This window comes from Gavia stellata, chromosome 19 (assembly GCF_030936135.1).
Source record: "Gavia stellata isolate bGavSte3 chromosome 19, bGavSte3.hap2, whole genome shotgun sequence".
Classification (NCBI taxonomy): Eukaryota; Metazoa; Chordata; class Aves; order Gaviiformes; family Gaviidae; genus Gavia; species Gavia stellata.
In genome coordinates, this window is record NC_082612.1 from 5,882,172 (window position 1) to 6,004,945 (window position 122,774).

The window sequence follows — 122,774 nt, forward strand, 5'->3', positions numbered from 1 at the left end:
AGGGAGTTAATTACTTCTATGCTAGCTAACAGGAAACAAAATTTAAAAGATTAAATTTGATGCAGGTGAGTATTCATTAGACTAATGTTAAATCTTCAAGATCTCTTCAATCTTCAGTTCCATGTTAAACCATCATTTCAAAATTTAGTAGACTATTCATACCTCAGCTATGATTAAAATCTATTTTCTAACTGAATATGATATGGTTACTCTTGATTCGTTCCACTGTAGTACATCGGAAGAGAGTTTAGCATGGCATATTTGTTCAGCCCAAAAAGTAGGCATGAAATGTTTGCACCGGGTTCTTTCAGTAGGAAGCGGGGAGATCATAAAAGCTGACTATCTAAAATGAACAGATAGATAAAAGGTGTTGTGTTACTTAACTGCCACCTTTAAATGACAATTCAAAGAGCAGGGTGAAGTATTATGGCAGAGGTGAGGAACATAGAACACCTACTTACATGCATGTTCCATTCAAGGCTCAACAGCTTTTGCACAGAAGATAAATTTTGATTCCTGGAGGCTCTATTAAGAAGAATGTGATGCGACCTTTCCCTGCCAAAACCAGAAAGAAAATACCACATAAATAGTGTTCTTTTTACTTTAGAATCTTTTATCAGAATTTTCCCAACTACTGAAGCCAAAAACGTAGTCATCTCATCTCCTGGGAATCAAAATGGGGTAGACACCTAAGAGTCTCCTCAAGTCCCAGGAGAAAATTAGTTCTTGCTTGCTAAAATACTTTGATAAGTAAAAACAGCAGTGGAATGACACCTGGAAACATGAATTCTAGCCCATACACTTACTTCAAGATCAACAAGAAACAAGTAGTTATTCCAGTGTCACAAACATTTTCTCCATGTTCACAAATCTTGCAGTGAATGTGTTTTACTTTTTCCTCACAACAAAATCTTGGGGAGCCTTTGTAGCTATTTTGCGTATTGATTCTTGGACACATTCTGAAATCCTTGTCTTTTCATATGTCTTATCGGCCCCTTTCCCAAGACCCCTTAGGTGCTTTAAGACCACCTGTACTTCCAAATCGCCTGGCCCATACTTCGAGTGGGAAACAGAAAGGAAGCTCATGTTGTAGTGTACATCTGGGACGTGGTGGGGCCATGTATGCACATCTGGAATCTCAAAAGCCTTCTCAAAAGACTTTGAGAGTCCAGGGGGAAAAAAAAAAAAGTCTACTTCTCTTCAGCCAGTAGTTCAGGAAGGTATTTCCTGAGTATCTGGGAGTGGCTGTGGTAGGAACGGGTAGGACAAACACCAAAGAAGCACTGGAGTTCTCTTCTCCAAACTCTTGGCTCCTTCCTCGAGTTATCCATACATTTTTACTCACTGTATTTAATGGTGACAGGTCTTTGGCTACAGAGGGCCTGTGGTATGTTGCCACCTAGGCATATGCTTAGAGAGCAGATCTTCACTAATCTACGTCCCGACGTGGTGAATTGTAGAGTTACAGGGGAACTCTCTCTGCATGAATTTCTATTTATTGTGTTATCAATCAGTAATGCCCAAGGATATCAACTTTGTTTCTGTGTTTTGGAGGAAAGTGGCTTCTTTCGCCTGGTTTTTTTGCCACTATAGATCCTAAAACCATAATGATAAAGTCATTACAAGCATCTAGGATGACCCCCACTAACATAAGTGCTGAGAAAGACCCTCCTGGTAGTGGCATGGCAAACTTCACATTTTCAGCTGACTTACAGTGTCTTCTTAGTGAACCATATATAAACGCTGGGAGTGTGATCTAACTATAACACATCTGTCAAATAACAATGCCTTTTATTAACTGCATATGCAATCAGCTCAGGACTCACAGAGAGATACTTTAACTTAATAACAAAAGGCATGACTGTGACCATTGCTAAGTCTACCATTAAGAGGAACAGAATTCTTATTCCTCTGCATGGGCTACCTGCATTAATAAACTTTTGCTTGTGTCTAGAGTTACTATTACTCATCCTACTAAGAACACGACAGGCAACAAAGAGGTAGGGGCAAGATAATCAGGCAAAGGTTTGACCCTTCCTCAATGTCTAAAACTTTGTTAACCTTAGCTGAGCTGGCATGGAGGTGAGGTAATTTGTTTCCAGCAGAGAACAACAGCAAATTATGTTCCCCCTTCAAGGGAAGCTTGGCTGAGTGCTGTCCTGCATTACCCCTTACACTTGGCAGATTGCAGACTTACAGTTTTTCAGAAAGTGACAGTGCAACCCTGTATATTTCCACATAGAGAAAGAACTATCTCAGGTTCTAAAACATGATTGGATTTATTTTATGTTTCTGAGAAAGTGGTTTCTTACATCGCAGTCAGATTCAGTACATTTCTCTGCTTCTTCCACTACACTTCATTTGCCAGTCTTGAAGTTGGAAAAAAAAATAAAGCAGGACTAGTTCTAAAATTCCAACCCACCACACAGTATCTAGCCTAATAATCCTCATTAGGGATTAAAATTTGGAGCCTTTACCTTTACTGGTGAGGAAATGCTCATGCTTCTTACAAGTTTGGGCAGAGCTTTCTCATCTGGCCTTAGAGGTAGCTAATAATTATCTATGAGTTGTATTTTTAACTTCTTTTCTCTTCACTAAGAACTTGGTATTACTGTTTTATAGTACCTTTACCACTCCATGTCTGTACTTCCAGTCAGCAAACCCTCTTTAGTTTGCAGTGCACTGCAAAGTTCCTCATGCAATCAAAACATCTGGATTCTATTAATTTCTGTTGTAGGACAAGAGAAATTACATGGGAAAAAATGAAGAGCAACCAGTTTTAATGAATGTTAGCTGGAGCCATGCATTTGAACCTTCTATCAATATATTTCATTCACTTTGTCATTTTATACCTTTTTTGAAAATTAAATCCTTTCCATGTGGCTCTGTTCCTTGTTACTTCTAAAGTCAGGAGAACAAAAATTAAGGGTAGGAATTAAGCAGAAATGTATTTTTCTACTTCTGTAAGGTTTGGGGAAAATGACGTTTACCTTTGCCTTCAAAATTTGCTTTTATCTTATGCAACTACTGACTTGTATTTCTACGAAACAAGGAATGTTATTAGGCAATGATTCAGGACAATAACATATGCTACGTTGCCTTACATTACCCAGCTTGCAGAAGCCACTTTTTAAAAAAATCTAATTTGAAAGGATATATTAGTAGAGGCCATTTTCACTTCACTGGGAAGAGACTGTATGTCATGTTTTCTTAAGTGGCATAGCTGTGATTTTATCTTTTGTTCCATTAAACTAGCTCTATATTTACAAGTGGCATTTTTTTTGTGCAATTAATAAACAAACAAACAAAAAGGCACTGTCGATCTTTTATTTTCTTTTTTATTCCCCTGCTGTTCTCCCATTTGGCTAAAATCACATCCTACAATAAATTGGGTAGATTATTAAATTGTTTACAGATGATACAGTTAGAATCTACCAGAAAAATGTTAAAATAGGCATTTTTAGGGAACTAGCTTATGTGAAAAAAATCAGATAGGAAAAGAAAATGAAATGCATAAAAAGGAGGAAATCAGACCATCTGGCTATTTACAGCAGTAAAATGCTGCCCATAAATTAGAGATCATGATATCCCCTTTCCCTCTCTCTCTTCCTCATTACTAAGGAATGGGTAGAAAGGTTTGCATTTTTTAAGAATCCATAGACCTAGGATACTATTGTAGGAAACTGTAGGTGAAATGACAGCTTTTCTTTTATTGCTGAATGAAAGACAAACTTACATTTTATTTCTTCTCACATTTGTGGAATGTCTTCTGAACTCAGCTACAGAACTACTTGATTTAAATTAGATTTTAGATAAAACTACTCATAGGGAAACTGTTCATAATAATAAATTATTATTACAATAAGAAAAGAAAATATATGGACAAGTGACAGTAGATGAGGCAAATAAAATTAAGAAGTAGTCACCAAGACCACACAGAGCTTTAAAGGAATGCAAGGCTGAAATAGCTGACTCCTACTTAAAACTGTTACCTGAGATTAGAGAGTGCCATTTTTTAACAGAAGTGTTCCAAGAGAGATTCAGAAAACAACAAGCCTGTCAGCCCGATATCTATACAACACAAATAGGTGGAAATTATAATATGGAACAGTGGACATCTGGATAAATATGACTTATCTGGGAAGAGTTAAAAAGGTTTTGTAAAAGTCCTGCTTCACAAACATAAGGCAGTCCTTTGAGGGGATCAAAAAACACATGGATAAGGGTGATCTGATTGATCTTGGATTTACAAAAGGCTTTCAACAAATTCCTTCACCAAAGGCTTTTAAGAAAACTAAGCAGTCATACCATAACATGGCTTAGAAGTATAAGGTGATACACATTGGCGAAAAAACCATTAATTCACATATAAAACAATGAGCTTTGAACTGACTATCATCAGATAAGATTTTAAGATTTTAAAAGATAGTTGCATGAAAACATCAACTCAGCAGCGTCTGGAAAAGCAAATCAGGTGTTAGCAATGTTGGCATTACCAACTAGAGAACAAAATAGATGATATCATCATGTTATTGTATAAATCCCAACTTTGTCTGCAGCCTGCAGACTGTGTGGCGTTCCAATCCCCCATCTCAAAAAGGGTATAGAACTATAAAGGATGTAGAGCAAGGCAACGAGGGTAATGAAAGGTATGAGACAGCTTCTGTATAAAGAATGCCTAGTTATTCTATTCTTCTTCCCTTGAAAAAAGATGGCTGAGATGGGTATGTAAAAGATCTATAAAACAAGTGCCTGGAAAGTGTGGCTGGGGATTGCTTGGTCACATTTTCCTCTGATTCAAGAGGAAGGGGACATCAAATGAATCTGCAGGGTCCAGATTCAAAGAAGAAAAGGTGATTCTTTATGTCACAATGTAGCTAGGGATGACTTCCTACGATAAGCTGTAGATACTAAAAGTTATGTGGGCTCAAAATGAAACCACATGGAAAAGTTCATGGAATAGAAATACGTAACTGTTACTAAGTATAGTGGAACTGCATCCAGCTGAAGAAGTTTTTGAGTGGAAGTCACTGCAGGCCATCTGAGGAAAGTAGTGTGCATTCTCCATGCTCTTTTTCTTTTTCCTAAGCAACTATTTTCCACCCGCTGTCAAAGACAACATTTTAGGGTAGATGGCCTGACTTTGGTCTAAGTATGGCTATTCTTAGTTTAGCACAGCTCATCAAGACTAATGTGCTAGACTTTTTGACTGGCAGTTCTTGAAAGCAGATGAGCAGGTGGGGGTTTGACCTGGAAATTTTTTCATACAGATCTCAACATAGAAGATCAGATTCAAGCCAAAGCTCTACCTGTATTTGGGCACAGATAGATGTTGGGTGAGTTCTGGCATTTGTCATTTGCCAAGTTTATAAAGTTATTTTTTGTGACATAAAATTTTTATCAGTTGTTGCCCAGAATTGGATCTTTAGGTTTTAGTGAAATGATGGAGATGGTGACAGTGGTTAGGCAGCTGTAGTTGCCATTAGCTTTAAATTTTTCAGTGGATTTCAAAAATTATCTCAGAATTTATGCTATAGAGAGACCACAGAGACCAAAATGTCATAAACCCCATGAATGACTCCGCTTTTATCATGATGTCCAGTTCCTGACCAGCATTTAGAAATCCCAAAGGATGCAGAGAGTGTACAACAAGATAAGACTAGTATTAAAAAGCAAGATATGCTGCAGCATAAGCATATAAGAAAGTCATATAAGGCAAATGGGAGTTGTTAACGCCTATGGAGTATTATTTGTTAGATTAGGACATAGGAAGCTTTGGGTCTCCCCATCATGGGAATAGTTTAGTTACAGACTTCAAATGTTTTTCTTACTACAGAGCAAGCAACAAATTCTTTCTCAGAAGAAAAAAAGCAGCAATTTGTTTGGAATCATTGTTATAAAACTCCCTCAACATACTGACTAGAAAAAAGTTATTTTTCCCATCTTTGTTCTCCTGTCAGGACCACAATTCTTGCCAGTTCAAGCAGAGAGTCCTATATCAGTTTAAATGTACCAGTTTAAATGTCCCCAAAGCTTTCTCATTATACTGGGTTACTCTTAGTTTAAAGATTTTTGTTTGTTTGGGGTTTCTGTTTTGTTTTTTTTTTAATATTACATTCTTTTCACAACTTGTTCTGGAGTAATTAGTACTACACAATAAATATACAAACACAGCAGAAAAAAAAAAATTTTCTTTGGAGAGCAGAGATCTCACAGGACCAATGATGTTATATATTGTTGCCATTACTTCCAGAAGATGATTTGACTTCTAGAGCGCCATGTAAATGTCACAGATTAGAAGCCAGCAGAACATCAAACAAACACTAAAGTATTCAACTTTAAGGATCAAAAAAACTAGCTCACAATGTTGTAGACAACTGTTAATTTTGCTTTTAAGAGAAATTTCTCCAATGTTTTATAAGGTTATTTTAGCCAAAACCATTGGCAAGATTTTGCTGTCTTTTCCTATGACACAATCAAATTTAAAATGCTTCTCTCTGCTATTTTGCCTTAAGGACGTCAAATAGATGGTGGGGGGTTAACTTCAAGGAACACCAACTACTGATACTTCAGCAGCTGTACAGAAACATTTCATCTATGTCGCACAACAGAATCAAACAGATCGTGGTGTTCTGACTGGTTATTTTTTCAGCTGAGCAATGACTGATCAAGATTGTTCTGTTTTATCATTTCACACAGTTCTGTTATATGGTCAAAGGAGATAGAAGCATCTATATCTAGTAAAAATTCCCATCAAATATATGACCATCCAAATGCAGGGATGTTTCTCCTTAATTTGTTTTCTACAATAAGTATATGAAGAAGTTCAGAAACAGAGATCAGATTTAATTATTCCTTATTGCCAAAATTATAAAGGAGTGCCTAATACAAGCTCAAAACATCCTAACAGTAATTAAACATATAAATTTCATCATAAATTTATAACATTTGAAGGGCTGATAATTATGTGGTTAATTTGCCTAAAAAAAATTGTTGATTTTTATATTTACCAGAGTGTCATAGGGCATTTTTTGCAACTGTATACTTAAGAATTTTATTGTCATAGAAGTATCTATGAAAACGTGCATCATTAGGCAAAAGGGAGAGAATTGTGTCTAAAGCAACGTTCTGCCTAGGGAAAGACTGAAAAACTGTCTGCTATAGCAACAAATCAAGATTATACAAGATAATAAGCAGTTAGCCACCTTGAACTGAGTTATTTTAAACCAGGCGTCTTCACCCAGAGGTTGTCTAGCAAAGTTCCTTTAAAGACCACTCCCTTTCTGACTATGGCTTCTCTGATAGTGTTTTCCTTAAGCATTTGATTATATGGCAAGCTGTGCTTGTTTTGCTTCTCCAGAGCCTTTGACTTGTAGTCAATAAAGAAAGCACTCTTCCTCCCATTAAATCCTGACATTTAGAGAGTGACATTTTCCTCTGTTTGATTAGGGAGCTTGTCTCCAGCCAGTCTTTGGGTTACCTTAGTGTCTTCAGAGGCCTGATGAAGGGCTGAAGTACCTAAAAGCCTCTCTACTTTTTCCAGCCATAATATTTCAGTTTAACAGAAGATCCTGTCTTCACCTTGATATTTTGCCTAATGGTCTTTAAAGAACATTGCTGTAGTGTAAGGAAGCATCACTCCAGGGACACGTAATTGAGAGACACACAGGATTAGGTTTAGAGCCTCAATGGTTACCAGCTACTTGGGTGCAAAGTCATGTAACTTAAATACTGAGTGTTTCCTGTTGCCCTGACATCTCTGAAGACCTAGAACCAGCCAAGTGAAAACACTGTACAGGGACCTTGGTGGAATTTAGGCTGTGGGAATCTGACGTCAACCCCCAGCAACCTGGGTCTCAAAGCAAATGGTGTTTGTTTTAGAAACTAGTCTAGCCATTAAAGATGTTTCTGCCCACCTGCTGAACACTCCTCTTTAGAACTAGCTTAGTTCAAAATGCAATGTGATTTAAGCCAAGCTAACTGACTTTACGCTGAGATGAGTAGGAGCGCTTATGCTGTCAGTTGTTAACACTCAGCTAGGGGAATATTCATCCCTTGCTGAAGAACAGTCACCTCTTAAATCACTCCAACTAGACCTTGAGGAGCTCAGCTGTTTACAGTCTGCATTACCCCAAGTCATCAATGGGGAACAGAACTGACCCCAGGTCTTGTAAGGCACCGGCAAATTAACTTCCCACTGACTCTTTTTTTTTTTTTTCTTGCTTATAGTAAGGTTCCCCTTTAATGACACAATGCAAATCATCCACTGATAGCATCAGTAGAGAGATCTGATACTTCATTCCACTAATCCTCTTCCCCTCTCTGATGGGAAAGGCGACAGGCTGCATAAGAACAGGTATTATTAGGGTCCAGTAATAAGTCAGGTTATTGCTAAATAGCAGTGCACGTTAAACTATACTGAGGTTAGAGAGAACCAGCAAAAGAAGCAATTCCAAGACAGGGAGATCATAAAGCTAAAGCTTTTTTTCTTTTCTGTTGTTTTTTTTTTTTTTTCAGTGCTGCAGAAAGTGCATGTGAAGTAGAGATGAAAATCGTAAACCTAGTTCAGTCTAAGTGTATCAGTTATTCAGAGGGTGTACATGATGTTTCACTCAAGATTATGCTTTCTTCTTTGTTTGGAGTAAGAATGCAAGAAATGGGTAAATTAGAGTTTAAAACGTCTGGCACCATTTACTAAAGTAAACTTACATCCTAAATTGTCACTGGGAAATGTACACTTCTGTTTGCTGTTGTTTTGATTTAGCTGTCACGAGAGTCATGTTTAAACACAGCCTTTTCTGCCTCATGGCCGAGTCTCTTTGTGTGCATTTCCTCAACGTTACTTACTTCACTTTGAAGGTGGGCTGAGCATAGAAATCTGACGAAAGAGTGGGCTGTGCCCTTGATCGGAGGGAGCTCTTACATTCTTCTGAATGACTACATTTGCTAGTGCAGTACACAGCAGCAGCAACAGTGTGGTGCTCTGGGTCTCCAGCTCTGCCTGGCAGACAAATCTCCAGCTCGCTGAACATCTGCAAGACAAATTTTTCATGTTCTTCTGTAAATGAATGCTGCCTAACTGCACCAGGAAAATGGGCACAGGGGATTATCTCTGCATTGCTATGAGTGGAGGGGCGCCTTGGGGCTTTAGATTGCAAGGTGGCAAGGAGCAAAAGCAGCCTTTGCAAATCGCCAAGGTAGGATCACGAGAGAAAGATGTTATCGGTGTTTTGTGAACACAAGTGAAGAGAATAGTTTGTTTAAGCATATACTGCTTCCAGTGAAATGGTTGGTGTGGATCTTATTGTGATGCTTGTTTGAATTTGCTAACGTGTTTTGCAGAGATTCCACAGGTGCTGATTATGTTTGTTTCAATAAAAAGGAATGATTACCTTTCGGTAGCTTGCAAGTATTGCAAATATTTTCTTAATTGTTAAAAGTTTGAAATTGTGACATGATATATGCCTTTCGGCTCCTGTTTGATTTGCTCTATGTTTTTGAATGCACTTGGCATATCGCAAAACAGAATCTCATATTAGGAAATGCTGTTTCAGTCATCTATTTATGATACTTCTTCTACTCTAGGCATAGAATAAATACAGCTTTATCATGAGAAAATGTTCTTACTATTTTGGGAATCCTGGAAAGCATTACACTGAGTTATCTCTGGTTTTGGAAAGTTATCCAGTCTTAGAAGCAGCTTTAATAGATGTTATCTCTGGTTTTGGAAAGTTATCCAGTCTTAGAAGCAGCTTTAATAGATGCCAAACATTCCCTCCTATATTTCAGAAGCAACACTGAAAATTACTGAACACTTCATAAATTATCTTAATGTATAAAATGAGAGCAAAACAGACAGTAGAAATTCAGAATAAATAAAAAATAAGAATTGGTAACCCCAAGTTGTAAAAATAATAGTTAAAAAGTAGTTTTGTTAAAAATCAGTGCTCGGTCCATTGCAACAGCTTCTCCGCTGGTGCAGCAAGGAAGATTTGTCACAGTTATTAAGGCTTATGTAACTGTATGGAGCTGATTCCGTTCTCCTAAACAAGAGGGACAAATTTTGTCCAGCGCTCCGAGGTCAGCAAAATACCACTGGCTGAAATGATACTGGGACTGATTATCATACAATGAATTCTGCCTTGTTAAATTGAGGGAGAGAGATTAAAATGTATCTTATCACCTTTTAGTATCTTGGTAATCCAGTACATTGCATGATAAGTTTTTTGCACTTTGATATAGTATTTTAGATCAGTAGTTTAGCTGTTTAAGCTCTAGCTTTCTTAAGATGTCAATATATTTATTAATTGGTCAAATTTAATTTACTGGATCAGTTAACTTTTTCACAAATGGCAGAAATAGTGAGTCTACCTCATTTTATAAAAGAAGGTCCTTTTAGTTCCTCTGTCAAGAACAGTACATCTTTCACTATCATTTTCAATGATTTCCATAATATTAATCATCTTCAGTAATAGAGCTATGATTTATGTATGTGTGTATCATTTTTCTCATTACTGTTAAGTTTTGTGTTTGTTTTTATATTTTGCAAAACTTGAACATGTTTGAATTTTTTCCTACCGATGGGCGACTGTTGCTTTGCAAGTAAAGCCACTGATAAGAGATGGCAGTGGAATCCTGCCACCTAGTGAAAACTCATAGCTAGAACTTAAAAAATTGTAAGTAACGGTAAAAGGCAAGTGGCCTTGATTATGTCAAAGCAAAAGTAAAAAGCACAGTAGTTTGAACACAAGATTCTGATTAAGCTTTAGTTTTCCTGATAAAAATGGGCTATACAATTTTTTTTCGTATTCACATCCTAGACTGTGGCACTTAAGTTTGGGTTCTGTTTTACCACTACAATTTGGGACTAGAGAACTAGATACATGGTAACAGTTGTGCCTTACTTCTAATAGGAAAATCCACCAGCAAAATATACTTAAATTTAGAAAAATAACAATACGCATTTTTAGAAAAAAAATCGAAGAAGCATGAGCTTGTTTTCTTGCAAATGAACCCAATCAAAAGGCCACGTAATACAATGCTTCAGCACACCCTTTGTAACACTACCTGCGTATCAGCATATGTAAGTGTTATAAGCACAGTGGATTGGGTGCTTTATGAGTTCCAGACCATTCATTTCTCCACGCTTCAGAGCTGGTCAGGATCAGTGAGGTCTGAAAATTGACACTAGGATCTGGCTGAAAACCTGAAACTTAGAGTTGACAGGCCACAGCTTTCTCTGGGCCTCGCTCTGCCGGCAGCCTTCGCCGTCCTCCCCAGGGAGCCTGGGCGCTCCCAGGGGCGCGCAGACCGGGCTCTCCGGGTCAGGCACCGCCAGGTTGAGGCGCGGCGAGGTGGGGGGCCTGCAGCTACACTCCGTGTGACCCTTTTTGGGGAGAGGCAGTGTCTGAAAAAAATGAATCTAGTAACTCATGGAAGAACAAAGAATTACCCAACTACTGCATAGTAATTTTCCTACTGGCTCCAAAACCCAAAGGTTGTGTTTCCTAAACACAATAAAAAATTGCTTTGTTTTGTTTTGTTTTTTTCTGTTCGAGGTTCAGCTTCTCCACTGGTGCATACTGACGTAGCTCCATGGAACCAGTGGGTCATTGCCAATTTACACCAACCAAGATTTTGTCACTTCTGGTTTTGGTGTCTCAGCTCACGGGAGCTGGGAAGGCTGCAGAGGGGTTGCTCGCCTGGTTGCCAACACAACCTGCGCATGGTATACCCCTGGACTGCTGCAGAGGGAAGCGCACTCAGGCCCCCGGTCATGAGCAGAGCAGTGCTTGTGATACAGATCTAAAGGGGAGAGGGATGTGAAGTGGAGGGAAGTCAGCTAATCCATGAAAATGTGGCAGGATACAAAAATCCCAAATTCATACTTATCTACCCTTTTGATAAAGGAAACATACTTTTTTTTTTTTAACATTTTTAAAGCTAATGAAATGACTCACTGCAGTTCACTGCCAGAAGCAACTTTTACCAGTTTGGTTTATGCCTTTTAAAATACTGTTTTACTACATTTATAAAAAAATACGTAAACTGTCCCCCAATTATTTGTTGCGTAGCTCTTAAAGCTTATATGCAAGTAGCATTCCCGCTAAAATCAATGAGATTTTTGCCTGTAGTATAGTCTTCCATTATCATGCAAGGTGTTAACAGAGAGAGACAAACCTTTTGCCTTCCCAAGAAATGTCTCACTATTTTTTCTCACCAACACATAAACCAGGAAATTTTCACCAGCAAATAATTTTACAACCATTAAATTAGATTCGAGACATTTCATTAATTTGTTAGATGTGAGAGTGCAACAAACGGGGTTTTTTTTAAAGGATCACAAAGTATCATTTTGTTTATGCATTTTTAACTCTTATTCAAAATGTAAATTTTGAAAACATTTGACTCACTTTCTGTAGAGGCATACAAACTGTTTAACACCCTTCCTCCTCCCAATCCTGGCTCCGTACATCAACTTACTTTGTTATGTCTACTAATGTTGTAAATAATTCATAAAAATTCATTTTCATTTAAAAAAATTATGCATATTCTATATACTATCCACGTATACCATAATGATTTTAAAAAACATCTATTTTAAATACTGTATCAAAAGACATTGTGCTAAGAAGGATATCTAATAAATGAATGTTATTAAAAAAACCCAAACATAATGGGTAGCATAAAGCTAAGTAAAACAGTGGTTGTATCAGTTGTGCTGTGTATACACCAAGACATTAAACATGTCAGTACTGCGCTGTAGGATAGCTTCCCAAAGCAGGAGACGGTTGGGACATCTCAGTACAACAGTGACCCTAGATGGCTAAGAATTCAAGATATATAAGAGCAAAGTGACACGTGATGTCCTTTCTGTTTCCCCTGTGAGATATATGAAAGAATGCTTTTTTTATGAATATAATAGATTTTTTTCTTGTAAATCTCTTTTGCAGTTTTAAATTTAAAATATATAAAAACTGTATGTACAAAATAATGGATGATTTTCTGGAGTAGCATTTGAAAGAAAGTCCTGTGAGTTTTTCTACTAATACTGAAAAATACCAGCTATGTTATATATAATGAAGCTATATCCTTTAAGAAGCATCTTTTTTGCAACAGGTAATTTAAGGGAGTTGTCCTATAGATGATTTAGATTTATAATTCAAGCATGATGTAACTCCATTAAATTATCTTGCTGCAATAGAGGTGCAATATTCTCAGCATATTTGTTACCTACACCAAACAGCAATTTGATGAACTCATTGTTTGTATCTGTCAAAGTCTTGCTAATTTAAGTTTGGGAACTTAACCGAACAGTTCTGGTATTCAAGGACGGTAAGTTCCATGACTCAGACCTCTAAGCACTTTAAAGGAAATTCAGTCCTCTTTTTCCTATCAGTATCCTAGAAACAAAAATGAACAGATGCTTAAAAATCCCTATGATCAATTGTGTTGTAGGTTTTCACGCTTGAGACATTGGGGAAACTAATGTTACTAAGACAAGGTGCCTCCCTTGTTATTGAGTTCAGTTCACGTCATTTCCAGAAGCACCCTGGTCTATATGTAGTATATACAGAGACATTTCTACGTACACACACCTCAGCAAGAAAGACATCTTCAAAGGGGATCATGTTGTCCTATTTTATATCTATGAGAGCATTCATCCTGATCTCTCCCTGATTCATCAGCTGCAGAACAATATGTAGTTGCATATGGAGAAACATACAGCAATCTTTTTTTAAAGTACTGACAGATTTTAGGTACTTTTTCAGCAACTTTTTTCAACTACATTTTTAGAAAAATAAAATAGTAACATTTCCCTTCCTTTAATTTCTACCATGCCAGCTTGCCAGTGGGTAACTACAATTATAACGCCTATCCTCTAAAATGTCAAGTTATTTGAAAGAACTTAACGAATATTTTGAAACTCTTACCAATGTGATTTTGCACCCTGAAAATTTTTGCTGTACTACAGATGTTTTCTTATGTCCAAACATATTTTCTTATGTCTTGTAAATGTTAACTATAGTCTTAATTAATCCTACGAAATACTTTGATGATTCAGGGTTCAAATCCAATGGCCTCGACTAGGCTTCATGCACAACTTACACAGTTTATGACTATTCTGCCAATTTCCGAAATAGACTTCTGCTGCTGCTGCACAAATAGTAGTTTTATCTTTGGCTCAGTAATGACATGTGACAGCTGGCTGCCTGATCATTTTAGACTTGTGCACCTGTCCATCAAAACGCTCAGATTTCAATTCAAGTCTCAGTTTGATCATTTTGGATTCAGTGGAACCTGAAACTGAAAGTGAAACTCAAAGACTTGGGAACAACCTGAACGAACAGTGTGCAAAATTGATGTCTGAACATGTTTACTTACTGCTGGATGTATACAGAGGTTGGCTCTGTTGTGGTAGTTTGACTTTCTCCCTGCATTTATCTGAAATACTTGACACATGCAGAACAACCTCAAGTGGCTTTCATCAAGTTGACCTTCACACTTAGTCTAGTAGAAAAAAAAAACAAAGGGTAAGACATGTTAGCTCAGTTATGCTTTTGATCCTGAGGTAAGGCCAAGCATGTCACTGTCACATATATGAGAGGTATGTTAGCACACAGTTGGTCCATCCACAAAGCACATCAGAGCTGCTGGGTTTGAGGAAACGTTTTCAAGTTCCTGTCATTCTCTTATATTGCCACCATTGACAAATGCTCACACTTCCAGGCAGAAAAAGTAGGTTAGTAAAAGCTGAGACTCTGGTCACTACATTCTAGTTGAGACATGATAAATATAGCTGTGTTATACCTATGCTCCTAGCTCATTTCAGTGCTAAGATACAGAGATGAATGTAAACCATCAGTTGCTGAAGCAGTGGGTTTTGCTCCCCTGCTTGCCTCTGCACTGATGGCCTAGGAGCACCACCCTCCTAGCAACATGAAGGTAAGAGACTGTTCTGTGTTTCAGATCTTCTCCAGATGACATTAAAAGTCATCTTGCAGTTGGAGTTGGTGCTTTGGTGCCGTCAGCTTCTGAAAATATACTCATTAATGCATAGTCAAGCAGGATCTTACTGTACGCTACTGTGTTTGAAATGCAGATGCTCAGAATGCTGTGTAAAGGCTCAGCACTGAGCTAACACAACCCTGCTGATATTTCCTTTGTTGTATCAATTTTAAACAGAATTTAAATACAACTTTCTGCATTAGCAGTAGACAGAGCAAGCCATGTTTAAAACGTGCTAGCTGAACTTTGGCAGCAAGGGAAGGGAGTTTAGAGTTAACCTACATGATTTTAAACACAACTTGCCTTACTTGGACTGTATTTTAAACTGTTTGTTTACATTTGCTAGCTAATACATTTCCAAACATAGTTTGTTTTTGTGGCCTGGACAAACTCTTATTCTCAAATTCACTCTTCAGACCATCTGACACAGCCAGTATTTGCCGATATCCAGAAAACCCCGTAAGGTATATTTACATATTCTTTCACATAAGGAGTTATATCGAAAATTGTGGTTTTATCTGTCTTTTCTGGAGAGGATTTTGACTCCGTTACCAGCCTTGACCCAATTTAATAACCAATATATTTTTGCACATGTTTAGATGACATAGTTCAGGTTCTATTTAAGTAAATGACAAAACTTCCCTTGACAAACTGGGAAGAGGCTGGGCTTTATAGAGGTTAGGTTAATTTATTTTGCAACACGAAGGAACAAATTAAAGTTCCCAAAATCTAACTAAAATAGACCACTGCTAAATAACTCTTCCTGAAAATCTGCCATTGCTAGAAAAATAACGAGGAAAGAAAATTCAGAGACCTTTACCAGCAAAGGTGTATGTGTGCTTCCAAAGATCAGGGGTCTGCGTTTTCTAGTTTCAAACTTTTGCATTCCAGCTATTGTGCCAGTGGAAATGTTTAGCACTAAAGTCCCATCTAGTTGTTTAAAAACTGCAGGCTGAACTAGCACGTGATTGTATACCCTGTTTTGGATATACAGAACTACATACCAAGCTGGTTTTGGCATGCTTTCTACAGTATTTAGCAAATACAAGCATGGTTTGGATACATGGTAGTATTCATTTGTGCTTGTTTCCAACAGATACTTTTCCAACTCTCACGCTAGGAGAGTTTTCAATGGAATAGAATGAACAACATAATTCACACTGACTTAAACTAAACAAACTAAAAAAACCAAACAGTGTATTCCTACTAAATTAGATTAGCTGCTTTGTATAGAGCTTTGCTTCATTTTTTAGTTTCTTTGCTGGAAACATTTAAAATGCACTGCATGACATTATTGTATTTCATTGTTCTGTATTTTCTGCCATTGTATTCTTATTGTGAATGTGAATGTAATAGTAAGACTTTTGGCCAAGTTCACATTAAAATATCACAACAGGAAATGTTGTTTACAAAGCCCTTTAGGATTGTGTCAGATCGTTTGAGAGGATACAGCTAGCAATTTATGCGTATCATGGAAGGGCTTTCTTCCAAATACAGAACTCAGTGCTCATATTTACAGCAGAAATATTTAGAGCAGAAATTACTTTAAGGGACCATATTTCATGGGTTAAATGCTTAGCACTCTATAAAATGAGACCGATTTGCAGAGATAGCTTCAACTTTAAGAGGAACAATTCTGTGCATGGAATTAACTGCGGACAAAAATGATAACATTTAGATTGCAAGCAGTACTTAGGAGCACTGTTCTTTGGCTGGACAAAACTGGCAGTAAAAAAAACCCTGGATATCAGCTTGAAGGTTTTAAGTTTCAGACCTAATGTACACAAGTTACACTGTGGATTTCTTTTTCCTTTTCTGTAATTCTTCCCATCTGTCCCATTCCATTAGAATCTGTAGTCCATAGTCAGTGTGGATGTTAGGGTGAGACTAATGCACATTTAGACTGAAACAGTTCAGTGTGCACCAAAATCAAAGTGCTATTCTTTGGTTACCTGCCAATACAACATGGTGTTGAGCATGAAAGCCAAAAATCTTCAAAACACCTCAGCACCTTGCTCTCAGAGGGGTGCTAAGAACAGTGAAGAAGTGGCTGTTTTATTTGTTGCTTATGTGGAAGGTAAATTATAACAAAAACCTAGCTCTGAGCTCACCAGAGCCAATGGCCTTATACTCTGAGCTCTCTATCATGTGCTGCAGTCCTGGGCACAGCACAGACTCTTCTTTTCTTGTTTAGCAGGGAAACACTGTCTACAAGTCTTCTTTCTTCTTCCACAGAAATGTATTTTGAATCCTTTAAGTTTCCTTCTTTGTTTGACATCTCCTTCCTACATCTGGGATGGGGCATCAAATGCATGGGTAACCTTTTGCTTCAAAAGAGTTACGTCATCCTGGACTGTGTAGCTGTGGAATTGTTATTTTATAAACTTGCCTTTTTTTAAGTATATTTTAGAAATATGGTCCCATTTAGGAAGCTGGATGCTTTGTTTTTTGTAAGCATGTTTTATATTATAATTCATTAGCAAATGAACTGGTGACAGGTCAAAACTATGAAAAAAGTAGATAAGCTATGGTTTTCTATACTGCTGGTTTCATTTGGTATGTTGTCTATAGCATAAACATGCCACGTACGGCATAAATTGCTAAAATATTGAATTCCAATGAAGTTTCTAAAATAAAGATAATGCAAGACAATCATTTGTCCATTGTGGCACTTTACAGTAACAGAAAGAAAAACAAATGGAATGACAGAGGAACATAATTTAATAAGACCAAATTTCCCCTTCCTAGTACTCTCTGCCTAACATACGGAGTATCAGGAACTGCTTGTTGTCTGCAGGCGAAGGTGGCAAAGCTGAATCTTTGTTTTAAAAACCTAACAGATGAAATTGCTATAAAGGAAGCCTTAACAAAGGAGTTACATTTTTTCCCATGAACTCAATGGGAGCTTTGCCATTGACTTCAAAGGGCAAAGGATTGGGCCTTAGTATGTATAATATAGTACAGTTATTTAATTAGAAGCAGATATCATGAATAAAAATCCTCATTGGGAAGGGTGTAGCAGTTTTTGCTAGGGATCTACTTACTACAATTTTCTGTGTCTAGCAGAAGTCATTCCCTTCAAAGGACATAAAAAACTTAGACTTCGGGGTATTCCGGTAATGCTGTTAAATAATGTAACTTTTTTCAAGTTATTTGGTAACTGTACATTTAATTTCCAAGCTGTCTTGGAAGTCTTTGTAAGGACAAAGATACTCACTTGAGTTGAAGACATTTCAGTTTGCGTATTTAGAAGAGAGTGAAATGATTGCTAGTAATAGGTACTGGACTGACATTGCTAGAAACTAGAGGATATTTATTAAAGGACTGATAATGTATCAGTGTAAGCTAAGGAGAAAATTTAGACTGTGGACATATCTCTCAGTTGCAAATGTTACGTGGTTGAAAGGACTACTTGTAACTGCCCTCTTGCTTTCTTCAACTCTGCAAATAGACAGGCTTGTGTTGGTTGAAATGAGCAGGTATTTCTTAAACAATTTAGATACCAGGGCTTTGCTAACTCACCTCATTTTGCCTGAGAGCTCAGGGAACAATCGTATCTATAAGATTTGAAGTGTAGAAACCTCCAGGTTAGGATAGAGAGGAGGAAAGAGAGAGGAGTGCCAAGGAGCTGTGGGTGGCAGCCTTTTCAGGAGGCACAGCTGCAGCTGGAGAAGTCAGACAGTAACTCCTTGTGTTGGTACACCCATCTTGTCGTAGATGCATCTTCAACAGTTTAACTCACATCACTTTGGAAAGGCTCTAAGGGTCCTGCATAAAACCTGCTTTTCTTCCAGAAGAAAAGCATCTACATGGAGAATTGTGCAACAGTAATTATAATGGCTGTCTATACCTGTATAATATCAGGTGTCTCCAAGATGTACTGCAATCAAGGGGAATCACATCATGAGTTTTATTGGCTTTACTCAATGACCACCACTGGTGCCTCTGAAGACATCATCTCTCTATTTATCTCTCTAAATCCTTGTCTTCTCTGCCAGAAATTCTTGCTCTGTTTTCTCTTATCATTCTCTCGGTAGTACTTTTATTTAAATATACAAGTACAGCTACTTACTTAAGCATCACTTTCAGTGAATTCACTGAAAACTGTGGGCAAACAATGCCTCAGACTTCAAACCTTGTTACTTGGTTAGAATAGTGCCCATCACTTCCAGTGAGCTTCCTTTGGACTGAAAGAAATACAGGAAACTTTCTGTTTTGCATGAACTCTCTCATCACAGAAATCTCTGAACTACTAGAGCTTAACAGATGTGGCTTGAATAGACTGATCAGCATTTTGTTCCACAAATTGCATTTTCCTATTTTGCAGAGATGACTTCAAAGACTAGCTGCCATAAGCCACTGATTTAATTACAGAGGATACATATGGAAATAATCTGAAAGGGATAGCTTGATATATTATCATATATTCATAATGATCTTCCCGCACACTGAAATAATGCTTGCAGAATGGAGAGTGTAAGACCTGCCCATAAAATTCTTCAAATTAGAAAAAAACTATCATTAAGCATGGATGTTTTAAGCAAATTCTAACATATAATACTATTTAATGCCTAAGATCCTTAGAGAGGAGCAGCTGTTTGACATCCTTCACTGAAAAAAGCCCAAAGTTTCAGAATTGTTGGCTTTCCAAAAAGCTTGATACCTAGGAAATTAGAATGGTTTCACCTAAATTCTCAGTCAATGGAATAAATACGTTATGCTGATCAATATAAAATGAGCCATTCACAAACTTGGAGGGTTTTGTTACAATAATACATAATAAAATTACATCACTGGTTTATGAAACAAAACGTTAGTTTTAAAGTGTTAATCTCATGGTACCCATACTGCCAGCCAAAGTTAGTCTTTAGATGTGTTGTGCATATTTAGGAGTATCTAGGGGAAGATACTAGTCATTAAACGGAGCTGGAGATCACAACTAGAACACTGCTTCCTTTCAAGCCCCCAAATCCCTTTGCTAAGTGAATTAGTGGTGTGCTTTTATGTCCAGACTGAATAATCACCTTTTCATGATACTCACGTATTATCGATTATCACTAGATGGTGCTCTTATTCACAATCCCCAAAATCATAGGTAAGTGAACGTAAAGACAGTTACACCTTGGAGAAATTTTGGTTGCCAGCTTTAATGTTTTCTTACTGAAGCTGCTAAGTATTGTTCAGCTCAGTAGCTCCCGTACCAAATAATTTCAAAGTGTAGAATTAATGCCTTCAAGATAAATATGTATCTAAAACAAGTCAAGAATCACATAGTATCAAATTAATCAAAATCATAATATCAAATTAATAATTCCAAATCTTTCTTTCACTTCTACTTACTGTTCCCTGCATAAAAACAGAATGTAATCCCGTTAAGGAGAGCTCCATAAATTTTTACTAGGGTTTGATTTGTGGTTTCGTAACACTATAATTAGGAAGGATTTTGATCTTTAAAAAACTAACTAAAAAGGAATATTCCAGAAGGCCTCAAGAAAGAGGCAGTCATAATCCTTTAAAAAGAAAACAGAAAAATATTTCAGCACCTATTTTACACCATATTATGAACACTCAGTAGTAACATTACAAACGACTATTGAATACATGTAGTGAAATAATAATAAAAAAAAAGAGTATAAAAAACCATTATATCAAACCTCAGTTTCTTCCAGCCCAAACTGACAATAACCAGAGCAGACAGAGCTGGGAGCCCTGGAGATGTAAGAAGTCTCCCAGGTCTTGTATCTAATTTAAAACAAATTTTGAGCTTTATTAAAATGATGTTTTTTCTAAATTCCTCATTATCCTGCTTCTCCTTTCTCTGCCCTCACTTTCAGTCATGACTTCAGTCTGTAATATTAGCTCTTCTAAACCCAGGTTATTTTACTAATCTGATGAAGAATAGACTCCCATGAAGTACACCAAACCCGAATCCAAGAATGCATCCTTGAACAGCTCGGGGGTTGGAAATCTACCTGAGTTTTGCAGCTTGAGCCCATTTTTACTCGAATAGTTTCAGATTAACAGATCAGTACAGGTGTGATCCAACTCATTTTTCCATGACTGAATCTTTATTTGAAAGGCCCTGATTCAGCTCCTAAATGTGCTACATTTTTAAGTCATTTTCCATATCACCAGGATAATGTTACCAAAAGATTTCTGATTTCATGGCACAATTTGTGACTACAAAAAGGATTTGTCTTTAAAACCTTTTGTCATTCTACAAAAGCAAAAATTTCCCAAACTCTCAGAGTTACAGATTTCTTCCTCTATATTTACAAGAACAGTGAAAAACAATCCAGTGAATCTAAATGTAGCGAGAGGACCATGAATGCCTCTTTTTCTACACTGGCAAGAACAGTACAAAGGGTACGGTAATTAAGCCTGAGGAGAAAGTTATCTTTGTGGCCTGTAATTTTTTTTTAGTGTTACTACACGAACAAACGGAGCACTGAAACGCATGGCCTGAGAACAATGGTGCCCAGCCCCGTACCAGCCTTCTGGGTCATTCACTTCTTGTTTGCTTCCAGGCCTGATTTGCATGAGAGGCCTGGAAAAGTTGCAGAGACTGGGAATTAGCACAAATTGATATTGGGTGCTAATTGACTCAAGCGAAAACTAAAGATGCATTGGCCTGTTCAAATCAGGCTTGAATTCAGGCCTTCTGGATTCCCGCATCATCCAGCTCTGAAGAATTAAACCCTGGCATGGTTCATCAGCTGCTGGGTCCTGGGATAAAAATAGAGAGGCAGAAATGGGATCATGCTTTAGCACAATCTCAGCTGAAACTAAAAAGGGTGGGAAGGAACCCTTCCTCTTATGAAAAATATTTTCTTTCCAGGTGTTCTAGGCAATAGCATGGCAATCGAGCTCACCTAAAATGAGAGCCAAACCAAATCTTTCCCCCAAACCTTTTACTGCTCTAGACCCAAACATCTTTTTTTACAGGCTGGAAAATATTCATTGTTCCATGTTTATGTGCAGGTGTGTTCCATCAAGAACAAGGAGCACAATTTATTTCAGTGGCTGGATCAATCATTCTGGATGCACACACAGTGACAGTCATAGCTGTAAGAGTTACCTATTGCCTCAGTCCTATGCAGTGCCTCTTGCTCGTCTGTTCTCCACCTAAAAAGCTTCTTTTAATAGGTTTCCATCAGACCATTATGAGTAAGCCTTCAAATAAGACTTGTGCTATCTGGCGTCAACAGCTTCCAATGAGCATCATATTTTTAGTAATACACAGATTGTGGGTACCTGGTGAAGATCTTTGGTCAGCACGTGGTCGAAATACTATGTGAGTAGGTTTCTTTGTGATTGCCAGTCCCTTTTATATTGTAGGACTCTTGTATAGCTTTCTCCTTACTGGGAGAGGAAATTATATGCTACAAAGTCCTCTCTGATTTTATAGTTTTGTAGTATTGCAGAAAGCAGTGTTGTCCCTTAGGGATTCACATAATCTCATGTTATACCTGTATGTCACTTAAAGCAAAACTTACACATCGGCCCAAGTGAGCTGAGTTTCATTTAAAAGCTTCCTTGAACTTTTTTGATTTCTTTAGTTTTACATTTCTAAGATACTCAGGCCAGATGATACTTACATGTGCTCGGGTTTCATTTTGGCTATTTCACTTGGCTCCCTTAGGCCTTGCGTACCTCTAGTCTCTCCATCGTTTTAACACAATTAGTCCCAATCTACACCAGTATCTCAAACACAGATCCTGCCACAACTGCACTTGACTGGTCAGAAATATATCTATGACTGCTTTGCTTGGACTGAGCACGCAGCTAAGGAGTATTTAAGGCAAAATCCTCTCAGCAGCAGACCCCAACTCCATCCTCCAGCTAATGTTGGTTATTGTGAAGCAAGCATGTGTTTGTCAGACCTGCTGACGTTGTCCTTGGTGAAACATCCCTTCCAGCTCTGGACCCCTCTTCTTTTTAATGCAGAAAGCTTTGCTGCACTCCTGTGGTGTCAGTCATGGATAAACACTGTCACAGAGTAAAACACCTATGCAATGCGTGTGGAATATGGGGTGGGGGGCATGAGGGGAGAGGTCGGACTTGGTCTTCTCTTTCTTCCCGCAAATTACGGTAATCTCTGGCATCAAGGATTCTTTCTTCAGGCACAGAGGATGAGACAAAGTTTACTTCAGTGTGCAGATTTCTGGTTTCTTCCATGCAGAAAGAAAAGAACTGGAAAGCAAACCCATCTGATACGGTGACATTAAAATGCTCTTGCTGTGTGTTTTCTTTAAATTAATTATTAGGTTTAAGTTAATAAGAAAAAGGTAAGCTTCAGGGCAAAATAATAAACTGAAAAGGAAACTGGACACTGATTCTGACACTGAATTTAATTTATGAAGGTGCTGACCTGTGACATCTGTTTAAAGACTACGCAATCCTTAAAAAGCGTGCTTCCCGGAGAAACTTGAGAAGATACTAGCAGTTCCTATAGCAGGACCTTTCCCTCAAAATTATATTAGAAAGAAAGGTGTCAGCAAGGTTATAAGTCTTTTGAGGCAATCTGAATCAGATTATCTTCTTTTAGGTGAAAAAGAGCACTGTACCTTTCTACATTCCTATTCAGTTGCTTAAAATGCCACTCCTGATCTTCAGGAAATATTACATGGAGAATTTTGGTTTGGTAGCTGCCAGAGCCTTAATTTCAGAAGTGGTTACGAACTGCCTCTTAACTCTGTACAAGATACAGTTGTTTGTTGCTTTCTTCTGTAGTAAAGGCAGTGCTCACTCTAAAAATCAAGTCATGAAGATCTGGCACAATTTTGAATTTACGCATACTAAGGTTACTTGGAGGTTCCACATGGCCATAGCAACACAACTGAGTTAGATGCATCATTTCGTAGTTGAAAATATGCAGGAGATGTTGTAATAAAGTTGGAGCAACAGTAGCCACACAAAATGAAAAGGAATGCTGTTTTCCTAAACTCATGTAACTATAATATAAGTCAAAAACTAACATAAGTCAAAAAACTTTCTATAACTATGTTGGGGTGAATTATTCTGCTGGCAAGTAGGTATTTTATAGCCACGTTAATCTTCTTGAACGGGATGAGTTATTAAATTAAAACCTTAAAATGAGTAGCTCTTTTATGTGTGCTTATATTTTCCAGATGTTTGATACAGTCAAGATTATCCTGTTCATTTGCATGTGCTTGCTTCTTTTGTTGTTATTTTTAGAAAATTCTTTAAAACTTACTATTATTCTAACATCTGAGTAAGATTTGAAAATCTTTTTCATTTTAGTCCCATAGCATTTTTCAATTATCTTTCTTAATCCTTATTTGTATTATTTATAGTTTTGGAAGAAGAGACAAAAGAACAGAAGCCTATCATGACTTCAGGTTCTCACATTAATTTCAGTAACACTGTACAGAATAGGCCATACCTCAGTGGCACAACTCTCCAAAAGCTGATGGAGCTATGCTAGAAGAACTGTAGTGCATTCTCAACAAAGCTCAGGGGGAATAAAAAAAGGTTACACAGCAGAATATGACTGTAATTTGGGGTAACACAGTATTTTTCAGAACTATCATACTCTTATAGCAGCTTTCAGATCTGTAAGTTTTCAAAATATGAATGTCCGATAGTAGCAAAATCCAGGACTTAATTTAAACTAATTATGCAAGTAGGATTTTGTTCTAGGTTTTGTCCCCACTAACTGACTTTAACATTTACATGGAAGTTTACCAAAATTATAATGCACAGGAACTATTATGTCTTTAAAAAACACAAAGCTTTTTACATGTGCTCTTCCATTATAAAAATATCTAAGGTACTGACACTTTCAGACTTCAGTTCCTTGTCTTCAGGAAGGGGAGATGTACCCACCCATACATCTACTATGTGTGACTAGCTCGTTGGTAGACCACAGTTGACCAATATGCTGCATGTGTGAGCTATGCATCACTTAATGGAATTAGCAACAGCGCTGATATTTGTCATATTTAGTAGTATGCTTTTATAAAAATTATATTTATGCTAAAACTAAAAACTTTGCATCAAATGTAAATAATACCTTCAAATTGTGATTTCGTTTTTCAAGGCCCTTCCTTCTTGACAAAACCAGAGTGTTGCAGAAAGTTAACGCTGTGCATTCAGTACGTGGCCGTGTCCCTGCTGAGTCAGCCCCTGAGTAATCCTAGCAAGAAATGTGTACCTGGGGGCTCTGACCACCTGCAGCAATTTCACTTTTTACAAATCCATTTGCAGGAGAGAGACTACTTTTAGTGTCCCAACCAAATTCCAACCTGTGCCTACGATCTGATTACATTAGTTACCCTGTATCCCTTTTCTCTTTGAAAGTTTTGTTAGGAAAATGTTACTTTACCTCCTAGAAGGCACACATAGTGGTGCTCTTGCTATAGGATTGCTGCATTTCACGAATGTGTGGGCTGCAGCCTTCTGTGTCTATAACTGCATTCTTGACTTAGCCAACATGTCTCAAAGCTGGCACAGATTTTGGCCAAAGGTCATTAAAGTACTTCAGAACCTATCTGGGATGAGAGATGCCATATTATGCTTGGGTTAGGACATAGTAATAATACTTCAGAGGAAGATAATGAAATAAAATAATAGAAAATGTATGCCAAAGATCTGCTTGAAACAATACTCCAGTTTCTTATATTAAGAATTGCTAAAATTGGCAGCATTAATAACCAACTGGCTCTTTCCCAAGCTACATGGCATTTGGATTTCCTTAAAAATTCAATCTTTACAGTTTCTGAATAATGCAACCATTGAAATTCAAGGACGCTCCCCTGCTGGTTTTGATTAATTTATTTTAACCACACAGAAGTAGTCTGCTGTAGCTCCTCTGGTAATATAAATCCGTGTTACAAAGAATTCTGTTGTCTACACCTCTCTAATAAACTATAGTGTCAGGGGTTCAGAGCTAAATGGATGGCAATACAACTTAAACAATTCACCTCTGCTTTTGCATCTGAATTTAATACCAGGGTTTTTTCCCCTTCAACCCTTAGCTAGTTTACAACTCTGTTCTTATTTCCCATCTAAGTAACACATCCAGTGAAATATTTTACTTTGTACTCAATAACACCCATTTTACACATTTAAAATTAATATATTGAAAAAACTTCACCTATAATCAGGTATCTTAAAAAAACCCATAAAATAACCATGGCTATCTGGCCAACTTTGAAAAATTTATTGTGAGTCTCATGACATACGCTATTTTCCTTATAGTACCAGATACTGAAATCTGGTTCTTCAGCTGAGTTACAGCTTTCATTAAAATTAGAATACATTTCTGGATTGCAAAGTGATCCCACTCACAAGAGGAAAAAAACAAGTAATCCCAAGTTTTTAATGTCAAAATCTTTTTTCATGTGGTACTAGAAAAATTATTTACTAGTTGCAGGGCTAATGGAAAAGCTTGGAAGGACCACAGCCTGAGAACAAAAAACACAGTGAGGGCACCTAAATACCTACTGCAGTTTCTAAGGTCAGGAATTGAGCAGATGTACAACACAGCTGCTGTTAAAATAACAGTGGTTTTCAGAGGTTACAGAAATTGTTACAGTCATGTGTGACGTAGATACTTTCCTGAATTCTAAGAACATGTGAATACTCTAGCTTTCAAGCAGTATGATGAGTTTTGGGAATCATACAGCACTTTAATAGGAATTGCTGTGTTAGCTTACTTATACAATTACATACTCTTGAACTGTTTTCATTCCACATAAATATTAAATACTTCTTTCTTTAAACTCATTTATTTAAAATATTACGTAAAATGAAATTAAACAATTTCCAAGCTGTTTCTTACAGATTTCTGGTAAACTAGCTGCTCGTTTGACATGTCGCATGTGTAATTTCAACAGTACCCCTATGTCTGAGTGTATATACAGATGCTTTAGGCTAAACTTAAACAATGTTCTATAGCTATGAATGTTTTTCTAATCCAAATAAAGTAGGTAGTGTTTTTATAACTATCAAATCTTGGGTTATGGAGAATGTCTTCAAATAGACATGGAAAGAGGTTTATCATTACAAACAGGTCTCATTCCCTTAAAAGGAAGTTGTTTCTTTTTTCTTCTGCTTCTTTGGAGAACTGGCTACAAACTGGGAATGGTTATTGTATGACTCATTTGAGAAGAATAGCTACAGTGTAAAAAGTTCAGAAAGGATTTTAATAAAACCAAACCCAATTATCTTCTGCGTTGGGCACGATAAGGATAGTTTTAAAGAGAAAAATACCATTTTTTTCAGAATGCTGTAAAGCAACATGATACTGTACTGTTTTAAAGGGAAGGGGAAAAGGTCAGAAAAGAGTAAAACATTTACCCCTAGTTTCAGTTCTACAGATAAGACAGAAATCTCCTTTCATAAGCAAACTTTACATTTACTTTATTCTGGTCTGGCCTGGAAGTGAGCTCCTGCACCCACCAGTGCACATCACTGACTGCCAAAAACACACAACAAACTTGGGACTCAACGCTCACTTAGCTGTGCACAGATAACACGACTTTTCTACTGCACCCCACGTACTTCAGCTACTTGGAAATTCCTCAAAACCCCGACACTGTAAGTCAAACTGTTTGCAATAATAAAATTATTTCAAATAAAACAACATCAATGACATAAGCAGCTATGCTGTGGACATTAGAGACTGCAAATGCTACAAGTAAATATTATTGTATTATTCACTGCATTGCTTTCCCCCCAATGGCTTAAAGGATACAACAGTAAAGTTAGGACAGAATAAGGCCCTTTCCATCTTAAACATCTGTTACCATTTATGATTCAGCATTTGAAACTTTTGGCATAACATAAGGACCTGAAAGAGACAATCTAATACCTTCTAGCTTTTGCTCACTGTGCCATTCAAAGGGGCGGCTGATCAGAAAGTAGGAGGCAGTATTCATGTAATCATTGCATCCATTCATTGCAACCCCATCTTAGTTTTTACAATTTTATATATGAAGTCAGGTTTCCAACATGCCACTTAAGGTTCTGCTTTTCTGTGTGCTGCAACACTCAAGTATCCTATCTTTCATTTACAAAAGTGGCCTTATGTCTCACAAAGCTAAGTTTTAATAGGGTTTGTGGTTATTAATATTAGGAATATGCACAGAAAACATGCATGCTAGCTGGTGTATGTATTTTCAAGATGCAATAGCTGGGTGAGGGATGCTGACTGTTTAGCAAGCGTTCCATGCAAGACATGGAGAAATGCACATTTCTTTTAAGTTCAGCACTAGCTGTTTGCATATTGCTACTCTAGCAAGAGAAGTTTCTACCCAGCACCATGAACTATAAGAGTCTGCTACATAATCCTCTCTTTAAATAGCTAAGTGCTTAGATGTTTTTATCTAAACCCCAAGCAATAGGGTCAGGATATTCTATTTATTGTGATAGTCAAACACAGTTTGATAGTTAAAGATCTGCTGAACAGTCTGTAATAGTTTTTGTAAGAATATGGTTTGTCTATTTAAAGTGTGTGAGATTAGAAGGGCAACCATGCTAATCATCACATGTGGGTGCCAAAATTTTGTAGAAACCATCTGGAGGAAAACACAGTATACTGAAAAACATTATTTTGCCTTAAAGTTATAGGCCACCCTAAAGGAATAGGGTCAGCAGCTTCAGAACAAGACACTTCTTACTGTGCGGTCCAAAGAATACTATATAAATAATTTACAATTATTCCACTCTAAACAAAGACAATAATTTGTCAGTTACAACACAAAGGTGTTGATATTTTTAAAGATTTTTATTTACTTTGTCATTAGTGCACATATATTGTAAAGGAATTTGCTGCATTCATCACTTGTAGTCAAGGCATAGTCTGTGTTCCCTTCAATATCCAACAATTATTACGTGGCTTCATTTTGATGTGAAATTGTGTGTCCAATATTGGCCATTTATATAAATTAAAGTTTCCAAAAGTGCTAGTAGGATTCTTTTTTTAAATTTCTCATGCTTGTAACACTACGGAACTTTTCCCCGAGTGTTCCTCCTAAGATTGCTCCAACTGAGGCTGAAGTTAATAGAAAGCGACCAAGTGATTTCAATGGGAGTTTCACATTTGGAAAGCAAAAACAGGATAATATTTTGGCAAGGCTGTCCATGTATCTGAATTCCCATTCCTAGGAAGTTTACAGGAAAATGCCAAACATTTCAAATTGTCATGAGACTAACTGCCTTTGAATCTTCTTCTGAATATACGTGGAATATCCTGTAGTCTTCAAAGCTAAGTTTTAAAAGAAAAAATGCTTCAAAGCCCTCTCCACTCCCCTTCCACCTTGCTAATGTTTGATCAGTTGAGAATGTCCTGGCCAAACGAGGTTCATGGATGTATCACAGGCACTCAGCTTTTTGCAAACCCAAGAATCTTGCATGACTTCAGATAACTCTAAGCTTTACAGTATAGCTCAGGCTTTACAGTATAGCTCAGGCTATAGTGTAAAGGAGGACATGCACTGCTGATGCTTTATGAGGTACCTTTGACGCTGAGAGATCTACAGTTGCAGCCATAATTTACCATTGCAGCAGACTGTGGATAGACAGAATTTTAGAATTTGGATATTTTTAATGGATTTTTAAAAAATATATTTTGTACATCTCACATTTAAAAAAAATGTATGGGTGAAACTGTTGTTGCTGCTACTACTGTCCCACAGTGCTGTTCAGTGCGGGGACCTGCAAGGTTAGTATTTGGGAGGGGAGGGCAAGGGGTCCTGCTGCTGGGAATGGGAGGCCGGGTGGGACAGAAGGCTCCTCCTTGCCTATCTAGTGCTCTGCCCGATAGCAAGGGGAGTGATACTGCAAAAGACTGCAAAAGAAAGTCTGTGCTTCTTTTGAAGGCCTTTCCTGGACCTGGTTGCCAGGGAGCTGCGGGAGGGAGAAGGCTGGCAGCAGACAGGGACATAATTCAGTTGAATTCAACTAGAGTGCATAAGTAGAACCAAGTGAACTGTTAAAATAAACAGGCCCCCTAAATAAGAAATGGGTATGACCATAGAAATCAGAGTCTTCACAGATTTGCTTTATAGTATATTGAGTTATTAGTGCTGCCTAACATGAGCCACTGCACTGCACAGTTGCCAACGTGCTCAGGACATGATTATGTTTAGGGTTACACATGTGGCGTTGGCCCCCCTTGGCCCCTCTGACAGTGGTCATTTTTCAGGATCCATAGCAGGCAGTGATGCAGCAAGGCACTAATTTCCTACAGAGACTGAGGAGCTGCTGCCTTAGTTTGTGGATGAAACTGAAAACAGAAGCAACAGCATGAGAGAATAGGACTGTGAGCAAACCCTTCCTTCCCTCTTCTGCTGAACACCTGCAGAGAGGGCAATGGTTGCTCTAGAAGAATGACTCCAGACTTTAAAAATATCCTGACCAAACCATTGACCAGGATAGAACCCTAATTGAGTAGAAATAACCCAACAGTCTACTAATACCTTCAGATACCCTGGATGATTTTTCCGCTAAGTGGTAACTAAGTGATTTAATGAGAGAGATTTTCTTATTTAAAAGGAAGCATCCTGAGCATTTCCTCAAGACTGTAGATTTCATTTGTTCAGCAGTGGTATAGGTATTCATCAGCAAGCAAATACCTGATTTTAATTTATAACAGGCATTGCACTTCATACTAAAGCCAGAGATCTGGGAAGGAACTAGGTGTAAGTGACAAAGTATGCTTGTAATTGAGACAAGTGGGTTTTCTGAAGAATGTAGGAGTATATTTTCCTACTGCTTAGACTTCTTTTGTTTGACCGCAAATTTTGTAGATAGTTATGCCTGAGTGAAAAATCACAGTGAAAAAATGTATTGATACCTAAGAACAGTTAAGAGAAGGTCATATATTGCAAGAGATTGCTAGGTCATATTCAGGAGAAAATACAGTGTCCTACAGAGACAACATAGATACTTATCAGTGTTGAATAAAAAAGTACCTTGATTTTTGGGTGGTATTCTGGAATTATGACTTCCTGCTTAAAAAAAAAAGAACAATGAAGATAAACCAAGTTAATGAAGAGAACTGAAGGAAACAAGCTTCTCAAAAAGGTTTGTGCAGGAAGCAGCATAATTTTGTATCTGGAGAAAAATACTCCAAAGAAAGTGTAGTGATAGTCTACAAAAAATGTTACCTAAAACTGTTCTGGAATTTGCAGCCGAGTTCCCCTTTCCTTCAAAGGTTCAAAATGACAAGTTTTTGCAAAGCACAGTCCTCAAAGTTTGCAAAAGGCCAATGGTTTAGTTTATACTTTTCCCTGTGCAAAGCAAATGACAGACAGAGATCAAACATACAATTTGGACGTTAAATCCTATTAAGTCCTATTCCCTAGTCCCTTTCCTGTTGCTCCTCTTAGTGCTCCATTCTACAGGTTTCTGAGTTCTCCTATGCATTATTTAGCAGCCTCAGCTCATAGCAACACAAAATAACACACAGCACCAACAGAACTCCAACTTGGTGTGTTTTGGAAGCCTAAACACTTCAATTTAGAAAAGCAATAAAAACAATCCTAGGCTTTCAGTATGTATTTCAGTATGCATGACAACAAAATACAGGTGAGAATACTTCTGATAGTTCAAATTAATAAATATAAATGTGCTTTTAAACCGGTTCCATTCTAAAATGTGAATTCCTATACAAAGATTAACATCCTGAGCACTGGGATTTAAACCAATCATTACGGAAGAAAACCTAACAGCTAATTCTGCTGGAGGAAAATTTCCATGCTCACAATTTAAAATGTTCTTTTGCTTGCTTTTTTTGCAATCATAAGCAGAAACTGAAAATGTTTAAAAGACTTTTTTCTCCAAGTAATACCTTTTTTGGTTATGGACCAGTGGTGCTGACTAATGCCTAATTCTTGCCAGGAGCCGAAATACTAAATGGCAATCTAGTCCATTTTCGACAGTACACATGCAAGATATGACCACATCTGTAAAATACCATTTTTTAGCATGCTCCTTAGAATATCTAAAATTAAAATTGAAAGAGAAAGCATGGCTAGTTTCAAACCTTGTTCTATAACTGCAGTAATCACTTCTGAAAAAAATAGCCTGATGCACAGAACAAGAGTGACAATAGGTCCTAATAATCAAAGTGTATGACCAGTTGCGTACTCCCAAAAAGCTAAAGATGTAGTCCAAACCAGAAAGTCAGAAATAATATTCAAGCTTCCTATCTCAACCCATTTCAGACTTCTGCAATATGGGTGAGATGGCTGTAAAATTCTGCACTTACAGATTTTCAGGCGTTTGGATGCCAGGACCAAATTCTTCCCTTGGGCTCAGGACTGTTCCAGCAAACTCTTTTTAGAAACATGTTTAGCTTTTGTGTTGATGTGATCAGCAGAACTGATTAATGGCAATGGAATTAGGCTGAAGAGCTCTAGTGGAAGAGCTGTTTCCAGTGACTGTTGCAGCAGACAGAAAGAGCTGATGAGGGGTAGGGATGAGTTAAGAGTCCACACAGAATAGTCCCATTTAGTATTACAGGCCAGGATCTAAACTTATGAGTTGGATACAGCTTTTTCTGGAAATATTTATAACCTTGGGCTTCCAACTACTGCAAACCTGCCTTTCATCACATCTGAGGTACTAAGTGGATCAGTTCTGAATACATTTTGCATTCAGAGCCTCATCTAATCTCTCACCTTTCCCTCATCCCTCCCCAGGCTCTAACACCTGTAGTGTGCTGCTCTGATTTCCTTCTGCACACAGAGACATGAGCATACAACTTCTGTCCTTGAATAATCCACCTCGAAACACCCTTTGTCTAAAAAACTGTCTTCAAACATCTTGCGTTGCTTAGGCTAAGCTACCTCCTCAACTGGGTGTTCTCCTACTTTCTTCTATTCTCCCCTTGTCTTTTCAGTTCTTTTCCTCTATCCTTCCACAGATATCAAATACCTGTGGTGTCAGGGTCCTCTTTTTGGCAATTTCTACCATGTGAAACAGCTCTATTGTGCTTCCCCCTGCTTTACTTTACTGGCATATACACATCTCTCCTGACGTTTCTTATTCCTTCGTCTGTCAGGTGTTTTAAGGAAAAGAATTGAATAGGCATATTTGAAAGAAACTGGTCTGGGTAAAGTACTGGGAAGCCATGTTACGTGATGAGGACTACAGTTTTGTCTGGGATTGTGAGGATTATCAAACATGGAAGAACAGTAATTTAAATGTATTAACTGCTTTGCTACAAATACTGTGTGCACGAGAAGATATAAATGATAATGACAGTAGATTAAACTTGGTTCACAAGCCTTCAAACATACTCAGTATGACATTCTTTTTCATTTATGCAGCTGAGCAAATTTACTTCAGCCAGCGGGTGGGGGGTCTAAGAAAACTATTTGGACTGCATAACAAGAACGCATCTGTACAGTTGAGATAGCTTTGAAGATAAGCCAAATTTGTTTGGGTATTTTTGTGTTTTGTTTGGGTTTTTTTTTTTGTGTGTTTTCTTTTTTTTAATAAGCTTAAGGCTTTTCTAAAAGAATCCTAATATCACTTCTACCTCTCACACCAAAGATAAACCCCAAATGAAAACAGTATCAGGAACAGTCATGGCAGCATTTTTATGGCCCAATACATGAATGGTTAAGCAGCTTAAGTCACAAAGTAGTATGGTATACACATGAAAAATTGAATGGAATTAGTTTACGTATTATACATTCAAACAACCATCAGCCAAACACATCTTTGAAAGCATTGATATGAAATACAGAAGTAAAGTTGCCAATTCCCAGCGAAAATCACCTATAGATGTTTGCAGATAGCAATATCCAATTACAGTAGGCTTCAGTATTTAACTAGGCTTGGCAGGGAGAAGTAAAACCAAAAATATACTCATATCCTGGCAATCTACAGCATGTTGAATTCTACAGCATTAACCAATGTAACCATCTTGTCCTATTTAGGAAATTTTTTTGCCTAGATTTCTTTGTTTGGGTTCGATAATGTAACTGCAAGCTGATCCAAAATGACAATAAGCTTCGTTCCGAGTGCAGTATGAGGATGCAGTGACAGATGCTACTTCACTGCTTGTCCATAAGGAGGATTGTAAACGGTCTGTTAGACTCTTAAAGAAAGCAGTCTATTGGCAGCTACCTTTCAGACAGTAAATCAGTGATACTGATTTACTACATTTGTACACAAAATAGTAATGTACATAAATTTCAAGACAGTGTATCAAATTCTCATACAACATAAATGTTCTAAGCATGCAGTTGGGAAGGGCCGGATTGTATTCAATGCTCTGGGAAAAAAAGTTACAATTCCTCCTGTGCAGCCAAATTTGGAAAGCAAGAGACCCCAGATGTGCTCTGCAGTGTTTTATGTGCTTATATCAAGAACATTACGCTACCCAGTACAAGTCAGGCCCGTGCTATCCCATGACATAGGCCACTGGCTTTCATACGCCCAGAGCATCCGCGGTGCGCACTGAAGCGAAAACAGTCTGGACAAGCTGCCTGACAAGAGCACTGGCAGCGTCATTACTAGCAAAGAGCAAACACCCAGACATGGCTGGGGCTTCCTCAACAGTGGGCACAATAGCTCCCTTACAATGGTAAATAAGTGGAAACACTGGGAAGATGTTAGCCATTTTCCTTCTATTTTCTCTGTGTCCCACATTACATAAAAGTAAATTTAAATGTTCAATTTTAAATCATTAGAGATTCAGATTCAAATGAACCTAAATGTGTAACTATCTTTTGGTCACATGTAGGTATTTGCTTTCCCTCCTCCCTTTTTCTGACCTTCTTCCTTCATCATGAAATCTTTTGTATCAAGAGAGCTAACTGGAAACTTCAGGCTTCCAGTTCTCTCTTAAAACTGGCATTTGAATCTCACAAGGATGCAATGGTTAAAGCACACCACAGAAATTTCTTTATGAAGACCTACTGGTAGCTGTGCTGTTAGTTCTCCTGTGGTCGCTGTCCTCGCAGAACAACCCAGCAATCCTCTTTCACAAGTAACTGGACACCGTAGAGCTCGGTGGAAGCATTACACAGAGGGCTGTCTTATGTTATTGCAGTCTTATCTTTGAGCTTTTTTCCATTGGATGAGTTTATTTTTTCAATCCTAACACAATTTTGATATAATTCTTGGCCAAAAAACAAGGCTAGTTTTGTGCCAGAACAGCCCAGTATTATGTCTCAGAACCTATTTTCATCTGCTTATTTAAGTCTTCCAGAATGCTTTAGCCCTTCCCACCATACAGAACTATGCCTACCTTGAATGGTTTGTTTATTTGTACCCAGGATAGCTAGGCAACAAGTGGGCAACAACTACCCATGACCTGGTAAAACTGCATTGTATTAAGCTGTACATGTCCAACTTTTTTTTTATTTCAGAGATGGAATCAAATGCAAAATCTAGACCAAAAACATTAATTTGGGGCTTCTAATGTTATCTTCATCTCTTTTTTCAAAACATTAATACCGCTACCACCCAGCATCACTGACAGAAACAATGGTAGCTTTAACTTTGATCCAAATCCTGCAGACCCTTGGCATACCTAACTCATATATGCTTCTTTTACTATCAGCTGAAGATTCAGTTTTGATTAATCTTTATCTACTTCCCATTAGAATACATCGAGAGCAATGCACCACGACCAATCAGCCAGCTAAAATGAGCTCTTGCCAGAGGACGTTTGTGGAACCCGATGAGCTGTGGCTCTGCGTAGGGGGTCTAGCATATCACAAAGCCAGGCACACCGTGGAGCCCCTGTGCTGTGCAGTTCAGTGTAAGGTTGGTTCATCTGTCCCTGTATCATAGTCCTGGAACTGGGAGCACTGGGGAGCACAACGGAGGGATACAGGAGCTGCTCGGACACATTCAGTCAGGTGGAACCAGATTTATTAGCCCAAGCTCAGTGCTATTGCTGCAGTCAGCAGAGGCAAGGAGGACGCTGCAGCCAACTTCGGGAGCAGGGTGAAGTGGATATAATAGAGAACAAATCTTGCCAATTTTTTCAAGTATGGTTTGGCTACAGAACTGTTTGGAATCACTACTACATAATATATTAGATGTGTTTGAACAAGTTAAATTTCTTGTTTTCTTGGACAATGAAATGATCATCTTTCTTTAATGTACTATAAATTACTGTAAAATACAAATTGAGGTATTCTGTTGATATGTGGGTTTTCTTTCTGGTTTTGTTTGGTTTGGTTGTTATGCCTGGTTTCTAACAAAGCATAACTTTCAGTCCACATTCATGTCAGCAATGGCCTTATTTGAAACAGCAATTCTTCTCAAGGTGCCTCGCAGGGTGATGACCCTTAATTCCAGACATCCCAGATTTGATTAAAGCCACATGAAACGAGTTCATCTTTGTAACCCTGCACTAGTATATTGCCTGCTTTCCTCAAACACACAAAAAGCCTTTACTAAGACTACACTAACTCATCTTTATGCTGGTCACATTTTCTTAAACTTTGTCTCTCTATCACAGTTCAAGCCCCAAAACAGGTACAGAATTGTGAAGTACACTAGCAGCTAGATCAAAAACAAGATCAAGAATGAAGTACGGAGTGCCACATTTCTTCCTTTAAGAAAGAGCCCTTTTGTGAGACATTTGTTCGATCTATATATTATATGTATTCTATCTACATATTTTTTAAGTAAACCAGAAAAATCCTAGCATTTATAAATAAAGTGAGAATCTCAGTATCTCAGGAATAATGAATGTCCACTTTGCTCTTTCTTGGTTTACTTCATACACAAGACCATCATACAGAGGAGACAGTATGGAGCCTGTGTAAAGCTTTGTCTGACTAGTGACTTGTGAGTTAGGCAAAAAGGAACCTCTCAGTGTTGCCTCTGTAAAAGCAGACATCTTCCTCTGTGCTCTCCCACAACATCAAAAATATGTGCTGTCAACAATTATTACAATCAGAAGCATTCCTCCTGAATGAGGAGCAGAGTCATTTTCATTTTAAATCCAAGAACAAAACCATCTTTTGCTATAGGAGGAGATCTCCCACTCTTTTCTTCTTCAGAAGTAAACTGTCTTTTATCTTCCCTGGGGTTATAAGGAGATGAAACCATATACTTCAAGTCAGTGGCTATTCCTGTCCCTCCCAAAAGTAGCTGGCTAGAAGGGAGAGGAGGGAAAAAAAGGAACAGAGAATGCAAGAGCAAAACCACAAAGCTCTTTGGGGAACTGGACAAGTCATTAAAAAAAAAAAAAGAAAAGAAAAAAAAGAAGGCAACACACAACTGCCACCACTAGTAACTTACAATCATTAAAGAGGAACTGTGAGGAACTACTCCAGATTTATTATCCATTTTAAGACAAGATCAACAAATATGATACAGGGCTGTTCAACATAAGACAAACTATGGCCCTAGCCACACTACCATAGTGATACAGAGCACCTAAACCCAAACAAAAGACCACCCTTTGTGAATTCTCTTTCCCTGTGGGTGATCACTACCTTCATTACTGCTATTTTCTTTTTGTTCAAAGGTCAAAAGAAATCTTGTTGGTTTGGTCCCTGCCTTGCTCTCTCAGGCTTTCACATATAGTTTATTAAAAGTTGGTAAGTTCTTTAATGCTCATAGTTTTGCGATTCCCATTTAAATTCCCAACTCCCTTTTCTTTCCTTCTAAAGCAGCTGCTCTGATCAAATACAGGCCTTGTATTGATTCAAGTTTTTGAAATCCCACTGGAGATTACTCAATCCAATGGGATACTCATGGAAATTGATTAATAATGATAGTTTTACTTTTCATATCCGCATTAACCTCTTGTTATCCATCTTTCCTCATCCTGGGGAAAAAAAATGTCCTACTAGCACTTAACTTTTTAACAGATAAAGAAATAAAGCATTTCTAAACTTTAAAGTGTCAGCAGATCCCCAACTCCATCATAGAATCATCACTGTTCAGTACTTTCAAGAAGAATTCAGAGTGAGTATAAAACATATGAAATAATGTGCAAGTGATCCTCTAATATGATAATATCTAATTTATTATAGTTGTTGTTTCTGACTGCTAGTTAGCAAACTAATGCTGAATGCTATTTTCTTACTTGAGAGCACCACACACTGTTATGTGCTTTTCTGACTTTCACAGTAGATATCCATTGGTTATTAGTTGCAATAACAATCCACTTCCGAAACACTGTTGATTAGTTTCAGCACTTAGAGTAAAATCTTGGGCTCTGAATAGATTAAGCATGGCCACAGAAATTATCTTAAGCTTCCCCCCACAAAAGCTGTCAGACATGGAGGCCTTTTCTTTAAAGAAGAAGATGCAGACAGAAGATTCAATTGATACAACACTAACCAAACCAGAGATTTTCTGATTTATCTTCTGTCCATAAGCGTGTGTGTGTTTTCTCAAGGTTGTGAAGTGCTAATTATCCCCAAGGCTAAAAGCAAATCCCTCATATAATAAATCCTAAGCATAATGCGGCCACTACAATTACCATACAGTGTATAAAATCGGTCGATCCTTTAATAGTTCAAATTCTAGCTGCAAAAATACTTCTGTTCATTGAATTATGAGACAGGAATCCATTATGAGCCCTGGAAAGCAATTCAAACTTACTAATTTTCCATCAGTGTAAACAGCTTGTAACCTTGCCTAAACATTAAATTCTAGATTAAAAAAAATATGTAAAAAACACTTTAAAAACAGAAAAGTAATTGAATATTGTTTTTTAAATTGTGGTTTCACTTTCTGTAGGAAGCAAATGTTCCTGTGGGGATCACCTGAAGGAATGCCAAATATCCATAATAGACTTCAGTACTGCGTTTCATATAGTAGTGCAAACCTTTTCACAAATAAGCAAGCTAACAGAACCCTAGGAGAACCTTCGCTCCGTTTCAAACGAGCCTGAAATTGCTTAGCTGTTTCTTCAGTTTTCATGTGGAACCAAGTGAAACAGAGCAATTGTAATTGAGTTTTGCAAGGAGATTTGTTTTAGTTCATTCAAATGCAATGTGAATTTCCAAGCATAGAAGCTGTTTACATGGACATATACACAGAAGGCAAAACTTAAGTTTTCACAGCCATGCTTGTGACTTTGAAATGTGAAACTATAAAAGCTGCATACTTCAGAGTTCATAATTAAATGAAGGACAAGTATCATATCTACCTTCCTCTTCTAAACATCTGTAAAAGATAAAGCTACTAGTATTAATTTATCATAATATTTAATTTCTTAAACATCAGCATTAATTATGTTTATAGAACAGGCATCTGTGCACAGGCTATACAACAGCAGTTGTAGACTACACATACAACAATATATGTGCATGTTCTGTGGAAATATAAACAAGCAATCAACAAATCATGGAGTGTTACGCTGTGCATATGTATATGAGAGACCAGTTTTCTCAAAAATTATTGGAAGTTTTTCAGATCTTTTGGGGCTGAATCTACAACTCATAAATACTGATTCCTATCTACCTTCTCAGCCAGAAGTAGTGTATGAGATGCACTACCAATAGTCATAACTCAGCGGAGTGCTCAAGCACATAATTTGTATAAATACACAAGCATTAATTTACACAAAGGCTATCTGCTTAGAATTAGATTCATGCTGATATAGTTGGCTGAACCACAGCTCATATAACTGTCAGCCAGGACACAATTACATTCCTGTGAACACAGTGAAACATAAGATGGAGCCAACAGAAGTCAAAATTTCTTTTTATGGATTCTATTGCCACAAAACTGAACGATTTCATATGACCATATGAGACCCTACAACTTAATGCCAGCGGTATTTGTTATACCAGTCCAAAGAGCACATCCTCTCAGCATCTAAAACACACGGCTCTTTTTTTCCCTTTTGCAAGAGAATCATAACTTCAGTTCTAAATTTAATCTGCTAAAGTGATTTCAAGCGTTAAACTTTTGCATATACTAGAGAAAGAACAGGACAGAATAAGAAGTACACAACAGCCTCACACAGACCATTGGGGAAGTGCTGAGTCCCAGTGACAACAACAGAAAAGGTGAATTTCTGCAGTTAAAATCTGGAGCCAGTCAGGTACAGATGCTTTGTTACCACTGCCATGAGTTTAGTTTTCCATTTATAGGATTTAGAAATGGAGATGTGGAAAAAATAAACTGTAAAGAATCACAGTGGTTATTTCACATAGACTGTTCATCGGAACAATGGCAAGAAGGTTCCATCACCTCTCTTTAATGTTCAGAGATGGATTCACGTACAGAGCTCCATGCCACAAAACAACATATTTCTTTAGCAGAGTGCGCAACTTAAAATAACCCCAGCTTCTTTTCTATCTCACTTTCAATTTACAGTTTCTTTAAGAAATTGTAAGTTTAAGTTTACTTTCTCCTGCCTTTCTGGGCTCAGTCCTGAAGTCTAAATTGGTCAACTTAATGTGGCAATTTTTTGTTTTGCATGACACACTGAACTTGCTGTTCCAGCTTGCTATTCACTCAGACAGGTTCTAAACACCAAGTCCTTGGCAAGTCCCTTGCAGTTTTGCCTGCAGAAGCATCTAGGGAAAAATCAGTGACTTACAAAGGAAGTTCTGAGAAGGTCAGAGGTGATTGAACATGCAGAATTGCAATGCTGTTCTTGTCTAGAAGATAATTGGGGTCTAGAATGGAAATTTATAATCGGGGCTGCAGTTAGATCTAGGTGTTGACCCTGTTTTCCACTCGTGCGTAAGCACTGAAGCAGATGATTGCATGGCATTACTACTTTCTGTGGGGGAACCACAATCTTCCTTTTGTCCGTATAATATAGGGTCAAGGCCTGGGTCATCTTACTCCCTCCTATCTTCAGCAAAGGGGCAGTGATGTTGCTGACCTTTCTGCACTAGGAACCTCAAAGAAAGCCCTGCTTTTACCAGGACTAGGAGACGGTAAACAGCCACTGAATTTAGGGTCTCTCTAAAGCAGAAGAGCTCTGCCCCCACAGCTATTTCAACATAACTGTGCCAGTGGGTACCTCCAAGTTTCTCTGTAGCATAGCGGCATGGCACCTTCTGTGAGGTGCTCAAACAATGCTGCTGAAAGAAAATTTAGGACAATATAGTGACATGTATATTGGGGTTTCCTAGTGTGCTTACCTCATGGAGGAAACATACTTTTTTTTTCAATAATCTTATCAAAAATAGTTATGCCAGCAACATTTTTTTGTGTAGACTTAGTCCAAGCTAGATCAACTACCTAGAGACTCTGTGCTGAGGAACGTAGCAGTCGTTTTCTCCCATCTTCTAGACCACACATAGACATGATTGTTTTCTTTTTTTGTTTCTAGGAGACACAGGTTAAAATAATAACAAAAAGATATCATGTTGAATATGCAAATAGGTAACAAGATATCTTGGGAATGAATGTACCCACACAAAAGATAAACAGGGAAAAAGAGGAAAATAGAGCCGAGTGAAGGACTTGCTAACAGCAGGAGACTAGTGAGTAGGTAAAAATGATATAATGATGCTAAAATGGTAAGAGTTAATAACCTTAGCCTTGCACGGGGAACTGTGGTTCACCACCTTAGAAAAAAAGACATTAAAAAAACCCTGTCTTGTTAAACTTTAGAAGTGTAATGTAGATGTAAAGCATTAAAAATTATTGCCTTAATCTTATACACGTATCACTTTCTACAGAGTTCAGCTAGTGATTTTACATCAAAGAGAACTAGAGTTGGGCCTGCTGTCTGGCAGCCTGGGGTCTGGCTGAGTCTTAGTTCCTTGTGGATTTACATGAGTGCTACATCCCAGATCCGGGCCGGCATGGTCTGGTTGCCAATCATAAGTTTATCTTTTACAGTAGTGATGATGGAAACGCAAATGCCTGGTGCTTGAGCTGAAGCTCAGAGGTCCCTTGCACACACAAACTGTCGAGCACTGCTGAGGACAGAAATCCGGACAATCCTTTCAGAGGGTCTTGCAGTGCTGCCGTTTCTAATGCTGAGTACCAAAAGGGCAGAGTTACATATGAAAATGCAGGCAACAAGTGATGTTAACTACAATTGTTTTTGGCATACAAAATTATCAGAAAGGAAGCTTATAGAAACGTTTGGAAAGAAGAGTTTATAGTCTCTAAAAGGAATGTGAAACTGGTGTATACGGGGTGGATTCTGTCCCCATTGCAGCCATTGCAAGCTTTTCCCCATATTGCATGTCTATTTATATCTGATTTATCGGGACAGAAAAAAAAAAACAACCAACCAAAAACCACTAGTGAGCTAATGAGGACTCTTGTACACAATGACTTTAATTTAGTTTTCCAACTTGCTTTACTCCTTGACATGATTTACGGATTTACCTCCTGCTGTTTAGCTTTAGTGCACAACGAGGAACAAGGCTTCCAACAAACTGAATCCCATTTGTTTGCTACACATTTAGACAACAGCTTCCTGGGGATCTTCTTTCTCTTGTTCAATTTCCCATTTCACTAAACGTTGTCCAAGTACTACTGAGATGCATTCAGTACAATTTTCCTACTGAAGGAATATATTTCTTTTATCAGTTTGCGCAACTATTTTCAACTTTTTGTGGAGAATGTTACAGATAGTAAACAGTAAGTCCCACTCTCTCACAGCAGAATATGAGTAATTCTGGTTGGAATTAGTATCTATTTTTATATCCAGCTTTGGAAGAATCAGCACTGATTCAGGTCCAATTACAAGCAGATTTGTTGGAAGCATTTTCTTTTCAGCAATTGTAGTCATCTGAAAATGTGTGTGGGTGTCCATGCACTTATGTTTTTCTACACTTACTTCGGAGAGGAACTCTCCCTGATAGCTTTAAGCAGTGATAAGCAGGCCAAAAAGTCAATAAATATCTTTATCATCAGGGTAAGTCACCTATTCAAGACTAGGAAGATCCCATTGTGTTCCCTGATAACAGAATTACACAGGACAGGTAGCGCTGCTAAGACCATCCACTATAATTATAGAATACTAAAGTATGTATTCAATACCTAGGCTGTTTACCTTAAGAACAGATCACAAAAGAAGGTATCTGAGGGCAAAATACAGTCTAAGGAAAAAATAACTAACTTCACCATTAAATAAAAAACAGCAATCCAACCTGTTTAAAACAGCCAATGTAAGTTCACCTAAAAGGTGGTATCCCCATTCTTTTTGCAAAAAGGAAGAACTGGAAAAATGATCCCTTAAATCTGTTTTATTTGGAGAGTCCAGGATACAAAGGAATTAATATTAATAACATCCTTCCTAAAAAAGAAAAAATACAGGCCATGAGGCACATGGGATTGAAGTGACTGTAAGTTTATATTTTAGGATAATGCTCTCCAAAGACTATTTGAACATTTCCTTGCTTGGCTTTTGTACAGTAAGTATGCTGTGAGATTTCAGGCTGACCTTTAGCTTTTGGAAATGCTGAAGGCTGTGCTTGCAGAACAAGCCTGCACATTTCAGCTAAACAGAAAAAGGAAAAACAGTGAAGAATGTTTTGTTATGGGGTTGACTCATTTCTTTTAAACAAAGAAAATACTGCTGATTCAACAAAATATAGCTAGAGATGCCTTAAGTGGAAAGTAAGGGAAATGTTTGATCTAGCCAGCAAAACCTAAGTAAAGGGACATTTTTCTAGGTATGGTTGACAATGGTTGCCATTACACAGAAGGTAAGTAAAAAGATATCTCTTCTGCCCTGCCTTTTCTTGGGTTTCTGCATTGCATATAGCTTCCACAGCCAACACCTTTTCCAGCTCCATGTAATATCCAGCTTATTATCCTTTATATTCTGACACTCTGACATAAATTCCTGATGAGGGAATGGGGTAGGAGGTCCCATTTACTTATTGGGTACAATCTGCTACAGAGGAACACACAGCATGCAATGAAACTGTCCGTAGGATCGTTACGATGGTTGCCAAGCTCCCTGCTGGAACTGCACTTGCAACTCATCTCTCTTGGGCTGTACTGAGAGATAGAAAGGGATAATACCTGCTTTCTGTGTTTCTTTGATCATCTCCTTAACTGCAGAAAAGACCGTGGGATGTGTGCCAATGTCCTAATCAATATTCATCTAATTTAAGCTTCCTCTTAGAAATAAAACCCCACAACTAACTAACACAACTAAGTCTTTTCCTTATAAGTGAGTATGCTCAAACCTCTTTTGAGTTCTCATAAGTCTACTTAGAACTCTACTAAAATTAGAATGTTGTCCTTTTTAATTCATCCCAACCCCAATAGCTTAGGCTGAGACAATGCCAGTGGTTTTCAGACCCACTTTTCCCAGTAGACTGCTTTAAGGGACTTTCATAGTGGGAAATATAACTAATGTCTTGTTTGTTCTCATATCTGGCTTGGGACAGCAGAGTTCCAAAAGAAATACAAGAGTTATTTGTTTATGTTAAGATATAGCCCTGCTCTAAGATGTCATCTCATTTCTGATTTCTCCCATAAATTTAGTTCACTCAGAACCAGATGCTTCTTATTCAGAGTGATTAACTGTAAGAAAACTTCTTAATATCTGTGTTTAACGTTTCTGACTTCATCTCATTTGAGTATGAAAACAGACAAGAATGAGGTGCAGAGAGCAAATGTTGTTCCAGAAAAAAATGGAATAATTTTTCAGTTCACAACCTGAAGAACCACTCTCAGTTCGTCTACGCACAATACTGTAGAGTAGATAAAACTGGCTTAAACCTTCCTTTGAACATTACTGGAATAATTTATAATTAAAAATTCTTAGTAATCTGAATGGAAAAGTTTCTGCATATCATCTTATTCCATGTTTGATGATAGGGTAACTGCCTTCACGACATTGCTCTCATAACTTACTCATTTGCTTCTGCAAGGCCAGGACACATGCGTGTTGCATGTAGGGATGAATGGAAAAAAATGAGATGCCATTATCTTCATGCCTTCCCCCATTTCCCACAGAAATAAAGAACAAAGCTAGCACCCTTTCCTATACCTTTAAAATTTTTCTCCATGGTGGAAAATCATCTCTAGAAGGAACTCCAGCGACAGCTATGCTAGGAACTGCAGAATTACAGAGGGTACAGGCAACCTCTTTAGATAGTATTTGTTTCTTGTGATACACAGTGTTTGAGCCTGGAATAATTTTCTGAGCTCAAGTTGAACAATAGGGTCGGAAGAGAGGAGCTCAAAATTCTCAACTAAATCATTTTGCCTATAATTTGGGTTAAAAGTAGCCCCCTCTCCCTCCCCCCACATTGCTGAGTAAAAATAGGTACTGAAAAATAACTGAGTAATTGCCATTTTGTACATAGAAACAAAGATACATGCAGAAATATCTTTGTGCAAGAAACAAAGATATTTGCAGAAAGTCAGGTGGCTGGCATAGGTCATCATGAATTTTGAGTTACAGAAAAATGAGAAGCAGGGGTATAGAAGAAAGAAGTCTAAGGGCCTTGAACCTGATGGAGATCATTAATAGTAGCAGCCAGAAACAGCGAGCTCCAGCGCCTTGTGTGCGTTCAACTTAGTTGATGATTTTCTCATCTTCCTCAGAAGGTGAATATGAGCAGATGAACCTTATGAAGGCTATGTAATCATACAGCATAGCATGCTTTCAGGTACTTCCTCTTTTTGTAATGTACCATAAGGCAAGGAATAATTCAGAATAATCACAGAGCAAGAGGATTCTCTGATAAGAATAGATAATTAGGGTCTTCTGAAGGCGATACCACTGAATGCAAAGCTACTATCATGCCCAGGAGAGAAGAAATAGCCTAGAAAGGCAAAAAAAAAAAAAAAAAAAAAAAAAAGCTGTCAGAATTGTCGAGCAAACTGAGTGTCCATTCCACTAGGTTTTTTCGGTGTATCTTCAAGTGTCAGTAGTTTCAGTTTTTATGCATCATGTCTGAAACTGCTGCAGTCTTTGTAACGACAACTGACATATTTAATCTAAGTTAGCCATCTAAGTAATATTGATTTCTACTCTGTTTATTACAAGAAATTTTGAGAAGACATTTTAATAACAAATATCCAGCTGGACTACATGCAGACGTTAAAAGATGGTGTGGTGCCTTATAAGAATGTATCTTGTATGTAGCAAATTCTCCCCCTCCCTTGCTGTTATATGCTATGCTGCTCCTATGCTTTGTTATATCCTATGCTAACAGAACATAGATTCCGTTACCTTTCCCTAACAGGAGTTTAAGGAAAACCTGGAGAACAGAGCTGGATGAAGCATAACTCTCTACATGACTCATAATTAATTGTAGGGAAAGAATTTAGCATTTCATGGTCCACATGTATCTGTATATACTTGAGGAACAGTATATAACATTCCCGAACTTACTCCTCAGAGCTGAAGCTATAGTTTATACATATGCAATGACTACTTACAACTATCATTAGTCTTTTAGAAAATCTCATGGCATTTTGATACTAGACAGCCTAAATAGGAAGCCAGTGCTGCTGTTGTGACACAATGCTTCTCAGAGCAAGTCTAGAACCAGTAATTGATCAAGTGAATAGACAGCAGTGCCAAATGACATAGTTAATGACCTTGCGTCACCTATGCCAGGAAGTGTTTTGGTTTCTTCTTACATCTCACTGCATAAATACAGTAAAAAGAAGAGACTTCGCTGAAGTTTTTTTTGTGTGTGTCTGTTTTCTGCTCAATATTTCAGTCTTGATCTGCTCTGTTAGTGTATAAGGCCTCTTCAATAGAGATGACTCATAATGCTGAAGTATTCTCCAAATGCAAGGTGAACAAACATCTGCAGGGGATTAGGCTGACGTCAGGAATCACTCCAGATTCTCTATATTAGATATGAACTTGGGTCAGGAAAGAAAAGAAGCACTTGTTCATTGAATCATTCTGCCACTTAACTCATCTTAGCCATACTTTAGGAGGTAATTACATTCCCAATAGCAAAAATTATCTGAAATCAATTTTGCCAGATAAGTCTAGATGAAAGGGACTGATAAAGGCACTGGGAGCTACATAAGTCTTATTTTTCATAACCAGACCTTGTTATAGTCACCAACAGGCTTGCTAATGCACGTGGAGTAATCTTTTCAAGATGATTGCAGAATCCTCTCTAGCACAGAATATAGCTTCCTGCATTGATCCAGAAAGAATGGGAGAGATCATATAATACACTCTCTTCTGTGGCTGCTGCCCTCTTCTGTAAAATTAGTCTGGACCTTATGAAGTCTAAGGAGCTCTGTGCTAAGTTATTCTAGAAAGGAATGCATTTATCTTCCATCATACTATTTTCTCAGACACAGAGGTAAAGTGGTCCTGCTTTGGCTGTCATTTTCAATGATTCATGTTATAGGCACTCTTTCTCTCAAAAATATGTCTAAGATGAAACAAGGTTGTGCTTAGAGTACAATTCAAGACATGTTTGTATGGGCCTTTTCAGCTACTGTGGCAACTACAGATTCGATAAGGTCCTGTAGACTGGACTTCTGGCTGTTTTTTCCCCTTTCCCATAAGGTTATTTGAATGGTTGCTAGCATTGATCATAGATGTGTGGGGCTGCTTGCACCTTTGAGAGATTACATACTCCACTGATTTGAGCTGAAACCACTCTGTATCTACCAGCTATGCTTATGGACTTTGTCAAAACCTCAGTCATCAGGAATTAGGACTTGTAGCCAGAGCAAAAATTCACACGCGAACCACTGAAAACCAGCTTCTAGCCCTGAGGATTAAATAAGCCTAGGCAGTTCCTGACAGAAATCTGCTTAAAGTCTTCTAAAATCCTCCAGTGAAGGAGTTTCCAGGACCCCTAATTTAGCAAAGTCTTTCATCGTCCTCAGAAATACTGAATATGTAAGCTTAAATTTTCTTTGCTGTAAAGCTGATTTCTTGCTGGTTTTAGCCTAGAAACAAGAACAAATAATTGTACTGCCTTCTTTATAACAGTTTCCTGCTGTGATGAGGTTAAGTCCTCCCTCCCATCTCTATAGTTGTTTTTTTCTTTTTTTTTTTTTTCCCAAAAGAGAAAGACTGAATACACTAAACTCCTCCACAGCTTCCTCATAGGTCATGCTTTCTAACTCTTTTAGCACACTTGCTGATCTACTTTGGACCCTTTCCAATTTGACCACATCTTTCTGAACTTGACAGAGTACTCACAGAGCCAAATAAAGATGAATAATTACCTCCCATGTTCTACAGATTGAGCTATCCTATTAATATGGCCCAGGATCACGTTTCCCTCCTTCCTTAAGGAAAAAACCCCAACAAACAACAAAAAACCCTACCACCTACCTCCTGCCCCAGTCTTCCCTTATTTAGTTTAGAAACACACTAAGTGTCTTCCAGAACCTTTGCAGCTGAACTGGTGTCAGCAAGACACTTCTTGTTTTTATAAATTCCATGTCTCTTTCCCAAGTGGAGCAGTTTGCATTACTCTAACAAATTATATCACTTCACTTTTTGTCTTCCATTTTCCAGATAATTTTGAATGTGGCTCTTTTATAATGTCAACAATCACACCCAGTGGGCTCTCATTAGCCAGTTTTATGTGTATACTTTTGCTTCACGCAACAATTAATGAAAAAAGTCATAGAAGGAAATCCATGACATAAGCCTATAACACTGTTTGAATGTAGAATAATACTTTTTTAAAAAAACCCATACTGTTTTCTAAAGGATCTAGCCTTGCAAAGTGCAGGCAGACAATAATGATAAATGCCTTGAAAGGCTTGTAAAAAAATCCTTCCCTGGTGTCTATAAGCACAACATTAATAGCTTTCTAATCAAAGATGGAATCTTGTTGCAATAAAGTGTGGTATGCTTTGTGTAAGGAAACACAGAAACTCATGGAGATCTGTCATTAATGATAATAGCCAATTTTCAATCCCATGGGGATTTTTTTCCTGCCTAGAGAGATTTGGTGAAAATCCCACATCAAATAACATGCGAGAAGACAGAGAAGCACAAAAAATGTTGTATCAGAATAGACTTAGTGAGGACAAAACCAAGGGAAAAAAAAAGATAAAAATGTTCTTATCTCAGCTAGATCAAACTTCTGATTCTTACTGTTAGACTAAAGAGACTGTAAAAATCATATTAAGAAATGTGAAAATGGTACTGACTGAATAAGTAGCAATACTTTTAATGTGCAATATGAATGTGCTATACCTCCATCAGAAATTATTTTAGGATGGCTTTTAATATAGCTGCTTGAATACTTCATATAAAAATAGTCCTCTTTGGAAAACTGAGTTTAAAACTCAGTAGTTTCGGGGAGAACATCTGTGTTTTCATGAGGAAAAGTCACAAACTTTCTGGGTTTTTTGATTGATTGGTTTTTGGTTTTGGTTTGGGTTTTTTTTTTTTAATGCCCCCTCACACTAACTGAACAGCTTTTAGCGTTCATATTTCAATTCTGACAAAAAATATTCAGATATGGAAAATTACAAAAAAGCCACCCAGAACTGTAGCTGCAGATAATATATTTTTTTGTGTCCTCAGCAATACTTCCCCTGAGTTTTAATGTTGGCCTTATCTCCCTTTCTTTTTCCCTCTGCCTTGTTTCTCTGTTCCCTTTTGCAACATATCAAGACAACAACTAAAAATTCATAGGATAGTTTTAAACTACATATGCAGGGTAGCAAACAGTACTCTGGTCTGCATGTAACAGTTACTTAAAAAATGATCATAGTTTATCTAATTGTGCCTGTATTGGGTCTATTAAGTAAAAAAAGTCATCATGATACTTACACAGATTTGTAATTTACTTTGCGTGTGCCCCACAGTGGCCATTTCTGATAGGCAATGACTAGGAAGTGTGATTGTAAGGAAAAAGAATAATAATTTTCCTACGATCAAACATTTTTATTTTTCTGTGTAGTGGATTCACTGCCCTCTACTGCTTGAGATGAGAGCAAAGCCATTAGGGAACAACTTCTCTCCACAAGCCAGCCGTAACATAACCTGACCTGGAAAACCTGTAATAAGAAAATAGTAGTCTCACCTGCTTCTTAAGGAGAATGAAACTTTGTACTAGCAGTAAAGCTTTCCACTAAAATAACATGCAGTTAGAGCGAGTTTGTTATTTTCTCATTAAAGTAAAACGTTTGAGCTACATTACCCTGCTTTGTACAAAGGGCATGGTATGTGTGTGCACCCAAGCAACAGGAGTAAAAAAATTCAGTAATTATCAAGAAATTGAGACATGTAGAGTCTTGGATCTTCAGTAACGTTTAATGTTTAAAACCCCACCCTGACTTCAGACCTAATAGTAAATGAAGATCTAGTCAATACATTCATTTGATGAAATATGGGTGTTTACTTAAAGTGAGATTTAGTCATCTTTGACTATAAAGGTACCTAGACAACTAATCAAATATCAACACCTGAAACCAAGACTTCAGGTGTGTCCATATAGCACAATGGAAAGTACATGTTCCAGCTCTGGACAAGCTCTTCAAAACCCACTAAAATAGTGTAATATCTCACCTTACTATAAGGGATTCTAACTTGAGGTTGAATGGCAATATGGAATTCCACCATCCTACTTTTAATACCTAAGCTAACTTGTTCCACGAGCTATTTGGGCCTTCTGGTGGTGATCATCATGATATATAGCTTGAGATTTTAAAAGTGCAAGCAGTTTTTGAACTGTTTAGTATACAGGGGGATTTTCAGCACAGAATAGACTGTACTGAAAAAAAAAGTGTGACTTGAATATAAATATTTGATGTATTTAAGATATAATGGCATAATGTAATGGTACTTAGGTCACTGAGCTCATGAGAAGTATAACAACAGTAACAAGGGCAGTAACAAGGTGAAAATGGCAAGTATATTTTTATCTCAAGATAGCAGCTGGTGACAATATCATCACGCCTATTCCAATAGCATAATTTCACACTGTAAATATGCAAACCCCAATTCAACAACTTGTTGAGCACTTCTCACTCTGTTCAAAACATACAAGTAGTCTCACACTGCAGCTTAAGATGTTCTGGGGATCACAGTAACATGCCAAGAGAAACTGATGAGGAAGAGAGGCAGCTAACACCAGCCAATTAATAATCCCCAGGAAGGACTCTACACTGAGGGTTGGTTTTGTGCATTTTTTGTAAAAATAGATTTCATTTTAAGCAACTATCATATACTGTATGATAAAAGTCCTCACTGATGCTGCTTCTCAAGCAGCCACATTCAGACTGTATTTGGAATACTGTCTTTCCTCACTCATCTTGAATACTGCCCATTCCCTGCTAGGTAGCTATCAGTCTTTCCTCCCTCTCCAGGTACTGTTTTTACTGTCTCAGTAAAATGCATGGCCTCTTCCCTAGACATTACTCTGTGTCTTAGCTGTACATGTGGCTGGTGAATAACAATTTCAGCTATTTTCATCATCACTAGCAGCTACTTAAACTACTTTCTATTTTGACACAAGACCTCCTGAAGAGCCCAGTCGAGATCAATTATTGTCCTCCTGTCAGTTACAGCAAACACGTGGTTTGCACCCAGACCTCTAACATGGAAATCTATACACTGACACTTCAAAAAAAAAAAAAATTATTATCATACACAGTGATTCTGTTGTGGCCAAAGCCACCACGGCCATGATCACCTACACACAACCATTATTACCATTATTACCTTGGTGCTCTCCAAGACATATAGAGGAAACTCCCCACCCTGAGGACTGCTGACACACTACTGAATGATTTCTAACACAGTTCTCAGAATAAAACACATAAAAGGAAATTTTGATGCCCTGTCCAAACATTTAGTATTTCCATGGCTGAACATGGAAGTGAACTCTTCAGTAAAATCTCAGAACAATATGCCCTCTGTGTGTACAGTTCTGATGTATAGTTTTTCTTTAAAGGAATATGACCACCATATTAAAAAGAAAAGAATGGTTACCATACTTAAAAAATCCACACCAACTTTATAAAGCTAGAGATAGAAGTTAAACTAGTTAAAGTACAATTCTAATAGTGTCAGCTATGGGTTTATATGTATGCTTTATGATAATCCCATCTAATTTTTATCATAATTTTTTTCCATATCACAGGAAAGCAAGAATGGTGGGGTGAAAGGCCAAGAAATTCCCACATTCACCTGGTGTTCATTATAGATAATGTTTACATAGATAGTGTTAATGACAAACACACGTTACCAAAAAAGGAAGTTGTTAAAGATCATATTGAAGTCAGACATTGGAGGGGAGAGAGGTGGGGGAAAAAAAAATCCAGGATACAAACCCCAAAAGACTCTCTCTGCTCTTCTCAAAAGAAGTTTTCATACTATTCAAGAAATCATCGGAAATCTTTATTTAGTGCGAGTCAAGAATTTTGAAAGGGTGAATACTTGAGAAGTGGAAGAGAGCTATTACAGTCTGGTTGTAGCGAGATTACCGCGTATAAGATGCTCGAGTAACACACTTATAAGTCTGGCCTCAAAAACTGAGTAGTCTTCCTTGATACTGGGGCTAGCTAATTCAGAGCAATGGTGGAAAGTTTTGAGCTTCACCTTTCTGGGCAACAGGATATACACAACTCCTACTGGGGACTGTATATTGACCACCACCCTCGGGCGTTTTGTTTTGTTTTTAAATGCTCACCTGCCCACATTACATTGTTCCCACCATTCTAGTATCTTAAATATCGTAATATTGAACAAATAATAAAAGAATTACAAGCATTGCCTAGACAGTTGCTTTTTCCAGACTTAGAAGTACTTAATAGAAAAATAACTATTTAGCATTTTCCCTCAGTCTCATTTCTTTTACCCAGTTTGTTTCACTTCTTGTTTTGGACTCTCTGAACAAGTACTGTGGTAAATATCTTTCTAAAACAGCTACACAAAAGGACACACGGATTAGTAATACACTTATAAATATTTTGGAAGTTAGTGGCTTTTCAAACAAATCTTTATCCTTAACTAAATTCAGGCTTACACAAACACACACACACACAAAATACTGCTGTTTTCTGCAATATTATGCATTTTGTGCTGCTGAGTTAACCTTCAACTATTTAGAGGAGGTCTGATGAAATCATTGTACGATACCGACTTACAGAGTGATGGTGTTTGTTTACAGCCTTAATGGTGTTGCTTAATCTTATTTGTCTCCTACAGCAGCATTTCAGTAAGATGCTGCTTTTTTCACAGTCTTAAAGAACAGCTCGGGCTTTCCACCTCCCTCACTATATGCTTTAAAGACTTTTTTCCATTTAATTTGCAGAATATGTTACTGTCTGACATGACTGGAGAATATTATGCACTGAGAACAGAAACATGCTTATCCAGAGGTGCATAAGAGATAGACAAAGTTAAAAAAAAATTGCAGAGTCAGTTTCTAATGGTATTCAATCAAATTTTGAAGTTAATATAAAATAAGAGTTTGCAAATAAAATAGAAAGACAAGCCAATTTGAATGATCAGATATGTATCCTCGTACTCACCATTGTAGATGATCAATTGATGATGCTAAAATTTCAGGTCTGAAGTCACGTCTCCTTGGTTTTCAGCTCTTTCAACTTCTTTCTTCAACATACCCAGCCAATGTAGGGGAAAAAAGCTCAAGTGATGCAAGTTTATACACCTTGCTGTAAACAAACAAAAAGAGAGCTTACTTCAGTTCAGACTTCCCTTTCTCTGGTCCAAAAGTTAACCTTGGAGCTTATAGTTCTTTATTATTGCTTTGGACTAGGCATCTGTTTATTAATGTATTTGTATTTACATTTTACAAATGGAAACACTGTATGTAATAGATTTATGTTGTTATTAAACAGTTAGTGTTGACCAAATGGGAGTTTTTATTTATTTAGCAATTACCAGTTCTAATCTCCCTCTGTACAACAGCTAACAAAATGAAAACAAATGCAAGTGCAGAACAGTATCTTACAGGTAGAGCATGAAACTTTCAGTGGAAATCACACTGAGGAAGTTAATTGAGAAAACATTAAGACAACTGACTGACCAGACGTACGACATTTTAACAAATGTGTTTTCAGTATCATAAAATTGCTAGCTTTATTAATAAAAATGACAAGGATAAAGTTCATTGCTATCTAAATGCATAGCCAACAAAAGTCAGAATTAATCTCTAAAACCTCAACCAGTTACTTGTTCGAGAAACAGTGTAGAGATTTGTTTAATCCCAGAAGGAAACTGTTCAGGAACTGGGGAGAGGCAGCCTGGGATTCCTGCCTGAGACAGCTGCGAGGTGGATCAAATTAGGAACATGCCTTTGCTGCAGAGCGAGCCAGCAGTACGGATGACATTTAGGAAGGAAGAGGGGACTGCCATGGGAAGATTTCTTGAGTGCTTTCTCAGTGAGGCAAGGGAAGGTACAGAGGCACTTCATAGGAGAGACGGAGAAGAAAGTTTCGGCTCAAAGCAGAGTTAGTTGCTTTGACACAGACCGGGAAGGACGAGGAGCTGGTTTTTATGGCGCTACTCCAGGAACGAACGTGACATTGCAAAAGGCCTTTAGCAGAACCGTATTGTAGAGTTATGACCGAGTTCCTGAAGTTTATCACAATGAATCCCTTGCAATTCCTGCAATTATCTTAAAATTCGTATAGCTCGCGTCCGGCTCCTGGGTGTTCTCATGACAAAGTTCCAGCGCGCTGCTGTGGCTCCTGCTCCCACCCCCGCCCGTTTGCCGCTGCGCGGCGGTGTTGCTTTGCTTCAAGGCGCGAGCACTGGCACAGCTCGGCTCCCCCTCTCCTGCTAACAGATCTCTTTCGAATTTATTTCCTTTAGGTGCAGTCCCTGTACTTACAACATACCAAATGCTCACAATGCCAGTAGTGCCATCCAATTGTTCTGTTCCTGCCCTATATTCAAAGCAATATAGTTAGTATATAAAGCTGATTTCACCAATAAATCTGCAAAGGTACCCGTGTGCACGTAGTTTGGCTAGTTCCCCAAATACTTGAACTCCTTCTCATAGGTTTAGTAATATGCCAGGACTAGTATGTCAGTGTATTCAAAAGCATTCTAGATGCAAGTTTTGATGTCAATAATTTTATTTCTTCTGAATAACAAACGTCAAAGTAGACAGTGTTAATTCTCCTGCTATTCCTGGTTCAGTGCACTGGGTGGATGAAGGAATTTCCTCAGTTCAGACTATTTGGCAATTGCTGCCTATACTTCTGCTTTGCCACCAACTAATCTGCCCTGTCTTATCTTCTGCATGACACAAGACTGCTGTCTTTCCTTATGTTACTGGAATGCAGACATCACTTCCAGTTGCTGCGTTTTTTCACCCCTAATTCAGATAGTCTAGCTCTTCATAATTTTATTCACCTGAAGCCAAACAGGTTATGTCACAGCTAGCTAGACAATATAAAAACAGAAGTAGAAACCCAAGACAAGTTAAGACCAGCATCAGTTCAGTCCTGCCTCCAATTTAGAATTCATCGCAGGAGCTGTGTCACACTACAGCAGAAATGGACCCAGTGTCTTTAATTTAGCTCTGTTACCTCATCTGCTCCTTACTCAAGCAAAACCATATTGGTCCCAACTGCTGTGCTAACATTGGCAACAGCTGCTAAAACCAACGTTACCTGGGCTGCCTCTGAAAGTTCAACCAGACCAGAAAGTCCCTCGTGCTTCATAGACAAATTATTCCCTGGAAGCCAAACAGTTCCTCTTAAAACTGCAGTAGAAATTACATGGAGAAAGTTAATTGAGAACACAGGTTTCACCAATTCTGTTCAGACCTTTTTCCTATCTACTCATACAAAAACAGGGATTAAGGGTAACAGAGTTATGTGTTTCCTGGATGATTCTATGTGAGGAAAAAACAGGTTTCAGAAGAAGGCTCCCTAGCAAGCCAGCATTTCAGACACTGCTCCGTTCTCCTGCCATTAACTGTGACTACTATTCTTAGCCCACCTGATGGCTGTTTTTCTGCAGCACCCAATCAGTTCAGGTGCACTTTGTACTCAGGATAACTAAGAAAACTAGTTGGAAAGACTGAATCTGTAACATCAAGTTTTACCTAGTTTCCCATGAAGGACATGACAGTAATTTGTTGGGTTTTCCCAGTGTCGTCAGCTGTTAGCATAGTAAGTTGTCTTTTGGCATCAGACTGTGCTTGGAACTATCTCTTCCCTCTTGCATCATCACTTGTGATAAAGAGACTTCTCTGACATTTTTAATGGCTAAAGCAATTGTTTCAAGAACTTGAGAGAAATTAGAATATTAAAAACCAAATACTGGGTCTTCAGTTCTCATCTCAGTTCCACCTGCCCCCAAAAGACATCCATGTCAGAGTACGGTTGTGTTTTCCAGTTTTACACAGGATTCTTCTCCCCCACTGAGTAACAAGTATTCTCATATATTATAAAAAAGTAATGGTCTCCCCAGCACAGCCTTATATAGCTGTTTGAGTAGAATCTCTCTCTAAAAATAGAAATCTCTTTGACATTGAAGCTCCAGGCAGCATGGAAACTGTTGCATTTCAAGCTGAAGCTTTTGGAAAGCGTGCTCTGTATTTTCTTTACAAGTGTCCCACAAACGTGCAAAATGCACGACCTGTCCTGTCATGAACTTTGAGTAAATGGGATTTTGTTTGCAGCCAGCGCTGTTGCAGCAATAGCTTCTTAGAAACAAGCAATAAAAAAAGAATGCAACACTGGCAAAAGGTGCTGGATTTACAGCTCTGCAAAAATAACACCCTTTCTTTTCTCCCCCCCGCCCTCACAAATAACTGCCAGCCTTCCCCAGACTGCCTGACTGGGCAAGATACCCTGCGTTAAGCCCCACACTTGCACTGAGGACAGGAGGATAGAAAACAAGCAAACAGAGATCTCGCATGTCAGTGTAGCAGTTTTTCCAGTTCTCAGGCAGACATTCCTCTTGGGAATACACAGAAAGGAAAGGGCAAGGGGAAACACAAATCCTCTTGGTCCAGCTTTCGAAGATGCTGACAACTTGCTCTTACTAAAGTCAGGGACAGAAAAAGCCAACGTTGCCAGCATGCCTGAATCGGAGACTGTAAGAATAGGAGGTCTAATTCTTTGGAGCACTAAGTCCAGGAGTATTAAATAGAGCTCAGCACCTCTGTGTCAGACTTGCTCAGACACGACTGTGCAAGGGCAACAGCCACAGATGGACTATGGACACGGGAGCCAGAAATCTGGCTCAGTTTCCACAGTTACAGTCTGAGTAAAACAGTATTTCCTCAATGTTCTGACTACAACTATCCATTTGCCATGCTAAAAAAGTTATTCTTCCATCACTGTAATATTCCCCTAGCAGCATATTTAGCATAAAATTGAAAGTGCTGTTATTTCCAAATTAACAAATACAAGTGAGTACTGAAGGAGGAGATGGGTGTATGATTCTAGCTTTCCTTGAGAGAGGATCTTTCAGCCTTCAGTTTCAAGGCAAGTCTTATGCTCTACTTGCAAGATACTTCATTTTTACTCTGGTTGGCCTCACACTGGAATTCTGATATATAGCCTTATGCAGCATTTTATTTAAGAGGTGAAAAGCAGCTCGTTAATACTAATCTCCATGGCAATTTTATGAAAAATGCACAAATTGACAAATTGGTTCAAGGACCACCTGCACAAGAAAGAATTGAGGGGGCAACAAAGTAAATCTTTGCAATAGACATGCTTATTGCTATTTATTTTATAATTATTTTGGGTTAAAGCCATTTCAGACTAAGCCACTGAAAAAGAAGGAAGAATTTTATGTGGCAGTTTGCATAAACCCAACTACGACCATTTTAAAGCTTGATGAAATTAAACTAAGGTAAATTCTGGATATATTCTAAGCCTAAAAAAACCTGAGACTCAGATAAGGAAATCTTCAGGGCAGATTATGGTGTTTAATTGTTTGATTAAAAGCACAGGTCTAAATAACTTGCTCAGCGTTGTTATCAGGCGAGTGGCAAAGCCCACAGAAGGAAGACTTTTGTCTCCTAGTTTCCTGGAGGCTTCGGAAACATCTCTTGAGAGTCTCCAGCTACCATTTTCCCCCTCGTTAGGGCCTCCAGCACAAGCACAGAACCCTTGTCTCCTCTGTCAGAAGAGCAAACCAGAAGTAGACCGCTGTCCCCCCCGGTACGCATGCCTCTTCTTGCTGTGCATCCACCCTCTGAGCCACCATTGCTGCTTTCCTGGCCAGCCTTATTGGAGCCACCAGCGAGAGGTGAGGCTGCTGAACATCCAAATTCCCTGATGGGTCACAAAAAAGGAGCCGTCCAGGACAGCAGCCAGGCGACACTGCAAGGCCTCTACGTGAACCTACGTATTGGCATTCACAAAACATTCACCCGGTTTGGCAGAGCTTTGCTTTCTAAGCACCAGGATGGGTTGGCCTGATATTGCCCTCAGTTTTAAAACGTTGTGTCAAAACATCACACCCTAAGCATGAGGGATGCCAAGAAAATTAGAAGACTGATAACTGAGTTCGCATGCTTTGTTTGTTTGTTTAAATAGTGAGTCCTGGGAAATTTGTCTGAAACTCTATTTCATGGCTAAAGCCATTAGCCAATATAAATTTGTCCATAAACTACGGTACGAGGAATACAGCAAGTAGAGAAATGTCAGGGAATAGCAAAATTTGGGTGAAACAGTGAAATAGGCAATTCTGAAATTTGGTCAGTAGAGAACATTCCAGCAAAGTAGAGAAGCTTGAGTCTAGCTGAGTTATTTTGAGAAATGAGAGAAATAGAAATAGTTCAAGACAGAACAACATGATGGAGTTTAATGTGAAATCCTGGTAAATAAAGCTACCACCTCCCACAGAGGACCATTTTCTTCAGTCCAACTGTAAGTTTTATTTAGTTGAACAGTCCAGCTAAAGATGACCGCAGGTAATGGGAGCTGGAACTCAGTCCCTGTATTGAGCTCTCAGCTGACTTTGGGCCACTGTTTGATTCATACTTCTCCAATGACTTGGAGCTTTGTGCTTTCCTTTGAAGACTAGGCATTGGCCACTTCATTTGTGCACAATACAGTAACTGTTTAATGTATATTATCTAGATGCTGCATTTACCAGATGCTTGTGTTATTTGGTTTCTTTGAACAATATCTGACTCATTTGTGCTAATGCAGTCCCAAAAGCCCCCCTACCCTGTAATTTGAGCCCAATTGTGCTGAGCATTGTACACACAGAAAGTTCTCATAATAAACACAGTGCCACTGCTTTCTCCATTGGAAGTGAGGCAAAGCTTCCAGTTACCTTTTCATGAGCCTTCTGGTGTTGACTGAATTGCTGCCTCAGCAGTGAGGCAAGTAGCAAGAAATACATCGTTGGGCACACATTTCAGTATAACCTTGACATCATTGACAGTGATAGCTACAGCCTTCACTGAAACAGAAACCTGCAAGACGGCATTTGTTTCTTCTTGCTGCCTTTGCTATTCCTTTTGGGAGGATGATCATATGCCATGCTTGTATATTTGCAAACTCATGACATAATGTTAAGGGATTGCCATAAACAATACCATTTCAGGGAATGGACTGAGGAGACTCAATTTCATTTTAACTGTCACTGGAGCAGTTTTGCTCTAAGGATTAAATGTGTCATCTCATATCCAGATTTGTAATGAGAACCCGCCCTCCCTCCTTTCCCTCTCTGCCTGTTCCCCATCCCCCCACTTCAAGAGAATTTGGGCAGGTGACCAATGGAGTGAAAATGAGACAGAGGAGCCACACAGGACAGAGTAATTGATACAGGATATGAAGCTAGGAATGAGTGGGTTTGACAAAGTGCACACTAGTAGCTGAGTGGCTCATTTGCCTGCTAGTAGGATGGATTTATGGCCTGAATACCACTGATTAAGAAGCCAGTCGTCCCACCACCCCCACCACCCCAAAAAACCCCCACACCCCTCTCGAGTCATCTGCCAAACATTGCTTAGTCTGAAAGGCAGGTAACAGGACAAACCATCAAATTACACAAACATGCTTTGGACTAAACTGAGGAAAGTAGAAAGACCTCCAGCAAACTCTTTGCCTCCAAACTCACCATTCTCCCTCCAAGACAGAAAGATTTTCACATCTCAGCACCATTCTTATCATAGCACTGGGTAACTTTCCAGCTAGTAATAGAGTCTATTCTCTTATTCAAATAGACTCTGTTCTCTTCCTTGCTACCTTTGGCCCACAGCAAAGAGGATGCCAAAAGTGGTCTGAAGCTCCCAGTGATGTTCCTGGGATGATGCACCCTCTACTATTGCTCAGGTCTGTGCCAAAGGGCAGCCAAACGTCCTAGCAGAAAACTGTGAATTATCAGACTCAGCCTAATGGCTCTGCATGCTCTGTAATCAGTCATAGCTGGGACTTGCAAATCTGCCTCAAACCTCATTCACAAACTATTTATCAGAAGTTAGTTAATCCTGGATTATGTAGCTTATTTTACAGATCTGAGGTACAGCAAAACTGGCTGCAGCTGAGACTCACAAGCCCGCCTCAGTTCTGCCGAGACAAACCTCAGGATAATTCCAAACTTCACAAAAGCCCAGAGCAGTTCAGGCAAAGCAAGGAGCCACCTATTAAACTTGGGACCCATTTAATGATGGCTGGATGCAAGCTTGCTCAGTGTGAACACTGCTGTGCTCTTGTCCCTTTGCCCAGAATTATAGTAGTGAGTTAGAAGCAATGAGTAGCACTGAAACCCTCAAACTGCCCTCAAGTTAAAAGAGCTCAAACAAAACGAGTCCTTAACTTGGCAACAATTCTGCCTTAAGCAGACGGTAAGTTGGCCTCTCAGCATTGACCACAGTATCTGTGCTAGTGCCAATTGTAGCCTTGGCTCTGGAGCCTATAACCCCAACTCCAGTCAAGACTGAGGGATGGCCCATCCAACCTCCAGCACAGATAAATAAGCCAGAGCAAATGTTATCCTCACTGATTTCACAGCTTAAAATTACGAACTATTAGCCAAAATAGCACCGCCTGGATCCACACAGTTGTCCTCCCATTATCATAGTTTCCACTATTGAAAGGCTGCAAACAGTAAGCATGCTTACTAACCCCACATTAGGCCGAAGGGCTCTGCCAGCATAACCCACTCCAAGAAGGGTGCTTATTTGCCAGCTGAAGTCCTTACTCATCACAGCAAAAATGCCTAAGTTTGGGCTGTTCCTCCAATCCTGGTCTGAGTCTGGAACCTTAGTTCCACACTGCCACCTGTAGCTGAGAACAGTGTCCACATCAGCACATTTCACACATGACGATGCTGCAAAAGCAGTAAGAACTTCTGCTCTTTAAGTTACAACCAGTCTCAACACGCTTCTGGTTAGCTAATGTTGATTTTCCTTGAGTCAGAACATGGCGCTCAGTGTCAGAGGCCTAGAAAAAGCAAGTGTCGTGTCAGTGTTTTGAAAGGATAAACACAAGCAATTATATGTTCTGATATCAGGTCTGACTATATTAATGCAAGAGTCAGTACGGTGACTCAAAGAATCAGGAATATGCCATTAACGATTATGGAAGATTGCATATTTGAGTTCTCTCTGAACAAGAGGATTAACTCTGTCAGGGAAACTTGTAATCACGTTGATGTAACATGCTTTTTCTAAAGGACTTGCCATGGCACCACAGATTTTGTCTGAGAAATTTAGAACAGCTCATTCCTAAACTACTTACTATGAATACTATGTATTCAGTTTGTTCTAGTTTACAGTTAAAGCCATATGAATGTATTTTAGAGCTGAAGACAGCCTCCTGACTCCACCATCCCATCCTCTGTTTCTGCCTCCTCTCTTTTTCCCTCCATTTGCTTCTAAGAACCTCTTCCTAGAGAATGGCAGTTGACAGCATGGTTCAGGCATACCTGTTCAGTATCTTCCTCATACAGTTATCCCACTTTCTAGTTCTGCAGCTAGCCCATGTATCTTTGTTTTACAGCACAGCATGATGTGATACAAACTCAACAGAATGGACTAAAATATACCTCATATCATGTACCTCGCAGTTAAACAAAGAGGGAGCATATGGCTACGTTTTCCCCCTTCCCTCTCACTGATGGGGAGGAACAGAAAAAGAATTCAGTCTTTTTTTTCTTTTTTCTTTTTTTTAAGAAACCAAATTGCAGGTTTGAAAGTGCTCGAGTTTTTAGTTACTGCTCACATACCTTTGCTGCTTTCTACCAGCAGCTGCAAGTCTAGGCTGGAAATGCTGTTCTCTTTGTAACAGTATGCGTATACCCTATTACTATCTTAGCACCACCAGAAGATAAGTAAGTACTTTCAGATGGCAGTTTTTGATTTTTACCTTTCATTTACCTGTCCGTCGACTGCAATTTTGATATAAGAAATGTGTCACTTTTTCTACTGGAAGCATCTAGTGCATGGTCTTAGGACCATACTAATAGTGCAAGAATATATCAGTTCCACTGCTGTATCAGTGACGAGTTCAGTCCAAGATTAGGCAGTGGATATGTTTACCACAAGAACTGTCTATTGTAGTACTTCCAATGTTGCCTCGAACTGTTCAGTAGCAAATAATATAGACATTTTTGTTCTCTATTTATTCTCCCTTAACCTTATCATCACAGAAATTCATTTCTCCAGGCCATAAGCTATTCTGTAGTTAAAAGACTTTTATTGCTACCTATATACTAAAGCACCCAGTAAAGATGCATTACTTTTTCAATCCAAAGAAGTATTGACAGTTCAATTATCTCTCCGCACAGGGGGAAATAAAAAATGAAAACATAGCTACAATGTTCATGGAGAGATCAAAGTTAATTAGGATTTAAAAATAAGCTAGGAAGCATATAGCCAGTCACTATTCATGCAGGGCAAGAAGAAAAGGGGAATGGAAATAGAGCAGACAACACACAGCCACACTATTGAAAGGCAACGGCATCATTCCTCTCCTGTCACATGTTCACCAATTCATCAGCAGCACTAGTAAAAAAGAAAATCAGCACAACATTTTAGTTTTGACACATCAACTACAAGTACGCAGTAGTACACCCCAAAAAAGGATAATCCACAGCCAGGCTATATACTAGATGTGTTGTACAAAATGAATAACAGACTTTAAGTGCTGTACCCCAGCTCACTATTGGGAAATTTGCTGCGTCGCCAGCATACCAGATCAATATTTCAGAGGTCATTATCTCATCCCTTCTTCAGCTGCTAACTTTGGATTTCTGCCAGAGAAAGGCAACCGCTAGCAAGATGATACACTAGTACATTAGGCAAAGCTTTTGGGAATTTGAGCAGGCTTTTCTTTTCACTGAGATCAGTCTGCTCTCTGGTTCCAATGGCACAAGTGCTCCGTCAACATATAAATGGTCAAACATGTTCTTTAACCCTCCCACAACAGTATGTATAAGAAGTTGTACCAAACTGCGTTTGTTGAATATACTATGAAGAGAACTGAACATTTATGTAAGTTGTTCTGACATTAAGGGAAGGAGGAGACAACAGTTACTAAACTGAACAAGTGTGCTCAAGAAGTGCAATTTCACATGTACAGTGCAACAGGAGGACTGACTGGAGACAGAGTTAAACAATAAGCAAAGCAATAACCAGATAGTACCATCACCCCTCTGCAATGTCCCATGAACTTTTACATGAATAAACCATGATTAAAGTTTTGCATTAGCTGTGAGTTGGTAAGTAAAGGCAGAACCTTTTGGGGAACTGGATCAATGGGCTTTAAAGTTAAAAAGTACCTTCACTTTATGTAGCTTAGCATCCTATATCACATATTTTGCCATAAACTACCATAATATTACACCACTGTTCAACTTTTCTAATGATGATCTTGGTGATAATCAATGACAGCACTCCCATGAACTCAAAGAGTAACATCCTACCTCACCTTCTGAAAAGACTTTTTAGATTTAATCCAACAGTTCAAGAATTGTATCAGACACTAAAGAACATTAAGTAACAAAAATATGTCTGAACTTATTAACTCTTTTCTCCTTTGGTCTCTCTAATGTTTTATTTTCTTATTTTAAAACCCATTTAGAAACATAATTAGCTTTACAGACAGACATGAAAGCCATCTCTACAACAGTGGATGTGTCTACGAGCCCTCCCTTAAGATCAGAAGCAGAAAAGAGTGTGCTGAACTGCCAAATTCCCAATATCATCATGCTGCTACTGGGAAGAATTTGGTGACAGGAAATATTTCTGTGCTTATCTTACATGCCAAAGATACTTCATGATTCAAAGCTTCCTTTCAGGAAAAGCATTCAGGAGATAGCTTAGAAGCATCTTTGTTTAACCCAATTAACTAACAGACATTCTCTTGGTCTCACTAGTCTTACTGTGCAAATTCTATACACACTCTCCAAAGAATGGGACACAGTGACTTTAAAGGTAAAATACAGAAAACTGTACTATTTTACTGTACTTATACTAGCTATATTTATACTAGCTGAAGTCACAGCACTCCAGCTTTAGTATCTAACATGCTTTAGGGGCAAGGCTCCTTATTGCATGCCTATACATTCAGAGGAGCTAAGGAGGGGTGGGATCTCACGCTCTTGATGAATTTGCCCTGTCTGAAGGTTTTATACTGTGGCTTTTACTGTGACTGTGTCTGAAGGAAACTAGGTTGTCTGGTAGAGAAATCAGTATAGCGAGGACGGGAGCTGGTATCAGCTTGATGCAAACTCACCTCCAGGCAGCACAGATGCAAATAGCTTGAGCCACATCATGCAGCAGACTCAAATATAGGCATGGCTAATGAAAACAGACTAGAATTTGGTATACCAGCTCTGAAGAGGCCTTTTATAAGAGTAAAATGTATACAGCCGTCATGGATTTTGAGTCTGTATACAAACAGCTTTAGATTCAGAAACATCAGATCTGTATGTCAGATCAGGGTGCCAAATGTTAGAAGTGGAAGTTGTTTCTTTTCGGGAAAACACTGCTTATGAAAAGAGTGCATCAAACACTTGTTGCTTTAATACTAGTATGAACAAAGAAAGAAGAGGCAGTGTCTCCACTCCTAGCCCCACTGCCCCTTTCCCACGTACTGATACCTATTATCTCTGCTTCTTTCCCCGTTTTTTCTCTCTGACAATACAATAGAATGGTTGTATCTAAGAAACCAAACATCCTGTTCTATGCTCAGACCTGTATTTTTTCCAACAGTAAAAGAATCAGTATTTCTGGAAAACTAAAACCCACCTTGTAACAGCCATTTCATTCACAGCATACTTCTGTATCCAGAAACAATTCTCAATGCAAATAGACAAAACTGGTACTTGTGCTTACAAGTGTAAAACAATGTACTGACACCAAGTGAGAAGTTTTAACTGTGCTTACCACCTAGTTGCACATTCCTGCCTCAAACTAGTGTAAGGACCACACACTAGAACCTGGGGAAAGAAAAAAAAAAGCCTTTAGAAACCTCCTCATACTAAAAAACCACTAATGGTTACTCAGTTACCTGCCAGACAATCCCTGAAGAGAGATACTAAAATCTTAATGTTACATGCAGAAAGTTCTGTAAAGTGGCAGGTAGATAGAACCTGCTTCTAGAATAAAAAAATCATTAAACAATTTCTGTATAGTGGGAAGGCCTAGACTGATTATTTTTTTCTAAACAGAAAATAGGTCACCGCAAGACATTTAAGGGCACAGTTTGCTACTTAGTAAAAACCACTCCTTTAAAAGCTGGCTAGTTGTTGAGTTTGAGAAAGTAGCCTTAAATTGGAAAACATTATTCAACAGGGGCAAAACAGTACTCAAAGGACATACCCTTGTTAAGCACCCTTCACCCTTTGTTACTGATGTTTAATCATCAGTCTAAAAGCAAACACAAAGTTACTGCTGGTAAAGTTTGCAGCTGACATAACTAAAGTAGTAAACAATAATGAAGATGGACAACTGATCTACAGAAGTCCCATTTGCCTGGTAAGCCATGCTATTTTGGGCAACATGTTTCATCATAACAAAACACAAGGCTAGCCATCAAAGACTCAGGACTAACACTAAGGACTTACATGTGTAAATAAGGTTCACTGAAACCAGCTTCAAGCCTTGAGGGCCATACAACAGTTCAGAAGAGGCTTCAGGAATGGGATAGGCTATTCAACTGAATAGGCTCTTCCAGAGGTGACCCCTCAGTGAAAGAAACTACTCTGTCTGTATGAGCAAGGGACCTTAAATAGGAGGGAAGTGTATTTCCACTACACCCAGTGGCAGTATTTTCTGTTCTGTTGTCTCAAAGCTGCTGGCAAACTGAAAAAGGATCAGTAAATAGTTCTGAGAATAACTCATGGTTTGGAAAGCTTGCTTTGAATTGAGAATATTGCTGTGCAAATATATGTATATTTTAAAGCCACAGAAGAAGTCTTACTTTAATAGATAAAGGTTTAGGCTAAATGGATTGCGCTTATGCTCAGATTGCTCATTTTCTCAGATTGGTTGCTCAGTCAGGCTGAGCAATCATTGAGCTTGATTGCTCAGTCAGGCTACATCTTACTTAAGACACACGTCCCAGATACAGGTGTGTACTCCTAGCAGCGCACCAGAGTAAGATTAAGATATACGTCATCCTTCCCAAAAAGTCACTGGCAAAAGCGAGACTATGAAATACCCTAACAATTTCTTAGTTGTGCAGTTGGAGGACCAGGACTACAGAGTGTCCTCAAGTCCATGGGCCTTGCTTTAAACTACAACTCATTGACCTTCTTATCAGGTTCAACATATCTCAACTCTCTGATCTGCTTATTCTAGGGCTCAGACACACAACCAAGATCATCAGCTGGTAAGCTGAGCCCCAGTTGCTGTCTATGCATCCACTTGCAGCCACAACAAGTAACAGGTGCATCTACTTCAGCTTTTTAGCTTCATCAGGATTACATTTTTTGAAGCAAGTTTCCCTATTATCCTGATTTACCATATGTTGTTTCATAGCATGGAACAGTTTTGGGTTGCGCAAACTAAACTGCTTTCAGATTAAATCAAAGGAGCAGATCTAATACCTGTTACCTGGCAAGGAGACAGAACGGACTAGAGCTAGTCTAAAGTAACAACACTACAGCGTATACAGCGTGAAGGCCAGGCACTCAGCATTAGTTTTCTTTACAAAACCCCTCCTTTGCCCCACAGTAGTATGAGCGCAGCCACTGTGCACCCCTCTGTATATTCATCTTTCCCTGGTTAAGAAAGTGACTGACATTGCCATGAGCTGCAGGCATCCATGACTACTCCAGCCCCGGCAGCACCCCACAGCTACCACCAACCCACAGTAAGTTACTGTCCCACACTCTTCCCCCACATACCTGTGCTTTTGGGATGTAATCTCTCAACTAGTGCATCCCAGCACCCAGACCTTACTCACTCAAAGTTTCCAGCCCAAGTCTTCACAGACCCTCCTGAAGAGCCTCTGGACAGCCCCCAGTCCCTCGTTGCAGCAGCTGCTTGTGAGTAGGTGCTGGGTGAGAAGGTGAGGAGTCCTCCACCAGCCCCCGTGGCCTTCTGTCCCTGCGAGCAGGGCTGCTGCTGCTTGTGCGGGCTGCTGCTGCACTGCTCACAGGGAGGGTCCCGGCTCCTCTGTGGTGCTCAGGTAGCAGTGAGCACCCAGGCTAAGTTCTTCAAAAGGAAGTTTCCCCTAAGATTAACATCTCTGTGGATACGAGGAATTGCTCAGCACTTGACATTTTAAGCAGCAAGGGGCACTCCTGATAGTGGAAAATTCTGGATACAGGAGTAATCTGGGAACAAAAAGAAATTACGTACTTCAGGTAAAGCGTCCAAGTAATCCAGCACTGTTCTTCACGCCCTCTAGCAACAGTGATCTAAACACCTGAAATTAGAGAATATTATAACAAATGGCTCAGAATAACCTGAAGTCTTTATGTACAACTATTTATATACAACACTTTAATACTATTAAAAATTCAGAGGCAGAGCATGCACAGCATTGACTAAGGTCAGTACTGCTGCAATGCCAATACCCCTTGTACAATGATTTCCTTAGAACTTTTGGAATTCAGAGTAAATATTTCCATTGCCATTTCATTGGAAATGTTGTGATTGGAAGAACACCGAAGCATCCTAACTTGAATAATAAAAAGGAAGAGTCCTGACTGAGGGGGAGCAGAAAAGCAATACATGCAGCAGCAGGGGAGAGTGGGCTAAAATGCTTCAATATGCCCCAGGAGCAGCTGATGTCTTGACAGGTTCAGCACTAACGATACAGTCTCAGCTTCGCTGTGTTATACCGGTATTGCAAGCATTGAAAAACTAAGAAAATCTTTACAAATGTATTTTTCTAGTATTCAGATCCCATTCACAAATTTTATGTGAAAAAACACTTTTCCTTCCTAAAGAAAACTCCAGCCCAAAGCAGATAGGAGAAACAAGTAACTGAGGAAGTCTGGGCTGCACTGTAAGGCAAGAGCAATCACTAGTTTTGGAAGAATCTCTTCTGCTCTACAACCAAATATGCCTTGTTTTAAGTTCCCAAGAACTGGATAAAGGTTTCTTACTGTCCCCTGTGTGACCAAGTTGTATTTCTGCTAACAAAGGCAGCTTTTGTTTCCCAGTGGGCTCATCAAAGGCTTTCTGCCAAAACTTCCTTTGAGAGAAAACTGTCCACTAAACACATATTTTACCAGGAAGATCTTGCTTTCCACAAATCTTCTTGGGATTTTTGTTGTTGTTGTTGTTGTTTTCTTCCTTTTTTTTTTCCCCAGAAATCTGAAAAGCTTTGGTTTACATGAGTACATCATTTGTTCCTTTTTGTGGGTTTCCAGTGAAGACAAATAAACAAAACCAGAAACAACTACAGCTTGCCTGGCAAGGCAGCCTACACATCGCTGAGTAACCTGGTGGTATCCTGAGGCTAAAATAACACAAATGATGATGGTATATATCTACCCCAGCAGCAACCTGCTGTAATTTACTATGCAACCTGCCCTTGCTCATTTTTTGTCAGTGCTCTCTCCTCCCTTTTATTCCCCCAACAGAAACACCAAAAAAAAAGGATAATACTGAAGTGATTTTATATAGACATTGTTCAAATTTGGGAGGCACAGGTGCCTCTCGGGGAGGCTGGGAAAAAGGCTGACATACAGTCAGGAGGACCATTAATACGTACAGCTTGTGCAGTGTGATCCTGCAATGGCAAAATCATGTTAAAGGTCTGAGTTATGTAGATAAACCTGGAAATACAATACTGGCAGGAAATCTGCTCTAATGTGCATACGAACTGAAATGCTACCAGGGAGTGAGGTATAGCGACTCACAGGAATTTCTTTCCTTCATGACCAGTCAAAGAAGGGGCTGAGTTTTTGTATGAAGGTCCAAATATCTCACAATTGTGATCTTTCAACAATTCACAAGGCAGCAAAATGGACTGAGAGGCCCTTTCAAGAACTTTAAAAGGAAATTCAATGCCCTTGTCTATTTTTTTTGAATGCTACCAAGGAGTCTGTTTAAAAAATTATGAAACTGGTTGAGCTGTCTAGCAAGTCATGTAGACCTATTAACATGGTACATTTGTACTTTTGCTTTTTGACATAAATCACTGAAGTTACGGAATGGGTAACAGCTTCTCTCCTGAGACTCCCTGTAATGGTAATCTATGACAGAACTGACCCCAAATTCTCCGACACTCAATAAACAGAAACAGAAACAAGTTTTCTTCTCACAAACTAGGTATCACATTATGCTATTTCAGAGTTCACATGTTGCTATAATTGCTGTTTACATGTTTTTTGAAAAAGACTCACTCTAAATTCTTCCTAGCATCCACATTAAATATTTACATTCAGGCCTAAGATGTCTCGTAAAATTTTAACAGCATACTCTCCTATTTAAAAAAACAATAACAAAACTTCAACCCAGATCCTAGGGCATATATGAAGCAAAACATTCTAAACACTGTTTAAACTGTCATTTCTTCCCAAAGCACAAGGATGTTTATGCTCTTGCCTAAGGCGAGATAAACAGAGCAGCATACCACTCCATATTTGTAAATGTTAACTCTGCAAGGTAGAAACTGGCTTCTGTGTGCACCAGGCTTCTGTTTCTTCATTGCTCTAAAAGCCGTAATATGACATATGGGTATGTATAAATTGAAACAACAAAGATATGTGGCCCTGCCACAGAAAAATGTACAGTCTCACTCTTTATTCCACATATCCTGACTCCAAGAAACTTTTCAAAATTGCCTCCAGAAATGCGTCTTAGGTACCAGACCAGTGGCCTAATAGTATATTGGGGATAATTCCGTGGGTCTGTGGGACCCTCAAATCTGGTGTGTATCAGAAGAAAGGGTCAGTGGGGACTGACTCTGCTGCTGTGAGTGTGGTAGAACTATACTTCTTTAAAAATTTTCAAGAAAATGCTATGAGAATTAATACAGATAACATCTCAACCCACCAACTGAATATCGTATAACGCCGAAGTACTCACACCAACAGGTAGAAGATTGAGAGCACAGAACCCAAGGACAGCCTTTTTACGTGTATGTGTCATTCTAAAATAGACTCCTGCAAGCATTCTGGTTAATATAACACAGTTTGCCAAATATGTACTTTAAAAATAGCAGTCAACTGTATGGCATACCTTGAGTGGTGTTAAAGCTGTCTAGGTTTTGTTATACAAAGACTATGATAAGTTATAACATGCTGCCAGTGGAAAAAGAAGTGAAACACCAAAAACCAAGCTGCATAAGATTCTTGAATGAGTACTTAACAGGGAAGGTTATACCATAACAGGCGTGTCTTAACTTTCATAAATCAGGACACTTACTCAGATGACTAAACATGGATTTAGGATCTCCAGTGATTCAGATGTTTATAGTTTGGCAACTAAACCTACAGTTGGGCATCTAAGGAAAAGTGTCCAGTATACCAGTGTACAGCTCTAACAGCATGTAGATATTGACATTCTGCCCAGAGGAGCCTGAAGTTATACACTCTTCTTTTAAAATCTTGGCATAGATTTCAGCTCTAGTAGTCTTTCATTTTGGGAGAAACTAGTAAGATTTTTTTTTGCATTTCTGCTAAACTCTGATCAATTGATTGGTGTCCCAAACGATGTCTCCCTTTTTTTAAAACAAATTCCAGCCTGTTTGACATCTTGCTCACAAGCTCGGTAAAGCAGAAGTTTTTGTATTTGTTAATACTGGCCAGAACAGTATTAACCTCAACTGGGACAAGTTATTAATTTGTGTTACTAGAAAGTTATGATCAATAATGCTGATCCTTTTTCTTTTGTACAGACGAAAGTAAGTTGAGGACATGGTTGCTGTTGTTTTCAAATGAACACTAATTGTGCAATTTGGAATTTGTTTTTGACTCATCGTAGGTTCGCAGCAAAAGCAAAGCAGCTAAGGCTGGACTGTGTGAGGGAGATGAAGTGGTGTCTATCAATGGCAAGCCTTGTGGAGACTTAACCTATGCTGAAGTTATCGTTCTGATGGAAAGCCTGACTGACGTCCTGCAGATGCTTATCAAGAGGTACAAGAATGCTCAGAATGCTTTGGTGCCATTCTGTTTGGTGAACCACGTGGAAAATGATGGTTTTGAATGCACTCATTTTGCAGACATATACTGTGAGCTTCTGATAGTCCTCTTATTTATGTCTGTAACTCTGCTTGTCTGTACGGAAAAGGGAGGGAAGACAAGAGTATTTGATCTGAAGGAATTAACGTATATAATTTGAATAGTACAGTTCAGGCATGGAATTAAGAGTACAGTCTCCAAATGTAATTATTTTATTTCTTATTAAGTATTCTTAATACTTACACTGGTGTACACTACATACACTACCATACCTGCATACTGCAGAGTCTTAAGTTCAATTATTCTTTCCACCCCTTTGAAGTAGTGAAGTGTTATTATTCCCCATAGATAGGGAAGTGAGGCTTACAAAAAGCAAAGGCTGTATAGATGGAGAAAGTGCATTACACAGATATGCCTTGATGATGACATGGCAAATGGTCTTCTTGGGTGGCAAAATGTGTTAGTGGTCAGGAGGGGGAGAGGGTCTGGAAATCATGAATTCTATTTCTGTAGCTGTTAACACTTCACTAGATGAGGTGGGGCAAGTCACTTACAGCTCTCTGGGTCTCGGCTTCTCCATGTATAAAATAGTGATAGTGAATTTCAGTTTTCTTTGAAAATGCTTTGAGCTTCTTAGAGTAAAGAACCTTCATGTAAATTTGCAAGCAAGCCAGCATTACTGCTCACTGCACATCAGTCTGTTCTAATGACTGTTCTGTAATTGTCATCAGTGTAATGCATGCAATCTTGAGTTCAGAACCACCTACAGTAAGCACATTCTCCCCAGACTTTGTGAATTCAGACAAGATGAACTCTGAATTGCCTTCAGTGTGGGTAAGAAGAGGAAGGAAAGACCTGAGACATCCACACTCCTTGTAAGGAATTATGGCTCCCCCCAAGCTACTGCAGTTCCCTGTGTCTGCTCTCCCACAGGCAGGACCAGGAGGACAGAAGGGGTCAGGATTCATCACAACAGCTAACAGAGCAGTGTCACTGGAAAGGCTGAAAGGACTCTGGTGCAAAACCAGCACTTGTCTCTGTTTACCGGAGATGCTAAACAGCATGTGAAATTCCTCTGTGGTTTCCACAACCTGTGCGAAGGAACTTTCCTGAAGTGTCTAGTAGTTCAAAGTTACAATCTGCCTTCAAAATAAGATGCTCTTAAGGAGTATTCATTTTATTTATAACAGAAATTTTGCATGGCCTGTCTGTGCACGTTGTCTTGGGCTGCGTGACGGATCAATGTCATGAGATCAGGGCAACAGTGATAGCTGAGGATTACAGCTTACCTTCTCCACAGTGCATAGCTCCTGTTTCTGGTTCAGCAGTGTACCATTTGAGTGATCCTCATGTGATATCTGCATTCTCATGTTTTTAATTCATAAAATGACTACTGGAACTGCACTTGTAAAAATTATATTTGTGGCTGACCAGCTGCCTTCTTTGCAGCCATAGAAATAGCTCCATATGCTTTGACTCCTGCCTGTTGCTGCTCTATAAGTGCTATTTCAGTTGGTCTGAAGGCCACAGTACATCTTCCGTTCACTCCATTGCCCCTGCTTGAATGTATAGTGAACGGCAAGACATGTCCTGAAAATCAAAACCAAAACAGAGTCCTTAGACCACATAATTCATTGTTTCATGGAATTAAACTGTGGCTGTTAGAATTTTTAAGAAAATTGCAGTTGGTCAACACTCTGAAAGTGACTAAAATGTTCTAAAGGAATTCAGTGTGAGAATCTTTGAATTTCTTCTCATCAGCTCATCTCCCCCAACTCCCAGCCCTTACTGTCAGTATCTTCCAAGGCATGCGAGAATAAACTGACACACTTCTCTTCCCCTGCCACCTCCTTTGTGGGTAGTAGCCCTGAACTATTTGCATGAAGGATGAGATTTTCATAGGTATTCATTGTTGGCCTAATTCTGCTCTTACTAAGCTTACTGGGAGGAAAATTAGGCCTTTAAAGTAGTTTTTAAATTGCTACTTGGCCTTTGATGTCTACAAAAAGTTTTCCCAATCCCCCGTAAACCACAGTCAGTTACTGATCAGCAGTGCCCACAAAATCTTCAGTTTACAGGATCAGAGGAAAGAGACACCCTGCAGGGCAGGCACTCTCCAGATGCCATGTGGGGGAGCATCTTACTGACCCTCCCAACAAATGCTGAACAGATGTATTCGGGAAACATCGAGAGTGGGGACAGAAACAGAAATGCTATCCTGCCCTTTTCACATCAGTGCTAGCAACTCTTGGGCTACTGCTGAGTCTAGAAAGAAAATTTCTAGGGGGAAGTAGGGAGTGTTCTCAGTGCATACCAAAATGAAATGCACCATGTAGGGAGTAAAACAGGACTCTGAGACAAACCCTGCCGTGCTGACTCCATGAGTTCTGCTTCCTTCCTGGAATTACACCAGGGGTGTTGTTCCTGCAGTGAGCTGGAAGGACCTGAAACAAAAATAATAATTTGACAAAACAGAATCTTAAATGACAAAAAAGAGATCAGACCCAGTATTCTGCCTCTTGACACATGGATACACATTTATGTCTATATAGAGTAGAAGTATATCCATAAGTAGCAAAGGCCTTTTAAGGTGGAAATCCTTCTCTCTCACACATATACACAATCACTCAGCTACCAATAAAGGCTAACATTTAGCTGGCCCAGCCCGCAGTCTCATATCTTACAAGGAAATGTTTACAGATATCTGTAATTCATCTGTACTTAAGACCAGTACAATTGATCATCCAAATAGCATAATACAATGGAATCCAGCAGCAGCACTCACAAGAAGCTCCCTAAATTAAAATCTGTCTGACCTTTATGTAGCTCCATATGTGGTTTAATGGATGTTGCACACTTTGTGCTATTTGAGGCAGACCCAGACTGCTACAAACAGTCTGCTGCATGGCTAGAAAAGCAAGTAATATTGAAGTTTCTTCAGTGCACTGACAGATTTATTTCTTCTGTTGCTTATTCCAGCCTTTCTTTGTAGGGGGTTCCAAAGTTTCAGAACACCTGGGACACGCTTTTGATTTCAGAAATCTCCATAATACTTGATATTAATACTTTGCTGAGGGTACCTACTACTTCCCTCATTTGAAAAAGTGCTTTGCTACCGTCTAGTCAACAGAAAGCCTTAATAACATGCTTGCACTCTTGCTGTATAGAAAAGGTTTCTTCTCAAATTAATAGTAGTCAGTATGGCCCAGAGTACTGAAAGAAGAAGACAGAGAGTACACTAGGAGTCCTAACACCAGTGAAACAGCCAGGGGAATGAATAGCTTAAAAAAGGGAGCTGCGCTGAGGTATATAGTAGGCTTCAGGAAGTCAAAGTTACATTTGTGAGTTAGAAATATACATTTTTTAATAACTAGGAAATATTGTATGGGTTCACTACCCTTTTTCACTGGATCACTGGAATAGGCCCAGAATGTTTTAATTATTCCATGATACATAAGGATGATGATTCTCACAGGAATTCTTTGAATGTATATTGTAAGTATTCATTCCCCTCCCTCTGATCCTCATCCAGTACTTCTCTATTCCTTAGAGAGTAAACTATTTGGGACAGGAAGTATATGTGAGGATGGTGCCTAAACAGTTGCAGTAGTAGTCACAGAGCCAAAAATCAGCCATTCTTCTGGTGTCATGCAAAGTTAATTTTCTCATGCACATGTGAAATATGAAGAAGTATTGTCCCAGAAGTCTCAGCAGCATTTGTCTGGAAATACTATAAAAGAAATGTGTCTGTGAAAGCATACTGATGTTAGAAATGATATAATTCAACATTGCAGAAGGATGGTAGTAGGATCATAGTTCTACCGCAGTAGTGTCATTTCCCTCTTACTGAACTGTGAAGTTGAAGAATTTTGAAAGATACAAATATGCTTCAATTTAAGACCTCTACATCCTGGGAAAATTCTTCTACTTAAATGGACCTGCTAGCAGGTGCCACAATTAATATAGGGGAAAAATACTATACAGAAATTGCTTTTGTGACTGTACTTACAATTGCTGTGCTTACAGCAGCTTAATTTCTTGAATTACTTGTTTATATATGTGCAGATCCTCCAATGGAATAAATGAAACCTTGAGTGCTGAAAGAGAAAATGGAAAGCACGATAACATAAAAAATGAGGACTATAGGGAGAGTACTACACTGCAAATTAACACAACGAAAGAGATACCCCATGGAGATTTATGCATCACAGAGATATACAGTGAGACTCACCAGGGAGCAGGAGAAAGCAACATACATTTTTCTGAAATGCAACAAGAGACCACACAAAGCCACAGAATTACTCCTAAAGTGATAGGCACCTCCAAAGTGCTCGTGACAGATGATGCTGCTTTCAGAGGGAAGATAGAAGAAAGAAGGCCAGGTACTATGGTTGAGCTGCAGTTGTCCCTCTCAAATGACGCACATAAGGGCACCAATGCTCCTGCTGTGACTCTCTTAGGGGCAGAAAAATGTACCCCTTCAGGAAGAGGACCCAGTGTACAACAAGACAGGACTAGCCCTGTAATCGCAATTCCCCTGGGCGTGAAAGAGGGCAACATCCAGTGGTCAAGCAAAGTAGTCCAGTTTTCTAGTGGCAAAGAGGTCAAGAGGATCCAAGGTGCAGCTCCATCTCTCCCCAGGGTGGAGGTGATCCTAGACTGTTCAGACAGGGAGAAGGAGGCACCCAGGTCTCTAGCTGAAAGGGGGTGTGTTGATTCTCAAGTGGAAGGAGGGCAGTCAGAAGCACCTCCTTCCCTCCTCTCCTTTGCAATCTCATCAGAAGGCACAGAGCAGGGAGAAGACGACCAGCACTCGGAAAGGGATCACAGACCTCTCAAGCACAGGGCAAGGCACGCAAGTAAGTATGTCCCATCTAATCATTTGCACTGTCTGAGGGTATCTTTTCTAACTTTAAACATAATTCCAGAATTTAGACTGCATTAGAAAAAAAATGTTTAGATTTTTTTCTGCAGTTTTCTAACTTTCCCTCTGTCTTTTTCTTTTAAACCATGTTTCTGTTCTTGCTTTATATATTTTTTCAGGGTAATACAATGCTCCTGGTGATGAGCCAAGAGTATACCCATGCCTTAACTGTGCTGAATGACTTTGCTTAGTAGACTTCCACTTTGAAATTAACTCATGACTATGACCAACTAAAAATACTTACATCTCCAAAAAGGGCTGAATTCCACTGGTCTTCTAATATATATTCAGAGGCAATCTGTAGAACATTAACAAAAAAAGCAAGTTGCTTGCACATGTCTAAGTGAATCATGTGGATTTCTCCTTTTATAGCAAAAACTTTGTGTTGTCACTTGCATCATCTAAAATCAAAGCCATGCCACTGCTCTTAAAAGTTAATAAAAAAGGCTAGTAGAAAAGCTTGATGTTGCCTGCAAAAGAGATTTTGACAGACACTAGCATGTGTATAACTGTTACATGATCCTTTCAGTTTTGCCAGTCTTCTCTCGACTGCAAAGTGAACATGCTATTTCTTCTGACTCCCACACCCAGAGGTCAGCTTAAAAATGTGTCCAAGAAGTTTACATGAAAGTAAACTTGCAACTGGATCCAATATTAATTAACTGAGTGTAGATATGTATTTTTTATTTATTTATTTATTATTTTATTCATTTGGGACCTTTCTATTGGTTGCCTGCTCTTTCCCAACAATGTTAAGAATCCTGTCTGGGGATTTAGTAGCAGTATGTCAAAGGTGCTTGAATGTGTGCAGTGATATACTGTAGCATCAAGCTATTTTATATGCAGTGTTGGAATTAGTCTGCTAACCCACTGCTAATTCCTCTGTAAGCATATTTTTAGCATGATAACCATTTGTATCTTATTGGCAAGTGGATTAAGCAGTTACTTATGCCTAAGTGTCTGTATGCAATCCACATATTTTTTGCATATTAAATGAAGCATAAAAGAAAAGTGCACATGCTCTACATTTTGGCTGCAAAGTTAGAACCAACTGTGGGACTGTGCCTGTCTGTCTTAGAGAATACTTGCAGTGCCTCTCTAATATGGCAAAAGTACAAAGAATGAACTACATATTACAAGATAAACTCTGTTTTCAAGTAGGACATAGGTCGTGTCCTTTTCCCATCTCAACTATGACAATCTTAATTCCCTCTAATCTAGTGGCAGGTCATTATCCTTAGGAACCACCAATTTAATCTATAAAAATGTTTGCTATTATCATTATTATTTGTAAAATCTTATCTACACATTAGAACAAACAAATTGCCAAGCACAGGGGAATAATCAGTGTGCAGCAAATACTACGCATGTTTTTTGTAAAATTAGAAGTTATAATGTAGCATTTAAGTCTAAACTAGAGAAGAACATTTATTATAGGTGTTTGATCTTTTTAGCAGAAGTTTTCTCTGTAAATAGTAATCAATCAGATTATATTTACCTGAGCAGATAACATTTCTTCTGCCATCTTTTGAAACTATTGATTAAGTAACTATTCAGATGAATTAAGGAAAAATATGCTAGCAAAATGAAAAGTTTCAATTTTTTCTTTTCACAGAACTGTATGGGTACCTGCTGAATCCCCTTCCTAGAAAAACACGTACTGCTAATGCAAGTAGCTTATTTGAAAGTGTAGAACTTACATGCTGAAGGGCGACCATTTCTGTTTGCAGAGGCACTCTAACACTAAAGCCCATACTTTTGGAAAATATCTTCAGTGACTATTGTAAGCATTTGGATTGTCAAAGGACTGAGCCAAGGATTTTGTGATTTGGCCCTCTCAAAATAAAATATGACAAATTGCTGATTTGGGTGCCATGCTCTTTTCTGTTTTATAGATTCTTGTGAGAACCGTTGGTCCAGTCATGCTGTCATCTGGCATAATGGCAAAACTCCAATTGTCTTTAATAGAAGTATCAGACTCCATCTACTGACATGGCTAAAAGGATCATTAACAGAAAATAGGTCACATGGCTTTCTTCAATGAGTTTGCTTTATTTATACTAGCAAAAGATACTAAATAATTTACTGTTCTATTCTCATGTATCAGAGGCACGCTTTTTCGTTTTGAAATTAAGTGGAAGGGGACCATTGATTTAGGCCAGAACAGCTTTAAATTCTAGCTTTTTTTAAAGGGAGAAGCTATTGAGGCTGTCATTCATGAGATGCGGTGGTCGAATATAAGGAAGGGAAAGAAACAGGAGCACCATCTGACTGGCATTGCCCCATGAGGCACATGCTCCATGTCACATAACAAAGAAGCAGTCATGCTGATGTACAGTGCATCTATCAGCTTTACAGCTGCATCTATTCCTGTTCCACATGACTTGATGAAAACCAATAATTTATGCTTTAAGAAATACGTATTATTGATATATGCTAGCAAATATGCTTGAGAAGTTAGTTGAGCCTCCTCCATTCAGTTCTTAAATGTGTATTCATTCTTGCCACATTTTCAAAATAAGTATTCTTATTCAGCTGTTATATCCTGTACAATTTTGGATTATGTTTCAGGCAAGTAATGCTTGTTAAAAGACTGAAGCCTGCTTTCATTGAGTACCATGGCCAAACTCCTGTGTCTTCCAAGGGGTTGAAAGTTAATGCTGATGGTTTCTGTGCATGCCTTTTTGGATGCATACTTGCTTTTAAATAGCTAATACATAGAAGTATACTGACTTTTATCAACTATACACATTTTGTAATGCATATGAGTGAAATAAACACATAAATGGCAGAAGCTGCTGCCACCATCAGACAGAATAGACTCAGTTTCATTTGGTCTCAGATGTTAAGCAGTCACGGGCCTGGCTGGCTGGGAATGTCTGCTGTAAGCCTAGGAACTGTGGTCAAACACTTGGTAAATACCAGACCATTGATACTGAATAAATGAGAAAATATCGTCTGCCTGTTGCTGCTGAGAATACTTATAGGAATAAAAATCAAGAACACTAGAAATAAAGCCACATGTAATGTTCCTGTTGAACTAAGAAAGTCCTAAAGAAAGTGATGTAGCCTTTGAACTTGCAAGGGTGCGACTCTAAGGAATGCTGGGTATGGTATTTACAACACAGCTGATATTGTGGGAAAAGCTTAAGTATAATGACCTCTCCATGCAAAAGAAACTAAATGGTTTCATGTGGGGGAAGGGGACAGCGGGTAAATTTCAGTATAGATAAATGCAGAACTATTTGTTATTAGCCTCCTTGTATTTTTCTGGGCTGCATGCAATTAAATGTGCACCTCAATTCTCTCCACAGGGCTCCGGCGAAGTGAGAGTCTGTCAGAGAAGCAGGTCAAAGAAGCCAAATCTAAATGTAAAAGTATTGCATTGCTGCTGACAGCAGCACCCAATCCCAATTCCAAGGGGGTGTTGATGTTCAAGAAGCGTCGTCAAAGGGCGAGGAAATATACTTTAGTTAGCTACGGTACTGGGGAGTTAGAACGTGACGAAGACGAGGGTGAAGAAGGTGAAGGTGAAGAGGGGGACAAAGAAAACACTTTTGAAGTGAGTTTGCTTGCAACAAGCGAGTCAGAAATAGATGAAGATTTCTTCTCTGACATTGACAACGACGGTAAGATTGTGACATTTGACTGGGACAGTGGTCTACTTGAGGTTGAAAAGAAGACAAAAAGTGGAGACGAGATGCAGACACTTCCAGAGAGCACAGGTAAAGGGGCCCTCATGTTTGCCAAGAGACGGCAGAGGATGGATCAGATTACAGCTGAGCAAGAGGAGATGAAGGCATGCACAGTGCATACTGAGGAACGAAGGGAAGCCACCATGTCAGAGAACTTCCAGAAAGTAAGCTCTTCGGTCTATCAAACAAAAGAGGAAGAAATGTCAAGACAGCAGACCTGCGTGAGCAAAAGCTACACAGACATGAGCCAGAATCATAGCAAAATGGTACAACAAAATGGCTTTGGCTTAGCAACAGACACAAACCTCTCTTTTCAGTCCTCTGAAGCTCAAAAAGCAGCGTCTTTGAATAAAACAGCTAAACCCTTCTCTTCTGGGGTTCAAAACCGAGCAGCTGCACCGTTTTCAGCCACAAGAAATGTCACTAGTCCTCTTTCAGATATACCAGCACCACCTTCTTACTGCTCTATTAGCCCACCACCTGAGGCTTTATACAGACCTGTTTCAGCTCCTGTAGCCAGCAGAGCTGCCCCAACTATGTGGTCACCCACCGAGCCAACAGAACACATAGCATCCAGAGACGAAAGGATTGCGGTGCCAGCCAAAAGAACTGGGATACTGCAAGAGGCAAAGAGAAGAAGCACTTCAAAACCTATGTTCACTTTCAAAGAAACACCCAAAGTAAGTCCTAATCCTGCCCTGTTGTCCCTTGTACACAATGCAGAGGGCAAAAAGGGTACTGGTGCTGGTTTTGAGTCAGGACCTGAAGAAGACTACCTCAGTTTGGGAGCAGAAGCTTGCAATTTCATGCAGACTCAAGCATCTAAACAAAAGGCCCCTCCTCCAGTCGCTCCAAAGCCTTCACTCAAGGTCTCTCCTACTGCTGATACTCCGGTGTCACCAGTTTGGTCACCTCCAGCTGTGGCTTCTACCAAGGCTCCTTCCTTCCCAGCACCAGCCTCACCTCAGGCAGCATATCCTGCACCACCCAAATCTCCACAGTATCCTCATTCTCCCACGCATCCCCCAAGTACTCTCAACCTAGCTGGTCCTTTCAAAGGGCCTCAGGCAACCCTAGCGAGTCCAAACCATACACCCAAGACAACACCAGTCACACCGAGTGCTGGAGGAACAAAGCCACCCTTTGAGATGCCACCAGCTATGAGTGGAAAAGGAGCACAGTTATTTGCCAGAAGGCACTCTCGAATGGAGAAGTATGTGGTAGATTCAGAGACTGTGCAGGCAAACATGGCACGAGCCCCATCTCCAACTCCATCTTTACCAGCTTCTTGGAAATACTCATCTAATGTCCGAGCACCTCCACCTGTTGCTTATAATCCCATCCACTGCCCATCTTATCCTCCTGCTGCTACCAAGCCCTCCTCTAAGTCCACTGCTGCTACCAAAAATACAAAAAGAAAACCTAAGAAAGGTCTCAATGCTTTGGATATTATGAAACATCAGCCTTACCAACTCGATGCATCTTTATTTACTTTTCAACCTCCTAGTACTAAGGAAAGCCTCACTATTAAGCAGACATCAAAGCTGTCCACTTCAAAGCAAGCTCTACCTTTAAGACCACCTAGTGCTGGCTCTCCTACTAACGTCCGCGCATCTTCAGTGTACTCCGTACCAGCCTACAGTTCACAACCTTCGTTCCAGTCAAATGCCTCTATCCCAGTAAATGAATCATATTCACCTACAGGCTACTCCGCATTTTCTAAGCCAGAAACCACCACATCCTCTTTGTTTACTGCTCCGAGGCCAAAATTTTCAGCAAAGAAAGCTGGCGTCACTGCACAGGTGTGGAAGCCATCAATTATTGAAGAGTAAACCTTATAGCTGAAACTTAGTGTCCATTTTGCTTGCAATCAATTGTTTGCAATGGTAACCTGGCACACAAACAGTGCCAGTAGTATTCCTCAGCTTACTTAATAACGTCAGATGCATCACCTCAAATCTGGGTCCAAAACGTTTGAACTTTCTTAAAGAATCAGAATGGATAAAAATTTTAGCACATTTATGCATATTATCAGACGCTTTATACACATAACATCCTGAAATGAATAGATATCATTGTATTAAGTAAGCAGGACACTAGGTTTTTGCTTTAGGACTACTACGACAGAAGCAACAGTAAGCAATATTCCTGGTATGTCAAATTAATAGAGAAGAGCTTTCCTTCTGTCCCTCTCCCCAACTACGTTCTAATGACCTAGGGATTTGAGGACTTTTTTTTTAAAACAAGTGCCTTATTAAATGGTATTAATAGTAATATGTGTTACTAACATAGCATAAAATAGATACAGTATTAGACTCTGACTGATCACTGGCAGAATACAACTGGATAGACCTTTGGCCTGCACAGAGCCCCACTGAATTCAGTCAGAATCTGTCCTGGCTCAAAGGTCCTTCCACAGGAATCTGATTGATCGGCCAGGGGCTTAGTTTGTAAGCTATGTGGATCAGCTGTGATCCAAAATCATGAATTGCCTCTGTGATTTCACAGAGAATGTGCTATAAAAGATGCTGGAGTGTTCTGAAGACTAAAAGAGGTGGAAAGACAGCTGGAAAAATTGTTAAAGATTTCCCATTTTGGGGAAATTTGACATCCCAAGTGCAGACATATTTTTAGCCAAAGTTTGCCTTGAATCCAGCAAATAAGACAGAAGCCAGTAAATCAAAATTATTGAACAGTCAGAGAGGTAAGCTGGGTTTTGCAGCTGCAATGTAATGCAACAGTTTCTTGTGAAAGCACACTGATTGAGAACTGAAGAGAACTGAAGAGTACTGATTCTTGCAACCAGAGTAGTATATGCCACAGGAGTTAGCACTTAACAGTAAATCATAAACATGACCATGTCTTTCTATTGGTCTCTTGTACACATTTTATTATTTTTACTTGGGGCTTTACAGTGCTTCTTCCCACTTCAATCTTTTTACTCTGGACTTATACTTTCACCTTTTACTTGTCACACTGGGGACTAAGGATTGAAATACTGCTGCTGTAGAAAATTCTTAAGAGTCTGTGGTCTTGAAACCTACTGTATAATACTGCAGTGAATACAGTCTTGCTGAAATCAAGGAGCTATATTTGAAAAGTTTAGCATGTTTTTCAGTAAGCAGTCCTGTTAACATCAGCAGTGCTAGGTCTGAAACAAGGTGTTGTTTCACACAAATAAGGGTATCAAAATTCATCCCAAGTGTGAAGCTAAAGATTAAAGCATCACTCTGTGAATAAAGGTGGCAGAATCTGTTGCTATATTTGTTTAAACTACCATTCAGCTACCTACAGACCAGATTATCAATCTTTTATATCATAGGGATTTTAGTAGAACTATGTATCTTGATGAAGAAAACATTCCCCAGTATGAACAAAATCTCCTTAGTTTGGTCCCATGATGGTAACTCAAACTGCAATCAAAGAATGCATTGGGAAGAATGCATTTGGTTGTACATGCAAAAAACAGGCTGGAATCAAAGTCTAATCAAGCCAATAAAAATCACTCCTTTGAAACCACTCCAAAATCCTACTCTCCCCTTTAAATTTTGGATTGGGATACTGACTGCATTAGAAGAAAATGACCAAGTGATCCATCTCCCCCTTAAAATTCAGTAGAATGATGGGAAATTTTGAAAAAAAAAAAATCAGTTTGGAAAACTCAAGAAATAATTACACTGCATTTACCTGGAAATAGAAAGTAGCAATATTTTAACCCTTTGGAGATCTCCCTTCTATCTGATTTCCACTGTCAATATCTGTATTTTTCTTCTATCATTAAACTTGTGCCTTTCCTCTCTTCCTGTTTGGGGTTTTTTTTTCTTTGGTTTGGTTGCTACTTTTTTGTTTCACTTATATGTGCAGACTGACAGTATATTTTAGGGGAAATCTATTTTCTCTGCTATCCTGTTAACATGAAATCTCCTCCCTCTTCTCCGCTCCCCCTTCCTCCTCTTCCTCTTCCCCTTCCCTTCTCTTTCCTCTTCCCTTCTTCTCCTCTAGTAAAAGTTTTATCTGAAGTTGCCTACACTATTTTAGGTAGAAATTCAAGACACTAGTATCTACTTGGTATAAAGATACCCTACCAAAGATAAGTAGTACTGCTAGAGAGATACACAGAAATCCAGTCAGCCTCACATTGCCTTACACGTTTTGACTTACAGTCTCCTCCTGTAAAATAGATCTGTAAATTAGAATCACACTTCTGTACTTGTTCACCCTACCACCCCAAGAACAGCCGTTTTGTACTTCCACCACACGTGTTGATGTTGATGCAAGATACAGCAGCTTACACAGCATGGCCACCAGTTCGTATCAGGCTCAGGTCCAGAACTTTTGGTCACCAGCTACTGAGTATCCCGTGTGAAATATGGGGCTTACTGAAATCTAACTTCTAGCATATACATGCCTATATGGCACACCACTTTCCAAGTAGGAAATAATAAGCATTATTATTCTAATATCAGCAGAAGAAACAAGAGGTAAAGTTGGGATATATTCTCATGCAAAGGAAATCAGCTCTCCAGAAAGACAGAAGTCAAGTTAATAGGAGCTAGAGGAGAGCTGTGGACTGAAACAGAACATTTCAGTTTCCTGAGTCATCTGTCTAGAACTAAATTCACCTGAAAGACAGAAATGCGTAATTGTCATCTTTAAAATCATTTTGTTATTTCTTTCATTTTCAGCACAACCCTAAAGTTCACTTACGAAGTCAACTAAATCATATGCATGTTTACAGCAAAAAGCAAAAAGTCAGCTTCTGTGATAGCAATATAAAACAAAACTATTAGCCTACCTTCTTATTACTTTGTCCAAAAGAAAAAGGAGTGCATCCTTGCTGAAAATTGGCATTTTGATCACACTTGGATTTTTTGCTGTTATGCAAATACAAGTATTTCATACGGCCTATAGCAATGACAGAAGGATTTTTTAAAGCACCAATAAGAGTTAAAAGCAAAAGCCCCAGTGACGCTAGTCCTCTTAACTCAGCTAAGATCTTTTGAAAATCCCATTCAAAGTCCAACTCTGAATTCAATTTCATATATACACATCATTCTACATGCGTAGTTCTTGGATCCAGCTTGGCTTCAAGACTCTTTTTACTAATCAGGTAAGTCTGTAATTCTTATTAATATTTCAGAAGACTAGCCTACTTAAAGTAACAGTTGTATCCAAAAATGTACTCTCTTGTGAAGCAGATATTTAGAGGAAGGTTGAGCTGTTCGTTGTCATGGGTCCAAATTAAAAGCTAACAATGATGTCAAACATAGCTGAAATGTCAAGAAAATTAATGGTTTGTGTAGAGAGGAGCCATCTGAAATTTCACTTTGAAAGGGCAGTGAGCTTTTGTAAATGGTTTTCTGAAAAAGCTATTAGAATTATTTTAATATAATACGACAAGGCTACCGAGATGCAATTGTTATGTTTACTATGTGAGCATATGTAACAGTGAATTTTAGGCCACCCCTAATAACAATACTTCCAGTATGTTCACATTAAAAGAGGAATTTAAATGTTTTATGTCGGTTTTAGCACATTTAATTATAGCACATACTGGAGGTATTATACTGCATCAGTTTGGATCTCACATTCTAGACAGCCTTTTCATGAAAACAGCAACCTCAAGCAAGGGCTTATATACTTTCAATTTTTGATTCAGTTATAAACCTCTTGTTATAAAACCTGAATTGAAATGTTTTCTTTTGGACATAAGTAGCTTTTAGAAGAAAAGTTAAAATTTCTGTTGCAGAAATAAAAGACAAAATTTAGTTCTTGAACAAAGAACCGCTTAACTTCTCCCCCCGTCTCTAGGGGAACCACTCTTACCATGCTCCTGCTCAGCAAAAGATAACGTATTATGAAACAAACAGAAAGATATTTCAATGACTTTTGTCTGTAGGAACATTCACATTGTAAACATTACCATCTCTTACATGTAAGCCTCATTCTTTTGCCTTCTGCTCTTTTATGGAAGAAATAATTTTGCCAGTGTCCTAAGATATATGACAATATCCAGTGACAATAAGCTGCTTGGTTCCAAAAGCACCTGGCTGATGGCGTGGGACTTTATAGTACACTCATATCAAGACTTGCAGCAGGGAAGGCCCACTACTGTTCTAGACACACTGACAATTCACTTGGAGATCAAGCCAATGCCATTTTGAGATCAGCCACCAAAAGGAGGTTTTACTTAATTTTTGTCTGAAGTCTTCTTGCACTGACCCCAATTTTATACACCTAGTTTTATTTTATTTTGTATACCTAATTTTATTTTGTATGAGACATTCAAGAGTCAAGACACAAAATCAGCCCTAAAACTGCTGTCACCATTTTGCTGTCACCACAGCAATCATGTGGCAATGAGTTTATTTTCTTTTTGGCATAGTGCTGTTATTATTCACACTTAACTGAATGTTCATAATTGACACATATTTGTATTTGAAGTAAAGGAATACTAAGAGGTTGAGGTATCAGCAGGCTCCAAAAATTAGGAAGTGAGGGGCTGGTGTGCGGTTCAGATAGGAAAATTAGTGCTAAAAGGCAGAGCAGCAATTTTGAGAGAAAAAACTGCTAGGATTAGAGGGAGCCAAGCAGTGGGGAGAAAACTCCAGAAAAAAAGCAGAGACTGCACAGGATAAAATACGTATCAGAGGATCATGAAATACTGAAGGTACAAGAGAAGAAAACAATCAGCAAGAAGGGTTTATTCTGCACAGAGATAGCTGACTATTTCCAGCCTTTTGTTGAAATTTTCTAGACTTTTCTTGGGTGACAGGGTGCACACATCACTGGACGTGATTTTTTTCCTCTACTATTTACAAAAAGATACTGTGAAAGAACCGAAATGCTAATACCCAGCAAAAAGAAAAAAAGTGAGCTTTAAAACAAAGCAGGGCCTATCAATAGACTATTGTTCTGACAGACAACAGATCTACAAACATATTATCCTAGATAGCTCCTATACACGAGAGTTTTCGGAAGTGCTAAGGTGAACTCTGATAAAAGATTATAAGCAATTATAATGAGAACTTCACACCAGATGATGTGATCTGGGAGGAGCCCTGTTTATCAAGTATCCAGGATGACACCTCAACAAAGGACCAGCCTTACCACCATGCTCTGCTGCTCCAGCGTCTCTGCGGGGAATCCTCTGTACACTATGAGGTAGGGAAATACCAGTGAAATGATGGCACTCTTCGCAACTAACAATTTGCAAAATCTTTCTCCTCTCTTTTTCCAGGATCTTTTTCCAGATTTTGTAGCTTTAAGAGTAAAAAACGATTGGTTCTAAAAAGATCCACTCTTCCAGTCTTGCCTTTTTAACAAAACATGATACAACTTTCTTTGCCTGAAGTCAAACACCCAGGATTTCATTGATCGCTTTGGCAGTTCGGCATGGCAAGTGCAAATCTTAATTATACAGCTTGGCATAATGTTATTTTATAATGAGTCTACTCAGCTTGAAATAGAAATGTTATACAAAGAAGAAATTTGACGAGATCTTCAAGAACCTGTGGATTCAGCAGCTCTGAATTACTCGCTGCTGGTAGATGTCTTGGGAAAATACGCGAGCCTGATAATTTCATAGCACACTTGGTGCCACCGTCACAACTTCAGAGTACCCATGACAATGACTGTTCTTACTTTATAGTAAACATTACCTTTGCATGTGATTACATAAGGGAGGAGTTGGAATCACTCGAGAGCTATGTTTGACAAGTGCTTTTCAGGCTGGTTGCTTACTACAGGAAGCACTTTAGGTTTTTTATCAAATGATTTAAAAAGTAGGAAAAATCCTGAAGCTCTGTGAAATACTATGTTGGAAGGATCTCTACAGAAGCAGATGAACTCTACAAGCTTAGACTAACCGTATGATGATATTTCCATGGTTTTAACATTTGCTTCCTTGAGTAAGGCAGGCAAAGACTTTCTTTATACAGCGTGCTAATCAAGTCTCCTGTTATCCTCCTCAGTCTTCAAAGGAAAAAAATCTATTCCTGTTTGTAGCGATCTTGACAAACTGTTTTTAATTTCAGTGCATGTGAAACCTGCACAAGCTTCTGTGGTAATGTGTTACAGTAACTGCACAGTCCCTTAGGCTGAGGAAACTCAGCTATGAGAAAAATAACTTACTGATTACAGATGCTCAATTACAAATTACTCAGTGCTTACAGATTGACTACCTGGATGAAGGCTTCCTGTGCGGGGTAATCAATATAACAATAGGAAGTGTTTTCAAACAAGAATCCTTGATTCTTTTGTATGTCTTTAAGACAGACATCTTTAAAAAGAGATCATAATTCCAGGCAATTGAAAGATAAGCTGCTCTGAAAGTAACCAGGTCATTTCTAAACAGGTGTAAAGACTAAACTGTTGAACAGATGGAGTGCTTCTCTTGATGCTACCATCTATATCTGAAACAATAGATTTTAACTGATTTAAGAAATCCACAGCAAACAGAAGAAAAGAAGGAACATTACAGAAATGAAATATACTCCCAATCACTGTAACGCATGTTGGATTACAAAGGGTGACGTGGAGCACAACACTCACTGATTTCAGTATGAGCTTTAACTGATTGCAAAGCAAAGAATTCAGTACATTTCTATTAGAAGCAAAAGTTTCCATACAATAAAGACCTATGGAAAAATATTCTCAATTTTTTAAAGAAAGTTTTTGCAAAAAACCCCCTTTTTTAAAAAAAAAAGTCAATAACTGATAGTGATTTTTTCTTTGATCTGTGAGAGTGCTACTTCTTATAGTCTCACTGTGCAGGTTATTGTTGGTACACGGCTTTATACTGTGAACATAAGCAAAGCATGGGCATCTGGGTACACTTAGTTTTCTTCCTAAAGTCTTGGTAATTTTCCCACATCAGGCTTATAACTTAAAAGTGGAACCTATGCAGGTGACAAGAAAACCTCAAAAGATATTTCTGCCAGTCCTAGCCATGCTACCTGAGTATCTTTTATGAACCAAACTGGGCTGTAAGTTTCTTCAGAAAAGGTTTCCACATATTTCCCTGCTGCTTGTTTCGCTGATGTCAGAAAGTGCAAAGGTGTGACAAATGAGAAAAAAAAATTCATGATGGTATTCCATTAAAAATTCAAAAGATTATACAAAACGAGAGGCAGGAACCTAACTTCTTATGGTAATGTAAATCTACGCCTGAACTGTACTCTGTTGCACAGCTGTGAGCATTTCCGATGTACAAAATTATAAACTTTTCTCATCCTAAGATTACTTTCAGAGAGGTGTTTTGTTAGAGAAACTTGACAGACTTGGTACTGCTACAGGAACAGTACTGAAGCAAGCACCTGATGCTGTGTATATATAGTTATGAAAAACCAATGTTAAACACTACTGTTTGGATTACAATATGAGGCACTTGGAATTAATGTTGTCTGTATCAGCTTAATCCAACCCCCTTGGGCGTTTGTGTGGCCAAAACATCTGTAATCATGTTATCATCTGCTATTTTTTTCTGTAGGACTCCAGCCTCAATTGAGGACACAGAATGGTATTGCTCATCTGACAAATAGCTCTTTACTCTTTTGGTTTGACATTATTGTTCCGTGCTTAGCACCATTCCTTATTTAATGTACACGCATCAAAGTGTGCTCTTCGTGCAGAATTATTTCCTCATAGATTTTTTTTGTTAGAATACAAGTCATTCAGAAGCCATAGTTCATTTTTACACTATTGCATTCTACAGATGAGTGAATAATGCATGAAGTTTGTGGCACTGATACTAGGACACTCAGTAGCCTTGGGTGTCCAGTTCAAGACACCTAGCATCTTCAGAGTCCAGTAGCATATGAACTAGTTATCTATGCAGCATATGAACTGTATCAAAGTATGTGATCCTTAACGTCAGTCTGTGAGTGTTAACAGATAGCAGGTCTCCAGGTGGAAGCCCAGAAAGGGGATCCTCAGGACCAGCTATGAAATCCAACCAGTGAAAGCACCTTTTGCACATTATACTCCTTTGCTATAGAACCCTAGTATTTCCTAAATGAAGCCCTGAAATGGCACTGGATGGGGCAGAAGTCCTGAAATCTAACCAAAATGCATAGGCACTGGGCAATGATGCTTGCATTGCATAGCTTTTGAGTACCTGACCTTCCAACTTCACTAGCATCGCTTCAAGGTAGCTTTGTGTGTTTAAGACCCAGGGGTTTTCCAAGAAAAACAAACCAAACCCTGGAATACTATCATGTAGCGTACTGTAACCAACAGGTTCCTCCACCGTGGCTTGAACCACCATAGACAACTGCCATCATGCTGCTGGCAGTAAACGCATGTTGACATCCTGCCTGTGGATCAGCACTGGGAGGATGACACAGGTTTCCAACAGGGCTTCAGAGTCTTCTGACAGAAGAGAGACTGTGGAAGGACAAACTACATCCCTGTGGAGAAGAAATTTCCCTGGAACTCTGAAGGAAAATATACAGTAGCGGGCACAGGTTCTTTTCCCCAGATGTACCTTCCTTGCTCCATTTCTTCACCTTTTTCTTCTCCTGGTCTCCTCATCATAGCCTCATTGCAAGCTACACAGGTCAATTTTCCATTCCTTAAGCTTCTCATCCAAGCTCAGGAACCTTGGCTATAAGGTCCTAGCCTCATCACTCTCCAACCCAGTGCTGAATACAGATTTTCCTTCTGTATCGAGTATTACCAGCTCTTGGTTTTGCTTTGTCCAGTCTCTTCTCTGCCCTTCCCTCGTCTGTTTCTTCTACCCTGTCGAAAGTCTGCTTCTTGCCCCCCTGTATTTAAATGAGATGTTCTCCCCTTTGAGGCCGCTTGGGCCCTGACAGGAGGTCTTGGGCTCTGCCAAGGGGCAGCTGTGCTCTGCAGCGCATCTCAGTCAGATCAGTGAGTGTGCAGCCTCAGGTCTGGACCTGATGGTGGGAAGAGACACGGGTAGGCACCGTACGCCTGTATGCACTACTTTTCTGTGAATGAAAACCCATCTGTGCAGCCAGCGCCCCAGCTGTGGAACACCCCAGCGACTTCTCCAGCCTGTGGGGGTACCCATAGCCTGCAGTTTAGATAGGCAGAGAAAGCACAAGGACAGTGTCCTTGTTCTCCTGTGTGGTGCCCAAAGACATTGCAGCCTACAGCAGCTTAGGTCTGTAATAATGAATAAAATCCTGCTGCCTAACAGAATATTATTGCTACTGACAGAGTCCTCAGGGATTAGCTGTAAAAAGGAAGTGCTCCTATTGAGCCTATAAAAGGCTCTCAGCTTGAATATACATGGGCAAGTTTGCATGGAAATATGAGACACTTCAGATACAAAGATTAGTCTCAAACCAGTTCTAAAGCATGTAGTGGCACCACTTTTCAAAGAAAAGGATGCTAGAATTTTTTGTCATTGACATGTATTTTTCCCTACTCTCACTCTTTGATACGGTTGAACTATATAGGTTCATTTGGTTGAAATGCATCTCAAATGGTTGGATCATTTGTGATGAAGTCAGTAAGAAAAACCCAAACAACAAAGGCTGAAAATTTCAGTTTAAAGATTTGATAAGAAAATTATAAGTAACTGGATAATTTATATTTTAGTTTGCATATGTTCAGCAACAATAGTGCCACCATCTTCAAATATTACAATACAATTTTTATTTATTTTCTTTGATTTTAGAAAAAAAAATCATTAGCCTTTACTTTATATCAACTTAAACCCGCTTCATTGTACAAAATAGCAAGATCAGAAACTAGGACCGATTTTGCACTTGTTTTTCAAATGTTCATTCACAAGGCTTCATCTTCTAAGATCTTCCCCTAAGCTGTGTAATATAAAAGTCCAGAAGGTGGCAGCAAATATTCTTCCTTACAAGAAATAAACTGTATTCCAAGGAAATCTAAGATGCCTATGGCCAAAAAAGTTTCAGCCATTTGCTTTTCATAGGCATAACTCTATTGTATTTTGATAATCGTATTATGGAAAAAGATTAAATGATAATGATTTTCTTTCATTTACACAGATGCAAACTGAGCTGAGTAACTAATTTGTGACAGGTTAGCAGCACTCTTGTGTTTCTTTTCCACATAGGCATTTTGCAGTAGTGAAGGCCTAATTCTAATACCTGACTTTTCTTTTCTACCATTACTTGACAACTAAGAAGGACTTGTCAAAAGCAGAATTTGTCACAAAGCTTATATAAGATGGTTGACAGTAACTGTTTCATTAGTTTGTATACTAATGATGAAAACAAGATTATTCTCACCTGAAAGAATACCACAGTTATAAACAATCTAAACTTAGAATAAATTAGGTTCCAGTTCTGAAATTCCCTATAAATTTTTGAAAGGAAGCCCTGACAAGACAGCTTTGAGGAAGTCAGGACCAGACATGAACTATGTGATTCTAATCTATTACCAGTCTCAGTACAGCCACTGACAAGGCTTTCATTGTTAGACAGGTAAGATTCCCTGCCTCTCCAGCCATTAGTATCCCCATTAACCAAAATGCTGCATTCCAATTTTAGCCTGCTATAAATTATTTCCAGAGTTTCAAATAAATACGATTTTTCAATTTTATTTCAAAATTCTTTGTATTCATATCGTAAAATACCTGTAGCATTTACTCCAGGGCTGGCAGCATTTCAGGCAGAAATTATTTTTTCACTGCATAAAGTTTAAATCGTAAATGGTTTGGGATGAAAAAAGCTATAATAAGATTAACAATATGTCTCCCTTCTATATGCAGTTCAGTTTAAAAATCTGAAGTGCTTGCTTTAGGTTTAAAAAAAATGGGAAGAAGGAAAGAATTAAAAGGCATAAAAATCAAGTCTTATTTATTTTGTCCTACCATTTTCTCAGTGGTTTGGTCTCTACCTGCAGTAGCCATTATAAGCCCATAGAAAGCAAAATGAGAAATGCATCACTCGGTTTTTTATAAAGACAGAGTCATTTTTTGAGATAGTACAATTGTTTTATCTACTTCCTCCTCCTTTGTCTCCTTTGTGTGTAAACATTAGCCAGGCGCTAATGTTAACACATATTTGAACATGCTTTGATATGGGATTAAGGACCAGGACTACAATGAAAAGGTAAAAATAAAACTGCCTTAATGACTTAAGACACCTAGGTCAATTTTTCCCAAGTGACTTAATCAGGTTGGAGTCTATGTTGCAGAGCGTTTCACTGGACTATTAAGAGTCCAACCTACTTTGGAAAATAGAACTCTTGACTTTTTTTGAAAATGTAAAATATGTCTCATTAACTGGTGAAAAGGCAGTTTCAGCATGTAAACATATGAACAGTTTTCAGTTATTAAGGAGATGTGCCACCTGAGACAGAAAAACAGTTATTGTGAAATCATTTCACTAAGTAGTATTTTACATTCCCATCTGGTCTGTAAAATGAAAAATACCTTTCTGACTCTCGCCTTTAAAATCTGCACTATTTTATGAAACTAAGTATTGCTCCTTTTGTCTTTCAACTTTTCAATTATCAAGAAATTTGAAATAGCAGTAAGTTCCAAATAACTGACTTTTCTGGACTATTGTTTTAGGCATTATTGAATCAAATGTACACATTCACACTCCTTCTACTTACTTTAAATAGATCTACACATGCATACACCTTCTATAAGTAAGTACTGTGTTTACATTCATTTACTTACATACTGAAATAGTTTATTTTGGAAGTAGTATTACATTCGGTTTAGTTTAGTTTATATTAATACACAGCTTATAAATATCAAAGATGCCTGTGGTATGTGTTTGTTTCATTGACCAGTTTATAAATAGTTTGCATTTTTAAAATCAATATTAATCTAAACCTAAATTTTAATGTGTTTGCATAGACACCTGAGCCAGGCAGCAGATGTTGTTAGGATTCTATGATTGCAATGGACAGCTCTGAACTGCCTTTCCTCTTCTCAACATCTAAGAACCACTTTCCCTTCAATAACTATTGTAGAAAAGATCCTTCCCTCTGAAAATGTTCACACGAGGCAATGGAAGAAAGCAAATTAATCACTGTATAGGGTTCTGGTTTGTTTTGCAGCGTAATACTTCAAGTGCTGGTATGGTATAACGAATATTTTACAACAAGATTACAGTAATACAATATATGATAATGTAATAATTTTGGTAGCATATCACTCTTCTTTCCCTTCTCCCTCGATTTCTGGGAAGAAGAACAGAAAACCTCTAATTCTCTTTTTATGATCTTCTTATCGCTTAAGGGAGACAGAGGGTAGAATAATTATTCTCTATTTGCACTTCATATTTCCCACTGTCTCACTTATGATTTGGGGTTTGTGCATTCTTTTTAGTACATGCTTGTCGAAAGAGGTATCTCCAAGTATTAAATATGAAGGGAAAATAATAGAAAGTATCACTACGTCTGGCTGCTGCTGTCCAGCAAATGAATGATGAATTCTAGTGACTAAATGTTGCCTTCATTCCAAAGTTTGTGTTTGTTAGTTTGAAGGGGCTGAACACCAAAGCAGTGACGGAAATGAGTATATGAATATCAAATACAGACCTGCTTTGAATTTAGAAATGTTCAGACCTTAGACTTTCAGTCTAGGAACACCGCTACCAATAATAAAAATTAACTGCAATGAAAACAAAGCAATATTGATCATCTCTCAGTTCCTGCCTTTGAGATACACTTACATTTTAGCAAAATCATACAAGTGCTTAAAACCCATTTACCACAAAGTGTGAAAAAATATTACATATTCTGAAGCCAAAGGTTATTCAATTTCAGAATAAAGTTGGAGTAGATAGAAATATTCTATTTTTAACTCAATAATTATTGCAAAAGTATGTCACTATGAAATGGATAAAAATCTGCTGTGCAGGGTGCTGTTGGATTGCTTTTATTACAACAGATGCTACCATAACAATCTTAGCAGTCAGTAGGCTTAGAGACTGAATTCCTCCTCCTTAAGGTAAACACTGAGGCATGATGGCATACTGCACATAACTGATGCATTTACTGTATTTCTTCCATGGGTGATGAAAGAAATTCAATAATTCTCTGTGAAACAGACATGAAAATTAGAAAAATATTGCCCTGAATTGAAAGGGTTATAAGTGCTTCAAGTTGCAGCCACTTTACAAAATGTAGTAGAATTGTTTCAGGCCAAACCTGATTATTTAATTTTCCTAGATTTATTCAAAATAAAATTAATATAAAATTTTGTTTCCTTCTCTCTGAGCTTATGGGAATGTACATGATGATGACAACTGCTATTTATTTTAGGAAGAATGTAATTCAAAATAACTAAGGCTTACTTTAGACAAATATATTTTCACCTTCTTGGATCTTCTGAGTCTTCAAACCCTCTTCTGCCCACCTTTAGCATAGTTATGACTTTTCCTCTTTGGGAAATGTAGAGAATTCAGCCAGCTTCTTCTATCAATAGCCTCTTCCTTCAAAAATTATTGGTCCACTCTTCCTCTCCATCAAAAGCCAGACAGCCAAACACAACATTATAACTGGAAGTTAGTAAGTAAGTGGGGCTCTCTCTTAACTTTTTCCTCAAATTCCTTCAGACCCTTATGGAATGGACAAAGTTCTTCCCATATACTTCCGCCTTTTTCCAGGTACATCATCTGAACTCTATTTGCCCTCGCAGATTTTGTCCTCTTACAATCCAAAAAGGTAACTGTTAGTTAAAAACACACATTGTTCAGCCCTTCCTTCATGGAAGGAGAGCTTAATCCTCACTTGACCAAATCTAGAGGAAATAGATACGCAATTTCATATTTTAGAATTTTAAAGTTAAAAGCCAGCCTGCTATCAGAACTGTATCTACATACAAGCTACCAAGTGGGAAAGGAGAAGAATTTGACTGGTCTGGGAATATCAAAACGGGACCAAGTATGCTAAAGAACTGTCTACAGATGAGAATCATTCAGCTGACAGTACCAGAGTTTGACAGTTTGATCTTGCAACAGGAACTTTGTTGCTGTGATTTGGATGTGGGTTGAACAATCATCCAGAAGGAAGTAATCATTGATTATCTCCAGTGATACAGATCTTACTGAATGTGTTCACTGCACCCAGTGTATCTAGTCTCCAAACGAGATACTTAGCACCTAACAAAGCGGCCACTGGGGCATTCTTTGGATAACCTGGGCTGTTTTTCTGTCAGAATGACATTTCTCAGATGATGGCTATCAAGATGATGTCTAGAAATGTCCATAAATACGCAAGATCCAGGAGAGCAATGAAAAAAAATGCCTAAGCCACTCTGGCAAATTGAAAGCCAGTGCTCTGAAATAGTACTTTGGCCAAATGGACAAGACTTGAAATAACTGCTCTTATCTTGGGGTTCTGAGGTAGAAAAGGAGAATATTTATCAACTTCTAAGGAAGAACTTTTTTCCAGATAAATTGGCACAATCTCTCACTGGCCAGGTAAATTGTTACAGTTGCTGCAGGTTACCTGGTAGTCTGTAAATCAAATTCCATTGGAAAAATCTATCACAGATGTTTTCATCTAATAGAACGATCACTGGGTAATCCTATTCAGAGCCAAGGAAAGCCATCGTTACATAAAGAAACATTCTTCACCTCATAAGACAGTATGAACTATTTGGATTCTTACCTAGTCATTTTATCCCTGAGAGGCTCACTAAATTTTCTGTCTACTCAGCATAGACAATGTTCCAGAACCCTCCTGAGAGCAGTTAACACAGATAGACTAACTAGGTGGACCTGTCTGATCAACTTTCTCATGCCTCTATAGAACCTTATCTTCTTAGTTTCATGGTTCAGGTTATCAGATTAATGTCTCGTAGAAACTGTATCTCATTTTGCATACTTATTTTGACTTTGCACCTTTTAAAAAGTTTCCTTGCCAATAATTTAAACAAAATGCACTAACCAGGCTTGCTGAATAAGCTCTTTTCCGTGGATTCAGTGAAGAAAGAAACTGCAATACATTTCAGGAAGGAGAAGTATTCTGACTGGCCTATCTGGTTCTGCCACTCATTGGCCTCAAGCATGACCTATTACCTGGACTCTTTCTTTCCAGGTAAGAAAAAGAGTTCCCTCCCGTCAGGTGGACATAGGGAGAAACTTCAATCCATTCTCGACAGTATATAACTTCACCTATGGGAAAAAAAGATTCTGTATTTTCTTTTATTCACTTCCCTTCCAAATGGATAATTCTTGCTTTTTATATGCTACCATCTTAGAGTACTCAGCTGGGATCTGCCTATATGTGATGATCTGATCAGCCACATTTTAATATTCGATCATCTCAAGGTTTAAGTGAGGATTCTTAAAAATCAACTGAGCTAAGTTGCCCAAAATGAATTAATTTCTTCTGGATAGAAGTAGAACCTCATGAAAATTTGCCATAAGTATGTGGGGTAGGATTAATAACGTTGGGGAGTTTCCTCTCTGGAACTGCAAACTGGGAATAGCTGGTCATAGCTAAGAGGTGAAAGGATAGTCCTGTTATAAAGCATTAGTTGTGACACTTGTCAAAACTCTCATTACATAACCTCTGTGTGTCACTCCACACTTTAAGAGATTCAGACTGAGCACCACCAAACGGACTGAAAATAATGAAATCAGTAGTCTCTTCCATCTCTCATATACAAGGCTGATATTAAAACAAAAGCCTGTGTGAAGCAGAGGTCTTTTAAGTTTCTTAAATGCATCAAGATCCTGTGACAGAAAAGCCTATAAAACATGACATTTCTATGTGAATCTTTGCTAGATAAGCTATACCTTATATGATCAGCTACCCATTGGCTGGTATCTAGATCATACTCACAGTATTTTAAGTTTTGGAAGCTAATTAGGAAAAGTAACACAGGCCAATATTGTTTGAATTGAATTCTAGCAAAGCCTCTAGCAAAAGAACTTGGCATTTAAACCTCAGGATATGAATCAACGGGTGTAAATCAATGAGTTTAGGAACCACACGTATAGAGACTACTCGGTAAGAACAATGTAATTTCTCTGTGTAACACAAAGAACACGTCTGGCTTGGGGAAAAGGCTGTACCTGTTTTGTACGCTGCCAAATGACTGTTGCAGCAGAACCTTCTCATGAACACAGTTTCTGTTTCAAAAAGTGCTGCATTAGTAAGAAGATTAGGATTTGTCAAATATGAATGGATTGCTCCTATAAATGGGTCGGAATGTACTGAAATTTTGAGGGCATTGCCTTTTAAAGAAGCCAGGTTAAGTAGCGTCATGTAAGGGTATTAAGTGAATGATTGTGTTAACGTCTTTAGTTTTTTGTGTTCATTTTTGTGCCCTGAAAAAAGTGAAAACTAGGATAAGTCTAATAATTTTAGAGTAAGAAATGCATTTCTTAAAAGGAGATTGCCAAAGATATGTTCTCAGGCAGATGTCCTAGACAGAGACTGTTATAAAATAAATAAGGCTGTGCCTGCGTGTTAGAAAGAATCTTGTCAACACACACAGAACTGTCACAACATGACTTCCTTTTTCATTGTTAAGAATGGTCTTTTCAGAACAAGGCACACTGGCTAAGTAGTGGAAAAGCTGCACAGTTGCTAACGTAATTGTACCTTTTCAGTAAAAGCCTGTCTTTGGTCTATTTACTTTCCTCAAAAATTCAATTTTCTCTGTCTTTGTTCCCATTTCTTTCTCTGCCTCCTTTTTAATACCTCCTCTCTTTCCACTAAATTAAAGTATTAAAGTATTAAAAAGTACCCATAGACATAAAAAGGGATTGCCAGGAAGTCATGTGCTTTCAGGGTCTGTTGTTCCAGTTTGGAAGCAAAGAGACAGGGCTTCCTTTTTTGTTGTTTAATAACTGTAACTATATTTGGTATTTTGTTTTCCTAGGAAAGAAGCAGTGGACGCTCATTATCACTTCCTGGGAGACCTTCCTCATTCATTTCTCGAGCCATGTCTCCTACTTCTCCTCTTATATTTCAGCCTGCCCCTGATTACTTCACCAAGCCAGACGCAGCAGCCGACAGGCCTGGCAAGAGACTGACTCCCTGGGAAGCAGCGGCAAGATCCCCTCTTGGCCTAGTGGATGAAGCTTTTGGGCCCCAAAATATGCAGGAATCCATTGCTGCTAACGTAGTATCAGCTGCTCGCAGGAAAACACTTCCTGAGCCACCAGATGAATGGAAACAAAAAGTTTCTTATGAGCCTCCAACCCCAAGCAGTAGTGTAGGAGGGAAGCAATCGGGTATTATATCACCCCCAAAAAGCTCCCGGTCTGCCCCAAGTGCCACCATGCAGGCTGGCTCTCAGCTGCAGTATGCTTACTGCAGTCAACGGTCCAGAACAGATCCTGACATAATGTCCATGGATTCCAGGTCTGACTGTTGCTTGTCAGCAGCTGATTCAAACTACAATCCGCAGCCAAGGGGATGGAGGCGTCCAACATGAGCAGCTGAAGGGCCTGGCATATCTTCCCTTCTTCCAGCTTTACAAGCCTTAGATTTGAGTTGGAGAAGGAAAGTTTCTTGCTGGCCTGATGATCTCTGAACTAAAGAAATGAGGAGGCAAAATTGAATGGAGCACAGTTTTCACATGACTGCAGGGCTAGCAGCCTCTAGAATAGACTCAGTTTTACACCTAACCTAAGACTGTTCTGTTTGTCAAAAGGCAAAAATACACATTTCTTGGGGTGAGGGGTGGGATGAAAGTGGGGCAACCAATGTGCTCGAAACAACAATCTAGAAAGGATGTAGATGGAGACAGTGCAAGTGCTTGCAGTTAAGCTAATGTGAAAAAAAAACCAAACAGTAAAATAAGGGCATTTTAAAGGTAAGAATTATTTTACAGGATCTTGTAGGTTTTCTGGGTATGTTTGACATCTGGGTTCCAAGGTACTAGATATAACCAGACTTGGGAAAGTTCCAATGGAAGTGGAATACTTGGAAGCACTGGCTTATTTGCCGTATGTTTTCTTTACTGCATTTTTAAAAAGAGCTAAGAACGTAAATCAATGAATATTTTTACTGTGGCAACAGTTAAAATACATCTGTGGTCATGGCACCTGAACCCCTACAACATGTAGATATATGCAATCTTACGGAGTCATCCTTTTCAGATGGATTTCAAGACAGTTTCGATGAAGTCTTACATATTGTAATGAATCAAATAATGTGAACACAGCAGGAGGAAAGGTGTTATTAACAGAGATCAGTACCATGACACTTGAACAACAAAAAGGATGAGGAAAGTATTTAGAGTGTATTTAAACTGGATTGCAAGTTAATTTTGTAATAAACTATCAAACAAGTCAGAGGCTGCACAGCCTTTATTTCTCTCTGAAATGCACTACTTGCTGAACATTTACTGCTACAGTGTCTGGTAATCTGACTGGCTGGGCAGTTATTCTTAGTATCTAGGTAGCTCAATGTTTAGAAAGCTTTTGATTTGTATTCTCAGTTTGGGAGTCATAGATAAGTTGTTTATCAAGAACAATACTTGTTCTACATAGAAATTGGTATGTGAAAGAGGGTTTATGACATGTGTTACACGGTACGAGTTTAGTACAGTAGCAAATATTTGGACAGTTGGTTACAATTAAGCTATCTTGATGGATCTGAAGAGATGGTAAATAATTTTTGCTGGTGATACATATCTTGCATTTACAGCTTATTAATAGAAATATGTGGCTGAAAATATATGTATTCCAAGCTTATTGGGTAGTTTAGATGTTAAAGCATAAATGAATACCCCAAGTTTTACAAAGTGCTCTGCATCCTCCTCATTTTGTGGGGCATTCTTCAAGCATCTGTCAAGCACAGTCAACTAAAATTACTGCAGAAGCACTGCTAACTATCCTTAGTTTCAGTAAGGTTGTCAACTGTGAGTAAAGTGATTAGATTAGAAAGAACTAAAACATATATGCAGTAAGAAAGAATATATTAAAAAACATTCCCATCTGCAAAGAAATTTCCATTTATATTATTTCCAATTATAAAATATAATTGTTATAAAGAAAAGGGGAAAATTAAACCCAAGTTCAACTGAGCTGGAACTTCCCGTAAGAGCAAATAATTACCTGAAAAAAATAACCTTAATGAGTTTAAGTTGGCAGTAATTCTCTAGTCAAACAGAATTCTCCCTGAAATCAACTGATCCTTTTGACCAAGCAGGAAATGAAGACGTGGGAGTTGTAAACCTTTAAACTAGGATCATATTGCTATAGCACCTTCAAATTTATTTCACAAAATATGAATTTGCAGAGAAAAGATTATTTAGAAAAATTACTTGAACAAGGCTGCCACGATATGCCTGAAAATGAGCTTTGCACCTCAGAGTCATACACGCACATAATCAGAGTAAATTTTCCTGCCACACAGGCAAAAATACATTTTTCTCTGCAGAGTCCCATAATGTCCCCTTTTATCATGACCGTGAATTTTCCCACTGAAACCCATAGACTGTGGTAGTAACATTAGCCTTAAGGGCTTGTCTTCGGATCCAGGCCTATCTCCCTGGAAGTACATGTCAAATTTTCCCTTAATTTCAGTGAAATTATAATTCAAAGTGAGATTCAGTGAAATTTATAATTCAAAGTCATGAAGGCCTTAACTATTCAATAAATACCAGTGCATGTGTATTTCACAGAAGGCCTACATTCTTAAAATTATATAATGCTTACATATTTTGCTGAACTGTTGTCCATATTACCACAATAAAATGATTTCCTGAAGTCAAGTCAAGTTCAGCTTTCTGTTTTGAACTGTATCCTTTACATTGTTAAACTGAGAACCAGATTCATGAGTTTGCAGTAAGTCATATTTTTACCCAATACAATTATTTTACTTCTCAGAATCAGATGCCTAACTTTTGAATTCTCATTGAAACTGATGTTGTGAATTCTAAGGTCATACATCTACCAGAATTAAATGTGAGCTTTATTTTAAGGTACCCGCAATTAAAAATTGCCAAAAGTCTTTTTAGATTTTGATATTACAAAAAAAGTTGTGATACAAAGAGATATTAAAAAGGATTGAATGCTGTGATCACATACCAATACAGAAAATCAAACTCTAGGATCACGCTCTAACCCCTCCCCCCAAATAAGCAACAAACACGTAAGAATGGCAGAATCAGAGTTTCAGACAGAATCACTGACTTTCCATCAATGTCCCAAGAAAAACAAAGTGTAGCCGTATAATCTTCTTTATTCACAAGAAAGAATTCATCATTAAGTACTTCTGTGAACACGAGAATTACTGACATTGAGTTTCATGTGGCTTCATATCTTATCATAGATGAACTTGGCTGTTTAACATAATCTAATACAGATATGTTTTTCCTCCTGCTGAGGATTTACTATCTCTCTTTCCCCTGTGGATTCTCTCGTATCTAGTAAGGAATGAGTTCCCACTGCAGAATTTCCCTCAATAGCAGCACTGGTCAGTGTATCCATCCTCCATCCAGCCGTTTATTTTTACAAAGTCTGTGGACAATGGATTGTCTTTGAGATCTATTCCACTGCCACATAGAAATGAAACAAATAAACATTTTCAAAGTTATTAATGGGAGGACAGACATAGACACAGGCATGCAGACAGATCACATAGCCTTGTTTACAAAGGAAATCAGGCTAAAACCAGATTGAGACAACCTACTGATTTCAACAGAAGCAGCAGGCCCAGACTACTCAATGAAATATTAACGCATACAGAGCTTTATGAAGGACCACACGGCGCTTTTCATTTCCTGTTCTTCACCCCACTCCTCCACTAGCAAAGCATCTTCCTATCAAATAGTTGTGACTGTTGTGCGTGAGTTCTGAATATATTAATGCAAGTATTTCTTATATTTGTTTTTGAATGCACAGATCTGCTCAGTAAATGTGAGGAAAAAATTCTCTTGATATTTTAAATACATTAGTTTTGTGTTCACCCTCAGATGTGTCTCTGTTAATATGCAGAGTATTTGAATACACAATATAACTGAAAATTTAGTTTCTTTAGTTATGTTAGATGATGATGTTCACAACTCTTGTTCACAATTTGTTTTCATTTTGGTTTGCTTTAACACAACCTAGTATCTATTCACATTGCATTTCTGCCTAGTAGCAAAAGACTGTATTATCTTTATAAAAGGCTTTTCCCTTCTAAAAACTTTATGCTCACTGCAAAGGACACTTTATTTGAGAGTGCATGACAGAGGTGTAAATCATATCATTTAATAAAGTGATTTGACCAATCAGATGAGAAATACAATTTTGTTTTCCCTAAATTCTTGTCTGTTTGTTTAAATAATCTGAACCCAAGCAAAGCCTAATCTCTTTTTTCTGCACCATTTTTAGATTCACTGATTCTGCCTGTCAGTGACCTCGTGCTGATATGAGCTTCTAGAAGCTTAACTCAACATCAGGTCACATGGCAACTTGTCAAATTCAGCAGAATTTCATTTTCATACTGACTAAGCAGAGGAAGGAAACGCAGTGAAGCACAATCTACCCGGGTAAAATAATATGGTCAGAGCAGTTTGTGTTGTTTGAACATTTTCATCCCCACCGTAAAAACCTGCAACTAACATCTATTTACTATAATTACTTCTCTAACTTACATGCATTTAAACCTTTGTTTTGTTCATTGCTGTATTCTCTTGTTGTTTACTCTTAATTGAAACATACTATTTAAAGAAGAAATAAATATTGAGATTAAATTGTGAACCCAGTCTTTACACTATTCAGGCTATTTGGGTGAACAGCTCTTAAGGAAATAAGGACAGTATGTACAATCTACCTGTGAAAAGCCAGATCAAATTTTCACTATTCATGTGAAACGAATCACAAAGCAGTTTTTGCATTTGCAAAGCAAGCAGGATTTTGCCCCCAATACAAGGAAAATGATTGATGCATGTAAAACTTGGGGAACTGATAAAGCTTGACAATAGCATTTTAATAGCTTTGCTCTACGAAGGGTTTACAACGTTTTAAGAGACTCACTATTATTCCTTTTCATGGTTACATTTTCATTCTTCTTTGGTAAGTTCTTAAATACATTGTAAAGAAAGAATGCATAAGCCAGATTCACAGTTTAATGTACCCCCCATGACTTCAGTAATTTGCAACAGATTAAAAATCTCACTACCCAGGCGAACAGTCATTGGTTTTGTATGTTGTTTTACCCTCCAGAGATTGTACTTTGGGTTTCTTGAAATGCCCTAGATTTTCTGGTGCATTCATCGACATTTAAGAGCATTTGAAATGCCTACAGCATGGCAGACTGCTCAATTACTGAATGTGAGTCTGGTGGAATGAATATTTAGTGCAATGAGTAATTTTAAGTTCAGAAAGAAAGGCGGATGTTTCCAGGCCAGTGTCCAGTTTTCCTCAAATTGAACATTAGTGCTTTTACATTGTTCACTGAATATATTAGTGGATTTTAAAAAGAAGTCTTGTGTTGCTGCTGAGCCAGAAACAGCGCTCAATATGCTGTTTGGTGTTTGTTCACAGATTTTCAATCCTAAGAAAAGGACTCAAGTATTTTATATTAAAAAAAAAAATTACCTCAGGAGTGTTTGTGTGCATGCACACATAAGTTGTTTGGGTTTTTTTTTCTGGAGAAAGAAAGGTAATGGTTAATTAATAGATGTTAATGGAGAACTAGGAGAACTTACTGTGTTGTGGTACAGTCCAAATACAGCTAGAAGGTTACAATATAAGTGACACACATATAGAAAAGAAGGTGTTGATTAACCCCTAGCAATTAATAATACCTAGATCTATTTTCATCTTTAAAATAACTCAAAACCTGAGGATAACTTTGGCTAAATAGTGCAAAGGTCCATGACTTATTTTTTCCCTATAAATAAAGAAAACTAAGAAAAGATATGCTAATTGCTGGAAAAGTAATTTCGTATGTTGTAAACAATCATTTTAAGTAGGCTGTAGACAAGCAGAATTTGCCCAAGGCAAAAATGGAAAATAAGAAGCTTTATGGCATTCAGAATCAGAGTAATAGATGCATTGGTATCTTTTCCCAGCTGGACAACCTCATGGGACTATGGCAGTTATAAAACAATTGCAACTTTTCAGTATTATTAACAATTTGCTAAGCCATCTTAGTTTTAATCAGTCACTTCCTGGTATTAATGGTTGCACTGGAGTTTAATCTCAGAAAATCAGTAATTTTTGGAAAACAAGAATCAACATAAAGTTACAATATGCTCAGCTCTATGGTATTTCTAATCATTTTTTCTAACAGAAAAGCTTATAAGCATAAACAGCACATAGCATTTTTGATCAGGTGCTCATTAGCTACTCTGATTTTCAGGTCTGTTCAAAACAGTTAATATTTACAGTTAAATGCAAAACTCTTGCCTATTAAATGGTTTGTATATTGGAACACAGAGCTTAAATTGAAGCTCTCTGGTGAATTACTTGCAGGCACAAAAGAATAGTCTCAGATGCCACTTTTATTTAAAAGACGAGAGACAAATAGATAACGTTTTAGTTTCCAAAAAATTCTCCACTATGGATCCACGTAATTTCAGGTCTTATGTGACCTGAAATTATTATTTTCCCCACTATTTCTGTGGAGTTCTCCACCATTCTTTACTTCCTCTGGCAGTTTAAAACTCCAAGAGATTTTCCATGTGGTAGTAAAATAAAATAAAAAGATTAGTGTAGAAATTGATAAATTTACCTACTGAATAAGAATGCCCCCAGAAAAAAATGCAGTTCAAAGAAACACCAAGAACAGAACAACTAGGCAACAAAAATCCTTTGACCATGTGGAGCAAAATCCTGATCCCAGCTAAGCCAATGGGAGCTTTATTAATTTATCACTTATGTCAGCAGGGCAAGGATTTCACCTCACATAGAAATGTGCAGGACCACAAAACACAACTGGTCATGAATTCACAAGCACTGAACTGGTGTCAGCAGTTCTGCAGTATTTTGAAGCCTGTAGTTTTAAAAAATGGGATCGACAAAACAATAAGAGACATTAATCAGATTTTCTAATATCTTCTGTTAGGAACTTGCTCTTTTCAATGTGCAGAAGTATGGATAGTTATCTCAGTTGGGACTCTGTTGAGGATCAAGTTACTGTCTCGGCCCCCTCTGTCATCATTGTGGAGAGGCATTCTTAAAAAGAAATTAACTCCATCCCCAAATAAATGCCTAAAATAGGTGGTCTGTATGCTAAGTCTACAGGATATTTGGGCAGATTAGGATCAAAGAGGTTCTGACAATGTGGAGAGTGCTGCAAGATGGGTGATTATACATCTCCCTCTCTCTCTCTCTTTCTACATATACAGGTCTCTCTTCAGTACAAGTACTGAAAAATCTTTGGCACGCAAATTATTTTTTTAAAAGTCTGACGCTATTATGGGGAGTGAAATTTTAATTTTGGTCACATTAGGATAAGTACACAGTTAAGTTACAAGCCGCTCTTCATTAAGCTAGATAGTAAAATAAAAAGGCAACTTAGCGAACGAAGAAACAGAGTACATGCCTCTGTTTCTGGACCTGAGGTGTTTTTTGCATTATAGTATATCCTGATACAATGAATTCTGAGAGGTCTTGATAGCTCTGAAACCATGCTGCCTGGGTGCGCAATTCCAGCTCAGTCTCAGAAGTTATATAATTGTGCTAATGCGGCGCTGCACCTGAATTTGCTCCTCATCTAGCCAGACTTGATCTGGTATGAGAAATGAAGTCCCAGCACCCCAGACACGTGTGCCACTCCAAACTCATCTAGGTTTGCAGAGGTCAGATTGGATAGTTCTGTACTTGTGACATAGATCACCAATAAACCAGATAATCCATCCAAGGATAGTGAAGAGATGATTGGTAGCCATAAAAGTCTTGAACTTTAGGTAGATACTTTTTCAAAATCAACATGAAGGTTTCTCAAAGGAACAGATCATTAGTCATCTCTTCCTGTGTTTTAATAAGCTGCTATTTACCCTGGCAGAATTAGATAGAGATCACTTGTGTTTCAGATGTGTATTACTGGAGTTAGATGTGACTCCTCTGTATTTAACCTCAAATGAACAGCAGTATAAATACAGGTTTGGAAGGCAGCTGGTAGATGTTGGGATGCATAACATTCAGACAGTAGCAACAGTAGCTTTATTTTTCCTGGTGACTTTATAATAGTTTCTACTCCTTTGAATGCTCTGCCACAGTGGGCACAGAATCTCTGTGGTTCCCCCACAGAGGGCAGAGAACATGAAAGTGCTTTAGGACTAAGTTCACAACTACAGTGAGGATTAAGGGCATTTTCAAGGCACATTGTAACTTTTTTCCCAGATATTAATTTGACTGTTGTGTCTTACTTTGATACTGATCACTTTCCCCGGTTTAAAATTTTTGCCATTATTCATGATCTGCCTTTCAGACACTATAGTGCGTATGAGATGCTTTCTATTTTTTGAGAAAGCATATATATACCTCCTGAAAAAGCACAGTTAAGCCAAACAGGCGGTGCATTATAATGAACACTCACCTACATATACACAGAATGCTCACAGACCACAGAAGATGTGAGATAGGCAGAGAGCGAGAGGGAAAAAAAATCCCAAGAAATCATGAGTTAACAGAGAAGCAGAAATATACTTTTTTATTAGACTGTAGGACGTGGTAGGTTTCCATGCTTCTATTTTCCCTCAGCATTTTAGGGACTGGAGCAATCTCTGGAATACCTGACTCTGGTCCCTGTCGCCCAATGTCTAGCACGGACAGAAAGACAGAAGGACAGCTTGGGAAGTACAGGAAAACAGCTAAGACAAGTTAGCACACAACAGTGCTAAGCGGTATTCTAAACAGACTTGCTATTCCATGATGTCTTTCTGCCACTGGAGACTTCATGCCCTGACCAAGTCATACTGGCATATCACACCAGTAAAAAAATAAAATCAAAGAGACTATATTTATTTTTTATCCTCTTTTATGAAAGAGCTAAGCAAACAAGCATGTTATGGACACTCAGCAATGTGAAGACCCTATGCAATCCCGTACTTATCTGCAATAACTAAACTGGCTAGTGAATTTCATTTATTTTCTGCTAAAAGACAGTCAATTTGTCACTAAACACTTCAGACTTCCTTATAGAATATTATCATGTTTCTTCTCTCTTGAGTTTTTCCAAAACTTGAGCTGTGTTGTTTGGTTGGGCTAGGCTGTAGCTGTTAGATGCTTCTGTTTCCTTAGATGAGTCTGACACAAAAATTAGCTGGCTGAATTGTGAAGAGAGTATCCATGAACAGTGATATCTAAAGTTATCTGCAAACCTTCATTACCGGTGAAATATAATCTTTGTTAATGGCTGAGGAAGGGGAAGATCCTGAAGTGCACAACTACTGACAAAGCAATTGCCTTTTTTCAAAACTTAAATTCCTTAAGAAAATCTTGCTGTATTCTTTCAGTGTCCAACTTCCAAGCCCAAAACAAGATAAGCACTTTAACTAAGTTTAGTGCAGTCCAATAGAGGGCAATGGTACACAAACCATATAAGCTAATACACTATATGCTCTCCCTGACAAGGCCTCTATTTCAGTAGAGAAGATATGGTACAGTTAAAGGAGATCAGTCTGGACACCAGACGCCAAACAATGTAATTATCAGCTAGCCCATATACATGCTGCAGCAGAAGCAGAACTCAAATGCCATAAAACTGTACAGTTTGAGCTAAATAAGATCATATAGGAGGTATTCATACAGCTCTATTTAATGACTACCACAGAGATATTAGCTAATTATTCCTGACCTCAACACCATGGGGTGGATAGATGTCATTATCTCATTGTACCAATGGAACAAAATATGACAATGAAAGAGCACATGAATTGCCCAAGGCTGTTGAGACAATGGTAACAATGGACTTAAACGCAGGCATTCCTGGCTCTTACCTTCACCTATAATCCACTAACTATTTATAGTAGTAGTGCATACTTAACAACCAGCACAATTATATTCTTACAGCTCAGAAAAGAAATAGCAAGGAAGCTCCAAATCCTTTGAAGAAACAATCTAGTAATTCAAGGGACTGATCAAGTTATGGCCCAGCCTGCCAGACAATATTCACCAAATTCTGTGACAGAGAATGTAAGGCTTCGGAGTTGTTTACTGATAGTAACCATAGCAGGGTGAACAGGGATTAACCTCAAAGGGCACTAGAAGGATTAGTTAAAAAAAACCAGAAAAAATAAAAGGGAAGTCTGCATTTGTCTTGTCATAATGGAAGCACCTGTCCTCTCCCATGTCACCACTCTAGTCTCACTTAAAATCTATAATAAAGCAAGCAAAACCCATCCAAATTAACAGTATCTTTGAGTTTCCCCATAAGCCAGTGTGCCAAATCATCACTGGTAATGTCTTCAGTCTTAAATAATTAAGACTCAGATGGTCTTGATGATGTCTGTTACTAAGGAGTACATGTTTTTTTGTATCTATCCTAACAGTAATGTAAAATATACACTCAGTTGCTACCAAGGTGCTCAACTGTGCCACTAAAAGGAAAAGAATAATACGTCCCTATTCAAAGGCACCAAATGAAGGCAGTTAATCAACACAAGGCATGTTTACGTCAGGAGTCTCTTCCATTAACCTGGGGACAAGGTGACATACATGAAAAATTATGGCACTGTAGATGGTGTAAGAGTTTCTTTTGTGACTCCTTGAAAACTAATAAGAAGTTGCATGATTAATTTAAAAATGAGTGAGTAAAACTTGTCAGACTTGCCACTTCTTTCTCAACAAAGTGGAGTTAACAGTTAACCTCTGTTTCTAAACAGGTGGCATAATAATAAACGTAGATAAAACCAGTTTGCTGGCAGAGTATTTTTATAAACAAAAAGCTTAAAGAAAAAAATCTGTTCTAATGAATTAGCAATACTAATTCCTGCAAACAGAAATCTGGAAAAAAAGAGACAGAAAGTACTTGAACGGAAAACAACACACCCTTTGCTAATGAATCTTTCTTAAAATCAGAGTAGCAAGGAAAAGCCTTAGGATAACTAACAAAGTTAGTAAGCTTATGTGAATACATGTCCACAAACTCCAGCCACTGCAGACACAATATAAAATATCAGCCATTTCCATTCAAGATACTAAGAGTAAGTGGCACAACATAGACTGGAGAGAGAAGGAAGTTGGCATAATTAAAATGCATTATGTGGACTGTCAAAAATCATGCAGACTTCAGTGTTTCCAGCTTCCTTGCCATGCATGCCCAAGTTATCTTCCACTTCTAAATAGGAGAATGACAGTACTATATAGCTATTTATTTTAATTTCATTTCTAACAGTAAACACAATACAGGGAAAAAGAAAAAACATTGTTATCTGTCCTCCCTAGGACATCGCTCATCTATGCCTCTTCTTTCCTATGGCTACAGATCACGGCTATTTGTTCTGCATCAAATATCATAGCATCAACATAAATATTTCTTTAGGAAAAAAACTTTCAGCTTTTGTATTTATGCGTGCACTCTCTGTGTTACACATGTGGTTTTCTTCCTACTGAAATGACGTTGAAGAATAGCATCTGTCAGAGTTCAGATGAAAGGGAGTCCACTTTTCTGGGGAAATAAGCTTTACACTCCTAGTTCTCTATTCAAAAAAGCCCTAAGTCCTGCACCAATGACTTTCATTCTTGCAGTGTATTTTTCAAGGGGGATGGAACTATAAAGACAACTTGAAGTTCCAGACATTTGCATTCAAGTTTTTTGTTCCTTTTAGTTCTGTTCACTATCCTAAGCAAAAGAGGAATTTGGAAAAGTAAACAATCTGCAAATGCTGGCAGTTTCTATTTGATTTGACAGATAAGTCTTGGTACAGCAAGTGTTATTCCACTGGGCACAATGCCCACATTCAGTGTAGCTTAAGTAATGGAGAAATTACTCAGTAAAGTAAAACACACATGTACAATTCCATGATGCATTCCCATATAGTGTAAGGAGTTTTAATTCCACATCTGTAGGATACCAAGACTGAGAATGGAAAATATCCATGGCATGGCTGGACTCTTGTAAAATGGAAAATATGAGATGGTAGGAGTTTTGTTTTCTGTTAATCATCTAACAAGCCCATTAGTTGCGGAATGTTTCTAAACTAAGTGAATCTGTGAAGAAAGAAGTAAGAGCAACAACATTAAGAAGGAATAAAGCATGTTTCAAGAGTGAAATATTCCTTCTCATATTCTAAAATATTTCTTCTTGCAGCCATCTATGCAAAGATGGAACTATGGATCAAAATTTGGTCTTTGATTCTCCATCTTCAAGAGTTATGTACTTGAATTCATGATTATTTGGATGCAGTAATAAAGGGGCAGACTGATTATGGTGTAATCTGGATATAGTAATGCAGCACTTCCAATGCTGTTGCTCGTACTTGGTAAAGAATAGTATCCAACCTATTGTACACCTTCCAAAAATACTGTAAAATATGTACTTACTATGGCAATCTGCTCCCTGGGGGATCTTTTCTGCATGACTCTGATAACAGCTAAAGGAAAAAATGGAAGAAATGCCAAGAATGAATCACAAACTTAAAAATTATCCCCCAAACAACTGCACAGCAGTATAGTAGATGTGCTCTACACAATGAAAATTACTCCAGTATTTTGCACCTCACAGGGGCCAAATTGAAACATATATTTGGAGGGTATAATACAGTAACACTTCCTCAGTTGTGATGTGTTACAGTATTAAAGTTTATACTTGCTTAAGCTAAAGATACAGTATTCAATTTCATGTAATGAGGTTAGGTATTGACAAGCAGAGCCTTTTAAAGTTGTTTGGGAACAATGTTAAAACTTTTGAAAGGTAAGGTCGTGACACATCTTAATGACACAGCAACAAAGAAATGGTACTTCTAATTCAGTACTTTTATGCTAACTTTACAAAAGGAACATCTGCTCAACTACAGCCTTTCTACATTTCAGCCATGAAGTATTCCAATTAACTTAGAAGTTAATGGGATCACCAAGAAATACCCAAACACTGAAAATGTCACAAAGCAGAACAGCAACATCATCAGTACTATTTAGTGAAAATTCACTAAAAATGGTTGCTAATGATTTGCACCACTAACTGAGTGCAGAAATTGGTTCCCTACATGTGAGATAGGAAAAAAAAAAAGCCCAAATATTAAATTTGACTGATTTTTTTTTTTTTTAATGGTGGCAACAATATTGTTGAATCTTTTTCAAGTTGAGCTTTAGTTTCTGAAAGAAGAATCTCCATTTTGACATAGAGACCACTTTGGTGGTGGGCAAAGGCATATCTTCTTCCTCAGCAAAATTAACTCTGACAAGACAGAAACTCTTAAGCTTCTTTGACAATGAAAACACCATATGGAAAACAAGTTCAGCCAGACTATAACTTCAAAAACGGGGTCTACATCTCATTTCTGATTCTGGAAAAAACACAAAACCAACAGACCCTACTTCTTCTCTGCTAATACTAAGTCTGCCTATGCAAAAACACCTTGGGAAGAACCTTCACAAATGCCAGAGGTAGAATTAGAGCTGTAGAAGTGTCACCTTACTAGTAAATAGTCATACTGCTACTTTTTTAAACAAATAGTCTCTGAAAGCTTTTAAAACACATCCAGGTGTCTCTACTTCACAAGCCTGGATGTTAACTGACACCTAATACCTGTAACATCAGCAAATATTGCATGGTTGCAGAAGGAACATCACTCGCTTTGGTCATATGATTGTCAGCTGAAGAAGACCAGAAGGTTTATTTAGATGACTTCTTAATTTCTGCTACCTCCACTACCTAAGGATTTCATTTCTCACCACAAAATTGAAGAGGTCAGCAGAAAAGCCTGATTCTTAAGTACTTTATTGTCTGAATGAAATTAACCTATTTTGCCCTAAAACTTCCAGTCTTTTTTGTATTGTACATTTATTTTCCAAAATACAACATGTGCTCTTCCACAAGACTAATGTTAATTCATCTCTCTTCAGAGGCCAAATAAGAAACTCATTTTCCATGTACAACTAATCCTGAATTTATTTCTTACATCTACTTTAAAAGGAAAGTCAATTTATCCTGGGGGTGAATTTTCCTCAGATCTCTTCACTGGAGAAAACTGACCTTTAGATATAAGATCTGTTCCCTGAGGACCATCTGCAACCAGCCTTTAACTTGCTATCTCAGTCTTCCCAATTAATGTTCTGAATAAAAAGAAATAGACAGTTACTGAAAAATGTTGGTCCAAGTTTGTGGTTTTATAACCAGTAATCTCTGTTTCAGAAGTCCTTCTGCCCAGTATCACATTGTGAAGTCTAAAAATAACCTAGCCTCTATATTTACAGTGTTGGATAAGTTAAGTCACTAAATCCATGTTCAAAGCATGTAAATAAAAATCACTTACTTTTCAGAAGCGCTGAGACCTGAAAACAGTAAAATGCATAAATGCCCATCATATCTTAAAATCAGTCCACTGTTTTGTAGCCTGAATATGGTGCTGCATATGTAATTTTAGACATCTAGTTTTTAAATGCTTTCTAAAAACAGTCTCAATAAAGTCGGTGACAATCTTAAACAGGAATTTAGAGGCCTGCTGTTTTTTCCCAGTTGTATAGGTGCTTTCTACAAAGTACTGCTTTTCCAGCCAAAGTGTTTTCAGATGTAGATATGACACAGTGGGCTGTAGGATTCAATATTACATTTAAGACGCAACTGCAGGTCTCCCCGCCATGAACGCATGCAGTTTCCATTGACATTCAAAGAAGCTATGCATGTGCTAAAGGGGAAATCTTATTTGGCAAGTGACACTACCACACAGCATTGCAATCCACTGAGTACAGAGACAAATCCTGGTTTCGAGCTTTTGCAGCAGCAAAGCCCCCGTGAGCTGACACTCCCTTCCCTGAGCCAATCGTATATATATACTTGTTTTGATTTAAATATTTTCTTGTGCAGGAAGGGCAGCAGAGGGTAATTTATTTTCACAGGAAAAGATGAGCAGCTATAATGATTAATGGGAACATAATTTTCATAACACTGGGATACTAAAAAGAGAAAGAAATGTGGGACAAGTTATGTAATGTGTACTTAGTGAAATATGCTGCATGTCTCTGAAAGGAGACAGGATCCTGCGCTCTCTGAAGTGAACAGGAGCTTTGCCACTGAGGGAGACCTCAGCTGCTTTAAATCACAAATCAATTTCCTCTAATTTACAGTAAAATATTCTTGCGAGTACAGCATCAGGGGTATGTTAAAGAAGAATAATTAAAAACTACTACACCCAATACCAGAATATCCACTGCATGACACATTCCCACCTCATAAAGAATAGTATCATCCCTGTGACACTTAGGCCTAAAACTCAGTGATACCAATGAGTACAAGAGCTGCCTTGCCCAAAACGACCCAGGATAAAGCAAGGTTAATACAGTTGCCCTGTGTCAGGACTGAAAGTTCCTCCAGACTTTGTGACATTAGTCTGAATCACTTACAAATAGCAGCGGTACCCAGCTGAACAAGTGTCTTGGAAAGAAACCACTGTCACCTAGGATGACACTTCTCTTGGAACTGTGCTAAAGTTTCCAGGACAGACTCACCTCAAGTCAAAGGATTATAACACACGTTCACAATGTTCTTCCTCAGGGCAGCAGGAGTATCACATCCCTTCTCCATTTTTCTTGTAAAATAGGATTAGGTGCCTCATGCACTCATGCACATGTCTGCATCAAGAAAGAGGATTTTTAGCTCAGGTCTACTGGTCACTGGGGTCACCTTTCAAACCTGTATCACAGACTACACAGTGACTTCAGAAAGGGATGCCAAATTATCTGAGTCCTTTCTACTGCGGGCTGCAACTCAGCAGGAGAACAGCCTCTAGAGGGGTGATGCGCTTCATCCTTCCTCTGTCATGGCAGCGTGGAAAGAGAGGCTTCAACACTGTGACTCCAGTGAGGGGCTGCGGGAGCACAGCCAGGCTGATACGGAGAAAGCTGTCCCTCTCAGTGACACAGCAGTTGCACATTGTTCACTGCTGCATGAAGGAGGGAATTAGAGACACTGTGCTTGGGGGTAACATAGCTCTTGTTTGTCCCTGAAGCCTGTAGCAAAGTTACAGCCTAAATCCCATTTAGGGGACGCAGACAGCGTTATGCGCTTGGAGGGAAGTTGTGTATCTCCAAAGAAATTGGACTGCGGTAGATGTATTGGATGCCCCATTTCCTCACCACACACAAGTTACCTCCCAGCGCAGAGCAGGCAGAACTTGAACCTGCAGCTTAACCTTCTGCACCTCACGAGTTTAACCCCTACATCACTGGCAATAAGCATCAACAGTACAAAAATGTTTGGTTTACTAGCCAAGAAGGAAATTTCAGTTATGTGGCACAGCCTGAAATTATGCAAGTAAATCTGTTTGTTGGTATTTTTTATATCAGATACTTCCATTACAGAAAACATAATAAGCAACTCCCACAACTCAAAAAGCCCATAAACCCTACAGATCTACTATGCTTACAAGATGGTGCATCCCCTTGGTAAGATATCTAGCTGACCCTTAACCAGTACAACGCTAGAAAACACTTAGAAAAATTCTTAGAAAGTACATTTGGAAAATGTCAGCTATGAAATTAATTTAATTTTATTTATTTACTAGATTTATGAAATTAATTTTACCCACTTTGTCCTACTATGCTTGGACGTGTTTTAAGGGAAAATAAGGAATATCTGATGAAAAAAACAAGAAGAACTTCCAGTAGCTGCTACATTAGTTATCATCAATTCTTCTGGTAGAATGTTTGCCAATATAAATCACATTTATATTTAAGCTGTGTGCTTGTGATATGGCATACCAGGTGGTTGTGAAGCTGCAAGACCGTTCTATGATCTGTTTTCCATATTTCTAGTGCTAGGAAGAATTCGGTCAAGGATTAATCATAAAACTGATGGAAGAGACATTTTTTATTAGCAAAAAAAGAACTTGTTACTTTACTTAAGGGCAAATAGCAAAATGTTTTTCAGTTAATGGTTATAATAAAGTGGATGCTGATATACTCTACGACCTTGTGAAAGTAGTAATTAGAAGTTATGTTAGATTATATTCTTCATGTAGACAAAAGAATCTGTCTGGACGATGAATAAACCAAAAGAAGAATATTCTACTTCAGAAGATTATGACCTCTGGATACAGTCTGTAATTATAGAAGAGGGCATGTTCTGTTTTCTGGGACAATTTAATTGGCTTAAAAAACCTATATGAATAAAAAATGTACCCAAATAAAATTATACCCCAGTAAGTTTATCAGTTGGGGGAAAGAATTAGAGCAAGTGATAAATTACACCTGAGATTCTAAAGGAATATTGACGTTGGTTGTCAAACCATAAGTCCACTGAAGTACTTCACAGAGGTCCCAGGCAAGATGATAAATTGTACAGAGTACCAAACAATGGAGGAACAAACTGAAATAATACTGAACACCTGCTTTTAGCAAAATAGTAAATAAAAATTGAGACATCTAGATGTAAGACTACTGACAACACTTTTCTTACAATAAACTACTTTTCCTGCAACAGTTTTACACTATTTGTTTTTCTTTATTGATAGGCTATATGAGGTAGCTTTGCAATATGGCTTGCTTCTTTTATTTGTATCATCTCTATTCATCTGTTTCTTTTATATCTGATAGGAAATGTGCTTGCTTTATATATTTGTTCAGGGAAAAGTGTTTAAAATAATTGAAACACATCAGCAATAAAGCAGTTACTGTGCTAACCTTCTGTAGAGTGCTTCTTGCCGGATGGTAATGGTTACCATGAAGTATTAGTATCAGCCACAGAAATGTTTTCACAGCAGGGCTACCTATGGCAGCCAGCCAGGCTGCCTGTTTTTGAAGCAAGTCAAAATGTTGGTAACTGTTCTCGTTCTCAAGGGTGGAAGAAAAAGGAAGCACTAAAGTAAGCTTTTCCACCTTACTTGTACTGTTTTTTTTTTTTTTATACAAGGGTGTTTTCCTGCCAACTTTTTCCTAAGAAAACACTTGGCCACCTGATGCCTTTTTTTTTTTTTGATTGACTATTTCCTGCCAACACAGTTCCTGTGAGCACATGCCACAATCTCCCTACTTAGCTGCAACTCCATCTCAACTTCTCTGCTTTCACACTCAGGTGATATTCTCAGGTTGGCAGTTTTTACATTTAGTTTAAAATTATTTCAGCATGAAAAGCTATTAAGCCATACTTAATAAACACAGGCTTGATATTGCTCATGCTTGGATGTAAGAAAAATAGTTCAAAAACTCTTCTTTCTGTTCACATTTGTTTCTAACTCTAGAAGCTTTTATTTTGTCCTGCAGACCACCTTTCTGCTGAAGCGTTCTTGAACTTGTGCTTCAATTAGTCCGGTCTTGCTTTGGAACTGTAACCCCCTAGCAATCAGTAGACCAAACACACATAAAATTGAACAGGTGTTTATTGGTAGGATCAGAAGTTTATTTTCCTTTAAACCACAAATTATTTTCCCTACTGATTATTCTCAGCTTTGTTTACCAGTGTTTGCCATTTTAAGGCTGATTTTTAAGTGGTGGAATTTTGCTCTCGTCTTTGTTTATTTTCAAGAGTTCACACTGTCCTGACTTAAAAACAAACATCTGAACTGTAAACCACATATAAAGACACTTGCCCTGCTCATAACAAAAGTCTTGTTGTCTTCTCTGAGTTAGTTTCAAACCACCAAATTTATAGAAGTTAGACCAACGTTTTAAGCCTGGTGACTGAGTTCAGAGTTGGTTGTTGAGAGAAGCTTTTAAAATACATTTCAGATAAATTTTATCAGACACAGGTTAAGGAACCCTTAGGAGTTGCCGAACACCTTAATCAGCAGAGCCGCTTCAAAGTTAGACTGTGAAACTGGAGACAATGTTCAGCCTGAACACCTCTGTGGCCGAGTCTGCACTAGTGTTGCTGATCATGATGGCATGGCTATAATGCGTGTGGTAGCCATGCCCAACTTTGGTCCTATTTCTACTTTCACAAACAGGAGCTGTACTCAGCTAAGTTTTCTGGAGTCTCCTCTGATTCTCAGTAGTTTAAGGGAAAAAGAAGCCACATGCAAAGTTTTTGTCATCTGAGGGCATTTCAGTTACCGTCTCCTAATTTCTACTGAAAAGATACTTGCATAATGAGTACCACCAGCATCACTGGGTGTAACCACCAAGCTTGTAGCTGCCTTAACAGACAGAAAAGAATTCAATGGATATGAGGAAGGCCTGTATTTTTTCTCAAAGTCAGCACTGACAAAGAGCAGCAAAGCAGAGCCAGGACAGCAATGCTGTTAAGATTTCAGGTTTTAATCTCAAGTTTTAAAGTTTTTTTTTTCAATTTCCAGCTCCTGCATTCACACGAATCTCAGCTTTCCATTAGTTTCTTCTCACAAAACTGAAAAATGCCTGAAGTGCCTGTCAGAAAAAAATTAGTATGTACCTTCCCCGCAATGCAGTCAAAAACACACATTGTTTATAAAGCATTGTCCAGACTGTGGATCTTAATGGTTGGATTTGTCAATACAAAGCTAGGAAAATAGGTATTAAATTAGTCAGATCTAACAGTATCAATGGAGCTCATAAAAATCAGATTGATCATTGAGGTTTGAGTTGGATCTGCATCTTCAAATACTTTAAAAACATACTACGTACTTTACCATTATGAAACATATTTTGGACTAAAATTTCTCCCTTAACCTTCAAAAACAAAAGCCCCAAGATGATCCGCCAATTTGGTGTTTGGCACCCTTCAGCAAACGAAGAAGTTCAACACCTTGGCAGAATGGTAAGTTTAGTCTTTTCATTGAACTGATTTTCCTTTTGGAATGCTTCCTTTTAAAAGCACAGTACCAGCATCAAAAGCTAATGAAATAAAATTGTCAGGTATCCAAATCCTTTAGTGAAGGCATCTAAATAGATTCACTGGATATGGAGAAAGAAGTTAGAATTAAATGCAGTATCAAAAGGACTCACTTCCAAACAAACACTGACCTGTCGAAGACATGCCATGCAACATTGAAGAAGCGAGGCTTCTCTTTTTAAGAGCTCCTTATGCAGACATAATATATGCTTGTGACACTATGTCAGAATCTAATGTTGTTGTAAGTAGTGAGACTGGTATCCTTTTGATGAAAGAAAAAAAACAAGCAATATGTCAGCCTCACAGTGCTGTGGACCATCCATGGAAATGAATGAGTTTTCAACTAATGATCATCAGAAAATGCACATACCAAATTAAAGCTTCCTGGCCAGCTGCCAACTCTGATTAGGTCTTTGACAGTACAGGCCTGTGCTTGTGGCCTTAGCTCTTGGGATTAAATCCGGCTCTCAGCTTTGTGTTTTCTTAAAATGACAATCTTTCAACTCTCAAAGACTGGAAATAAAGCATGAAAGTGTGAGCCAACTATAAGTGATAAATCTTGAGAAGTCATCCCTAATCTGTTGTCCTCATAGCCTAAAGCACAACAATCCCCGCGGCACCGCAGCATCCCCGGGGCTGCTGAGGCAATTGTATCCGTCTCAGTGAGGAGTAGGGGCGATATTGTGCCTCCAGGAAAAAATGAAGCTCTGCTCCATCACCACCTGCAGACATAAAATGTATTTCTAACAAGCCTATCCTAAATGCAGAAGAACCCCACAGCATGGAAAGAATGCTGTTGAAGAAATGCTCCTTGCTTCTTATACCTATTATTATGGATTATTTAACTTCACCCAAATACAGACCACAGTCTCCAATGAGTTATAACTATCAAACCATGGATTCCAATGAGGGGAAGTATTATTTAACATGTAGCAAACCAGGATGATTAAGCCAGCCTGTGAGCCTGTGAACAAGGGCAACGTTTACCTGTCTTCTTCCTTTAGGTCATTGTATGTTACAGACAAGGCAGTTAAAACAGGAGGGCTTTATTTTTGGTAGGTTTTGGGTTTTTTTAAAGCTTTCTATGTAAATTGTGACTAGAAGTGATGTGGCAAATGTAAATCCTACAAAATAAACCATCCCATTTTCTTTAAAAAACCTTGAGGATATTGAGAATACTAAACCACAGAATGTATTCATATGGATCCCAGGAAAATTACGATAGTCTTTGGATCCTGAATGGAAAGACAACAATAACAATACTTTGAAAAGTCTATCAAATACATTATACATTATTGAATACGTTATATCAATACCTCAGATGTATTGATCTCTTGCCAGTCTGTCCAACGTACCTACAGAGAAAATACCAATCCAGCACATAATTGAAATGAAAATACTTCATTTTTCAGCTGCAAAAATAATGATTTTTTTTTTTTTCCCTAAGCAAAACCTAAAACTGGACATAGTCACAAAAATGTGGTTTTTCCACACTTTTCATAGGCAGGGAAGTATATTCCAGATAGCTCCACAATTTTTTTTTTCATTCAAACGAATTTGAATTTAGAAGCAAAAATAGGGAACCCTGTACTGCCTCTGTCAGAAAGCAAGAAGTATTTCATGAAAATTTGTAACAATAACAGGACTTAGTTTCATTTGCAATGCATGTGGGAGGTTTACGTTAGCTCAACGTCAGAATTTAAGTAAAAGCAGGATTATAGGTCTATCTTCCTCAGGATTTAACTTTTACAAAGACATAACAAATCTCCCTACTATTGTCAAGAAAAACATTCATTCAGTTAGATCGTGCTAAATTTGTGAGAAACATGTCTGCAGATTTTCCTGAAGGTGAGAGAACTGACAAAGAAAATTATTCAATGCATTAGAGGCAAAAATACAAGTTGGAAAGACCCGTGACAGAAAATGTCTTTAAGATTTTGTTTTCGCAAATGTACTAAAATACAGGCTTTCTTTAGCAACTCGTTGCTTGACAAATGGAACAAGCTTTTTCCTAATGCCAGCCTTTACTTACATTCCTTTCTTTGTAACATACACATCATCTGACTTCAGCACAAACTAAACATGTCCTATACGTACATGGAAATCTATTGTGAAGTAAATCTGGCTACAACATTTTCTGCTTGTCTGTGTTTAAAGAGTTTAATGGTTCTATTGTGACTACTACTGAAATTAAACACTGAAAAAGAAGAGAGTGGAACTTTTCTTCAGAAGGGAAACTCCTGCATCCCTTATTTTCACAATCCTTTATTGACTTCCATGTCTATAAGAACCAGTTTCATTTAGAAAGCAACTGTTGGCAGTTTACCTCTACCTAATTTATTCTTGGCTCCAGTCAGGTATTTCACAGTAACAGTTATACCTGTAAATAGCTGTCTGAAGCTAAGATGGATACAGAATACAGAAACATCAATTATGTCATTAATCGAGCAGTGACTGATATCATGTAGTAACTACAGCCTTCTTTTTTACAGACAGACATATCTAACCACTGAACCTCTTGATTTCACTCATATTGTGAATAAGACACTGCATATATATTAACTCTAATACCCTGAATAGTTCACTGATTTAAATTCATGGCATAAAATTAAACACATATAGCAGTCACAGTCTCAGGATGCATTTAAGCACTTGCTAAGAACTGAGGCATTACTCAGCACTTAAATTGCCTCCAGTTTAAGTCTTGTTTGAGAGAAAACTACAGTAACTCATTCTCTTCCATATTGAAGAAAAGAAAAGAGAAAAAAAAGCAAAAAAAGGACAGAAGAGGAGAGAAAACGAGGGAGAAATGAGTTACAGAAGTGGATGACTGTACATAGTTCAGGCTTTTTCCACTTGCTAGCCTGGACCTCTTTCCAGGTCAATTATGCAATTCAGAGGAAGCGCTGTGGTGGGAAAGGTCCCACAAGGTGCTGGAAAAGACAATACCAAAAGGAAAAGTCTTTCTTGGTTAAACAAAAATGACCTAAAGGAAGAAGACAGGTAAATGCTGTCCTTGTTTGCAGGCTGACTTAATCATCCTAGTTTGCCACCTGCTAAATAATACTAAATAATACTTCTCATTGAAATGCAAGATTTTATTTTGTTATGATGTCACATGGTACTGTAATTCTTTCACCTTCCTTAACCTTTACTCATTATTATGGACATTCTATTAGTCACGTATATATATGAATGATGTTTTAGCACCTTGGTATATTTTATGGGGTCCTGAAATTCTTTGAGCATTATAAAAGAAAGTAGCATTCAACAGGAATGCCAAACAAACTAAATTCTTCCATTCTTTCCTCGCAGGTAATATTCCTTAGCATGTGTTTCCTGGATTTTACTCAGTTCTTGATATCTTTATACCTTTCTTAAAGATGATCAAAATATTCCAGCTCCTCAGTGTCAGTAAAATGAGTTTATCTTCCTTTTGATTTTCTGTTCACAAAGCTCAAAATACGTGCCTTTTTTTTGTACTGCACTAGTGACTAATATTTATTTTATGATTCAATATAATCCTTCTGCCATATTGTTTTTGGCACCTAGTTTCTTTCCCTGCAATTGATTTTTCCTTCTTATGTGCAACTACTTTGCATTTTACTTCTTAATTTTACTGATTTTGAATTATTTCAACAATTTTTCAGTGTAGTTTTGAATGGTAATCTTACCGTTCTCAAGAGCTCACAGTCATTCAGAAGTAAACAGTTGGCTGAATTGTACATGCTGTTCCAATAGTGTAAAAGCACAGTTTATCTTACTAGTGTATTTTTTATTCTATCAAATAATTAGTTAATGGAAATTCGAATAGACTAAACATGGGACTATCCCATTTGGGATGCCTCTTGGTATTTCCTCCTGGATCAAAAAAAAAATTTTTTTTAATTTTGATTCCTAGGCAAAGCTAAGCCTAGGAATAGAAAGCTTGAGGAAAAAATAATGCCATTTTTTGGTTAGACAGGCAGACTTTTAGGACATGGTATCAGGCACATACATTTTATCTGTCTCAGAGAGCTTCTTGCTT

At 38.3% G+C, this 122,774-nt stretch overlaps 1 protein-coding gene across 2 annotated transcripts; it reads left to right on the forward strand.

The window, feature by feature from the left end:
• The first annotated feature begins 8,981 nt into the window (after positions 1 to 8,981).
• SYNPO2 (synaptopodin 2) lies at positions 8,982 to 99,332 on the forward strand. Of its 2 annotated transcripts, none has more exons than XM_059826785.1 (5): positions 8,982 to 9,197; positions 71,154 to 71,305; positions 75,416 to 76,209; positions 79,589 to 81,773; positions 98,783 to 99,332. In XM_059826785.1, the coding sequence occupies exons 1-5, from the start codon at positions 9,069 to 9,071 to the stop codon at positions 99,330 to 99,332; spliced, it is 3,810 nt and encodes a 1,269-aa protein (XP_059682768.1). In that variant the 5' UTR covers positions 8,982 to 9,068. The 2 variants fall into 2 exon arrangements, with proteins under 2 accessions (XP_059682768.1, XP_009811540.2); XM_009813238.2 differs by having other exon boundaries at positions 79,589 to 81,771; positions 98,775 to 99,332.
• The last annotated feature ends 23,442 nt before the right edge of the window (positions 99,333 to 122,774 follow it).

What these genes read in the sequence shown, in the direction of transcription:
- SYNPO2 (XM_009813238.2), top strand. Translation starts at nt 9,069, where the DNA reads ATGCTGCCTAACTGCACCAGGAAAATGGGCACAGGGGATTATCTCTGC. An exon ending in CTGCAGATGCTTATCAAGAG is followed by an intron (nt 71,306 to 75,415) that starts GTACAAGAATGC and finishes ATATATGTGCAG; the next exon opens with ATCCTCCAATGGAATAAATG. An exon ending in AAGCTGGCGTCACTGCACAG is followed by an intron (nt 81,772 to 98,774) that starts GTGTGGAAGCCA and finishes TTGTTTTCCTAG; the next exon opens with GAAAGAAGCAGTGGACGCTC.